The sequence below is a fragment of the Carettochelys insculpta genome, chromosome 8 (assembly GCF_033958435.1).
Source record: "Carettochelys insculpta isolate YL-2023 chromosome 8, ASM3395843v1, whole genome shotgun sequence".
In the NCBI taxonomy this organism is placed as follows: domain Eukaryota; kingdom Metazoa; phylum Chordata; order Testudines; family Carettochelyidae; genus Carettochelys; species Carettochelys insculpta.
The window spans coordinates 48,634,352-48,778,530 of NC_134144.1; the positions used below are offsets into that span (position 1 = coordinate 48,634,352).

The following is a 144,179-nucleotide window of genomic DNA, read 5'->3' on the forward strand; positions in this document are numbered from 1 at the left end:
TCAGCTTGCATCCTTGTTGAAAGGCCTATGGTGTTCCTTTGCACTTGCAGGTATCTCAACAATCCATTGTCTTTACTTCTAAATAGGATGCTCTCTCGGGCTGCCTCTGAACTTGCATGCCTCTTTCCAAAGAGTGCTCTGTACCTACCTCCTAGTCTTGAGTTGATTAGCTCAGTATAGGAACCTGAATGACAAAATCTGGAGTCAAACTGATGATTTGACTAGATGAAGTGTTCTCCAAAAATTGGACAAGGTGTTCTGGATAAGCCGTGTGGAAACATCTTAGAGCCCATCCTAGTTCTCCTTCTTGAAAAGAACCTGTTTGGGATGTGTCTCCTGTTACTTGCCTTGGGGACATAATTTTTAATATAGACGCATAACTCCTTCAATATTATCCATACCTACTTTTCTCAAAGATTATGATTACTGGTGGTCTTCTGACTCCTGTTGGAGATCTCATATGGCACCCTTTAATTAATTATTATGTGTATATCTGATGCAGGGGATCCCAGTAAAGCTCTGTTTACCTCCTATGCTCTCTGCCAGTTGGCACCAAGAGATCACTGAGTCACATTGGTCATTAAAAAAAAATAAAGTTACTCAGCTTATAGTAACTGCAGGAGTTCAAGAGGTAGAGTCCCTCTAGGTATTCGCTATGGGTTGTGCATTTGCTCCATGTGCTCCTTGCCAGAAATTCTTCAATAGCAGTGTCCATAAGACTCTGCGTGTGCACTACATCTCATGCTGCAACCTGAAGGCGCACCGGTACGAACTCCAGTTACCACAGGGTAGATAACTCCTTTCTTCTTCTAAATACCTACAGGTATTTCCTGTGGGGGATTCCCAAACGGTACTTACTTGGCACCACAGCATGCAGGATTGCTGAACCTACGGATGCGTCATCTGCCAAGGCTTGTGACAGAGCACAGCACTTGGTGAATGTAAGGACAGAGCTCCGTCTAACCGCTGTTTCAGAAAGAAGGACACTTTAAAGTGATGGTTTAGAGACAGTCCGTGACTCCTAGTTGAGTGTACTTTGATACCACGTGCAGAAGTTTCTGTGAGCTGATAACAGAGGAGGATGCAGCTAGAGATCTACCTTGCATGTCTCTGAAATCCTATGGCCTTTGACCAGTCAAGATCTTCAAAATGGATTTGTCTAATTCAAGTAGGAAATAGGGGCCCTTTTAAGATCTAGAAGTTCTAATCTTCTGTTGTCTCTAGCGTTGTGAGGCTTTGGGTGTCATTGTAAGAGCTGCTAGTACTAAGTTCAGATCCCAGAGAGGTATAGGTCAGCATGTCAGAGGGAAAATTCTATTAATGTCTTTAAGGAATTGGACTGTTGTGAGGGTGAGTGAAAACTGAATAGTTCTCTGTAGATGTGTGAAATGCACCAACAGGTGTGAGATGCACTCTCAGTGACCTGATTGAAAGTCCCAATGTCTTTAGGGAAGAGAGGTGGTGCAGGATACATGAAAATTCTGAGTGTTCTGGAGGGAGGTGATGTGGCTGTCACAACAGGGAAAACCACTTCCACTTACTATAGTATATAAACAACCAATGTCCACATCACTGTGCAGCAGTGTTCCCTGTAAGTTGAGCACTTGTGTGGACACCCAGGAGAAATTCAGGTGCCACTCACCTGATTAGCAGGGTACCCACAGCCATCCACAGACAACAGTATGTGTTTCTAAGGTGGTGCACATCATCACATGCCTTTGTGAATAACAACATTTATTCTGCATATGGATGGAAAAAATTAGAGGGAACGCTGCTGTGCAGGGAAGTGTTACAGCTATGGAACAGTATATGCAGCACAACATCCTCCTCTGCACAGTACATCTTCTGGGAGCAATGAATTCCCTGGCAGATGGGCTCAGCAGGCATTTCAGCAAGGATCACAAGTCTTCTAACTATGCAGGTACTGTCCTTGGTCCACTTCATCATTCAAGAAAACAAGAAATGCTAAATTTATCATTACTCCATTGATACACTTCTGTCTCCATTTAGAAAGTTTTCTGCTATTAAGCAAACGAGATTGCATCTCTTTTGAGCAGATTCATTCTAAATGTGTTTCCCATCCATGAACCTTGCTGTGAGATAAAGTCTCGTTGGGATCATTGTTTCTGCCCCGCACTGAGAGAATAGTTTTGGGAACAATTGTAGTCTTTTGCAGGGCCAGCCATAGTGAACCAAAACTGAGCCGGTCACCAAGCTCACTCTGTCAGTCTGTATTTTCTAGAGAATGCAAAGAATGAGGGGAATGGGAAGGAAGGAAGGCATGTGTTAATGTTTCTGACCATGGAAGCTGAAAGGCATGCTCTCGAGTTTGGGCCCTGGCCATTTTGAAAGCAGGAAGTTGAGCATTTATCCTTCGTAGGGATGGCAGAGAGGATTACCCACATTGCTTGAAGATTTGCACCACTAAAGAGTGGAACTCCCCCTGCTGAGACCATCTACCAGAGAATTCTTTGCTCCCACGAGACATACTATGGAGAGGGTGATGTTGTGCTTGGTACTCCGGTTCCATATACATACTGTTTGCCTGTAGAGTGGATCTCGCTGTACCCTGGTTGTTTATATACTATATAAACATATATATATGTTGTCTGGCCTGACCTGGACAGAAGTGTATCAAAGATCAGTAAACCTCAGTAAGAATATAAGAAGGTTCTGTAGCTCCTTCTGTTCTCTCAGTACATTTTCAAATTCAGTTCCAATCCAAAATAACTGGGTACACAAGGTCTACAATGGGGCCAGACACCACTATAAAGAATGCAAAGTTTTCCACTGCGGTCAGATAGACCTCCATAATGTAGAGCTTAATATCATCAGAAAAACATTGTAGGTAAATGATCTCTCCAGTGGGACTCAACCTCAGGGAATGGCCAAACCCCCTTTATCCACAACCACTTGGGTAATGTTACACTACAATAGAACACCCACGACTGGCCCTGGCCAGCTGACTCAGACTTGTGGAGCTTGGGCTGTGGGGTTATAAAATTACAGTGTAGGTATTTGGAGTCACACTGCAGCCCAGGCAATGGAAGTGGGGTGTGGGGATATCTGAAAGCCCAGGCTCCATCCTGAGTCCAAACATTTACACTTCAATTTTATAGTCCCATAAACCAAGTCCCATGAACCCATCAGCTGACCTGGGCCAGCTACAAGTGTTTTATCGCAGGTTAGACGTATCCTGGGCTGACCAGGCCTATCACCTCAGCCTCATTGGCTTGACTGGGCATGGTCATCTTGACTGGGCTCAGCTTGTATGCCTGGTTTCCTGCTCTACAAACCTGCCAATAGCTGCACTCCTTTCTTCAAGCAGATTCCCCTAAGCCATTTTTATGTGGCCCACTCCAAGAATTTGGAAAGTGCCCAAGGGCCACACTCTTCCATGATATTAATGGAGGAGGTGTGGGGTGTGGGATGGAGGTTGGTTGCAGAAGGGAGCTTTGTGTAAGGGATTGAGTGTCAGGAGTGGGTGTGGGTCTGGGAGGGAGTTTGGGCGAAGGAGGCAGTTGTGATTTGGGATTGGGGCATGGGATGCAGAAATGCATGCAGGGGTTTTGTTTGTGACCTAGGGTGGGAGGGGGTTGTGACCCAGGGCAGGGGGGTTGGTTGCAGGGGTTTAGGCTGTGACCTAGGACAGGAGGGGTGTTGAGACCTCGGGCAGAAGGCTGGGGTGTAGGAGGAGCTGCAGGGGTTTGGATTGTAACCTAGGGCAGGACAGGATGGTGACCCAGGGCAGGAGTCTGGGATGCATGGTCTGTGAGGAGTATGGGTGCAGGAGTGAGGACAGAGGGTTAGGGTTACGTGGGTAGAAGGGCAGGAATGACGGGGCAGAGGGACATGGAGAGGGAGTGTTTGGAGTGCCAGAGGCAGGCTCTGGCCAGAAGACTTACCTGGGCAACTCCCTGCCAGCAGCCCTGGTTTGTATTGCCATAGAACAGCTATATATCCCTCTCCCATAAACCTTGGGTGGGCTTCAGAGTGAGGTTATTCTCGTTTCTCCCTTCCATGGTGGTCTGCCTGCATTCTCTACCCATGTGGGACAGGACTGCTCCTGGTTCATAGGCAACCACTGCTGAGTTCCCAGGGAGGTGTACAGGACTTTAGCTGTTGACTCCTTCAGGCAGGGCACCTAAGAAGTCCTCCCAGAAACAAGCAAGATGCTGGCAGCGAACTGAAACAACCATCCCACCTCAGGGTCACATCTCTCAGAGAGGCACTGCCCGCAGCAATTTCTTAGGCAGTTGCTGACGCTAGCCAAGCTTTACTGAGAGCTGAAGGTCTGGAGTTCTCTCACAACCAACATCCAAATGAGCTTTTAAGACCTCCTTGTTAAGCCTAAAGGTGTACACCTAGTGCAGGTGTAAGATGGTGGATTGAGCCCACAGCTGTTCAGTAAGCCTTTCCTGGCCAGTGTGCATACTCCCTTACAGGGTGGTAATGCTAACTTTTTGGTAGAAGAGCTATTGATCTTCCTACTAAATATAAAAAAAAAATTACTGTTTATCTACTATGCACTTACTTAGGTCTATGTCCGTCACCACAGACTTGAGAACCACTTGAAGGACATAGCTTGCAATAGTTGTTCCCTGGCTCTTCCTACAAAGTGCAGAGCAGAGGTAGGCAATCTGTGGTTGGCAAGCCGCATGCAGCCTATCAGGATGATCTGAGGGCTGTCAGACATTTTGCTCATGTTACTCTCTGCAGGCATTGTCCCCCTTCTCCCCCAACAGCTCCCAATGGCCGTGGTTCTCTGTTGCTGACCAGTGAGAATTGTAGGAAGTGGCAGACAGTACATCCGTGCATCCTCTTCACCTGCAGGCACCACCTCCACATCTCCCATTGGCCAGGCACAGAGAACCACCGCCACTTATTTGGTGTGAGGATAAAATTTATATATGTATAAACAAATTAAGCATTTCCTTTTCATACGGTTGAAATATGAATAGTACAGTAGCAAATGAAACAATGAATTCACGCTGCTTGAGATCTTTTGGATAATGTTCATCCTAAACTGCTGAGGTCTGGTTCAGATGCTTCTTAGGAATCCCAATCTCTGCAAGGCTTCTAAACAAAATTTTGAACCTACAAATGCTGTTGGGGCCCCACTGCAATATTTGTAAGTTCCACAAGGATAAGCACAGGTTTTAGTAGCACTGTTATCCTTACATCTCTGTGACCAAAGCACCTGCAGAGCTATACAGAAGCCTCTGATGTACTCTGACAGAATTCTCAAGAATTCCAGAAAGTACTTTTTAGAATGATATCACCGCAGTAAGTGAATAGCTGTTTACCGGGAACGATTTTGTTAGCCTTGGATACTTACAGCAGACATTTTGATTTTGGACCATATGAGTTTAGGACTTCAAACTTGTCAGCTAAAACAATTAGTATTTTATGCTAAATAAAATATTAACAGGCCCGCTTAATATTCTTAGTTTGTGACGAACAAACTACTACTGCTACTGACCTGGGAAAAATAAAGGAATATGCCTGCGGCCTCTTTTGGTCCACCAGAGGGCAGGATTTTAGAAATACTATATTATTTATTTAAATTTGATTCAGTTCTTAATAAGAGCATCTTGATTCAATTAAGGATAATTATATAAAACTTATTTTCTGCCAGCACAAATGTGATGCTCATAGTAAAGTAATTTGAAATAGAGAAGGGTCTGAAATGGTGGTACTATTGCCCAACAAAGTTGTGAAATTTTTTTATGTGAATTATAAATTATTATGGTAGTGTTCTGTCCTCTTTAGGGGATTTCAGATGTTGAATTTTCTGGGTTACTTCAATGCTGAGTCATTCCCACTGCTAATGATGTGTATCCAAAGTGTTCAAAATATCAAGAAATCTTCTGATACTGAGTCCATATTGCATCCTAGTTCATTTTGGGGGCATTTTAGGAACGTATAGGTGCATGTCTGAAAATGACAAAGGAATGATGTTGGATGTAGAGATGAAGAAACCCCAGCCAATAGGAATAAGAAAATTACATATCTTTAGATGAGTGGTGGAGATGAGAAAAGTGCACTTTGATCTAATTTACCTTAGTTTAATTACACAGTTCATTCTGCTACGTATTCTAGTAGCTTTGGGGAATCCAGAGTCCCAAAGGAAAGGTGCTATTTATGTTACAGACATTTCAGCAGCTGGAAAGGGAATATTAATGGATTGCAAAACCAGAGGATAATTGGATTTTGTACTGGCTGCCAACATACAGTGGTTTTGGAACAGTTAGGGAAAAAACTTAAGCAATCTCTACTCTTATTTACTTGTAATATTTTTTCACTGTAAAGTTCAGACTACCTTCCCACGAAACTTGGGCACACTGAAAGCACCCAGAAACTGTTGATCCTGCAGTGGTTGAAAATTGTTTTGTGAGCAGGCTGGAGAGCCATAAAAGGTCTCCCATTCTTACTGGGAACTTTTCCAAGGAACAAAGTACTTTGCCATTGGCTCTAACATCTACTGAAGATGTCAATGGAAAGACTGTAGGTGATTTCAGTGGCACTAGCTGGGACATATTTCTGAGGGATATGTCCACATATTACTGTCAAATGAGCCATTGTCCCAAATTATTAACACAAGTCTATTGAAAATACATAAAAGTATCAGAAAAAATAAACAGCACAGATTGAAAACCCTGGACGTGATTAAAACAGAAGTAGACTTAAAGATATTTTGGGGTCAGAGTTTAACAGATGGCTAGAAACTGGTATTAAGAATGTATACATGTCTATCACTTCAGCATAAGACCGTCTTACAACTGGTGTGAAGAAGATGAAGCCTGTTGACAGGTTGAAAAGGGGTTTGTTGATAGGTGATGGACAATTTATTTTGGTGCTTCAGTTTGTCTTTATCAGAGAATCTTTCATCTTTTTGCCCTTTAGTAAGCATGGTTTGAGAATAGAAAAGGCTTGCGTAACTCTGCTCTAGGTATGGAAGACTAACTCCTTACACATCTGTTAAATAATTTATGATCCAGAAGACAATAAAATCACAAGGACAATACAATTACAGATTCAGCATTTTTCAAGCTGTTTCACTACCTTTCAGCTCTAGATGCCCATTACTTATGGGTTTGTCAGGGACATATCACAGGCCAACTCTCAAGATAAATTTGCATTCTGAAGTAAACCATCATGGAGCAAGGCTGATTCTTAAAGCACTGGACATGAGTTAGTATGAGAATAGCGAGAGGCTGCAGCAGGAAAGGAAGCAATGGTAGTGAAAGGAAAATTGAGCCAGTAATAAACATATGGTATGGAAGGTAAATGAGGGGAGAAGGATTGAAATAACAGATCTCTAAAACTTCAGCTGAAATGGTGCCAGGGGTGAGAGAAAAAGAGTGGGCAACATAGAACAGTGGTTAGCCGGGAAATTTATAGTAACAGTGAAAGTTCAGAGAAGTTCTTGGAAGATAGATCCATCAGTGGCTATTAGCCAAGATGGTCAGGAATGCAGCTCCATGTGCTGAGTGTCCCCTAGCCTCTGTCTGCCAGAACCTGGGAGGGACAACAGAGGGTGGATCACTTAGACTATGCCAGCGTGCTGCGTAGCCGTGGGCACTTAGAAGTGCCCGCGCTACTTTGAAGTGCCCGTGGCTACATGGCATGCTGGCACTTCGAAGTTTGACACTTTGAAGCTGTCGCGGGGGAGAATTAGCCTAATGAAGTGCTGCATATTCATTGCAGCACTTCGTTAGTAATCTTCCATTAGCATGAGTACCATGCCCCCTTCAAAGTATGGAGCTAATGTAGACATAGCCTTAAGAGATTACTTATTCTGTTCATTCCTCTGCAGTACGTGGCATTGGCCACTGTCGGAATGACAGGATTTTGGACTAGATATACCATTGCTCTTACCCAGAACGTCCATTCTTATGTTCTTAGCTTCACTGACCCCTTATCTCAAAAATAATTGTGTAACATTTAATCACAGTTTCTAATTTATTTCCCAGTATTCTTTATTAAGAAAGGTTACATAAAGGAGAAAGTATAAAAGTCAGAAGGACAAGATGAAGTGTCTGTGGCTGCTACTATCCCAAATATAGGATGATAGCTATAACTTATTGGACCAAACAGGTATCTGAAATGGTATTTGTATTTAATAGCTGTACATTCCAACTGCATTTTCTGTGATGTTGATCTGTCTTTTCACATAATGCCAAATTTTCCAGCCAAGAAGTTTGTATTTCCTTGGGAAGTTGCATTTTTCTCATCATTAGGTTTTGAAGGTGGGTCTATAGCAACGTATTTAATTTGAAAACCACCTGCTGTCACTGAGGCATCTGACAGAAACTTTAAGGTCATGAGATTTCCTAGGGCAAGAGAGAAAGGGAAAAAAGTTACTGATTTGCCATTGAATTAAAAGTGCTGCTTTGGAATTTCTCTCTTCACTGTACCTGCCCCCTCATCTCTGAGAGGTATTGAAGTATCTCCACAAATATCTTGGATCTAAACCAAGATCCTTATTCACTACTTATTCAGACATTAAAATCAGTATTTGAAACTAGCAAGACGCTTAAGATACACCCACCAATACCAAGAAGAGTTTTGCCTGAGTGAATACAGGCTAAGACCTTCAGCAGTTGGATCAGTAATGCCTTGAACAAATGCCTTGAACAAACATTGTGTTGTCTCTTTCTCTCTCAAATTCTATTTTCTGGCTGCTTTTTCATTTGACCTTTAGTTGTTGTTCATTCTATATTCTTTTTCTACTTGCTCATGCTAATAAATCTCCTGTCTCTTGTCACCTGTTTCCCCAAATAGGTTTAATCCATTTTAGAAGGGGGAAATGGGGAAACCCTCCTACTCTATTGTTCATTTGTGTTCACCTAAGCGTTAGTGACATAGCATTTTGCTCAGTGTTTTCAAACAGACAACTTAAAATTTAAAAGCCATAGGCAGAGACTCCATGCAGCACCCCTGGGAAAAAACAAGGGTGCTCAGCACGGACTGGCAGACAGCCCCATGGATCAATGTCTTCCCCTTCCCCTCCAGTGCCTCCTACCTGCCAGTGGCCCTGCCAATCAGCTCCTCCCCCTCTCTCGCATCACAGCACCTTCTGCCTACTACAATCACTATTCAATGGCTTGCAGGGGGTGCTGCGTGGGCAGAAGAGGAATGGGAGCTGGAAGAGACAAGAGCGCAACAAGGCAGGAAGAGACAGAATGAGGATAGGAAGTGGCAGAGTAGGTGGAAGTGATGGGGGAGGGACTGGGGACAGAGTATGTATGTGTATGGAAGGTGGGGGAGGGCTACCATCCAGGAACCGAGGAAGTCAGTGTCTATATCTATGTTGAAACCCCAAAGATGCAATGTATTCCCCAATGCTAGAGGTTCCTTTTCTGATACATCCTCTGTAATATGAATCTGTAGCCTGCTTTCTCAGTCCTTATCGCTGAATAATGGGAATGCTTGTTGACTGAATATTAGGAGCACTGGAATTCGATACCAAGCAAGGTGGTGGACTCTCCATCCCCAGAGGTTTTTAAGTACCACCTTGACAAAGTCCTGGCTGGGATGATTTAGTTGGGATTGGTCTTGCTTTAGGTGGGGGACTGGACGAGCTGACCTCCTGAGGTCCCTTCCAGCCCTAGGAGTCTATGATTGTATGAGGTGTGTGGGTAGGGCTTGCAAGACTAAGACACCAATTACAGGCATGCTATGTAAACTCACAAATCAGTGAGGTCACTTTGATGTAAAGACTACAGCATTGGTCTCTAAATCTTTACCTAGCTAGACTTCTCAAGGGTGTCTCTTTTTTACACTTATTTTAAAGCAAAAGTATTGACTAAAGCCTATGCTGGAAGGTTTGTATGAAGGTTTGTATGAGATGTTAGCCAAGAAGTGATCATTCAATCTTTGACTATCAGGTCCTGACCCAATAGGTGAATATTTTTGACCATGAACAGTATATAAAATATTACCTGTGCTAATGATATCTTCTGGGAGTTCATCTCCACAGTACCTGAAAAAAGACAGTAAATGATTCATGACTAAACATCAGTGAGCAAATAAGCGATAACACACATGGAACACTGATACCTTAACAGAGAAGGAAGGAGTCCCTCTTTGCATGATGCTTCGTTGTTCCAGGTTGTCCATTGGGATCTATTCTGATATACAATTAAGCCACGGTGCTGACAGCTGCCATGGGCATGGGGGAAAGGTGAAATGAGGGCCCTGCTCTGTCCTCCAGAAGGGGCAGGACCAAGAGTGGGAGGGGCAGTGCCAAGGGCAACACAGTCATGCACAGCTGTAGCAGTGCTGTTGTGACATTTCAAAAGGGCCCAGAGCTCCAGCCACCACCTCTGCCAAAGTAGCAGTGGCAGCAGCCAGAACTCCAGGCCCCTCTGAAACGCCTGGCCTGGGGGCAACTGTCCCCTATGTCCTTTGTCCCCTCCGCAGGCTTGCAGTTAAGTCACTGGTTTAATTACTTTTATCTGCACTGTTTTACAAATGAGAGGGAGGGACAGGCCCACTGAATGGGGGCAGTGTGGGGGAAAGAGGGCAGTTGTCCCAGGTCTCACTGATTCAAAAGGATCCAGGGCTCCAGGCTGCTACTGATACTGCAGGAGCAGTGGCAGCCTGAGTTGTGGGCCTTTTAAATTGCTGCCAGAGTGTCACACAGCACATTCTTGGTGGCTAGAGGGCTGGGGCAGAAGTCGGGGGAAAAGAGGGTAGCACTGACGGTTGGTTTCCCCAGTCACAACCTTTCAGCCCAAGGCCCCGTCCCTTCTGGGAGTGCAGAACCAGCCCCTCCACACACCTTGCCCAAGGCCCTGGTGTACCTGTGCCTGCCCCCCTTGAGGGAGGAGAGAAGAAAGAAGATGCAGGAGGCAAAATTTTCAGTAACTGAAGAAATTAAATGAACTAAAAGAAGGCAAAGCGCTATTCATTTACATAAGGAACAATGACCTGAAGCTGACGGAGGACAACCCTAGGCTAGATATCAGGAAAATGTACTAAAGGGGAATTGTCAAGGGAAAAAAGAAATTGTGTCCTGTCTTTGCTTCTTGATAATGTACAAAGGAGGCATGAAAAACAGTCAGAATTTGAAGAGCTTTTTTTCTGTTGACGTATTGTTCTAAGTTGAAACACGTTATGGTTGCTAGGGAAATGACAACATCGCAAAAGAAAAGGGGATGAAAAACAGAGCAAGGTAGAATGCAAGCAATTTTTTGTCAGATTGTTTAAAATTCCTTTGGTTTTAGGGTATTTTTTGTTTTTGTTAATATTTATTTCAGTTCAATAAAGAATAATATTTTGAGTTGTGTATTTTTTTACTAATCATTGAACCCTGCCCCCCACCATCCTTCAATTAAAAGGTTAGAGCAAACACTAATTGTGTTCTGAGGCTTCCAAGGTATCTTCCACCAAAGCCAGGGATGGATGACCATACTTGTATTTCTAAGGGAACAAGAAGCAGTTGTTGAGAAAATCTTGCAGGTTCTCTTCAGATCTCATACAAAAGGCAAAACCCTAATTTTTTTAAAAAATCTTTGAAGGTCACCTTTTTAACTAACAGTTAGGAAGATTGCCAGTGGAGGTAGTTTAGGCAACATCACTGCATTTATTCAAGAGTGTATTGGATGCAGGAGTGATGTAGGAAGCATTCCTTTAAATTCACTGTGGTCAACGTGATCTTTTTCTGAGCATACTGGCTATGAATATTATAGCTGAAACATTGTAACCACATGTCTTTAAATACATGCATAAACGTGGAAATTATTTTTACCTGCCCACAAAGCCATTGATATCATCATAGCTATCATAGACTTCTAAGAAATCAGCCATGCAAGCAGTGTCATCTTCAACATCAAAATCCAGGAACTGTAGATGAATCCGTTGTCCGTACTTCAGTCTGATGTGCCAGTAGCATATTTGTTCATTTTCATACTCATTTGGGTAGCCCGGTGACTTAAAGATGTGGTTTGCACCTGTGAAGATTCCGCCACACTCTTTTGCTAAGAAGAAAAAAAAAAAACTTTTAACATGTTGCAATTTTTCATGCCTTTTTGTGCGTTAAGCTCTTCTGACTAAATCTTACCCAGAATCAACACAGTATAACAGCAGTAAGACTCTTCTGGACTGTTCTTATACTGTATAACCCCACCATTCTGAATTAGAAACTGTGCTAGTACATATGGAATATATAGAGAGTTGATGTGTTGGCAAGTAGAAGCCTAATCCAAAGCCCATTGAAGTCTTTGGAATTACTCTCATTGACTTCGGATCACATTCTAGGTTCCCTGTATAAAGAAAATTGGGATTTCAAACTGACTCCATCTATAGGTTTCAAAACTCCACTTACAAATCACCCTACTTCCAACCTGGTCTCTCATCCTTCAAGTCCCTCCTTAAAATACTTCCGATCCAAAATGTCTATAAACTCTATCCTTCCTCCCCATTTAGTTAGGCTCCTATTTTGTTGTATCCTATTTCTCCTTCTTTGGTATTGCCCTTGACCTGAGGCTGTAGGGCTCAGGCTGGATCAGGCTTATTTGCTGCCTCTTGGGCTATGGCTACAGTGTAGCTGTAACTTGAAATAATTTACTCAATTTGCACAACGCAAATTGTGTAAGGTGTTTTGAGGAACCTTATTTTGAACTCGGCGCCATCCAAATGGCACCCAAGTTAGAAATAAGGAGTTATTTCGAGGTTTCCCTCTCGTGATGAGGGGTAGTGAAAGCAGAATACCACACTCAAAATAATTCTATTTTGAGCATGGCATTTAGTCCTTGAGTTGCTATTTTGGGATACAAATGTATCTTGAAATAGCAACAATAATCTAGCCATAGCCTTGGAGTCATGCAATAATTTTTGTTGTCAGAAGGGTATTGGGAAGAAATGAAGTCCAAGAGCTCCTGGTCTATTTTGATTTTAAACTCTGTGGCAGAGGGGCTTTTCCAGGAAGGACTTATGTCCCAAACTTACATTGCTGCACAATGTGCTTCCAATATTATTAGTACCTCAATGAACAACACGGCCTTAATTCAATTACAGATGACTTAGTCTCCTCTCCTACCATTTCCCCAGGCAAGTCTTCTCAAATCTGAACAATATTCTCCAGTAATTATTAACAAATTCATTGGCAATAGGAGGGACTCAAATCAGCCTCTGAGTGTAAACAGCTTTGGTTAATCATGCTGTCCACCGCCCAGAGAATGCATTTGGAAGACATTTAACTAATATCTCAGAGGAGAGGGATGACAAAGGAGAAAGTAAGGCTGATAGCTTACGTTCAATGAGTGCCATAGTCTCTCACACTCTATGTGCTGAACATCTGCAAATGTCTCCTATCCCATATACCTAGATTGATGACTGCTGACCCACCATAAACAAGCTATAACTGCCATGTACACAGATCTTTGCTAACCCAAAGGCTATGTCTACACTAGAAGCATCTGCCGACAGAAGTTACTGTGGACAGGGAAATCTCAATAGACCCTCTGTCACGGATTTTATCATACACAACTTGCTCTGTTGACAGAGCACTGCCAGACTGCACCATCCTCTGGTGCCACAAAATGGAATGGCAGCTCTGCATAGTTGCACTTCTCTCGACAGTACTCTGTCGAGAGATTGTTATGCCTCATATTTTTGAGTGAGGTTTCGTGGGACAGACCCACTTCTTCAGACCATAGCCATACCAGAACAGACTCAATATTTAAGGCATAGGCTGCGTCTACACGTGCACGCTACTTCGAAGTAGTGGCACCAGCTTCGAAATAGCGCCCGTCACAGCTGCACGTGTTGGGCGCTATTTCGAAGTTGAAATCGACGGTAGGCAGCGAGACGTCAAAGTCGCTAACCCCATGAGGGGATGGGAATAGCGCCCTACTTCGAAGTTGAACATTGAAGTAGGGCACATGTAGCCGATCCGCGTCCCGCAACATTGAAATAGCGAGGTCCGCCATGGCGGCCATCAGCTGAGGGGTTGAGAGACGCTCTCTCTCCAGCCCCTGCGGGGCTCTATGGTCACCGTGTGCAGCAGCCCTTAGCCCAGGGCTTCTGGCTGCTGCTGCTGCAGCTGGGGATCCATGCTGCATGCACAGGGTCTGCAACCAGTTGTCAGCTCTGTGGATCTTGTGTTGTTTAGTGCAACTGTGTCTGGGAGGGGCCCTTTAAGGGAGCGGCTTGCTGTTGAGTCCGCCCTGTGACCCTGTCTGCAGCTGTGCCTGGCACCCTTATTTCGATGTGTGCTACTTGGGCGTGTAGACGTTCCCTCGCAGCGCCTATTTCGATGTGGTGCTGCGCAACATCGATGTTGAACGTCGACGTTGCCAGCCCTGGAGGATGTGTAGACGTTATTCCTTGAAATAGCCTATTTCGATGTCACTACATCAAAATAAGCTATTTCAATGTAGCGTGCATGTGTAGACGTAGCCACAGAGAACCAAAAACAGTAATCAAAGTTTTTTGAGGGATAACACTGTCGAGGAAAATGCCGAGTTCTGCCTTCTGTTGACAAAACTCTCTAGTGTAGACCCAGCCAAACTGTTGGCTAAGTAGCACAAGATAGGCCATTGGAAGTGGTTTGAAAATAAAGAAATATAAAGCTAAACAATTTTTCATGTTGGTGCCTATTTCTATCTCTATTTTACTTCCTTCTCCATTAAATTAGTGGTACCAAACTATATTGCAACAATATTTGATTTAAGCTTTGGCTGTCATTTTTGGGTGTCTTCTTCATGTATTGAACATCCAACTGGCACTACTACTCATTTAATCCTGTTCATTTTTATAGTACCTATTGCTGGATAAGGATAGGTCAAACACAGTATTTCAGTCCCCATATTTAGCATTTACTTAGTTTTACGTGTCTTAACTCCCATTAAAGTCAGGAGCCAAAGCTCCTATGAATGGGAACAGGAGTAAGTTCTAAATCTACATGTCTGAAAATCACCTGGAAAATGGTTGCATTTAATGATGTTTCATCTCTTGTATTGGACTGGCTATGTGCTTCAGATGGAAACTGATTCTACCACCAGAATAGCAATAAGATGGACACCTGAAGGTACGTGAACACAAGGCCACCTGAAAATGACCTGATGAAAGGTTGTGGAAGCCAAGCTGAATAATCTGGGGTACAGCTGGGAAACTATTGAAAGAATTGCCAGAAACAGACAGAGTGGAGGAGCTTTTTTGCTATCCTAAGTGCTGGAGGAATAATGGGAACATCACAATGATGATCTCTTTGTGGATATTGAGAGTTCATAAGCGGGGAAAAACAGTTGCAGTCAGAGACATATTTCACCCAAAGTTTCTGCATTTATAAGAAAAGACTAAGATCACCGAACAGCTCCACCAACAAACACCATGAAACTCCTTACTTTGGACTTCAGACCTAATTCTGTTATTTGTATTAAGTAGGAAATCAGACTAGATTATAAGAATGGTCCCTTCAGGTCTTAAAATCCCTAGGTCACAACCACAGCTGGTGTGAATCAGCTCTGCTGAAGCTGACCTTTTGATCGCTATGGAACCAGTATTGTCCCTGCACCTTGTCATAATACTGCCAGGCATCCAAGTTAATCATACATACTTTGTTCAGATTCTTACCTGTAAGTCACAATGCACATCCTTATTTTATTTCTGCTTTAAATTATAGCTAAACTTCCTTCCAAGATAAAGTTCCAATTAAAGGGGATGCCAATTAAAGGGATAATCACAACTCAAATTTAGGCCAAGTTGTAGCAGAAACAAGCTTTAACAAAGAGAAGAGAAATAGAAATTTGCTTCTGGATTTTTTCATACTAGGAAGAAAATGGTCATTTTAAAATAAATAAATACTCTGCTGCAGTGTGTGCAACCACAAAATAAAACTAATTTAATTGATTTTAGTTTGTACAAGCTAAGAGAAATGTGAAAGGAAAATGGGATAATTACTTATTATAATAGACATTTTTCACATTCCTTTAATTTTTATGATCTGTTACCTGGGAACTAGGGAACAAAGTAAAATTATTTAATATACGTGTACACTATATGACTGTTAATTTTCCCTTTAACATTATTGTTATATACACACAGACCAAAATATTCAAACTTAGGTGACAACTGTTAGGCGTTAAAAATAAAACTAGCCACTAAGCACCCATCACCTAGTTATAAATGTAAGCAATTAAATATACATGCCCAAGTTGGAAAATTTTGACCACATCACATTTGAAATGTTAGCCATATTATTGATTCACTAGCTAACAATCACCTTACAAATCTATTTCAGTTAGGAAAATATGTAATTAAGCAATATTGGATTTTTTTTTGGACACACCATGGGGGTTGTAGCAATAGGCATCCCATCTCTCACTTCTGTTGAGGCGAATCCCATAATCAACAATGCCAGTCTTTCCAAAGCCACAGCTGGATCCAGCTTTCACTATGGGATAACCCACTCTGCCCTTCGCCATCCATCCAGCAGCACACATATGGAAACCTGTGACAGAACAAAAGCATCATGGCTGTTTTGAATATTCACTCTATCAAAGAAACAACTTAAATAGCATTGCATCTTTCAGACTAAGACCATTTTTTTCTCAGTGCCCAATGCTAGTTCATGTATAATTAGCTTACTGCAAATCATATCATGGTACTTAGGCAATTGCTTTCTTTTGAATGGAGAATTTTGAATGCAGAATATAAAACCACTTCTTGTTCCCCACAACATTTTTTCTCAATGAAAAATAAAAATCAGATGTGGAAGGATTGTAATGCTCTCCACCCTAGAAAGTACAATGCCAACCTTTGTATTCAAATTAAATGTCAGATTAGTCATGTAAATATAATAGACTGGTCCATTTCTTTTCTAGTGCCTAATCCTACAGTCTCACTCAGTCCTTACTTATGTGAATAAGACCTTTTAGGATGAGGCCACTTAGGGTGGATAAAAAAGATACATATATAGGACAAGCTCAGGTAAGAGAAATGTTTAGTGAATTAAAGAGACAACTTGTCAATATGACTTACAATGTATAAACAATAACCCCCAAATAATTCAAAGTTATTCATTTTCATAAGCTGGCCACATTTTTTAAGTAAAAACCAGAATTCTTCTTTTGTGCTGGTTTTCAGGTTGTAAAATAGCCACAAACAACAAAAAGGTACCCTATTATTAAAGCCGCTACTGCCTATTGCCAGGTCGTGGTGCAAGAAGGAGGGTTGTTTCCCAATAACTGAAGGTCCTGAATAAGTTGATCATGAAACAGTGAAGAAATGATTTAATATTCACTTGGAGCAAGATATCACCTTCAACAGGGTCTGAAGGGTTGGGTCTGAAGGCATTCAACCCTTCACTTTGAACACTTTTATCATATTGAACACTTTCTGCTGGACTGCTTGTTCTCAGTGTAAATGGAGCAAATTTAGCGAGATGTCATGAATAAACACTGTAAAAACAAGTGCTTTCATTGATTAAATGAAAATTTGGACATTCTAGAAGACGCTCCTTAAGCACTGATCATTTTATTAAGAAAATGCAGTGAAGGGGAATGCCCAGAGCTGGCATCTTCAACAGCATATGCTTCACGTAAGGTAGTGGTACTGAGATTGAGGGGAAAGCTGCTGCTCCCAAGCCTTAAGAATGGGCTGCTCCAGTGTGCTGTACCCACTCCAGTGCTCCACTCCTCACACAGCAAAGAGTCACTCTAGCACTGCAAGCAGCTGCTACAACTATCTCCAGTATGAGTCACACAGCAGCCTCTAGCAATCAAGGGGAAAAACTGCAAAATTCAAGCAAAATTCCTAAATTGCCCATGTTTTCTCACAAGATTGTAAGACTCCCCCAATTGCAATAACCCAAATGCTGGCAACATTGAACGTGTGATGTGAGAATCAAGTGACTGCACATTCAAATGCCCATTTTCTTTCATACCTATTTTTCTTGCTGCCTCCAGTTGCTGGTAGGTGGCTAGCTGTCCTCCTTCATACTCACACACTGCTTTAGCTTCTGCATACGTGAGCCGATATTTTCCAGTCCGTGACTCCCTGTGGTACACCCCACCTGCTCGCTCTGTGGAATCAAAGCAGTCAAGAGTTTTAGTATTTCTTAGGAGTACTGAATATAGGATCGCAACTGGCCTCCCTTCCTGTATGATATCAGACCTCATTGCCGCCAACAGCTTGGGCTATTGCCCAGGTGAGAACATAAACAAGATATTCAGCTGGAATTTCGTTATTTAAAAAGCTTCAGGAAAATGTGTCCTCCTCCCACCCCAGGGGTATTATAGATTCCTGAAGTAGGAGGGCTTTTTAAACTACAGTGAGTCAACATACTTCTGAAATAATTCCCCGAACTGCTATTTAGAAAGCAGCAGCTCCTTCAATGATTAACTCTCATCAGAAACACTGAGTCTGTAGCTAAGAGGTATTCTTTCCAGACTGGTAGCACAATGTGCTTTTGGATGTAATTGTGACTGATATGAGCACATTTCTTGCCATGTCCAGACAGAATTTAGTTCATCTTAATTGACTTAAGTTTAAGTATTTTAAGCATTCATTGTACGAAAAAGACAAATATTTATGTATGTAACTTTTTAAGGTGGAGACATGACTAATGTAAACCCTGGGAGCTGTTATGAGCTTCAAAGGACTCTTTTGAACAATGTGCCACACAAGACTTAATTTTAGTTCAGTAAGTTTCCTAGGAAGGAGTGTCTCCCCTCTTTGGGAAAGCAATTTTCACCTCTGGACCGATCATTTTCAAGCTACACCTTGAAGTGAAACCATTGTCTGGTTTATCTCCATGTATCAAAGACCCAGATTGTATAAAGGAGGGAGGATTCATGAAGGTTTTTCTTCTGAGCAAAGAACTCTTACGAACTTGAGTAAAAGGACTGATCACTGGCAAGAGCCTTTTTTGGGCTTGGTATGGTCTCTGGTCAGCTTACAAGCATTCATGTAGGTTCCTCTATTATTTTTTAATATTTTCTCTGCAATGCTTTCACCTAAAGAATAAATGTACTTGCTTAAACGGGCTGAGTAGAAACTTCACTGTGGGCACTTGTCCTGTTTTTAGCTTCTGAGAAGAAGAAAAAGAAGGCCTGCTCAGGCAGTCTGACTTGCTAGGGAAATGTGCAGTCTCAGAATACCATGATCAGGAGAGAGAGACACACACACACATCTCTGGCCAAGAAATAGGACAGCTGAGAATCCAGCCATAGAAATGAAGGCCCTTCCTACATCTGGGAGGGATAGTTTCCCCACATTGTTTCAATAATTTTGAGTGTACTCTTTGTAGAATGAATCAGAACTTCGCTCAGAATGGCTAAAGAAATTATATTAGAGTTATATAGTTAGACAAGGTACAGAAAATTAAAAGGAAAAGTGATGAGAAACACATATTTGAGCTGCTGCACACTAGGCACAGATTCTAAGCAAATGTTAGCTAATATTTTGTTATAAAAATTGATTGCATTGTTTTATAACACTTCAATATTCTAACATATGATTTTAATGGGATTTAATGGGGATTGACACCAAAGCCAAGCACAGATTAATGAATGGTCATGTTTGGCTATACCAAACTGTGGCTGGCCTTAGAAAGGCATGTGACCATGACACCTTGTATTGAAATCCGTCTTGCACCTGGTATTTTTCCATGCAGGGGGTGCGCGCGCGCGCGCGTGTGTGTGTGTGTGTTTCCACTGTGAGGGAAAGCAGTTGGATACAAAGAACTCTGAAGAAGCTGTAGCCCGAGGTCATAGTAAAGATCAACTCTGATTTGAATGTTTTTTTTACCTGCTATAAAAGAACAGCTTTTGCACGTAACAAATTTCTTAGTAGATTAGCACTAGCTGTTGATTTTGTTTATGTAATTTAGTAATTTATTTGATCTATTTTCACTTTCAACAACTTAAATCCTACTTTTTATACTTAATAACAACGCTTTTGTTTATTATCAATCACAGTGTACATAATTTTTACATTGGAGGGAGCAACTACTGTGCTTCTCTCTCTTTCATTGATAAAGAGTGTGAACCCATAAGCTTGCTCTCTGTAGAAACTTCTATACAGAGTAAGACACATTTATTTCAGGTTTTGGTCCAATCTGGGGGTTGATTTCTTGGGTGCTCATAGCTGAGCCCCTCCCTGAGCTGAACTTGTTCAGTGTCTGTGTTAATCTGCAGGGTGAAGTTACTCCAACTCTGTGGTTTGTCAAGGGGAACTAGGGGATCCGGCCCAGCAGGAAAAGGCTGGTGAGGAGCCCCAGGCAATGTGTACACTGCAGCCCTATTTTGAAATAAGATATTTTGAAACAGCTATTATGAAATATTTTATTTTGAAATAATACAACTACACACAAAGGCCATGTCTACCCTAGCCCTCTCCTTTCAGAGGGGGCATATTAAGGAGGGATTTTGGAAGGTGCTAATGAGGTGCATATGCAACATCTCATTAGCATAATGGTGACTGTGCATGATTCGAAATTGCCACTTTTGAAGCGCATGCCACCCATATAGTCGGGGGCCTCTCAAAACAACCCCCTGATTTCGAAAGCCCCTTCTTCCCAAAACCAAATGGGCATAAGGGGCTTTCAAAATCAGAGGGTCGTTTTGAAAGCCCCCTGGCTACACAGGTGGCGTGCATTTTGAAACCTGCACTTTTGAATTGCGCGTGGCTGCCATTATGCCAATGAGGCACTGCATATTCATGGCAGCACCTCATTAGCATCTTCTGAAATCCCTCATTAACATGCCCCCTTTGAAAGGAGTGGGATAGCGTGGACACAGCCTCTGAGGGATACCAATTTCAAAATAATGCACTCGCTATTTCAAAATTATTTTGAAATAGCATATGCATAGGGTAGATAACAACTCAGTTATTTTGAAATAACTGCTGTTACCTTGAAATGACTGGTCAGTGTAGCCCTAGCCACACAGAGCAGGAAGGCAGACATCATGTCATGATCAGCACAGTGGGAGACAACCCCAAGAAGACTTCTGTGATTCAATTTATGAAAATAGGGATTAGTTTTATAAGAATATATTTAGTGTTTAGACTCTATGCATATGCTGCTGTATATATAATCTCACTTATAATATCTATATCTCATGTTACAAGGTAATATTTAAGTATGTTCTCTGAAACTATAAGCTCCAGCAGTCATGATCAGTCATGGGCAACCTGCGACCCCCTTAAGGGTCCATGTGTGCCCCATGAAACATTTTTTTTTATTCTTGTCTTCACACAGGGATGTTAGATTCTGCTGGTTTCCCTAACTTTAGTTTTTTCCTACTGGTATTACTGAACTGACATGAATGTAAAGTAAGGGCATGTGAAGTAAGGTATGTGCTGATTGCACATAACATTGACTGTGAGAGCCATGCGCTCCCTCTGTATTCAAAGTGCTGCTATGGTTTAGTCATTCAAACCCCACCAATTCTACCTGCGTGAGTGCAGTCAGCAAAACTACCGTATCATGGGATACCATGTTTTTTACAACAAACTTGTGGCTCACTGGCATGACAGAAGGCCACTTGTGTCCACTCACTAGCCTAGGTTGCCCATCACTGGTCAAGATTGAAACATTACAAAGTGTAAAATACCGCTTTGGAACAATTGCCTTGGTCTCATGGACAGCAAAAAAGACCCATAGCCACCAGACAAACCATTGTGAAACATCAGAGAACAAAAGACAGCTTGTACCCCCATCCCAAACCCATGAAGAAGAGTCATGCATGTGACCTCATCAAATCATCCTGAACTGTGGGATAAGAGAATTAAAATCCCTAAGGGGGGGAAAAAAAACTTGCAACTTTTTGACTGTTTAAATTCTGATGGGCCAGTGACTCCATGGCCATGTTTAAACAACCGTCCCTTCGTCATCCCAACCCAAGCGCCGTACATTTCACTGGTGTAAGTGGCAGTGTGCACAGTACTATGTCAGTGGAAGAGCTTCTCCCATTGACATGGCTACTGTCATTCACTGAGATGGTTTTATTACATCAATGAGAAAACTTTCTTCCATTGGCCTAGTGCAGCTACACTGGTACAGCTGTGCTGCTCTAAACATGCTAGTGTAAACATAGCCCTAACTGGTGCCAGTGATCTCCAGCGGTTGTTTCATGGGTCTGCCTGAAAGACATTTTGAATGGACAGATTGCTGTAACTCTGTGGCTGTGTCTACACTAGCCCCAAACTTCGAAATGGCCACATAAATGGCCATTTCAAAGTTTACTAATGAAGCGCTGAAATGCATATTCAGCGCTTCATTAGCATGCAGGCGGCCGCGGCACTTTGAAATTGATGCGCCTCACCGCAGTGCGGCTCGTCCCGACAGGGCTCCTTTTCGAAAGGACGCCACCTACTTCGAAGTCCCCTTATTCCCATGAGCTGATGGGAAGTTTGGGGCTAGTGTAGATGTAGCCTGTCACTCTTAAGGTGTGTCTACATGTGCACAAAAAATCGAAATAAGTGGCCCTTTTTCGAAAGAGCGGGAGGAGCATCCAAACATGTAAACCTGTCTTTCAAAAGTAAATTGAAAGAACGGGGCGCAGACTTTGAAATCTGAACCCTGATCCCGTATCAGGAAGATCTCTCCCTTTTGAAACACTAAATCGAAAGAGTACACTTGTAGACGCTCCACAGTCCACTTTTTCAACATACGGCTCCGCCATGGCACCGGTCAGCTGGAGTGCAGGGCCACTCCAGCTGGCAGCAGCGGGGCTCTATGGTCCCTGCATTCGGCTGCCTTAAAGCCGCACGCATGCAGGAAACCTGTGGCAGGAAGCTGAGAGCGTGCTAGGAGCAGCCTCCCCACGTGCTCCAGCCTCACGCTCCAGCACCGCAGCATGGCCAGCAGCCAGCCCCCCTGCGAGCCCCACAGCCACAGCTCCGAACCCCCTCAGTACTCCCAAGGCTCCCAGGGGGAGGAAAAAAAAGGGCCCCCTCCTGGATGGAGTGGGAGCTGTGGGACCTCCTCAGCCTGTGGAAGGAGGAGGATGTCCTGCATCAGATGAGGGTCAAGCGGCACAATACCGCCGCCTTCGGCCACCTGGCGCAGGGCCTCCATACCAGAGTCCTGCTGGAGCGTACCGCAGAGGAGGTATGCTCCAAGGTAAAGGAGCTGCGGCAGGGCTATGTCCGGGCCAGGGACCAGCCTGGCCACTCCGGGGCAGCTCCAGCCACATGCCCCTACTACCAGGAGCTCCAGGGCATCCTGGGGCCCCAGGAGAGCTCCCCACCCCCAGCATTCCTGGACACATCTGGCGAGGAGCTGCGGCTGGAGGAGGAGGAGCAGCAGCCTGGACTGGGGACCCAGGAGGGTCAGGGGACCACCGAATGGTCAAGTGAGGAGGGGGACCTCACCGTCATCATCCCCTCCTGCTCCTCCAGCCGGGCGACTGGGATTCGGACGTCCCCGGATGCCACCGAGGGAACCTCCAGTACATACAGGGAGGGGCGCACACCTGCTCCACAGGGTGGGAGCGGTGCAACAGCTTGTCGCCCGCACACAGGACTGGTGGTCCTGGGCCGCACACAGGCCACCCCCCACATGGGATGTGGCACCCGGCGGTGGTGCACCAGTGACACCCAGCACCTGCCCCCAGTGGACAGTGCCACAAGCTGCACAGGGGTGGCGGTCAGTCAGTGCTGGGCAGCACCTACGGCCTGAACACCGCAGGCTGGGAAGGGCCACCTGTATGAGAGACCCCTGGATGCACCTCCAGGCTGGGAGGCCCAGCCCGTGGGGGGCGGGTCAGTGCCCTTGCGGGGGGTCAGGGTCCTTTGGGAAGGCGGGGGTCCCATGGGGTGGGCTCGGGCGGGTGGGCCACAGCCTGGTCCCCTCTGGCTGGGGCACATTCCTTACATGCTCTCCTCCTCTCCACACAGCCGCACCATATGTAGGCCAGGAGAGCGCTGCGCTGTCCCTCGTCCCTGAGAGCCCCCCGCAGCCCTCGGAGAACATAAGAACATAAGAACATAAGAATGGCCATACTGGGTCAGACCAAAGGTCCATCAAGCCCAGCATCCCATCTGCTGACGGTGACCACACCAGGCAGTGTGCTGTTGGGGCCATGGCAGGAGGGCCCCTCCACCGGGCTGAGAAGGACTCAGCCAGCCAGCGCCAGGCCAAGGTGGCCGAGCAGCACCTGAGGCTCACCCAGGCTGACATGGAGTGGTGGAGGGCAGCCTGGGAGAGGCTGCTGACCACTCCAAAGGACGTTGGCCACACCCTCCAGGGCCATTAGGCCCCTGTTGTCCACCTCCTGTCCCCCCCGGCAGCTCCCTCTACTGAGCCTGCCCCCTCCGCTCCCCCCTGAGCCTGCCCCCTGCCCCCACCGAGGCTGCCCCCTGCCCCAGTAAACCCCATAAAAAGGATTCTTTCAAAGATGGGGTTTGTTTTTGAAATAACACTGTCTACACTGGTTTTCTTCTTTCAAAAGAAGCTATTTCAAAATAAGAATATGCAAAATGAGGTGCCAGATATGCAAATCTGCACTTCATTTGCATTTTTGATTCCCTCATTTGCATACCTCTTTTGAAAGAGGAATACAAGTGTAGACACAGCCTCCTTCTTCTTTTCTACTTAATAAACTATTAGACAGTTTATTACAGACTTGGCTACAAGCATTGTCTTTTGTGTAAGGTGTAGAGTACCAACTGACCTGGGGGTAAATGATTGGTCTCTTGGGATTGGAAGCAATTAGAATGTGGTATGATTTTTGGTAGAAGTGATCATTCATCACTAAGTTCAGTTTGTCTAGATGGCAAGGTAGATTGGAGAATCTCAGGGGACTCCTTGATAAGACTGTTACAGTGATCCAGGAGATCACATTTATTACTGACTTGGTGAAATGTGATTCCAGAACAGAATACCTGTTTGGGGTATTTGCCCTGCTTTTGAACTCGCAGTTGTGAGCTGCTCTAGACATGTATGAATCTGTGCATGTGTGCACACACACCTGTAGAGGCACCCTCATGTCTCTGTAGTTAAGGCTGAATCAAGTTCTACTTGTACACAAAAGTACGATGCATTTATATATCCCAAGTGAGCAGTTTATTGCTGGCGCTAGAGAAGGGGAAACGCGCCAGCTGGAGTGGATTATAGCAGCTATAAAGACTATCCCCTGCAGAAGGAGAAGGCTGGCTGAGAAAAATATATTCTCCCCAACTGCCTAGCTAGGAACTTTTCCTTGACAGTAGAAAAGGTCTCTAACAGCACAAAGGCCTGCTTAGCGTAGAACTCTTTATGCTTGCCTGTGGAGAGGTTTTAAGGAGTTGCTCCTGGGTAGGTAACAGCTTACCAGTAAGAATCTGCTAAATATGCAATATTACTACAATCATTTTCCACTTTATTTGAAACATTGTATACAGAGACCTTTCTTACAGGGATCCCTCAATCCACCCCCTCCTTTGGACCCTACCATAGGGAGTGCAACCTGTTCAATTGACAAGGTGTAGTTCTTACACCACAAGCCTTCCCCACCTTTGCCTGGACTGCAGGGGTGGAGGATGTCACCGCTGCAAAGGTGACTGACCTTCCCACTAACATGCTTCTCTAGCAGCAGGTCAGCTCTGAATGTAAAGGGACCTCTGTGCAGAGACTACTGACTGCTAGATTTGACCCACTGAAGATCTACAGAAATGAGTGAGAGAATGGAAGAAACTGAAATTGAAAATGGAAAGAGAAGCAGAAGATGCAAGTGTTTAACTTTGTTCTAAGTGGTCAGTTTAAAGGAATACAGGCTATGTCTACACTAGCCAAAAACTTCAAAATGGCCAGGCAAATGGCCATTTCGAAGTTTACTAATGAAGTGCTGAAATACATGTTCAGTGCCTCATTAGATTGCAGGTGGCTGCGGCACTTCGAAATTGATGCAGCTCGCTGACGCGCAGCTCATCCAGACGGGGCTCCTTTTCAAAAGGACCCCGCCTACTTCGAAGTCCCCTTATTCCTTTGAGCAGATGGGAATAAGGGGACTTTGAAGTAGCTGGGGTCCTTTCGAAAAGGAGCCCCATCTGGACAAGCCGCACGGCGGTGAGCCGCATCAATTTCGAAGTGCTGCGGCTGCCCGCATGCTAATGAGGCGCTGAATATGTATTTCAGCACTTCATTAGTAAACTTCGAAATGGCCATTTGCATGGCCATTTTGAAGTTTTTGGCTAGTGTAGACACGGCCACAGAAATACATTAGTGAATATTAATATTTGACCGTATGTGCTCATTGGAGGTATAAAGAAGAAGGGAGCCAGAAGCAGACATTTCTCTCTTGTCCAAGAATCTAATATTTTTGCTGTTAATTCACAAACCTTAATGGCCAGTTTTGGTCTCTTCTCAGACCAAACACAGCAGTCTTTGATGACACAACACTCCATGGAGGGCATGTCTATACTTTTGGAGTTCGATTTCGTGAATCTGGTAGAGAGGTACAAAATCAATCTGTCTGGGGTCAGCAATCGACACCTGTACTCCTTGCTATCACAAGGAGGAACGGAAGTCAACAGAAGAAATGTTCCCATCGACCTTCTTTAGCGAAGACAGGTAAGTCAATTTCCGATACCTTCATTCTAGCTACTCAGTTGCTGTAACTAGAACTGCGTATGTGAAATTGACTTTCAGGTCTAGTGTAGACCTGCCCTTAGATTTCAGTGATATTCAGTATGTGAATAAGTCAGAATATGCGACAGACAACAAGGAATTTTTAGTTTGTTTCACAGATTTATTGCCCATCCCAAAATCACAGCTCAAAAAACTGTAAAATATATACACTTGGAGCTGGTCCCTTTATGCGACTCCTGCACTTAAGTGGGGCCATCAAGCAGCCTGTTCACCCTATCCACTTATTTCTCCTTCGTTGGTGATTGCCTGCTGGGGTATGTGTGACTGCAGCCCTCCGTTTTCCACTATTCTAGGTTATTGATGGTCTCTTTGGGTTTGTTGCAGCCAGTGTGGAAATTACAGCAGCCTCTGAAATTGTTCCTGGTTGTTCCAGGAACCAAACTCACACACATCTCATAGAGCTGGAAGGAACATTGTGAGGTCATCAAGTCCAGTCCCCTGCCCTCTTGGCAGGACCAAGCACCATTCCTTTTTTTTTCACCCCAGATCCCTAAATGGCTCCCTCAAGGGTTGAGCTCACAACCTGGGTTTAGCAAGCCAAACTGGTCATCAGTAGCCCTAGAATCCTTGATGTGCATGGGTAGCATGAAGTCCTAATGTGTGCTTCAGGACTGGAGCAGCTTGGAATCAGGACCTTGGTGTTTCAGATTTATTGTTTGAGGTTTGTAGAACCACGCACTACTCATATTCCCTCTAAACCCACAACCTAGCAGTTTGCTGGCCCTTAATATCTTACTCAGTTTATCAGTTTCACCAGTTCATCTAATGTCTAATCTTCACAGTTTCAGAGTACTGATCCTCACTTTAGGAATAGATTTTAAGTGCATGCCTTAAATCTTTTATAAACAGTTTCTGCTGGGCTTAGCAACCCCCTATTACTAAAAAGTATGTTCTCTGTTCACACATTTCCTTGTAAACAGGCAAGAAAAAGGATTGCTTACTTTTTGCTTGCCAAGAATCAGTGTTTATTTAATTTGGGTTGAATCAACTTTCTCTTGAGGAACTTTAAAATTAAAGAAATACCCTTCTCTAGTTTATTGTCCTCTCCCATTATCTGAAGCTAGTTAAAACAAAGCATTCCTCTCACCCCTGCTCAAAATGCAGCCCTGTAATAACATCATAAAATGTCTGTGCAAATTTATTGATAATTGTATTAGTTTTATAATAATAGCTTTTTTAGTTTTATAACAATAAGACAGAGGGTGTAGGTTCCAAAAGCTGACTTCATCAAATAAATATGATGTTAGTATAAAGCAAATATATTCAGCAGCACTAAGTAACCATCCATACGTAGTACACTTGAACAAAACACATTGGGTAGCATAGAAATAAGATAGATGAAACACACATTTCTAGTCTGTTCTGAATTCAAGACCTCAGAGTGCTGTGTCATTACTATGCTCAGTATTCCCGGTAAGCTGAGCCACCTAGAAGAGATATGGGTGCAGCCCAGCTGATTAGCAGAGCATCCACAGCTTTCCACAGCTGGCAGCATGCATTTCTATTGGTGCTGCACAGCTACAGGTTTGGTGCACATAACAAAATTTATTCTGCCCTTGGATGGAAAGAATTAGAGGGAACATTGGATATGATTAATTATTTTACTGAAAACAAAGATCTTATTCTGTTTTGCATAGTACTTCGCCAGAAAAGAGGAAACAAAAAAACAGTTCAGATGTGAGTATTCCTGTTTTACTAAGTGCTTCAATTTACCCCAATAGGATTGGTTCCTTTCTTTCCTGTATATGTTATGCCACAGTTAAATCATCACAGTGTTGTTTTATTAGACCTGGCATATTTTCCTTCATTTGTAAGTCAGTTCACTTCATTATGCTTTGGTTGCACCAGTAGTAATATTTTTGTTGCAATAATTGTACTTTAGGGTGTAGGTGGAGCACAGTTTAATGCATTGTTTTGGAGCTGTGATATGAAGCCATCAGAGCAAAGTATTTCAAAGTTATGGTCTGAGATACTCCATGAGTCTTCTCTTTCTAGTAAATGAAAGATCCATTGTTTTTCTTTCATCTTTACTGTCATTGTAAATCCTTTTATTCCCAGTGGGGCTGACACCAGTATTTTGGTTAAATACTGTACGAGTAATAGTCCACTTTACCCTGATTCAGCCCAGTGGACACTTCGCACCTTTCTTTTGAAGAAAGATGACGCAAAAGTAGGACATTTTTTAGAGGTGAATAAAGCACACCTTCTCCACTCAGTCCATACAAAAGGCATTTGCTGAGATCATTATTGTTATCAACCTTTATATAGTGAATTATGTAAAAATCACAACCAAGTTCAGCCACATTATGAAAGCCCTTTACAAACTCTCCCAGCTCATTGCTCTGACTACATCATCCACTATATTAAGTCCAAGCTTTTTGTCCTCAACCTAAGGGCTTTTCACAGCTCTCTGGGTCTACTTATCCTGTCTCTTATGGCATCACCTCCCCAACACCTGGTCAGTCATCACTTCCATCCTTGACTGCTTCTAGAACGAGTGTCTGGTAAGCTGCCCCTGAGGCACAGTATATCCTCTTCTAATCTCTCCTTGAGGTGAGCCATAAAGACACTACCCTCTCCTCCTTCACAGCTATCCTCCTCTGTGATTTCTCAAATACATCTCAGAAAGAGTGGAAGACATGGTGGGGAAGAGACAGTCAAAAAGTATATTTGTATAGAAAAATTAGAGAGAGAATGTTTCCCTTCTCCTAAACGTAAAGCAACTGTTCAGTTTGTAAGCTTTTTAAGGGGAGGGACTAGATATACTTATGTGTTGTTGGGCATCTGATGCAAAGTGGCCCAGACCTTGAATCTATGCCCACATAGACGCTACGCCCACAGTGTCCAATAAGCTGTCCGCTTGCACCATGTGGTGAGTTGGATAGTGAAGTGTGGCAAAGAAGCTCGCTAGAGCCGCAAACGTGGAGCACCTCTGCGCATGCCCACCTTCATTTGCTGGGACAAGCGAATGGCAGCAGTGCCAGAGGCAGCTCCTCCTGAGGCTCACTTGGCATGGTGAGGCTTGGGACAGCTTGCGCAGCTCGGGGAGGCAGGGCTCGGCGGGGGATGGAGTGGCTTGCTCAGGGTAGGGTGGCTCCAGCAGCAGCTCCAGGGAGTCACTGACAGTTTGCACAGGGAAAGGGGTGCCTGACTCTGGGTAGCGATGGGGAGGGTGACTGGCTGTGGGGGTGGTGCCTGGCTGGAGGCAGGGGAGGGCTGTGGCCGTTGCTAAATTTTGTTTTGGACAAGACTGAACTAAGAAATCACTAACAACAACATTAATTAAACTAGCTAGAAATATTTTAAGAGATGCATAATGTACGGTAGAAAATAAAAATACTGTTTAATTATTCTCCATAAATCAGCCTTCTCAGCCATGCATTTGCTTGGTTGTTCCTTATGTTAATATGGTTTGTATTACTGTTCTTTTCCTTAAATTTAAAAATAAATGTATAATTTTAAATAGTCTTTTTACCCACTTTTGAAATAAGATACTGCTAACATGGTATTTTACATGCTTCATTCTTTCATAATTATTCCTCAGCTGCTTAGTGATGCCAGCAATCATAACTTCTTCAGAATTTTTACTGGAAATTTAGTTTCATACATGTAAGATACCATGTATTTGTGCTATGTTCATGCAAAAGCTACTGTTCTCCTTTTACAGCTGTTTACTTTTACACTCTTTCATGTTTTTCCTTCATTAAAAGAACAGTCATTTAATGATGATAGTTTTTATTCCAACTTATGCTTTCAGATACATCCAATTTACATAATTTTTAGCTTCTTTTCCCCAGTAGCCTTTAGTTAGCAAGTAAATGTGAAAACATTAAGAAAATTGGGAAAAACTGTAGTAATTACTCAGGTTAAATTCCTATTGATTTCAATGCAAGATTTTGCCTTCTTTTATGTATAGTACTTTTCAATATAATTTTAAAGAACTGTGGTTATTTCAGCAGCAAAGAGTTCATGAACTAATTTTTTCTTACCTAACCAAATAGAGTTATGCAGTACTCCATTCTTGAATCCCCAACTTTGAGCCTCATCCCACAGCAAGACAAAGAAGAAAATTAACATGATAGCTCTTCTCTCTGCGCTATTTGAGTATAAACACGCTCTGTTACAGCCTCTGCAAGCAGCTGCCTAAATTCTGTTGGAACATCTGGTAACGTGATCTTAAATAGTGCATTTCCCTGTGAAGTCAGCCAGCCTGCTCCAATTGAACTTTCTGTAGTATTGTTACAGAAAATGTGACGTCTGAGTTGGTTGGTCTGACTCATTTTATGGCTCCCTTGCTTATGAGCGACTTGTCAATGTATCCATAACTACCAAAGCACATGTGAAAACTTTTATATGCTAAAATTTGTTCTTCAGTTATGTTCCTGAGTGTGCTAAAACTAAGTAGCAAGTATAATAGTAGATGTTGCTGTTCCTTACAGGATATATTATTCATTCTCACTGAAACACTTGAATGGTCTGGTCTAGTGCAACTTCTCTTGGACCAGACCTGATTAGCTGTACTGCTTTTTAACAATGCTTTGCCTTTGCTACTTAGACTAAACTTCTCCAAATAATAAGTCTTATTTGGGGGCAACCAGGAGCTCCTTCAGGGTCAGCATAATACTGGAAATGTCAAAAGGTTGAAAAGTCAGTGGTTCTGACTGTGGGGGGTGAAGATCTCGTAACCATGACTTGGAAGCTGATTCATGGCATGACAGCTGTCTGCCTGTCTTCCCTTCAGGCTGCAGGGTGATTCCTGTATAAGCAGCTGCTCCTTGTGGGCAGGACTATGGTGAAATAAAAAAGGGGAAGAAATGATAGTGTGGAAAACTTTCTGCTACGCTACCTCTTGTTGTTGAACAACTTAAGGTGGAGTCCAGTCTCCTTTGGTGATACAAGAGACTTGTGCTTACTGGAGTCAGAAGTTCTTACAGCTAAAGATGTGTTCATCTGACATGACCTCAGAAGTTAATGAAAACCAGTAATGAGAAGAAAAGAGTCAAGAGTTAACTTCACACTCAAGGCTTGCTGCCTTTTTTATTTTTAATTCTTTTTGTTAAACATAAATCCCTGTTGCATCAAGGGAAGAAAAGCTTTGTAAATGCCATTGAATCTCCATCAGCTGCCACGAAGGGTTAATGCATATGATATATTGCAAACATCTGTACAGGGGTGTTAGAACAATTTTTACAGTGGAGCGGCTGACGATGGAAGCCATGGATATTCCATATTTGGTATTTGTTATTACTATTTCAAGCCAAGGGACATGGCAGCACCCTTTGTTCCACCACTAATGCACGTATGCTTGAAGCTAGTCTCTGTGCCCCATCTAACACACACACACACACCTCTGCTAAGCAGGATTGGGAGTATGAGGAGAGCAGGAACAACTGAGGAATTTGTATCCTGAAATAGCAACTCCAAGGCTAGACACCGTGCTCAAATTAGCAGTGCTAGCAGTGTTATTTCAAGTGTGGTATTCCAGTTCCAGCACCCCTCATTTTACGAGGGATAGTGGAATCTTTGAAATAGCCACTTATTTTGAACTTTGGTGCTGTCTGGATGGCTCCAAGTTTGAAATAATTTAACTTAAAATAAATTGTGCGATTTGTGTTGCGCAAATTGTGTAAATTATTTCAAGTTATGGCTACAGTATAAACAGAGGAACCATAGGAGGGTGCAAATTCAACAACAATACCCATGATGTATGTGGACTAACTTTATGTGCTTTAGATGCAGTTTGAATCCTCTTCGCATTGTTGATTAGATGGGCCAGTGGGTGTCTAAATTTGTTTATCTGAAAAAAGAAAAAAATCCCCATATTTTGGGTCCCCATATAAAGAGATTTGACCTCTGTCATTCCATATTGACCTCCTTAGTTTGCCCTAATAGCCTTATTGTCGTAGATGAGCTTAGACGATTACATTTTTAACATATTGGCAAAGGACAAAAAAAGACTTAATTGATGGCTTAAAAGTTTTACATAAGAACTGGACATTCCAAACTGATGTTCTTCCCTGCCCTCAAGAGCCTGTGTCTGTGCCACAGGGACTGTGGAACACAAAAATTTGGTAGCATCGGTAACTATGGCAACTGAACCCTAGACCTGGAACAAGGTATGTACACACAGCCTATGTCTACACTAGAGAGTGTCCACACAAAAAATGCATTTTATCGACAGTATGTCAAAAGAACTCGGTACTTTCATTGACAGCCTTCTGCCTCCCTGCCATGGGGCAGAATGCTTTTGTCGACAGATTCTGCCAATAAAAACCAAATGTGGATGTTGCGGGGTCTGTGTGTGGCGTTTCTTGACAGACCAGTCCTCCATGGCTCCAGCCAGCTGATCTGGGGGCAAAGCCTTGTCCACAGCAATCACAGCTCTATTCTCTCTGCCCGCAGCCACTCTTAAATCTGCAGGGAGCCCCAGAAGTCCTGCAGCAGGAAGCTGAGAGTGTGTGAGCAGCAGAGCCATCACGATGGCTGCACATGTGCCCTCCCAGATGAGGATGGGGCTGACCATTGTGGGGCTCCCCCATCCCACTTGACAGGCTAGCAGCAAACAGTCATGGCAGAAGCCAGCAGAGACCCCCCTGGACCCTTGTGGGACCTGCCCCAGGGATCCCAGGACCTACCTTGCAGGCCAAAGAAGTGGGCCCCATCCTGGTCTGGCCCCAAGCTCCAAGACCTCCTGGGCCTCTGGGCTGAGGAGGCCATTCTGCTGGACCCCTCAGCTACGTGGCATAATTCCCCAACCTACACAAACCTGGATGCAGCCCTGACAGACCATGGACACCCCACCCATACCCTGGAGCAGGTGCAGGCCAAAGTCAAGCAGCTCCACCAGGGTATGTGCAGGTCTGGAGCACATGGCAGAGGTTAGGGGCATGTACAGCCACCTGCCCATTCTACATCAAGCTGCACCAGCTCTTGGGGGGCAAGGACAGCACCCCCAGCCACGTGGCCATCACCACTGTGGAGGAGATTCACCCACAACATCTGGAGCTGGAGCTGGAACAGCTGGGAACCCCACTGTAGCCCCAGGTAGAGGCAGAATTGGACCCCGAGTTCAGCCAGAGAACCCTGGTAATCCCCCTGGACTCAGGTCCCTTGCACATGGCAATGTCCAGGGCATCCCTGGATCCCTTTGGGGGACCATCTGGTGAGTTCCCCACAGGTCAGACAACCTGGGACATAGGAGGAGCAGATGGGGCATGCTGCGAGCCTCACCAGGCTGGTTTGCGAGCCTCACTGCAGGCCCAGCGTGTGCAACCATGTGCACTGCAGTGTGTCACATCCAGACCCAGCAGCCAACCCCTGAGCATGGGCAGCGGCCCACTGCCAGCTCCACAGGGAGGAGGGAGAGGCTGCACATGCCCCAGAGCTCTGGGGTGGGGAAGCACCTGCCCCTGCCATGGCTGGGACGGGAGAGACATGCAGGCCTGACCCTGGACACATGATCGAGGAGTGCACACTGGGCATGCAGGCACGCCCTCAGGAGACAGTCAGCATCTTTCTCCGTCGACAGCGCTGCAGGTTGCACTCATGTTGGGAGGTACAGGGGAGGACCAGGCTGCATCCTGCTCACCCACCACCCAAGTGGGACACCCCTCTGTGGCTGGACACCCCACCCTTGGCCACTAGCCCATGGGGAGGACACAATGGTCAGCCCCAAACCCAAGGCACCGCAGAGTCCCTGTGTGGCAGGGCCTGACATGTAGGGTACACATGCCAGTGCTCCCAGGACATCCCTGTCCCTCAGCCTGGGGGTGGGGCCTGCTGCCCATGGTGGGTGGGTGGCAGGAATGACTCAGCGTCTCTCCTCCCTCTTTTTCCACAGTCTCACCATTGGAGGGCCAGGCCAGCCCCACATTGATGCTAAGGCCAGCCAGCCCCATCCCGCACCTGGAGTCAGGTAGCCCAGGCCAGGGGTGCCGCAGCAGCCGGCACCCCACCACCATGGAGAAAGGCCCCCAGACAGCGGGGCCGTGAGGCCAGAGGAGGACATGCTCTGGGCCTACACCACCACCCTCCAGAAGCACACCAATGTCCTGAAGCAGCAGCTGTGGGCAGACCTGGAGTGGTGGGCTTGGGAATGGGAATGACGGAAACAGGACTGGGAGTCTCGGATGCAGGCCTGGGACCAGCTGAAGGCCAGGTTCAACAAAACCACCATCACCTGGCAGGCCTTGCTCTCTGAGGCACCCGTGTCTGCTGCCCTTGCCCCAAATTTGGTGGTCCGAGCACTTACTGTGTAGCAGGAGTTCATGAACGGATAGAAAGACAGACACATGGACAGACTAACAAACTTTCAAATATCTATTAGATCAGCTTTTAAAAGTAAGGCAGACTAACAGACAATTTTATTACTCTTGTACTCTGCCGATGGGTGAACAGAGTGAAATTTGCTTTTTGTGAACAGAGCTGTCAAACTGGCCCAATGTGAATTAGTGAGATTTTATTTAAAAAAATAAAACTAGATGAGTGAAATTTTTAGTTAATTGAAGTACACAGCAAAATCCCTCTTTGGAAGAAGTTTAAGAATCAACCAAAGCAAAAAAGTGCCTGGATTTCAAATGAATGGGACTGGGCAGGCCTATGTGAAAGTAAGGCAATTGGCCAATGCACTGAACAATACATCAGATTTGGGATTTTCTTGGGCATACACACCAGCTGTGGTGAAAGAGATCTATTTGTGTGGAAATTTTGTGATGAGGCTTAATGTCCAAACAACTCTATTTTACTTATAATTTTAGTTAGTTTGACCCTATTTACTTCAGAAGCTAACATATAAATACCCTTTATACATACCAAGTTTTAGTGTTTTATGGCATATTTTTAAATGTACATACTTCAACAGTTAGTGAAATTACGTTCTGGACAAAGTTCGCAACTGTTTTCAGTTCTATGCTCTTGATAACACAATTTTGTAAGAGTAAGGATTAAAGTTATAATTTTTTTCCATTGTTTATGGTACTGTGTCTAATTTATTCTTCACAGAGCATATTTCTGATCGTTTAAGTTTTCATTTTAAACATTACCCTCCTTTGTTTCTATGAAACTCACCCAACTCCCACTGAAGTCAATAGCCATTTTATTACTAGTGACTTCAACGAGATTAGAATCAGCCCCTCTATGTATAATGATGCTTCAGCTTAAAACAAACTTCTTATGGAAATAGAATAAAACATAAACATTTGGGATTATGAAAAACAGATGTCAGAGGAGGATAATGGATTCACTTACTAAAAAACTGAGTATTTGCCAAGATAAGATGTTTCTTAATGGGCAATTCTAAAATATAGTAATTACAAATAAAATGGACCTATTCCACTAGGACTTTTTTAAATGCAATTTATAAAGTGCCTTGTGGATCTTTCTTGTCCATTTTTGTTTTTATGAAATAAACATATGTCCAAGAAAAATGGGTTAAAACACGTGTATTCCAAGACAAGCAAATACTGAAGGCTAGTAGCAAATTTCTCAAAGAGAAAAACCTAAGGAGAGCAACGTAAAGTAAACTGGAATCTCACTAATTCACATTGTCCCAGTTTGACAACTCTGTTCATGAAAAACAAATTTCACTCTATTTACCCATTGGCAGAGGAGAAGAGTAATACATTTTTCTGTTAGTCTGTCTTACTTTTACAATCAGTGAGTTCACGTAAATATCCAGCTGCAAAATCATCCTGTGCAATACAGTTGATATACTTTAGTATGTTGGGCTAGATTCTGATCACATTAACATTTGAGTCTCACAAGAGGAGAAGTATAATTGACACAACAGTGGTGCCTTTCCAGGTGTCATACATACTCCTCCTGTGTGTAATGTGGTCAACTATTATCACTACTTCTGTATTTTAAGGGCTTGAAAAATGTAGCTCTAAGATGTACCAAATTGCCTTTCTTTCTACAGCTGATAAGACAAAAGTTATGTCCTACTTTACAGGCAAATTGTTTGGCTCCCAGAACAAAACATGTCCACCAAAATGCCTATTCTCACACATCTAGGAAAGAATTTATACTGTTCTCTCTGCCATCATGGTATCTAGAAAATTATCTACAATGGCTACAAACTACTATTGAACAAAATAATGCGACACTGGTTTTAATGCTGGTATGTCAGCTTGATCCACTGCATAATGGAGTACTGTGTCCAGTTCTGGGCCCTCAATTATAGGAAGGATGTGGGAACACTGGAGAGGGTCCAGCAGAGGGTGGCCAAAATAATTAGGGGGCTGGAGTGTATGATTTATGAAGAAAGGTTGAGGGAATTGGGACTGGTTAGTCTGCAGAACAGAAGACTGAGGGGGGGGACTTGATAACAGCCTTCAACGTACTGAAGGGAGGTTGTGAAGAGGCTGGAGAGAGGCTGTTCACAGTGGTCACAGACGGCAGAACACAGAACAATGGTCTCAAGTTGTGGTTGGGAAGGTCCAGGTTGAACATTAGGAAAAACTTTTTCACTAGGAGGGTGGTGAAGCATTGGAATGGTCTACCCAGGGAAGTAGTGGAGTCTCCATCCCTGGAGGTGTTTAACTCTTGCCTCGACAGAGCCCGGGCTGGGTTTGGCCCTGCTTTGGACCGGGGGCTGGACTCGATGGCTTTTTTAGGCCTCTTCCAGCTCTATTGTTCTATGATTCTATGAGACACTTACAGATTGTCTGTTAGGTGGGCCTTATACATCATCTCATTTAAAAGGGTAGTTAGTCTTAATCAGAAATCTTCAGACTGTAACTGTATCTCTAATGATATTTACCACTGAACCAAACCAGAATCTTAACAAATTAACACAGACTGTGGTGTTTCAAAAGTCTTCAAATAATCATTTCTGTCACATTTATGCAATAAGACTTTTTGTATCCTACTCAGCGAGTTAGAAGAATCCATGTGATTCTTTGTAGTAAGTGTGTCCAAAAAGTGCATGTGGTTTGGCAAACTTCCATGAAGTAAGCAACTTCGAAGTAGAGCATCTACACACGCCCTACTTCGAAGTTAAACTTCAAAGTAGGGTGCTACTCCATTCCTGGGAATGGAGTAAGGACTTCGAAGTTGGGCTCCCTACTTTGAAGTTGTACTTCGAAGTAAGCAACTGCAAAGTTATTTTTGTAGTGTAGACACAGTCAGTGAGTAACAGCTTTGCAGACAGGCAGTGAAATTTGGAAAATAATCTGAATATTCTGAAACTGCTCTTTCTTTCGTAGAATTATGCTAAGTTAATAAAAAGCACGTACACGCCTTTTAATATGGTATAAGTTAACGATGAAGTAAGGGGGAAAAAATGTGTGTAGACTCTCTGCTGGCTACTTTGATGTAGTGCCTAATGTCAAAGTCATCTTCAACGTTAGTTCTTAGTGTAGAGGCACCCAGTGGGTTTTAACTATTATTTCTAAGAAAGTTTAATTGAATTCTGTGTTCAGTTGCCAGTTTTGGACTCCCGACACTGATGTTTTCTTCTAAATTTCTTCAGGTGTTAGGCTCAGAATCAATTGCTCAGAAATTACAAGTTAAATTCCATGCAACTCTTTGAAATCACGCAGAAGCCCATGACTAGACTGCTTGCTGGTGCTTCGAAGTTAGCAACTTCAAAGTTCATGTGATAGGAATTATGCTAATGAGATGCTGCATATGCAGCACAGCACCTCATTGTTATTCTCCAATTGGGCTTGTTTATATGCCCCCTTCAAAGGTGGGGGCTAGTGTAGATGAGCCCAGAGAGTAAATTACTGCTGCAGAGAAATGTAGGAATCTTCCCTTTCTCATAGTTTACATCCTGTAAAGGGGGTGGCATGTACCTCTCACAAGTGCCTCCTGCTGGCTGAATGCATGTGCTCGCACTCTCAGTTTGCGATCGTGTCTGTTGCTGTTTTTTTGGTCAGGTTTTCAATAACTCAGCCGTTCAGCCCAATTTCACACAAGTGAAACAGACAGACTTCTTCCAGGGCATACAGCCCAATAGGGGACTATCTCTGTAGCCCTCTTGAGGCTCCATCTTTAAAATGTACCTGCCCTGGTATGGCACCATACCCTGAGGTACTCCTCCCTGAAAACATCATTTTCCTGCATACGTCCTTGGACTCCAGCCTTAATCAGTCCTGCAGTCCCTTCTGGAATAGCCTTCAAATAGTTCCTTGACCCTTGTACAGGACCCAGCCCCCCTGGGCTTCCTCCCAGGAGACTCTTCACCTTTTCTGAAACTTTCTGGCCCCAGCTCTCCATGAAGGCCACTTAATGGTTCACATCCATTGTTCCCCATAAGCCAAGCACTTGGATGAATACCCAGGAGAGATTCAAACACTGCCTAGCTGATTAGCAGAGCATCCATAGCATCTGCAGCCAGCAGCATGTGTTTCTACTGGTGGTGCCCATCTGCACATGCCTCAGTTCATGTAACAAAATTTATTCTGTCCATGGATGGAAGAAACTGGAGGGAACACCTCATTTTGTTGCGTGTCTAAGATCACTTACCTTTCCATGGGACCTTTCATTTACAGACTGGAGAAGAACCTGTGGTAAACCAACTGCTGGTTTTCCAGCCTTGAATCATACTTCCACAGAACTGTTACAATTTGCCTTTGGTTTCCAAACCACTTACTTTGAGTAAGTGTCTCCCATGCTATAAATATTAATCATATACATTAGTTTTTCTTGTAGTGACCACCCAAATTCCTGTTTGAAATCCTAAGTGATGAACACAGTGATATGTTCAATGGAGTCAACCCCATAGATTTGGCTCAAGGTCTCACTGTTAGCCAGCAACACTCATTTCCATTTCCCCACTGCAAATTCATTTCCTTAGCTGCTCTCTTTCTGTCTGTCTTAACTCCCACCTAGAGAATATCAGATTTCACAGACATTTATAAGCCTGTAATAACTCAATGTTTTATCAGCTTGGCATGAGGACATGTGCTTTCTGATTTTATTCCATGTGGTGTCAGACACTGATGTCAGATTTACTGCTTGCTCATTCTGTCTCCACTGCTTAAATCAATGAGCAGGGATGCAATAAGGGGGCATTCAGGATATGCTGTGCATGTGGTCCCATAGCCATGGGGGGTCCATCCAGAGCTCGGCTGCAGTGTCCCCCTGCTGGGTTCCTAGAGCTCTCCTGCAGGATAACTAACAAGCAGGCAGTCAGGCAGGTGAAAGGGGCTGGCTGGGAGTGTGGGCACATCCCCACCTCTCCCACTGTCTGGGGCTGCCCCCAGCAGCTAGATTCCCCCCAAGCACTTGGGAAGCGGGGGTTGCCACCATGAGGCCTGGGATCTCAGGGGCTCTTCCCCAGCTATCAGTGAGCAAGGGCAAAGTGTACAGCCTGTACTCCTGCCTCTCACTCCTGGCTGCCCAGGGAGAAGCAAAGGAAACCTCAAGCTGTGTATTTTACCTCACTCCCTCAACGTTTAGCATCACCAGCGAACCAGTATGTGCGGCTGCAGACCCTCATTCTCACCCCCCACGCTCTTCCCTATGCCCTCCACCCCCACCTCCTGCCCTGAGCCCCCAATGCCTAGCCCTTATTCCTTCCCCCCAAGCCCTTCTGCCTTGAGCCCCCTACAACCTCCACCCCTCTGATTATTCCTGGACCCTCCACCTCTCCCCATCCCACCCTCTAAATTAAATATGACGTGGCTGTCAGTTGATTGCTAAGTCATCTGCCAGAACCCCTCACAGCTTCCCAGTTACAACAGCCCCCATCAGTACACTCAGCCAGTTAAAATGAACAGCAGAGAAACCATCAATGGGTGAATAAATTCTGTTATGTGCACCTAGGCATGTGCAGACGTGCACCACCAATGAAAGCACAGGCTGTCCATTATGTTTGGCTGTGGGTACTCTGCTAATCAGCTGAGCAGCACCTGAATCTCTTCTAGGCGACTGCCCAAAGGCTCAGCTTACAGGAAACATTGGTGTTGACCAGGGCTTACAGAGGGAAAACTTATGGGACTGACCAAAAAGGGCCCAGCGCAGAGGGTTGTGCATGTCCTAAGCAACGTCTGATGGCATGGGAAGGATTTATGGGTGAAAGTAACTTACATTTCTTATGGGTATTATTGTATTTCACCCCCACCCTTGGGGAGGCAGGACAGGGGTTCAGGGAGAGTTGCATTCAGACAGTCTCTGTAAGAAATTTAACTATGGGATGGAGTGCCAGGGGTTGGGTGCGTGTATTGGTGTGGGGAAGCTTAGAGCAGGGGATGGAAGATGCAGGAGTCAAGGCAGGGATGCAGTGTTGGGGTGGAGGGGCTCCAGACAAGGGACTGAGGGACATGGGGCAGCTGGGACTGGCCAAGGCAGCAGGAACTACGTTGACCAGGGTGCAGGCAGCATCCAGAGCCCTGCCCTTAGCTACCAGTCCCTTACCAGTGCATTGCACTGGGGCACACTTGGTTACATTCACCTTTGGAAGGATTCAAACTGAGTCAAAGATCAAGTCATGTAATTCTGCCTCTCCCTGCTACCCAATACTTTCCCTAGCTCCTCATTTGATGGGGAATTTTCTGCCTATTCTTGGGAAACCTCACTGAATTAAATGGAAGCATCCTTTGAGTCCATTGTACGTAACACGAAATTATATATTGTCATGGGCTGGAATTGCACATGATCTCAGCAGGGAGGGAAAAGGAGGAAGAAATGTGATGTAGTATCCTAAGAACTAATGGGAATATTGCAAATGTGCTGGCTGAGAAGTGAGGTTTGGAACAAGTGAGAGGTGGATTTCCCAAGGATTCCCTGTGGAGTAGTTAAAAATTACCCAACTTTGGTTATACAAGAAAATACACTCTGAGGAGAGGATCTTTGTCTAGTGATTGCTTGTTACCAAAGGCCTGAGCTGTATAAAGAAATGACTTCTCTGTCCTGCCTTTGTTTGGGGTGTGAGAGAGTTATGAACTGGTAACCACAAGGAAAACCGAGTTGTTTTGAAGGATTGATATCTACCAGATTCTAAGCTTGGAGATGGGTTGAACTCTGGTCATTTTTTTGGCTGTGTGTCAGTTCTTTTATTGTTCAGATCTGTTTTCTGTTATTCTTTTACCTTAAGAAGTGTTTCTTATAATTGCAGACAATTGTACCGTCTCTGGAGAGAAAACAAGGGACAGATGCTGGCCGTTTAGCCCAACTGGCTTGCTGTGGTTGAGCCTGGAACGATGCAGCTTGAAAAAATGCCAGCCAGGAGAAAAAGAGAGAGGCACTAGTATCTACCAAAGACAGGTGATGGTTGAAGAGCCTAGGCTGGGTGCCCTTGGGAAGGAATACAGATGCAGTGATGCTGAACTGTGATACCATTCCAACTTGGCTTCTACTGCAGATTTTAAGGAATTGTATACATATATTTCTAATCTCATTCCCAGTGGAGTAATTAGGGTTCTGGATACTTGACATTGAATCTGCATTCCTTGGAAGCGTAAATCTTATTCACTGAGTATTAATTTATGCTGAACATAATACCACTGACTGATGCAAGAAAGTTGTTGCCAACACCCCAGACTGGATAAAAGAATTACTGGAAAATGTTTGTAGAAACTGATTCAATATAACTTAAATGATTTTGGATTTAGCATAACACTGTGTTACTTACATGGCACAGTTTGTGGCAGATCAATATTCATCTGTCAAGCATTCATATTTAAAAAAAAACAAGGAACATATAGTGGAGGAAATTATAGGAAAATGCAAACTGAGTGAGCTGGATTCATGAAAACACCTCTACAGCCAGGACCCTTAACATGTAAAAACACAGATAAAAGACAACTCTTGGGGTTAGGATTGTTTATTCAGAGGGAAGATGTAAAAATGAGCCAGGATCAACCATTGAGTGGGTAAAACAAACACCACCCTCCCACTTTCAAAAAGAAAATCAGAAACTTCAGCTGTAAAATGCTCGGGAAAAAGCAGGAAGCAAAGCTGTTCATCCAAAGCAGTGACTATTATTGTGAATGGATTTGAGAATCCGTCTGGGGAGCCTTCCCCATCCTCCTTTGCAGATCCATCAAGTGAAATACTTTTATGCAGAAGACAATGGACTGGGGGGCACAATTCAAAAGTAACTGAAGACTCCAAAGGCCCCTGAGCCTCTGATTGTTGTGTTAAGAAACCTAGCTACACTGCAGTTGGACATCCCCAGGTGTCCCAGGCCAGATGACCCTGGTTCACAGGGCTTGAGGTAGGAGCTCTAGGACTCTGGAATGTGGGAGGACCCAAAGCCTCAATGTCTACACTACAATTAAACAGACCTGCAAGCCACAGGTAGCTGGCCTGGGCTAGGCACTGGGATCTGACTGTAGTGTAGACAGGCTTCTTGACAAAAGGGTCAGAGGGAAAAGAGATAAGCTAGAGAGAGTCATGACCAATGTCACCTATTTAAAGACTAGAGCTTGGGTTCTGTGACTGACAAAAGGGTCAAGTGGAAAAAGACAGAAACAGGAGAGAGAAGTTGTGCTCTCTAGAAATGCAATGCAACTGGCCCAAAAAGATGCCTGTGCAGACTGGTTTCCGAAGTCTATGTCTGCATCTACACTATTGGGGTTTTGTTTACAAAACCCATGAAGCATCCACTCTGCAAATGCACTCTGTTGAGAAACTGTTGACAGAATGCAGCAGTTTTCTCAGGAGATTTAAGCCGCTGCTGTACAAGGCATACTGCCTCTGTCGACAGATTCTGTCAAAACAAATAGTGTAGATGCTCTGGGGGGCTTTCTGGCAACAGAGAGGGCTTCCAGTTCACCAGGCAGCCCTATTTGCAGAGCTTCCGACTGGCTGTTCTGTTGACAGGGCTGGGCAGTCTGGCCATTCTCTGTGGACAGAGGGTGTTGAGAGCGGGAGCCCCTATTAGGTGCGGATGCTTTCTTTTGACAGAAGTTCTGTCGGGAAACATGTCCCGGTAGTCACGTCTCTTGACAAAGCTCTGTAATGTAGACCTAGCCCCCAGCTGTAGCATTTAAGACTAGGCAAAATATGTGTTTCAGGTTTTAAAACTTATTTTCTCTTTTCCTGCTAAACCTTACTTTTAATGAAAACAAATGAGTCATACACAGTGTTACATTGCTAAAGTGAAAACAGCTTCCTGACTTCTTGTGAGAAGCAATTTGGAGAAGACAGAATCTGGAACACTTGATTGAGACAATATCCCAAGAAGTATTTCCTTGACAATGGATGCAGTCAGTGGAGGCACAAGAAAATCCTGCTGAGTGTAAGATTTAGCAAAAGCAGGAGACCACTAGCAAACATTTTTATAATGATAGCTTTGGAATCTTATAATTCAGGATTCAAACTATTGCCAGGAGGCAGAGCATGCATTTCAGAGTTCTAAATTACATCCAGCGTATCCCTTTAACTGCAGGCTGGGTATGACACAGTTTTTTCTTGTGATTTCAAACAACAAGTCAATTCTTTCCATTTGACAAGAAAGACAAAAGCACAAACTCGCTCTCTGAATGGGGGCACATTTAAAAATATGCTTATTAATGTGTGTCACTGCAATTTGCTATAGCAGTACGTGTTTTGGTGCCACAGCTAAAATGCATTCTTACATCCAGAAACTAAATAACTCATACTAAGAAACTACAGAAACTTTCTGTGAAAACAATGTTTCTTTGTGTGGTTCAGGGAGTTGTCTGATTTGTAGCCAGAGAACTGAGATTTGACTCAGATGTAACATTTCATCTTTTAAAATTTATTTACTTCATTGTTTTCTTTTTAGTGGCTATGGTGGGGCTGCTGAACTAACCCACAGCATTTCTACACAGTAATGTTCCGGGACCTTGGTCCCAGGGAAACTGAAACATTCCAAAATGGTTAGGACACATTTCAGAAGCTTTCCTGTAAATAATGCAAATCCATAGTAACTGTTTAATTCATACTCATTTTGGGATGGAAAATGGATCCTTCCAATAATACTTTATATTACAGGAAAGAGATATTTGGCACCCAAGTACAGCTAGATTCTGACAGCCCTGGTTCATCTCACTACAGAAAGATCAACCCTGTTGTGGTTGATCTTCTGGAGTTCAATTTAGTTGACCATGGTACTCCTGACCCCCATTAGGAATAAAGGATGACCTTCCTAAGTGGAGATGCTGCAGAAGCCCAAGTTAAGCTACTCTAGCTGTGTAATTAACATAGCTGGACTTGCATGCCTCAATTTGTCCTTCCTCTGTAGCGTAGACTTGCCCCCTGATATTTTCTCTCTCTGGTTTGACAAGAATTAAAGTGTATAAGGATAAATTGAAAATGGGTATCTGAAAACTTTATTCCCCCAAAACTGCTCTGGCATCTTTAATTATTACGATGGAGATCCTGAACTGTGGTCAAGCTGTACTGGGCACAGCTCAGTGACAGAGGGTGGGAGCTGATCGCAAAGGTACTTTTAAGCCTACTTTCAGTACCTCCTCCCCGATCCCTCATTCTCGGGCTGTCCAGCAACAGCAAGGGCCAAGGTAATCTGAACTATATCATATGTATTTTCTACCTCTATTTTTTATATATATCAGGAGGGTTCATCATGCTTAGAAACCAATTCAACATCAGTCAAGGCCCAGTAGGACAATTTTCAGATTTTTATAGGTCTCTGTATCTAAGCTACATTTTATCAGCTCACCTGTCCCTTTATCTATGTGAGGTTCCCCCCCACCCAGAGTCACACATAACAGCTCCATCTATAATTTACAAACTATATTTTCAAAAGACCAGACTGCGTATGAATGAGTTAAATGAGCTCACTATGCACAGATCCTAAGCAAATGTTTTGTGAAGAGAACCACACAGGTCTGTGGCAGCGGTGAGACTAATTCTAACCTACAGTTGGTGGGAACGGAGGGTTAGGTAGCTGAGCAGCCCCTCTGTAACGAAATACTACTGAGAGTATCAATCCAGGGCAAATTGCTTTGAGACAGAACTCTCACAGCCCAAGACTAGGATTCCTTCACTATAAAGGCACACCAAACCAGTCAGAAAATGAATCTCTGTTCACCACACTGACAAACAAGAAGTTGTGCAAACAATTCCCTCAGATACTCCAGTTCTCCTGTATCACCAGCAGTAACCATCTCTATACAGATGAGACATAAAGAACCAGTCTGATCAAATAAAAAAGTTCTTCTGGTCCTAAAGAACCCACCACATTCCCAGTCCAATTTATAACTCAGATCTTACCTAATAATCACACTTTAGCATCCAAAATCTAAAGGTTTATTTATTAAAAAGAAAGTGTGAGAGTTAAAATTGTTAAGGAATCAAATACAACTATTGCAAAGCTCTGGGTTCAGGCTTGTCTCAGCAGTGAAATAAACTGCTGGTGTAAGTCAAGTCTCTGCAGTACATCTGCAGCTTGGAAGGGTCATTCAGTCCTTTGCTTAGAGCTTCACTTTGTTACAAACACCCTCCAAAGGCGAGAAGCAGGATTTAAGACAAATATTGAGCATTTTCCAGGTCCTTTTATATCTTCTGCAATACGGAGGAAATTCCTTTGCTCTTGCTTTGGAAAAGTACAGCAGCAAGATGGTGTTGCAGTCACATGGGCAAGTCACATGTCCATGCAGGACTCAGCTCTTTACAGGTGGAAACCATTGCTCCCCTTAGTCTCAATGTTCACAGAAAGACTCATCAGATGTGGATTGAAACCCCCCAAGCCCATTGTCAGTCAAGTACTTCTATTCAACTTGCGTAGTCCCTTCCCAATGCATTGGCCAAATCTCCCATTAGCATGTCTCAGAAGTAAACCTTTGAAATACAAGTACATAGACAGTATTGGTAATTTTGGAATGAAATACAAGGGAGCAGGAATCCAGATGGGGAGAGGTGCTACTGGGGTGAAAGTAAATTAAATTTCTTGCAGATACTGTTGCATTGCAAACCCCCATTTCCTCCTGCCCATGTACTCCTGAGGGCAGGAGGGTGTGTGTGTGTGTGTGTGTGTGTGAGAGAGAGAGAGAGAGAGAGAGAGAGAGACACACACACACACACACACACACAGAGATACAAGAGTACCTTGAAAAAATTTAAGGGTAGGGTCCTTAAAGCAACTCAAAGCAGGGGACTGGGGAGTGTTGGAGTGCAGTGGGGCTCCAGGCAGCGGACTGAGAGGGTGGTGGGCAGGAGTCAGGGTTGGCAGAGAAGGGGCCCAGAGCAGGGGCTTGGTGTGTGCAGGAGCCATAGTTAGGAGGGGCTGAGGGCAGGGTGTGGGGAAGTGGAGGGTGCCCGAACTGGGGTTGTGTGGTGTGAGAACGGGCTCAGGGCAAGCACAGTGGTGGGTGCGGCAGTCAGGGCTAGGGGTAAAGGCAGAGGTGGGCTTGGTGTGTTTTGGGGACGTGCGGTATGGCCAGGGGGGCCTGAAGCCCCCTCCATCCAGATTCGTACCAGGATGCTCCTTGACCTCCCAACCTCATGAGGATCCTTACCAACAGCCACAGTCTATACCCCAGGAACACCAGTCCTGGAACCTTTCCCTGCAACAAAGCCCGCTGCCAGCTTTGTCCACTTATCTTCTCTGGAAATACCATCACTGGACCTAACCAGGTTACTCACAGAATCACGGGCACTTTCTCATGCTCCTCTACTAACATCATATATGCCATCATGTGCCAACAATGCCCAGATGCTTTGTATATTGGACAGACTTCTAACTCCCTTAGAAAAAGGGTCAACCGGCACAAAACAGACATCAAAACACTTCAGATCCACAAACAAGTTAGTCAACATTTTAATGGAATGGGGCATTCTGTCAATGACCTCGAGGTATGTGTGTTACTGAAGAGAAATTATCGCTCCGTTTTAGAAAGAGAAGTGGACGAACTGACATTTATATTCAAATTCAGCACATTAACACATGGTTTAAATCGTGATGGGAACTTTCTGAGTCACTATAGGGGCTCGTCTGCATACTTGACTCAATCTAATTCTTGCTCTTCCCCCCCACCCCTCCGCTCTCTGATTTGCTCACCTTGATTCTCTCTCTTTCTCTCTGTGTGCGCGCGCGCGTGCGCGCGGCTTAACTCCGCCAGCACCGCCCGCCGGTCCTTAGGGCGCCTGGGGCACAGAGACCAAGGCACTGGGCTGTGCCGCGGACTACTGCCTGCTGGGCTGCTTAGTGCTTCCGCCTCTTGCGGAGCACCGCGACCAGCCCTCTCCCGCAGCGCGGGGACTCCAGGAGGCGGCGGCCCGGAGCTCGCTAGAGCCCCCGCTCCGGGCGGGCCCCACGCCGCGCGGGGCTGATGCCCAGGGGGTAGCGTATAGCGGGGCGCAGGAGGAGGCGCCTCCGCGGGCGGAGCCTGTCCCTGGAAGTACCTCCCCCGCTACGTGACTGCCGGGCCTTGGGGACCAGCCGCGGTGGCTAGTGCCGCTGCCCGACACTGGGTCTCGGGGGCTGCAGCTCCACGCCCAGCAGCGCCTGCCTCGTCGCCCCCCTAGCCCGGTAAGTGCAGCCGAGTCCCGCTGGGTGGCTACGCTGCCCCGCGCCGTAGCCCCCGATGGGGAAACGAAACTGAAAGTGAGCTGTGGCGGAGCCCTGCCGGGCGGGCAGCTCAACCCTCTGGATGCGGGTTTGCTTAAAGAGCTCGGTCTGCCTGGCATGGTGCCTAAGGCCACGGAAGGAGGCGAGCGCAAACTCCACGCTGGATTGCTACGGAGGGGAAGCAGGGCGCATGCAACGCCGAAGAGGGGGTGTGATGTCCCGGGGGAGGGAGGGGGCAGCTCTTCATTATTTTACCGCGCACAGACCCCAACTGATGGGATAGGACCACCCGCAGCAAGGCTTTAAAGAGTTAGCAGTCACACAAGTTAGTTGTCCTGGGGCTAAATGGCTCCTGAGGCAGGATGTTGTTTGGCTTGGTATGTGCAAATGGAATACATATACACATTTTTTTCCACGATAAAGTACGCTTGTCAATGTGCTTTACAATATGTGGTATGTTAGATGTAGCAAGTTTTTTGAGGGGGTAAGGTGATTTCTAAGGAGAAGCAGGGATGCTAACTTGGGGTTTTATTGCCAAGCATGCAAAAGCTTGCGTTTCACATTAAGCCCAGAGGTGAAAGTAACAACATTTTTATGAGTACTGTCTTACTGCAACTTGGGTACCTGCCAGCTCTTTAAATAGTTTCCTGCACCCACTGATTTTCACCTCTGATTAAGACCAACCTTTTAGAAGCCAGAGAATGTATGACACTATCAGCTTTCATTAAAATTCAACTAGAAAAGCAGTGCAACTTTGTCCCTTGTGACTGCAGAGTAAAGCTTGGAAACATAACCTAAGCATGCTTAAAAAGGTGGAAGCAGGAAATCTCATAGAACCATCCATTTTAGGGGAAAATCCCATACATTTAACATCTGCTTTATGATTTTTGGAACACATAGGGTTGGCAATACTACAGTAGGGAAAGTGTGGTCTGGCACAAGTGGTCCTTCTACTGTAATACAGGTAATGCATTTAAAAAGGCCAGACTTTTTGCAAAAACCCAATTTGGCATTATAAAGATGATGCATGAACCAAATTTCCAAGATGAACCTCAAATTAATTTGCAGTTTTACTAATTTCTTCAAGATTTTTAGTGTAATCATGAGATGTGCAGATTACTTAACTCACAGTCCAGCAAAGATTTATGCACTTCTTTATGTATACAGCATAAATTGACACGTTTAAGTGTTTGCAGTAAAAGTCTTCAATACAATAGAAATCTTGGTACGTTTTGCTCTGTTTATTGCACTTACCTGGATGTTGTGAAAGTGCTGTGTTCTATTTCCTCAGGATTCAATGGATCTAACAGATCAACCATGCTCCTTAAAAGAGGATTTTGGTGTAAGTAATTTGTGTCAGCCTATAAGAATCTGTAAAGAAGCAGCTCTCTCAATGAAGATGTTTAGCTGGTGCTTGAAGATATTTTTCACTGATAGGATATACAGACTATAACTGAAAATTGTTCAGAAAGAAAGAATCCCTTTCTCTTTCTTGCTTTCATAATAAAAACACTGGAATAAACAAAGCACTAGAAAATATTTTGTAAGAAATATTTTGCGGAATAGCCACACTGGCATGGGAATTGACTTTATTACCTAATAAAATTCAGGCATATAAAAAAAATCTATGATTCACATTCCAGCTTTATGTCAAAGGGGAAGGGAAAAGAAAAAAAAAATTTTCCCCTACAGGTTTTTCTGGAATTTCTCTTTCAGAATACTACAACCAAAAATAAAATGGAGCAAGAAGGGTTTTCCCTCTTTCCAGTTGCTTGCCCCAACTAAGAGTTCTCTGCATGTGAACTTCTGCATTCTAATCTTTTAATTCTGAAATATGTTTTGATCCTATTTTACCTCTCTGTATTCTTCTTGGCAAACTAAACATTAAAGGTACTGCTCCTATGAAGACTTATTACACATATAACCAAGTATCAAAGGGTTAGGTGTCTGTCAGTAAATATTGATTTCACTGTTCATACAAACTGAAATGAAAATTTTCCTTCAGTAATAGGCAAAATAAGAGAATTTATCAAAGTCAAAATGTAATGGATTTAAACTTTTGTTATTAGGCTTGTTACAAAGTGAATGAATAGTAAAATCAAGGTAGATTTTGTTGATTAAAGGACATTTGCACTGCGGATAATGACACGATAGTGACAAATGTTGTTAAAATACAAACAGCTAACTTTAATTTCAACATATGCTGACATTAAATTGTCTTACTTCCCCATAACTTCCTACAACTGTGAAAATAAAAAGTTTATCTTTAAGAATTTTTGTAACAGTGATATTTATCCATTGGAATAATTCTGCCAAACTGTATGCTCTCTCTAAACTTCATACATTGTGAGTAAACCCATTGACAGCATCTCTCCAGTGTGTGTGTCAGAACTATTAACCTTAGTTTGCAGTTGGGTAATAGTTTCACTTGGGTCCCTGTGTTTAATGGGCAAAATCTACTTTCCGAAATTTATATCCCCTCCAACCCCAACAGTAGTTCAGTGATTTCTGTCTAACTGTCATGACTCATTGAACAAAGAGTATAAAGGAGAAACTGATTGTTACAGAGCAACTGTTATACTCCTGCGTAAAAATATGAGGTATATCTCATTTAACAACCACATGACTATCCGCCTAATCAACTTTTTCTCTTCAGGACCCATCTGGACTGGCGGAGTTGCCAAGGAGCAGCAAAAGTGACTCAGTTAAGGACTGGACTATCATTTACACTGATTTACTGATAACTGTAGTGACAATATATTTCAGGCTAGTGCAAAGTATTGTTCTTTTCATAGTAGCAATATAGTTTGGACACTGATGGTTTGATTTGTACAGAATGATTTAACAAGTGAATGCAAGTCTTTATAATATAACCAGATCATTGTAGAATAAGACATATCACTGAACATTTTCTGTCTTTCTAGAGTATGAAAGGTACAGACCATTCTGGCACACACACAGATGCCACTGACAACCTTAAAGAAGAGCTAGAAAAATTAAAGGTGTGTATGAACTGTGCAGCACTTAAGTTTTCACTGAAGTCAGCAGCATGCATATGTCCAAGAGAAAAAAAAATTACCCAAAAATTGTTTTTAAACTGGCTTCATAGTGTTGTTTGTTCTAGTGAAAACACGCTAAAGTACTTTTGTTTTCAATATCAAGGAAAGACTTGTAAAAGCTGAAAAACAAAAAGATGAGCTCCTGCTTTCAAAACTAAGTGCTGACAGAGAGAGAGATGAGGCACAAGATGAGCTGGGAAAGCTGATGGATTTAGAAGTGGAGCAATATAAGGAAAACCTTGTAATAAAGGAAAATCAAGAGGTAACGAGAATTCTCATCATTGTCTATATTTGGATAAGACTCTTGATATGTTCTTTCAACAAAAATGATTAGGGGCTTGGAACAGGTGCCAGATGAAGAATTAAAAAGACTGGGTTTTTTCAGCTTCGAAAAGAGCAGACGGGGGCAGGGAATGGGGGGATACGATAGAGGTTTTTATGAAAAGAGTGAATAAGAACACCTTATTTATTTGTTCCCATAACCAAGAACTAGGTATCTCCAAATGAAAGTAATGTGTAGCACATTTTAAAACAAACAAACTTACAAAAGGAAGTTTTTCTTCATGCTGTGCATGGTAGGCCTGTGGAACTCCTTAACAAAGAATGTTGAAGACGAGGACTTTAACAGGGTTCAGACAAGAACTAGATAAATTCATGGAGGTTAGGTCCATCAATGGATATTAGTCAGGATGGGTAGAAACGTTATCCCTAGCATCTGTTTGTCAGAGGCTGGAAATGGATGACAGGACAGGAATCACTTGATCACCTGTTCTGTTCACTCCCCCTTGGGCATCTGGTATTGGCCACTGTCAGCAGACAGGATATTGGGCTAGCTGGACCTTTGGTCTGACCCAGTTTGGGTGGTCTTGTGTGTTCCTTGCATGATGAAGCACTTTGCCCTTTCAAATCAATCTGATCCATCAGAGCTATGTTTTAGGGTCAGAATATTTAGCACATAATTTTGTAAAAAATCCTGAAGTTACATGATTAAAGAAACCATGCAGTAATTATTTGAAAGAATGCAGGCAGAACTAGTACATTCTACACCATAGGTAGACAGCGATGGCTAACAGACCTAACTTTCACCTGGTCCAAGGCTCCTACTAACAATATAGTCTTACAGTGTGGACTTGAGTGAATTGTGTTGCTTTCTTGGCATATGAAAGTTCAGGGCCTAACTGTGTAAAGGACAGTGTAAGTTTATGGTGGTATGTAAATATTTCTGAAATCTTCCTTTTCTTAAATTGAATGAAGCTGTTCTTTAGCTAGTGATTTGTACTATTGCTTTAATCAGTGCTTTTCTTTGTGCTGGTATGGAGTGCCAGCACCTTGGCAGCCCCCAGCCATGGGATTGGGGGGCAGGGCCAGGGAGCCAGGTGAGTACTGGCTTTTTTTTTTTTTTTTGTTTATTATTTAAATACACACCCACACACAGAAAGCGAGCGAGCACTGGCTTTAATCTTAGTGTTCATACTGTGGATTTTAATATTTTTCTAAAAATAACCAAATATATTAATTTTCCAATTTCTGGATTGGAGTCCTGGCTTTGAATTTGTATGTTATGCTTTTTTTTGTAACCTGCAGAGACATCTAAACACAGTAAAGCAGCAAAATATTGAACTGCAGAGAGAGATTCAGAAGCTCCAAGATGACCTTGCAGCAAAGGGCTCAGAGGTTTCACAGGATTTTTGGGTGGGTAATTGCTGTTTGCAATATTTACAGTGCAGCTTCTAAAGGGACATATTTTACTTCTGCATTTTTAAACTCCATGGCCCAGATAGTCAGCTTTTGTAAATCTGTGGAACTCTATTGACTTCAATATGAAATCCAGCTATAGTGTTTCCTTCTCTCTCTCTCTGGCAAAGTTAATAAGTGTATTTGACAATGAGGGGAAAAATGAAAATGAGATAAGAAAGATCAGGACATTTTTAAAATGGAAGAAGAAAAAAAAAATTTCATGAATTCGTATTTTATCTGTCAGAACAGGGAGTCAAAAGAGAGGATTTTTCTGTTATAGGAATAAAACCTGTAGTTTTGTAGACTATATCTTGTTTTTCTCAAGTCACACGTTGTCTAATTTTGATCCCACAGCAGTGCAAATCACTTGAAGTCAATGGCCTTCTATTGGTATAATATGGGCGAGAGTTCAGAATCTTTTGGTTACACTGCTGAACATTTTACGAAGCACTATATCATTCATATTTATTCTACTGAGTAACATAAGGGAATTCTGGCAGGCCTCCTGTTACTAAGGAATTATAGTCAATGCCGCGCAAACGGTAAACTGCTTTGGGATATTTGCTCATGCAGAATGTTTTGCACTTCTTTGGAGTTAAAAGTGCCACACATCAGAGCTCTGATTCTGCAGGTAGAAGCTCTATTTACTTTGACTGAAATTTTAGTATCCAAGGAAGGGGAGGAAAATAGCGTATTGATTAAACTCCTTCAGGATGTAGGCTTCCAAGGGAGGTTGTGAAAGCACCATCACTGGAATTTTAAGAACAGAATAGAAACACACCTGTCAGGTATGGTCTAGTTTTACTTGGTTCTGCCTCAGTCCAGTTACATCAGTGGTGAATTCAGTACCATTATATTAGTTTTAAAGACAGTGCAGAGTGAGACAAGACACATTATACATTTTTCAATTGCTTAATCAATTAATCTTTGTCCTTTTCTATCTTGACGTTACAATATTAGATTAAGAGAGATATACCTAAAAAGAAAATGAAGTTTACCGGGATGGAGAATGCTGGGAATGAAGAGACATTTTTGAATACTTGCTGCCTTTATCACATAGCTGCAAAAATTCCTTTCAGTTTGCAGCAAAGACAAGCTCTTCTTACTTTTGAAGAGGAGGATGGTATGATCCATATTTTATACATGTAATGTATTTCATTTTAACAGCAAGAGAGATGGGGTAAGCAACAAGTTCTTTAATCACCAGGAAGGGTAACTAGTCTGGATTTCTAGGGTTGGAGGGTGAACCTGCTTACAGTGAGTAAGAGCACCAATCTAGCTCTCCTCCTAAATGCAAATGTTTTCATGGTATCACAAAAAAAGTTGAAAACAGTATTAAGACGGTTAATAACTTTTCCTTTTTCTATGCTGCACTCACTCTGAGCACACAGTTGAATAATGGCACATTGTGAGAGTACAACTGTCAGCATCAGGTCCAGTCCAGTTAACTCAGCTGACATGTTCACGGAATACCACCTGTCAACCCTCAGTTACATAGATCCTACCTCACAGAAGGATGAGGCCTGATCTATAGCTTATAGATACCAATGCAAATCTTTCTGCAGACTTCCTGTGCTTTATCAGTCAGTCACCTTTTACAGTAATAATACTTCTACTCAATATTAGTAAGTCCTTGCCAGCTAATATAGGGCACTGTTCCCCTGTATCATTCTCCTCCACGCTTAGTTGTGCGGACAACTGAGCCTGAGGTTGGAAGTTACTAGTGATGCACATTGCATACAGCAGTGAAATTTTAAAGATTTATTCAGATGCCTCAAATGCAGATAGGTGCCTTGTGGTATTTTCAGAAGTACCTCACTCCAGTTTACTACTTGTAGTGATGCTAAAGAGATTTTTGGCTAAGGGTACTACAAACAAAAACAAACTTTTCATTAGTGTAAGGCTATTTGAAAACCCTTCTAATTTCCCTTGCAGTTGCCCAGAAACTGATAAGAAGAGGTAAACATACTGTGAGCCTGGACAATGGAAAGATAGATTTGACAGCAATGCCAGTTACACTAGAAACAGGAGTCAAATTTGAGGTAACTGACAACTCAGGATGAAAACTTCAGATAATTCAAGAATATGTACACTTTTGTCTTCAAAACCTGAAACAAAGCAAATAAAATCTATTTTTGTTAGCTCCACGTAACAATTTCTGGAGAGGAGATCAATGTTTCTGACATACCAGATATACAAATACCTGATGAGTGGATAAGAGACAAATTAGAACTGAATTTCTACAAATCCAAACAAGGTGGAGGAGAAGTAAAAAATGTGAGCTATGACAGAAGGTCTCATACAGCCACTATCACGTTTCTCAGACCTGGAGGTATTTTATGTAATATCTTGTTAGCTAAAGTTACAAAGCCATTATCTACACTGTTGTTTTTACACTGGTAGAACTGCATGGACTTTAGCTGAATTATTCCTTATTTATTCCATCGTAAACGAGAAGAGGCTCATTGTTGTCTAAACTCAGCTGTGTTTAATCACATTCCTTTTCGATCAAATGTGAATTCATATGTAGCCTGTAAGCTTTGACATTTGGTTTCTCATGTTGCAATATTCAGAGCTTGTTCTTCTGCCTTTGAATTACTGGACTTCATTTTACTGGAAAGAGAAAAGTGTGAAAATATACTTGTCATACCATGCCATTGAAAGTTGACTACATTCTTAGCTTGTATAAGTGGATGAAACCCCACTAAAATCAGTGGATGTGCATTCATTGATGCATACTGTAGAGTTGGCCCACAAACTTTAGAGAAGGTTAATGTATGTTTTGTCCCATTTCCAAATAGTAACTTTAAAAAAATCCATCTTGTTTCTGATGTGTACACAAAATACAGCTGAGAATGTGTTAATTCCTACTTTCGAATTCTTTGTTCTAGTTGCTGACAATTTTATGAGATGTACAACTCATCCTTTCTGCATCAACGAAAAGCGCTTTATGCTGTCTGTTTCCCCAAGTATAGAAAAGCACTTGGAAAAGTTTCAGGTAAGCTAATCATATTGATGCTACATCCTAAAACAAGGCAAACAGCTCTGGGAGGGTGGATTATGAACAGACTCTTCCCCTCAGGTCAGAGGCTATAGTTCTCAAAGCTGCTGTTTCTCCCTCATTTTGCGGGGGTATGTACACAAGAACTCTGAGGCATAGAAGATCGTCAACCTCTGTTTTTTACTGATTGTGGGAAGAGTTCACTCCTTGCAGAGGAGCCCTCACAGCCTGTTCCTCTCGATCTTCTGACCTATACCATGAGGGTTGTAATTCAGAGAAATTAGATGCAAATGCTTTTTTGAACATATGTCACAGCAGTAACCATATGTAGTTAGAGTGATCAGATTTTTTTAAAAAAGGTATTTAGACATTTACAGCCAGGGCAGAGATAAGGTTCCATCAGCTGTTTTATGCTTACTGTTCTCATTTACGTTGCAAACAATTGAGGAATCAGTGTCCCTAATATAAACACCATTAAATCTAGCACTAATTCAACCTGGGGCCAGGTATATTATAACAATATTCCTGTACCAACATTCCACAAAGCTTCTGTAAACAGTAAATTCTTTCCACAAAACCCCACCGTTTAAGTACATCAGTGGAAATGCTGAAAGCTGCTTCTCTCTGCATTAGGTTTTACCCACCTGCCCATGATGGAGATATTTGCATAAACATTTCATTGTGTATTTGGTCCAGCTGCAAATATCCAGGTGGTTTGCTTGACTAGTTATTGAAGCTAACAAATCACATACCAGGGTTGTATGTAGTCATGCCCTTATTTCTCACCAGAAGTGCTTGCTTGCATTTTCAATGTGAACAGCCCCCAGGAAGCAGTTGTGATGAACAAATGCTTGTTTCCCTAATTCTTATGCTGTAGTAGTGGAGAGTTCTTTTCCCATAAATGGTGTGTAGTGGCACCACAGCCATTGTATCTTCACTAACAAATACATTTGTATGTAAATAAAATCAATGACCAGAGCTCAGTCTGGTGTATCTGCATTAATACAGATATTCAGCTGGTGTAACCCCAGACAAGGCTGATTAGCTGACTGATTGTGTTTCTGTAAAGAGTTTAGGACGTGTAAAATAGGCCATGTCCTGCTCTTACTGAAATTAGTAGCGTGACACTATAGAATTCAAACATCCCACTGATTTCAGTAATGTACAAACACCATGGTAGAAGTCCTAAAATGAGAGGCAAATTTGTAGTGGTATCTTTACACTAAGATTTTAACTGCAATCTCTGGACTCCTTAAGCTGAATTTACAATAACAACTGACATGAAATAATGTGATATTTCTCCCTCCATCCAGATATTTTCTGGTATTTCCAAGAGGACCTTACTACTGTCAGGAACTCATGAGGTTGAAGAAGATGAGGAGAGCATGCAGGATATGATTGAAATTCACTTTCAGAAGCCTAGCAACGATGGTGGGGAAATTGAGAGCATCAAATATGTAGCAACAGGAACCAAACTAGCCTATTTTGAAGAAGATACAGAGACCGTGGCATGAAGTATTACAGCTGGAGCTTTTACTTTACCTAGGTTAATAAAAGTGTGAGGAAAGAATGTAATCTAAGTATCTCTACTTTTTAAATCTTCAAAACTCATACTTGCAAAGAGGAGCTGCCATTCTTTTCTTCCAGCTGCAGGATGAGATTCAGTGGGTTGGAGGGGGGAAATCATCTACACAGCAGTTAAATTCCTGCAGCTCACCTGGATGAAATGACTCAGGCTCAGTTGGCTGGGGCTGCAGGGCTGCAATAATTGCAGTGTAGATATTTGGCCTCAGGCGGGAGCCATGGGACTCTAAAAGGTAGGATGGTCCCAAAGCGTGAAAAGCTCCACTGCAGTATTATTATAGCTCTGCTGCTTAACTGCTGTGTAAATGTACCTTCTTGTTCTCCACTGCACAGCTATGTAACAGCTACATCTGGCCTGTAGAGGGTCCTTGTGAGGTTCAACACATTTCACACACAATTGAGATCTTAGTGCAAAAAACCCTCATCTGAAATCTTAGTTTGACTAGTTTGTGCGGCCACCAAACACCAAAAAATTCACCCAGGTTACTTTCTGCAAGTCAGGTCTGAGTTTCAGATCAATAAAACCCAAACCTTGATAAGTTTGATTTTTTCCCCCCTAGCTGAAGCTTTGGTTAGGAAGGGTTTATGCAGCTGCTCAAATATCACTGAAATATATGTGTGGTTTTAAAGTGGATCTCCTTCTCACACAGGATAGTCCTGATTAGATCCATGGATGCCACCCCACTGCCAGCAAATGAGAATTCTGTGATTTTCTGAGATTGCATCAAATTAGCTACAAAACGTTAAAGATTTTAAGATATGCTGTCCAGAAGGGGAGTGTGCAAAGTGATACCAATTTACTCATCAGATTGATACCAGCTTATAAACTGAGCCTTTAAGGAGCAACTCATAGCTGGCAGCAAATGGTCTAACCGTCATCTGCACTGCTATCGGCACCTCTTCCAAGACTTGAGACAGTACCTTCTAAATTCTTGGTGAGCCAGTCTGAGGTATGCAAGAGTGATATTATTTATAAGACGTCTTTTTCTTGACTGTATCTATAGTTACACTGATCTTTAGTTGTAGTAATTTTGCCTAATTTAGAAGCACACAGATGCTAGCTAAGAATTCAAGTGGCTCTTAAAACTGTGTATAAGATTTTGTATCTACACTGGAGAAACCCTCTGGTTACAAATACAGGGACACAGTCATAATCCTCCTTCAGAGGGAGATACGGATGGAGATGGCCAGTTGGAAAAGAGGCATACAGGGGACACTGCAGATTTTATTTACAGCCACTGAACCAGGGACAAGAGGGACAATGTATTGTCTTGATTCACATCTCAAGTTGTATTACAAGCTCTTTGGAGTCTCCTTTCTTCCAGGAGGAGGATGGGGGGGGGGCTTTCTTGCTTTTGCCCTTTTCCTTCTCCACCTTTGTGGGGTGGGAATGATTTGGCAGCATGTCATATAGCAGCAGAAATCCTCTAGTGTCACTTGAGGGAGGCAGAGATTCACATGAATATTTATATAGAAGAACTTACTGTACAGAAGTGTACATTATAGGTTATATAGGAAGACACAAAGATATAGACTGACTGTAGCTATTATATACAGTAAGTCCAATTTAGATTACACAGCCTTAAGAAAATGTGGTATACAGAAAACAAACTCAAATACTGTCAGTTGTTTTTCTCCTGCTTGGAAAGAAAGGTGCATGGTTATAGCTCTTCTGTTTCGTATGTAGAAAAAGCTTTAATTGATTATATTAAATAATCATGAAAAGAATAAAGACATGGGAAATGGGAATGAATGGAAGAATTGTGCATTTTGCTTTATAAATGCCTTGATGTTGAGTATAAGCTCTAAACTGCAAAGAAAATAGTGCATGAAGATCAATGTACCATATCTAATGAAAATGCACTGGCCTGTAAAATGTGAAGAATGAAGGTTTAAATGGAAACTGACAAGTTTAATAGTGAGGCTAAAGAACAGGTTCAGATAAATAACTCAAAATAAAATCAGAGTTTAATATCTTAATATGTGAATTTCAATTTTATATTCTATTGATTAGTGAGTTAAAGTATTAAGTGGTGATTTTGTAGAAAGACAACTGGAGATCAGTTCCAACACAAAGGCTTTTTAGAAACAGTACGTTTTGATCTCAATTAGGTGCTATTAAATTATGGATTGATTAATTAAATGCACCCTTAGAAAATCGCAGCAATAAATCCTTGTTCCTGAATGCTCCTGGATTTGAGACTGAGAAGAGTTGATGTTCTCTTCCTTCTTTAGGAAGAAATATATTACAGTCCACACAAAATTCCTCCCAACACACACACATGCTAGGTTGGTGATCCCTTATCTCAGGGACTGTGTTGTATGCACTTCACTCCACTGGCCTGAGCTGCTAAATTTGGTAGGTTTTGGATCAGGCCCCACAGCCTGTTCTCATCTTACTCCATTCAGATAACTCATCAGAACCACCATATGACCTGGCCCTGCACTAGGGCCCCGTGGATCAGGGTGGGAAGGCTACTGATGCTTTTGTGCTCTTGTTTATCCATGAAGGGGCCAGCCCCGGTTCAGCTCATAGGAAGCTAATACAGTAGGAATGTATTAAAAGCTCTCTTCTGTGCCATTGATACTAATGGGAGAAGTTGGAAAATTTAATGGAAAGGGTTCTCCATCAATCCTACAGTGGTATACAGGAATATGTTGTAGCTAGTCCTAGGTCAGGCCTCATGAGCTGTGTTAGAAATATCCTTGAATGGTATTCATTCTGATAAGATTCCTTTTCTGTTCCACTTAGGAAAGATGGTGTCATCACTGCAAGGGATCAGGAATGGCACACAGATTCCCTTCCTTGGCAATAATCTAAACTGGTGGTCTCCCACCTTTCTTAGAGAAAGATCATGTTTTGAATTTAAGTGCCCTCTAGGGTCTGCCTCAGACGTCCTTGCCCCATCTTCTTCCACAACCCTTTTCCCAGGCCCTGCCTGACCACTCCATCCTCTCCTGCATTTTCACCAGGCTGGAGAGGGGGTTGAGTGAAGAAGTTTCACAGGCCATGTGGTTGAGAGTGAGGGAGGGATTCTGGGCTGAGCTGTGGGCAGAAGGTTCAGGCTCTGTGAGGCAATTTGGATACTTGTGAGTTCAAGGTTGAGGCAGGGGTCTGGGGTGCAGGCAGGAATTCAGAGCTGGAGCAGGGATTTGGGATGTGGGTTCCAGGTGACCCTTGGCAGTGGTACAGCAGGCTCTGGCAGCTTCACTCCATCCTTACCCTGTACCACTCCTGAATCAGCCAGCAAGCTCCCTCCTCTGTTCAAGTCCTTTTTATCCTCCCCAAGTCCTGGTCTACCGTAGGGAACAAAGTCTATCTCAGATATGTGATTTTTGGCTATGCCATTAGCAAGGCTACTATCGATGTATCAGGATCAACTTTGTTTGGGGCTCTTCACGATTGCGCATTAGTGTGGAGTACCGGGGTCAATGGCTGAGCCCACAGACACAGCAAAAATCAAACTCTGGAGGGTCAATCACAGCATGTAAAACACTAGGTAAGTATAGACATAGCCCAAGAGTTTGTGTCTTTGGGTGGGGAGGTAGAGAGAAGCAAAACTGCAGGCCCTGATTATTTTCCTTCCCCTCTTTGTACAGAATTTCCATAAGGCTGGAATCCTTTGTTTCATTCCCTCCCCCCCACCAACCCAGTTCAGCAGTCTAAGAGGCAGGTTAGTACCAGGTGACCAGGTCACTCACCTTAATATGCATAGTCAGTGGCAGTATGGTGCATCCACAAGGCGGCCAAGACTTTCCACAAACTATTAGCCTTGCTGATGGGTTATCAGCCCTGTCTGCCTTGTCCATTTTTGTATCTGAAGAGTTTGCTATGGGCATCACCCAAAGCAGAATGGGTGAAATACAGATAACTCAGTATCCCTAACCTCAGATACAAAAATTATAGCTACAAATCAGATTCATAGGGCTGCAAGGGACCTCAGGAGGTCATCTAGTTCAGACCCCTACTTCAAGCAGGATCAACCCCCCACTAAGTCATCTCAGCCAGGACCTTGTCAAGCCATGACTTAAAAACCTCGAGTGATGGTAAATCTGCCACCTCTCTAGGCAACGTATTCCAATGCTTCACCACCCTCCTGGTGAAGTAGTTTTTCCCTAATATCCAACCTACACCTCTCCCTCTTTAATGTCAGAGTATTACCCCTTATTCTGCCATCTGACACAACTGAGAACAGTTTCTCACCCTTCTCTTCAGAGCTCCCCTCCAGGAAGTTGAAGGCTGCTATTAAATCACCCCCAAGTCTTCTCTTCTGTAAAGAAAACAAGCCCAAATTCCTCAGCCTATCCTCATAGGTCTTGTGTTCCAGCCCCTTAATCATTTTTGTTGCCCTCCACTGAACCGGCTCCAGCACATCCACATCCTTTTTATACGGGGGAACCAAAACTGGACACAATATTTGAGATGTGGCCTCACCAGTGCTGAATAGAGGGGAAAAACCACTTATCTAGATCTGCTCAAAATGCTCCTCCTAATGCACCCTCGTATGCCTACAGCATTTGTTTTGCAGAGAGGGGCAACTGGAAAGGGTGTTTGGCAAGTTTGCAAAGTGTGAATTGGGAGAGCTGTTAGCTGCTCCTGTTCACTGTGACTGCCTTCCTATAAAGCTAAGCTGGTTAGGCTGGGCTAAAAGCCTTTGCCTCCAACCTAATCAGCCCTTGAAGGCTCACCTGAAAGGAAGGGAGTTCTCCCACTTCACATGTTGCAAACTTGCCGAACATGCTTTCCAACTGCCCCTCTCTGCAAAACAGATGCTCAAGCACACAGGCAGATATTCAAACTGCCCTCTCTGCAAAATAGAAGAAATGCTCAGACACAGACAGAAATATTTAGGGGATACTACCCTATTACAAATAGGCTAATCATTCTGTCAGTCATAACCTCTCAAATGGCTCATAGAAAATATGGACTGTCCAGTCATGTTCATGATCCCTAAAACTAACTGCTCTGGTCAAAAGGGGTAACAATAGTGTCAAACATTGATCCTACTTGCTGTACATGAGTTCCATGGCACTTTTCAGATTTGCCTCCTTCCTCAGTGCTCCGGCCCTCTCCCCGGCTACTCGGGGGAGGTGGGCGGGGGGGGGGAAGTGGGGGCTGAGCCGCTTCCCCATCCTGATCAGAATAGGCTTGTGTGCCACAAGTGACACACGTACTGGGGGATGCTGACCCCTGGTATTTGATCCTTCCATGAGTGCAGGGGATTGGATTTGATGAAGTCTTGAGATTCCTTTCAGTTCTGATTCTGTATCAAGGATCCACACACCTTTGTTTTCCAATAATTCACCTTAGACTCATATCTTGGCATTAGAAAAAAGTTCAGAAAAGGGCAACAAAAAATGATTAGGGGTTTGGCATGGCTGCCATAGGAGGAAAGATTAAGAAGACTGGGACTTCTCGGCTTAGACAAGAGGAGACTAAGGGAAGGCAGTGATATGACATAGGTCTATGGACTTATGTTGAGAAAATGAATATGGGAACAAAGTAAATAACTTTTCCTTAACACAAGAACTAGGTAGCAAGTTTAAAAGTAGGGGGGTTTTTTATTTTGTTTTTCCCCCCCATATGCACAGTCAACCTTTAAAACTTGCTGGAGGATGTTGTGAAGACCAGAACTTTAACAGGGTTCAAAAAGGAGCTAGATAAATTAATGAAGGATAAGATAACCTACAGCTATTGGCTAGAATGGGTAGGCATGGTCTCCCTAGCCTCTGTTTATCAGAAGCTGGGAATGGGTGACAGGGGATGGATCATTTGATTGCCTTTTCTGTTTATTCTCTCAGGGGCAGCTGACATTGGCCATTGTCAGAAGACAGGATACAAGGCTGGATGGACCTTTGGTCTGACCCAGTATGGCCATTCTTATGTTCTGTTTTAGTTTTCACGTTTTATGCTAAGGGAGGAAAAGAAGAAACTATCAAGTATTAGTCTTTGCTACTAGCCTAATTTTAAACCTTGTAATAATGCTACAGCACCCAGGCAAAGCTACGGATAAAACTGCCTGAAAACCACAGCCTACTAGCTCTAAGATAGTGCTGACAACCCTCAAGGAGCCTAAATCACCAATTTTTCTTGCACCTATTAAAGCCTCAGCACAATTCCATTAAATGGTCATTAAATATCCACCTATTCAATGTCAGAAATTTTAGCTTCCATTTTGGCACTCTCACATGCCAGATGAATGATACCTATAGCCTGTATCTTTCCTCCCATAAACAATGAAGTCAGTCTCAATTTATAAATTATGCTACACGGATTATGTGTGACTGCCCAACCTCCTCATGTCACTGTATTCATCCTGAGATTACTTCTTCTCTCCTCTTCCACGTGCTCTTCCTCACCTCATTCTTCCCACCCTAATTTTAGTTTCATAAGTTTATTTTGTGGCTAGATAAGCACAAATACTTGTATGACACACTGACAGTTTCACCTGTCAGACTGCATGGCTGTCTACACTTGCATTCCTCTTTCAAAAGAGGCATGCAAATGAAGGAAAGCAAAAATGCAAATAGGCACTGATTTACACCTCTGGCACCTCATTTGCACGATCTCTTTTCAAAAGAGCTTCTTTCAAAAGAAAGCAGTGTAGATGGGACTCTTTTGAAAGTAAACCCCCCATCTTCAAAAGAACCATTCTTCCTGAAATAAAATAGGAAGAAGGGCTCTTTCAAAGATAAGGTTTGTTTTCAAAAGAGCCCTGTCTACATGGCTTTTTTTCTTTTGAAAGAGAATCTTTTGAAAAGATTATGCAAAGGAGGTGCCAGATATGTAAATCAGTGCCTATTTGCATTTTTATTTCTTTCATTTGCATGCCTCTTTTGAAAGGGGAATGCAAGTGTACACACACCCCCTGATGTTTAGTCCACAAGGAACATGATGTATCAGTACTTGGTATGACACACCTCTCAGTCACTTTTTATTTACCAACCACAGAAATAAAAATGAAAACTGGGCATAGATGCAGATTGAACCTCCCTAGTATGTCTCTCCTGTAAGTAGCACCACAACCACTTCTCATAGGTGTGACCAACTTTCCTGTAAAGCAGTATTTCTTAAATTGTCCCTCGGAACACTGGTGTTCCATGAGCTTTTGGAAAAATAATGTATATATTTTTCTATTAAAAACCACATAAAATGTTACTACATTGCTATGATACCTGAGTAAACTACTTCATTTTGTTTTTGTTGTATATGCTCCTTTTTCCGGGAGTGGGGGAGGTGGAGTCTGACCATTTTTTTTTCAAAGAAAATATCCATAATGTTTCCTCACAAACAATACTGTTTGGTGTTCGGGGCTCTCAAAAGTTTTTAAGATACACTGCCATAAAGTTTGTCCCCAGCCACCAGTCCTGGCTCTCAATGTTCTGTTATTGAGTTCCAATTTACCCCTAAAGGTCTAAGAGCCCAGTAAGCAGTGGAAGTGTTGGCAATGCTGCTAGGCAACATTGACTTCCTGTGGGTCTGCAAATTCTCTTGGTTTTGGACTGGTCAGGCCCTGCGGGTGCTGGACTAGAGAGGTTCAACCTGGACTAGAGTTCAAACCTCATCGCCGCTTTGCAGCTCTCCTGGCTCCAATTCGCTTCTCTTGAGGCTTAAAGGGCCAACTCGTGCGCGCAGTTACCCAGCAGAAACACCAGCCCCAGTTAGAACCGGGCGTAGCTCTTGCCGCGGCCACCGCCCTGCCCCGGGGAGCGGGACGCTGGGATTTGTAGTTGCCACAGCTCGGCTCTGCCGCTAGCGGGGAGGCAGGGCACTACCCTCCCCAGCATGCACCGCGCCGGGGTGGGCGGAGTCATTGCAAGGCTGCCCGAGAAACCCAACTCAAAAGCGAAACTAAAGGCTGCTGCGTGGCTGTCTTTTGCGGGCCCTGCTGCGCGCGGGACAAGCATGGCAAGTGGTCCCCGCCGTGCGCGTGGGGCGATCGTAGGGCAGGGCGGGGTTTGGGCTGGGCGTGCCGTGCCCCTCCTCTGGGCATTGCTGGCGGGGCTGTGGGGGAGGAGTTTGCGACGTCCCCGCACCCCAGGAAGCGTGTCTCCCGCCCCACTGCCTGCGTGGGCCACCGAGCCTGGGGGGACATGGCAGGGCACGGCACGGCACGGCTCGGCTCGGCTCGGCTGGCTGCTCCCAGCCTTGCTGTCGTAGATAGATCGCCTGTGTATTATAGGAGCGCTAGTGGCCAGTCCGCTTGGCTGAAGGTGCTGGAATCACCCGGGAGGGGGTCGCTCGCCCCCAGTCTTGCTCCACATAGAGGTGCTGCAGCAGGTCACAAGCAGCCGCGCAGCGCCTGCCCCGGCCTCGTTCAAAGCAGTTCACTTGCAGGAGGGCCTCGCCGCCAGGAGGTCCTTTGGACCAGCGGCAGCTGCCCCCTGGGCTTAGAGGAGAAGGGCCGTATTCTCTCTGCTGGCTAATTCCTTTCTGCCGCTCCTCTGCCTGCCTCCCGACCCAGCCCAGGGGCCATACTCAGCCTTGTTTCACTTGGGACCAGCATATGAAATTATGAAACTGGCCTGGATCGGCCATTCTCTTAACGAGGTCTTTGTAACTTCACAACACGTTGAAATGGAACATTAACGGGCCCTTCCGCACAGGGGATGTGTGGAGAAAGGAAGAGCATCCCAGCCAAAATACTAGCTAGCCCTGAAGCCAGCTAGATGCTTTGTCCTAAGACAATGAAGCACAGGAGACTTGTAGATGACCTGTGTTCCAGCTGGAATACAAGGGCTAAGTAGTAGTAGTCATCTCCTCATTCATCAGAGGAAGCAAGTTGTCGGAGTTATGTTAATCCTTGTAAGTAGTAGGTGGGTGTAGGAGTCCTCTTTTCATGCAACCTAAAGGAGGCTTATAAAAGACAGTTTCTTTGTGCAGCTAAGCTAGGAGCTAAACTAACCCCCCCAGCACCAAACACACAGGCACAGCAAAGCTTGAGACTAAAACCAGAATTGTGTAGTTTAAGAGTTTCCTGGGGGATTAGGGTTACGAGTTGGCTATTTGTCTGGCTTAGCAGTTGATTTTTCTGGAAAAAAAATCCATGTTTTTTGCTGGAGTTTTTTTTTTTTTTTTTTAAATGAGCCTAAAGATGTTTCTCCACCACAATACACTGGTTGGGATTGTTAATGTTAAAAATCCATGTCCAGCTAAAGAGGCTTACACTTCAACAGTCAAAGCCATTGAAAACATGCAGCTGTTTGTCCACCAACTTGCAAGCACACCACACATGTATGAGTGCTCAAGTCACATGAAAGTGGGACATGCAATGTTGTCCATCTTATTGCTGTTCTCTTCAAGTGTTTTAAGTGGCCATTGAAGGTTGGGGTGTGGATGCTGCAGGCTTGCTTTTCTGGGGGGACAGGAATTGGTGGGGAGTTTTTGTGTGTGCTTGCATTTCAGAGGTGGCAACCCTTTTAGGTACTGGTATTACAAATACCTGTCAGAGCGCTGAGACAGTGATTGGTAGAACTGAGGTCAGTACAGAGAATCAGAGACAGCAGCATGGGACCAGCTATATCAGAACTGGTAGCACAATTCTGAGAGCAAAAACTACTAAAAGAGTGAGCAAGTTTTTAGGCCAAGTACTAGCTCAAAGAAGATTGGGAGCAAATTGTCTCCTGCTCTCTTCAAAGAGATGGGATTGTATTAAGGTACCTGAGGCTATTCAGCAATGTTTCCTGCTAAGAGAACTAGACTTCAGGGCACCAAACTCTGGCTTGCCAGTCAGGTCAAAACCAGGTAACCCTATAAATGCTGTACCCATTTAGAAAGCAGCTTTTTTGTACAGTCACTGTATGAATTTAGAAAAAATACAAATTTCTGGACACAAGCTGCTCTTTTTTGTCACCAGTCTGTCCTCAAGAGGATTTGAGTGCTGTTTATTATTAAATATTGGCATAGTTTGATGCATAGGCATTTCATAGACTACATCATTGTTCAGTCTGCACCACAGCTTGGAATGTATTGAAGACAACACACAGGCCATCCCCAGGCTGGGATTGGTTAAGAAAGACCCATTGACAATATGTTAGGTCAAAAAATGGGCCTGCAACCAGTAGGGAGCAATAAATAGATTGTAAATTAGCTAATTCTATGCTAAATTGCTTTAGTAGTCTATCACTAAAGTGATGAAGACTAATGACTGCAGTGGACTGCATCTGGAGGAATCCATGCATCTGTGCCATGTTGTTGACTTAATTAGGAGCCCACTCAAACATAGGCATCTATAGTCACAGATACAGTGGCAAGATCAAGGCTTAAATCTTTATGTAACAGCACAGCAGCTATCTTTCACAACTGCCCCATTTTGGTCAGATGTGTTTAGTCTCCACCCTGGCATCAGGGCTTCCTCTAAAGGCAGTGGCTTTGCCCTCTTGGTCTTGTCCAGCCAGGCTTCTCAGTAGCTCTGCTCTTTGACTATTTAACTACCATCCATTTGTGGCCAATTCTCCAGTGATCTATGAAGGGGAGGTGGGGCCTGTAGAGAGGAACCCCAGCTCACTCACTGCTCTGGGTCCCAGAGCAGGGTCCATAAGAATAGGCATCACACACCACCACATCCCTTTAACTAACTGCCTTCAATTCCCTGACCCACTTCCCCACAGCCCCAGCCATTGCAAAAACTTTAGCCTTACCTTAAGGCTTATCTGTGTTCAGTCCTACCTGGAGCATACTCATTTCCCTGATCCCTGCCAACACTGAGCATTCCCTGCTGTTCTTTGGCCCACCAGCAGCACCAAATGCCCTCTTCTGCTGCTGGAGCTCTTTTTATATGGCCTTCCTGGGGCCTGATTGGATACTCCCTGCAGCCTTGCTGATTGGCTATTTGGAGGACACCTCTGTTGCTCTTTTCCTGGGATGAGTGTAGCCCCAGTAGAAGTCCTCTTGGCCTAATTTACCTCATCATATTGGCTGTGTCTGCACTTACCAAAAACTTTGAAATGGCCATGATAATGGCCAGATCAAAGAGTACTAATGAGGCACCAAAATTCATATTCAGCACCCCATTATCATGGCGCCAGCCGCAGCACTTCAAAATTGCCACATTTCACTACCATGCAGCGTGACTACATGAGGGTCCTTTTCGAAAGGAACCCACCAACTTCGAAATCCTCTTATTCCTCTGAGCTCATGGGAATAAGGGGATTTTGATGTTGGTGGGGTCCTTTCAAAAAGGGCCCCTGTGTAGACGAGTCGCGCAGGAGTGAAACGCAGAAATTTCGAAGTGCCATGGCCGGCGGCACGCTAATGGCCATTTCAAAGTTTTTGGTAAGTGTAGACGTAGTCATTGTGTTATTTAGACTGTTTATAGAGGTAGTGCCATGACTATGGAAGAGTATCACATGACTAATAGTTTCAGTGTTGCAAACCTTAAATCTCAGCTTTCTCTTGACATTCATAGCCAAAGTCTCTGCTAGAATAAGTTGGCACTACTGCAGTAGGACTGCACTAATTTAGATCAGCAGTGGATCTGGCATTTATTTTCCATTGATTCTTTTATAATTTGGTATTTATGTAAAAGCAGGGGATTAGAATTTTGTGACACTGTTTCAATGAATCTGTCTTCTCACTCCCTTAGAAAATAATAGACTGTTGACCTCACAGCTGTGAATCATGAGTTGTTTATTTCTTTATAATCTGCATGGAAGGAGAATATGCTTTTCATAATGGGACACTAACGAAATCCCTCTTTGAGATGAGTTTCATGTTCAAAGAAAAAGGGACGCTGGATGCTAATGCAAATCGTGTGTGTTTTGAGCTAATTTTCCTGCTGCACATCTCAGGTGACTGTAGTTGTGGTCTTCTACTGTAATCCTGTATCCCAGATTGCCTGAATTTTGGAGAGGTTTGAAGCTGAGCCTTAAAACTTCAGTCAGACTTGTCTCTGCTGAGCAATAAATAATAGCTGTGACCCTGGACCAGAAAAGTTTAAGAAACTTGCAGGCTAAATAACCCAAATTCAATCTTTAGATTGGGGTGGGCAATAATTTTTGATGGCGGGGCCATGCCAAGATTTTGGTAAGCGGTAAAGGTCCCCCCTTTTCTGTGAAGGCAGTACGGGGTCTAGGATGGAGCTTGTGAAATGGAGCTTGAGGTAGAGGCCTGGGGTGCAGTATAGGGTGTAGGGTCTGACAGGGACTTTAGGTGAAGGAAGTGTTCTGACCTGGGACAGGCAGTTGGGGTGCATGGGGCACAGTCACAGGTTGCTCGTAACAGTTGTCTGCTCCCTTCGACTGTGTCTACACGTGCCCCAAACTTCGAAATGGCCTTGCAAATGGCCATTTCGAAGTTTACTAATGAAGCGCTGAAATGCATATTCAGCGCTTCATTAGCATGCGGGCGGCAGCGGCGCTTCGAAATTGACGAGCCTTGCCGCCGCGCGGCGCGTCCAGACGGGGCTCCTTTCCGAAAGGACCCCGCCTACTTCGAAGTCCCCTTATTCCCATGAGCTCACGGGAATAAGGGGACTTCGAAGTAGGCAGCATCCTTTCGAAAAGGAGCCCCGTCTGGACGCGCCGCGCGGCGGCAAGGCTCGTCAATTTCGAAGCGCCGCTGCCGCCCGCATGCTAATGAAGCGCTGAATATGCATTTCAGCGCTTCATTAGTAAACTTCGAAATGGCCATTTGCATGGCCATTTCGAAGTTTGGGGCACGTGTAGACACAGCCTTCATGTAAAAAAAAAATAGGAAGAAGGGTTCTTTCGAAGATGGGGATTGCTTTCCAAAGAGCTGCGTTTACGCTGGTTTTCGTCTTTTGAAAGAATATGCAAATGAGGTGCCAGGTGTGTAAATCTGTGCATCATTTACATTTTTGATTTCCCTTATTTGCATGCCTCTTTTGAAAGAGAAATGCTAGTGTAGACACAGCCACGGAAAAGATTCCTTCTTTTGATGTTGGAAGCATCTACACTACAGCGCTACAGTGTATAGCTACATGGCCATAGTTATGCTTCTGAAATGTGGAAAAACCATTAGTGTAAATGAGAATTTAGCCTGGAGTGCTTTGGTGAAATTTTCTGTGAGGTCTATGGAGAGACTTACATGCTTTTTCAGCATTTTTCCTAACTCAGAAATTGAGCAGGTGTATTATGGATCTTTTTACAGGATGGATGGTGTGACAGCATGGATATGAGAGAGGTACTGAGCAATCTCTTATGGCTGTGTCTACACTTGAGCAAAACTTCAAAATGGACATGCTAATGGCCAAATTGGAGCATACTAATAAGGCACTCAAATGAATATTCAGCACCTCATTTGCATGCTGCCTGCTGTGGCACTTCGAAGCTGTGTTTTGCCTGTGTGTGGCTGATCTACATGGGGACCTTTTCAAAAGGACCCTGCAAACATGAAATCCCCTTATTCCTATCAGCTGAAAAGGACCCCTCTGTAGACGAGCCACGTGCAAGTGAAACAGGGCACTTTCAAAGTGCCGCAGCTGGCAGCATGCTAATGAGGCACTGAATATTCATTTCAATGCCTCATTAGTATTCTCTGGTTTAGGTCATTAGCATGGCCATTTCAAAGTTTTGCCCAAGTGTAGACCCGGCCATGAGATGGGAACAGCTAGTGGTATAAGTCATTGCACAAATAACTTGTATTGACAGCCTGTCATGTCTTTGTCTACAGGCCACAGGACGAGCTGCCCAGCCTGAGAAAACAATTGTGGTCTCTGGTATTCCAGATGGCCTTGTGCAAGATGATGTAATGACTGACATACTGATGATTCATTTCCAAAAGACGAAGAATAGGGGTGGAGACGTGCAGGATGTAGTGTATCCAACAACAGTAAAAGGAGTGGCATACATAACCTTTGAAGATAAAGAAGGTATTTACATTAACAAATGGTGTAACTGTACCCATGCTTAGTTAATTGACATTGCTAGGACTTTGTGTACATTTGGGCGTGAACTTCCCCTAATTTAACCCAGATTTTAAGATTTCTTCCTGTTTATTAAGGGCACTAATGTGAATAAGCTTAATGCAGAGTGTGTGTATCTTTTAAGACTAGTAAAAGAATAAATCTATAAACTGCATAGTAGATGAGATTTGTATAGTCAAGCCTTGGGGAATAAATCTCAGACAATGTTCTAAGGAGACAAGCTGTTCTTGCTTTCCTCTGAAAAATTTTGTGTAATGCATAAAATATCAGGTGAGACTACTGAGTGGTAGGGAAATCGCTAAGGAAACCATTGAGGAAAAACACCTGTGAAGTATTCCAGCCATCAGACAGAAAATAAAACATTATCATCCTCTTGCAGAGCAAAGTAACTCTGAATTTTTTTCTCAGTTACAACGAATGTTCTCCAGAAAGATGAACACAGACTAGAGGACAAGAGGTTGGGCAGTTGTTACCCTCTGAAAGTATCTCTCGTTAGTGAACATGTAAGTCCTTCTATCATAATATTCTAAGGGTGCTTTCATTGCTCTGGTGCTCTTATTAATTGCTTTTATTTTACATTTATAGGTCTTCACCTGTGTCTCTTCTGTTCTCAATTTGTCCATTTTTGGAGATAAATATGTTTTGGAAGATCTCGTGCAGGAACTGCAGAAGAATATCCCCACTTTGAGCTTCAGTCCGTTGCAATCCAATGGGAAGATATCTGTTCAAGGGTCATTCTCAGCAATCAAATCACTGAAAGATAATTTGTTATTAAAAGCAAATTTCCTTTCAGGAAAGGACAAGAGGGGAGATAGAAAGCCAGATCAGAGTCCTAAGAAAAGGATCCAGAAATGTGAATTTTTTGTGGAACCAAGTAATAATTTTGTCCATAATGTAAACAGGGAAAAACAAGCAGTTGTCCTTGATACAGATATATATCACTACATGAAACATTTTTTTTACAAGGAAAATCTGGCAAAATATGATGTTGTAAGTCATGAAGTCACAGATGGTGAGATCACCACAATATATTTAGGAAATTCCAGAACTGGCTTTGATGCTAAAGAATTAGAAAGAGCCAAAGAGGGAATTGAAAATTTGTCTGCAAAACTTCAGTGCAGATTACGTAAAGAAAGATTCTCTTTCAAGAGCAGTGCTAGAACTGAAAGGCAGAAATATAAACAGGCGTGTGAGAGCATAAAATCCCGATTCCCAAGAGTTTTGGTTATTCCTTATGATACTCATATTGACGTGATAGGAAGTTCATCAGAGACGTATGAATTTACCCAAGAAGTGAATAGAATAGTAAAAAGCCACTTCCAAAAGAGATTCAAGAGGTAGGAGTCATTTACGTGGTGTAGGTGAAGCATGCAAGCTAGAACTCTGTGAAAGTGATGCCTCTTAGATTGGGGTGGGCAAATGGTTTGGCCTGAGGGCCACATTGGGATTCTGAGATTGTATAGAGGGCTGGGTAGGGACAGCTCTGCTCCCTGTCCACCAACTGACCCCCATAGACTTCAGCCTCATACCCAGTGGTCCCTGCTTCCCATCCCCTGACCACTCCCTGGGGCTCCCTACCCAATGCCCCTGCTTGCTAGGCATGACCATCCCCCCAGGATCCTTCACCCCTTATCCATCTTCCCCTGCTCCCTGCCCCCAACTATGCTACCTGGTGCACCTGGACAGGCGGCACTGCAGGGACAGGGCATTGATGGAGGGATAGGGCTTGGAGGTCAAAGATTATAGAGACTACGTGAGACTGACAGATGTAGGAAGAGTGTAGAGGTCAGGACATATATTTTTGTTTCAGCTTGGGAACTAGAATAGTATGTTGTGGAAAAGCTGTGGAGTTGACTTCTGGCTTGAAGAGTGACTGCTTTCTTACTCATACCCCTTATAGACCCTCAGCCTGCAAACAGGTGCACAAAAAGGGTGCATAACTATCCTAGTGTCTACACAATGCAACTGCTATTTCAAAATAAATTTGAAATAGTGCTTGGCTTATTTTGAAAGAGGTAAACCTCATTAGCTCTTTCAAAGTAGGTACTGTTAAGACAGGGAGTAGAGTCTATTTTGAAATAAGTCACAGTGCATCCAATGGCTTTATTTTGAAATAGGCAGCATGTGTGTAGATGCTGTATATCGAAATAGCCAAGTGCTATTTCAAAATGCATTTTTATTTGTAGCAGCGTTATTTCAAAATAAGCTCTTCCGGGATAGCTTAGCTCAAAATATGTCTATCACAATAAGGCACGTTTTCTAATCCTTTAAGCATTCTTGTTGGTCTTCTCTGAATCCTCATTTAATTTATTAATATCCTTGTGAATTGTGGGAACCAGACCTGAACACAAGTGCCAAATATAGATGTAAAATAACCTGTCCCACTAAAAATTCCTGTTCATACAGTCCAGGGTCAATATTCCTGCTAACCTGTTCCATCCATATGTGAATTTATTCCATCCATGTGTGGAATAAGTTTTTCTGTGCACAAACCCATGTGCAGCAAATAATGACAACCAAAATGCTGTTAGAACTATTAAAATCCACTTGATGAGGTAGATTTAATATTTGTGGATGTTGGAAGATAACCAGGAAGATGCTTTAGTTGTTATTCTTAGACCCCTTATTGTTGGCAGTTAGTTGGTCTGAACAAAAGCATTTGGAATATAATTCACTTTTTCATTAGGACAGAAGTTTCCCTCAGTAACAAATATGTTACTTCACCTTACTGTGTATGCACTTGTCATCTGCTGCCTGCCTTCCCAGCGGAGGATGTGTTATAGTTCATGCTGTATGTAGCTGAGATCCAGATCTTATTGAAAGGTCCCATTGACTTCATTACATAGATCACCAACTGTGACCCAGTATTCAGAAAATTGTTTCAGATCTGGTTGAATGAAAATTGCTACATAATTATACAATATTGTTACTAGTAAGAGATCAGTGGAGGGAAGAAAGTCATGTTAAAAGGTTTTCTTAATGCATGCTTAATTGTCTTTCATCCTCAATAACGCTGGCCTAGTATTCTATTGTTTACTTCCTCTGTTCTTGGTTATCACACGTACAGTATTCAGAAACCTACTGTTCTGTCCCTTGAAAACCTAGATGGGATTATGATATTGCTGATTTAATTCCCGCAGTCTCTTCAGACCTCTCTCTTTGTGTGTTTTGCTTCTTTACACTTTGTTCATATAAGCAAAAATACTGACGGTGTAACCTAAATAAATAATTCTTTGGAAAGAAACAATAATAATGAGGTTTATAGTCTCATCTGGACACACCAGAGATTTAGGAGCATAAAACCACTAAATAGCAAAATTAAAACACAACCAACATATGCAATGGCTGAAAGTCAGATGCGTTCCTGGTGATTGGTGATTCTGTAGCATCATCTGAGTATCTTCTGTGTGTGGTTTGGAAAACGAGAGAGGCAGCTAATGTTAGCTGTTAGTGCATTGGGTGATGTTCATGTTCTGATTTGGCTTCAGTTCAGCTGTCAGTCAGCACCCATAAAAATGTACACGCTCTTCCATTCTGTTGTACGTCTCTTGTAGGAGCAGGGTTAACTTTGTTCTCCCCTAGCTCTGCTTATTAATAAGGTCTTGTCTATGTGGGAATTTTTTTGGCATAACCAAAGGTGTATATTTAATGTGGTATAGTTATACCAGTATGTTTCTTGCATACTTTTGGTTTAGTTTATGTCGGTTGAGAAGGGGAAAGAAGAAGTTAAACTAAACCAGAACAAGCCAGTTACACTACTGCAGTTGGGGTGTGCCAGATTATACTAGCCTACCTATGTCTACAGAGCTGCTGGGAAGTGTCATTCCTAATGGGCAGATGTACAAGGGCTAGCTCTGCGCAAGTTATGCACTTAAAAATAGCGGTGGCAGCATGGATGGTGGCTTGGATTAGGCTCACAATCCTGCCCACCCCCCCGCATAAATATGTGGGTGGCTAGCCTGAGCCACCGCCCAGGCTGCTGCAGCCACACTGCTGTTTATACTGTATTAGCTTGTACAGAGCTAGTGCATGTATGTCTGCCAAAGCTGGGGTTATAACTACCAGCAGCTGTGAAGAAATACGTTATAGCAATACATGTCCCTTTTTGGTCCCTTGATCTAAACTCACAGGGACTGGAGGTCATTGTCAGTCCAGGGAGTTTCCACAAATAGGTTTTGCAAAGATGGATGCACACAACAGAGGTTGGTAGCTGTTTGCCTTCCCCCATTCACCTGGTGATTGTTCAGTGTTGGGAAGTTGATAGATACTAAATATCCATCTTTCAAATGACCACCTTCCTGCCTCAACTGTGGCATTTCACAGATCATTTTACCTGCCTGTATCCTATCCATTTTCTCTTCTCAAACAGGCAGATTGTATTTTCCTCTGAATTCATTCCTTTTAGCTGTCTTCCCTTGTTATAAAATATAATTTAGTGTCAAACACCAGGGTCTCTATCATGTTAGCTCAGATATCCTGTCTATCTTTTATTATATGTTTTCCTTGCTGTTTCACAGTGACAACACCTTTCTCTCCTCCCCCGGGTGGGGGAGGGGGCGGGCAGTGGAATAATAGTGTAAAATCTGACTAACTGGGTAATTTTTTTTTTTGCCAATGATGAGGAATGAAAATGGGGGAGGGATTTGAGAGAGGGGACATGAGAAACAGATTTATGAAGGCCGTGAAGTGAGTGCTGTCTTGCAAGGCTCACTATGAAAGATTTGAATGTCAGTTCTGTCTCTTATACTCCCTATAGCAGAGTACATGTACATTCAGAGTGAAGAGCACAGACTGATGGATGTGATCATATAAAGATGTTATAATCCTAAACTTAGAGCGACAAGATGGGTGTTGTAATATCTTTTAATGGGTCAGCAGATTGATAGAGCCAAATGAATATTCAGAAGTCACTTACTTCACAATAGGTCCAACAAGGAAAATAACATCACTTGTCATCACCTATAGCCCACATCTTAACCTCCCCCTGCATATCATTGGCAACCTACAGCCTGTACTGGAACATAATCCCTCACTCTCACAGGTCTTGGGTGACAGGCGTGTCCCCTCCTACAGACAGCTGCTCAACCTCAAGAAAATTCTCACCAGCAGCTTCACACCATATTACAGAAACACCAACCCTGGAACCTATCCCTGCAACAAACCCCACTGCCAACTCAGTCCACATATCTATACTAGTGACTCCACTAGTGACCTAATCACATCAACTACACTATCAGGAGCTTGTACACCTGCACATCCACTAATGTGCTATGTGTCATCATGTGCAAGCAATACCTCTCTGCCATGTACCTTGGACAAACTGGGCAGTCTCTGCACCAAGGGATGAATGGACATAAATCTGACATCATGAATTGGAATGCACATAAACCTGTAGGAGAACACTTCAGCCTCCTTGGACATTCAATAATGGATTTAAAAGTAGCTATTTTTCTATAAAAGGATTTTACCACAAGATTACAGAGGGAGATAACAGAACTGGAATTCACTTGCAAATATGACACATTTAAATGAGGCCTTAACAGAGAACTCAGTTATCTTACGCATTACAAGGGCAATTTCCTCACCCTTGGTATTTGCATGCATGGCACACATCCTACTTAACTTGATTTGCTTTACTTACTAGTCCTACTAGCGACAGGTAATCCCTTTTTTCTCCCCTTTCCCGCATCTATAGCTATATAAACCCTGTGTTCTAACTGTCTGCTCCAATAATCTGAACAAGTGGGTCTTACCCATGAAAGCTCATTACCTAGTCAATGTGTTAGTCTTTAAGGTGCTACGCAATTGCTTGTTATTTGTGAAGCTACAGAGCTACCCCTCTGCGACTATGGGCCAACAACCTTGGTGGCCCAATGTGTTGTTTAACAAATCAAGAGGGTTTAACATTTGGAGTTTTCATGGAGAGGATGGGGGGAGCCTATTTGCAGTGGGCATGGCCTTTTCCCTAGGTATGGTCTAGTAGCAGATATGATTTGAAATTGACAGGAAGATCAAGTGTTACGGTGTGGCAAGGCTTTGTATTTTCAGTTTTGGCTAACATCTAGTAATATTACTATGTCACAGGATTTGACAATAATAGGGCTAATCAGTAATTGTGTGCACCCCCCCCACCATTGCAGGTTAATACAGGGCTGCAGTTGTCCTATTTTGTTTTCACTGCTTCTCATTATGAAGAAACATGACCACTTGGGGAGGTAACACAGCAAGGGAGAGAATGACTAGAATGCTCTCTGGGAACACAGCATGAGTGTCATAAAAATAGGAGGCACAAGAGGGAGCCAGATACCATACAGATGAATTTCTAACATCTGGCTTAGCATAAATATACACATAAGACCTACAAATCTCTTTATCTGGATCCCCCATATTCTTGGAAAATCATCCACGCATCAGCAATGACAAATTGAATTTTTCATACTATGGAAGAAGAAATAAATATGTGTAAGTAATGAGGACATGCCCTGCTCCGCAGCTTCTGTAAATAGGGTTGGAAGGTTTTTTGTTTTTTTTTTAATTTAGATCACATTTGTTTTGAACAACAGCATGGATTTCCTGTAGAAACTTAGCCAGTTTTCCTTAAACTGGGAATTAAGTGAATATTGATTTTACTCTGAAGTTCTCATTCAGTGACTTACACTGCAAGAGAAACCTTTCCAAATCTTTATTTTGTTAGCCTTTAAAGTGCTACTGGACTGCTTTTTTGTTTTCACCTAAGCTATGTGAGATGCCTGTCTGAAAAAAGAACAAATCCAGAGATTTTCACATCTAGTACAGAGCTAAGGAAAGTTCTTTCAGAATTTTGCTTCACAACTAGATGTTGTGAAACCATTAGAAAAAAGGGGAATAAAACACACTTACTGGTATAACACTTAGGCTGTGTCTACACTAGCCCCAAACTTCGAAATGGCCACACAAATGGCCATTTCGAAGTTTACTAATGAAGCGCTGAAATACATATTCAGCTCCTCATTAGAATGCTGGCAGCCGCAGCACTTCGAAATTGACGCGGCTTGCAGCAGCGTGGCTCATCCCAACGGGGCTCCTTTTTGAAAGGACCCCGCCTACTTCGAAGTCCCCTTATTCCTATGAGCTGATGGGAATAAGGGGACTTCGAAGTAGGCGGGGTCCTTTTGAAAAGGAGCCCCGTTGAGACGAGCTGCGCAGCGGTGAGCCACATCAATTTCGAAGCGCTGCGGCCGCCCGCATGCTAATGAAGTGCTGAATATGCATTTCAGTGCTTCATTAGTAAACTTCGAAATGGCCATTTGCGTGGCCATTTCGGAGTTTGGGGCTAGTGTAGACATAGCCTTATAGTATGAAACAAAAAAAGCAGTCATGTAGCACTTTAAATCCTAACAGTGTATAAAGTGCTACATGACTGCTTTTTTGTTTTGTTAGAATACAGACTAGCGTGCCTCTCTCTCTGTTTCTACTTCAAATATGGATTGTAAAGAGGACAGTTGGAATACCTGGGTGATGCTCCATAGCTCATTATTGTTAATCCAGTGTTATCACAGGGCTTGATCCTGCTCAACACAGGTACACAGAGCATTGCAGGTATAACCATAAGGGAAAAAGTGCCAGGCAAGGCCAAAGGGTCCAAAGGAACTCAAGCCTGTATTAAGGTGACTGCTGCTGTGTGATTACCAGCTGTCTTCTGCTTAGAAGCAGGAGTGAGGTGTACGAGGGAAATGCATAGCTAAGCATTATGAGGTGTATGTTCAAGCCCATAGTCTTCTTATACATTGTCATCTCTACCAATTTCTGCCCTGCATACCTGTTAGGGAAGCAAGCAGGAGATTTCCTGCTGCTTCCGTATTCAGAGACCACGCTAAACATTAAGCCTATTTGTGCTAACTCTCACCCTGATCTTCCTCTGACTGTCCTCCGCTCATATATCACCAGGTGTACAACAGCCTTGTTCACTTTGACATAGTGAAGTGACTCTGCTAAGCACTTTACAGGGACTTTTGGAGCAAGATCCCAGTTTTAATAATCAGGTACCATGTCTAGGAAATTAACTCTTCTGAGTTTCTAGTGACAGGATAATAAGCCAGAGACAGATCTTCATCTGGTGTAAGTTGGTATAGTTTTGGTGAAGAAAACTTATGACTCCACTGACATCAGCTGCAGCTCTGACTTTAGAAGAAAGAAAGATGAAATACATTGGCTAAAAAACAGAGCTATTTGAAAGAATGACAGGGCTTCATTCCACCTAACCACACTTCCCCGGCTCCCATCCTCCTGGTCCTCTCCTTGCCTTAATCACGTATGTACATCTTCTTCTGTTTTACTGTGTTAACACCCCAACTTAGTGTGTTCTGGTTTTGCAGTATTGTCTGGGTGTGTGTTGTCTGGTCTTGCAGCTTTGACAAGTTGTAGAACTGCACCATTCTATTGGAGAGCTTATCTTCCCTCACTTCTACTGAAACATGGATTTTGAAGTCCCCTATATACTTCAACCTCCCAGCTCTATTGCAAAGGCAACAACAGTCTGTATTGCTGCAACTAGAAATGCATGACTATTGCAAACATGTGAGGCCTCACTCACCAGTGTACTACACAGTGCAGACTTTTTTTGCAGCTGTGGTTTAGCGTAGACCCTCCTGTTTGATAGAGCAGAGGTAATTGTGTGAACATATCCAATGTTTTGATTTCTGACCCTTATATCCAATAAACATCACTTTTCCAAGCAGCTGAGCAGTCCTTTCCTCTCTCCCTATCAATTAATATGACTTACATTTCTGTCTATCAGATTCCTGATTTCCCAGCACTTTCAGAGTAATGTACCCTTGAGAGCCTTAAGCACCTACATTCCCAGACCAAATGAGAGAAATAACCATTTTATGGCCTCATATATGTGTAGTGTTGACAGGCCTGTAGGGTTGTGTTGATATATACATACAGAAGAGACAGGCCTGAAGGATAATGGCATAATTTACATATGGAGAAGACATGCCTTTAGGGGTGTGGTCTCACTTGTATGCAAGAGCTAGAGGGGCTTCAGTGTATGGCTGTATGTACGTACAAGTCCTTCTGTATTCTCAAAAACAAGTGTGCCTGTTTGATGTTCCCCCTCTCCCTCCCATCCCTGACAGTAAATTCTGCTCCTGCTAATAATAGGTGTAATTTCTTCACTCAGAATAACAGTAACTGTTTAAGATGTTGAGGTTTAGCTTCTTTCTCATATTTACAGTGTATGTTTTCCTTCAGATCTATGTTTGGTATATTCTAGGAGGTGTTTGACACATACACTAATATTGCACAATCATTCAATAATGACAGATTTACACCAAGATATAAACTTTGTTTCTAGGCTACAACTACTTAGGTACTAGCTGTTCATTGTAAAGGCAGTGTATTGTTTGCTACTCTGTCATATTTTATATGGGGAACAATGTGTGAAAAAATGTGGAGAGCCCCAGTTGCACAGATGTTAAGATGGATAATAGACCCACTTATTGGTATAGCATATGCATGCTACCAGGAGTGATGCGGTATTGGATAAAAATATCTGCATGTGGGCCTGGAAGATTCTGAAAACCTACTCAAAGTCTCTTTATTTACTAGTTCTTTTTTTCTGTTAGGCTACATCTATACTAGAATCATCTGTCAAGAGAAGTTATGGCTGGCAGAGATTTCCCAGCAAAACCTCTGTTGGCAGATGGTATCTGCACATAAAAGCAGCTCAGAAAAGTGATCTGCTCTTTCAACAGGGAGCATCCATGCAGACAGGCTGCTCTGTCAACAGATCGGGACCCAGAAGCCTGCAGCTTACAAGCTGTAGTGGGCATTAAGTGGATTCATAGTGTAACCATAAATGGAACAGTGGAACAAGGAGGTTGGATGCAATACATCCCGTATGGTCTCCTCACACCCTGCTCCACCCTGAGCTTCCTCATCTGTGGAAGAGCGAGACTGGAGTTGCCCCATAATGAATAGTTGGCTTGTGAAATTCATGGTCGTACGCAGGTGTTGGCAACCAAAACAGAAAGAAGAGCCATTTTTTCCTGTTTGGTAAAAAACTGAATAATTCAAGAGCCAAAATGCAAGTGAATATGAGATGGTCCTAACAAATAACATCAAACCATGCTTTTTTTGTAACTCCTGTTTTCAGAATTGCTCAAACACAGTGATTTGTAATGCAAGACATGTTTACTGCAGGGTGTTCACAAACTTTTTACACATTCTATTTCCTCATGCTTTATGTTTTTGTACCACTGACTTCCTGACTTTCACTCCTGAACCTTCTCTCTCTCTGGAGGATGCTGGGGGGAGTTATCCTACGTTTCAAGATCACATATAGTTTTTTTTTTAGATACAAGTTGTTCATTTTTGGGCTTTGAGACATTCACCGTTTATCGAAAATAATCAGGGGAGTTTTTTTAACTTTGCAATTATAGCATCAAGAGCGACAAAGAAGTCCTTAAAGAACTGCAGGTTTCAGACCCCTGTTTATAGCGAATGTCAAAGTTTCAGGCTGAGATTTTCAAAACTGCCCAGAGGATTTAGACACCCAGTCATCATTAAGGTTATGGGGGATTGGCAACCTAAATTGCTAGCTGGCTTTGAAAAACTCTTCTGTAAATTAATTGCTATTTTTTTTAAAAAAAAAGGTGTAGCAATTTTTAAAACCTGTTTTTGATCATTTGGGTCAGGCTTTCAAAAGTAGTCTCTAAATCTGCATATCCAAGGTCAGACTTGCTCTAACATTCATCCACCTCAAAACTCAGATTTGTTCCTGCAGATGGCTCAGGTATTTTCAATCTGAACTTTAGGGAGTTCAAAAACATAGATTGCCAAAACTGTTCTCCCCTTGAGAAGCTTCAATGAATCTTTTTGCCAGATTGCTAAGCGAATTTGGCATAATTTTAAGAAATAACACTTTGAATTTATAGACAGTACCATAATGAGTGAAAGTTTTTCCACGTTCTGACAAAATCATATTACTGAGATGCCCAACATTCCCTTTTGGAAATGTGCAGTTATTCAGCACATTGTATGACTCATTTTCATATCTTGCTTATTTGTAGCTATACTGCATTTGTCTTACTCTGTGTAATAAACCATATTGTCCTTTTAGTCACATAAATGGGAATTATCATCATAAAAGAAAACAAGGAGATTAAATATAAAACATGGAGGTGTGAAAATTTATGGGCATGGGAATAATTATAAATATTATACTATCCATTGCTGAGTATCTTGGACTACACTTTATACATCTACAGTCTAAATTCTCTCTCCAACTAGAGACACTGTGCTAACTATATGAGAGATTATGATGTGAATAATTTATATGACAGCATGAATCATAGAGGCTAGTTAATCTTTAAAAACATACCCATGGGAGCTGGATAATGCAGGGAAATAGTGATGGGATAGGTTGGCTTTTCACTGCTAGGTTAATGGTCTAGCTCAGCACAGCCCAATTGGGACTGAAAAAATCACTGTTACCAGGCGTGGTCTCACTGAAAGCCAGGATCTAACCACGCCACAAACTTCTGTCTAATCAGTTTATTCTGGCTCTTGTGCTATATTCCTCACTGAACTATCTTTGGACACTTCAGTACTTTCTTGCTATGGGGCAACATTGCACCTCTTGCTATCTGTAGATGCTGGCCTCAGTGACCCTTTCTCTCAGGAGGAGGCAGAGAAAATCTCTGAGAGGTTCTGACAGGCTGGTGTTTGTCTCTCCCTACAACAGGCGACTCTTCAGGCTCTGCCCACAAACCTGGGGGATCCCAAGGGATTAGGAAGATGCCACACCCAGGAGCACTGAAGCCTCCAAAATGGCCCCTTGCCCCAGTGGAGCTGTGCAGGTTGGAATACAGCAGCAGGCGGTCCCAGAGACCTCTTGTTCAGTGTGATCATCACGATGGAGGAGGGACGCACAGAAGTAATAGAGCCTTGTGCTGTGTTTCTTTTTCCTCTTATTTTCACTGGACTCGAGGAAAGAGGGCAGGATGGCTGGATGAAATGTGTGTTCTCGAGGGTTAACTCCAGCCCACTCCATCCTCCCGTAACCCACTGACTGCCCATGCCTTCCCTCCATATGGATCCCAAGTGACATGGAACAGCTACCAAGGAATCTGAAGGAAAACAGCTCCTGCCATTCTGTGACCGGAGAATGAATCAGGTAGTCATGACTGAACCAGGCCTTCTGTGGCCCTAATTTTCAAACAGAGGCTTCTAACAGGCTGTCCGTTTTATGGATTTAGCTAATTAAATGTTCAATTACGTGTAAACATGGCTGCTATTTAGAACTCCTGAGTGCGCACTTGAGGACTCAAATGCAGAATCTGGGCATCTTTAATGCTTGTATTAAATTGTGCACCATTGAGTCTACAGAGATAACAAAATGTGCAGGGCTACTTTGTTATAATACAATATAATATAATATCCATTTTTAATTACAGTCTTAATTGTTTAGATTGCTGCTAAATGTGTAACTACTAATCTCTTGCCCTTTCCCTCTCCTTTTACTGGGAATTTGACATTTCAACAGCTATTGAGTAATATGACTGTGTAGAATGGATGAGTAGAAAGCCACAGGTCATGGGTATTTCAGGAGCTGCCATAATAATGTGCTGGATGTCACTATCCCCTAGTGTAGAGGTCTGCTGTTAGATCAGTGAGCTAGCATGAAGAATATTTAGGGTGTTTTTGTTTGCATCCACATACAGGTTCAGCCTCTCTCGTCTGGCACCCTCAGGACCTGATCAGCACCGAATGAGAGAATTTGCCAGACCACAGGAGGGCAATATTGCCTAGCACATTACCAACACTTCCATCGTGCCCAAAGTCTTACGAGGCTGCACCAAACCCCATAGTCTCCCACACTTTGCCCAGGTGCATTTGATTACATACTCCCAGCAAACACTCACTGTGAGAGATCTGGGATCACAGAATCTTTTTCTGCACATGTGCATTTAATATCTTCAAATATATAACATTCCCAGGGTGCTGGAACAATTTTTATATTGGGGGTACTGTGAGCCATGCAACTAAACTAAATTATATATATAATGGAAACAACTTCAGGTGTGGGGGTGTGGCAGCACGCACCCCACTCCACACTTCTGCTTCCAGCATCTATGTCTCACACATACTTGTTATAGTCAAAAATGCTAAACTGCGGCATCAACAGCTCAAATGTGAGGAAATGCCAGAATTAGGGTTGCTCATGGCTAGCCCTTGTAATTGCAAAGAAAAAGCTTTATATTGTGATCCAGTTGTAGCCAACGTAGTGACATCTGCCAGAGCCTGCAGAGGGCCTGGAACAATAGTTCTGAAGTGGATGAATTGCACCGTACATGTAGCTGTCAGCTCCAAGACCCACTGCTCTAGGTGCTTTGCTAACACTAAGCAAGCAGAGGACAACCTGTGTGGGAGGAGATGAGTACAATGGGTCTGCCCAATTAGGCAGAAAGTTATACCTCCAGCTACTGGGCTATATATGAGGGAGCTCCCAGCTGCTACTCTCTCTCTCTCAGGGTTTGAGGAGGTAGAAGGGACCTCTCTTTTCTTCACCACTGCTGCTTAGGAGAGTGAGGTGCCTGATGCTATCTTTGGTGGTACAAGTCCACAGGGTGGCCAGGGCATCCCCTGGTACTACTGCTGACTTTCCTGGCTACCTGCCACCACCACTCTGATTGGGCTGACAGTGTGAGGGCACATCTCTAGCCATAAAGGCTAGAGGGCCTTTGTCTGTCACAGTGTGCCTCGGGCTCTAGATTACATTAATCTGACTCTGGTATCATCCCTATGCTGGGGTGTCCATGACAATCTAGAAGCATTTAGTTGATGTATAGTTCCTATGACACATTCCCCCGCTGTGGTCAGCACTGGTGTCAGCAGGTGGAGAGGGGAGGAGGTGGGGCTTCCTTCATTCCTGTAAATTCCCAGCTGTTAAAGTGATTCCATCGAGCCGCTGGCTCAGGAGCTGTGGGAGAACAGAGTGGTTTAAAGCTACCCCTCTATCCCTCCCCCGTGTTGCTAGGTGGTCCTCCATGAGTTCTTGACTATAGTAGGTGCTAGACATTACAGAATTAGGGCTGCAGGTAGCCTGCACAGTGTAAAAGAGAAGGTTCTAGGCAGTGGAGAATTAGGTCCATATATAGGTTAAAGTGAATTTGTGTGGCACAATTTCTCTTCTGATATCAGTTATCTGAGTCAGGAGCACACTGCCTTTAACACTGGAGGGAGGCTTGAGCCATACTTTCTGATCCAAATCTTTATGCCTTTCGAGAGGGTCAAGACTCAGCTCAGGATTCCATGGCTTCTGCCCATATTTACTGTTGCAGAGAGGGAGCCGTGTTCGTCTGTATCTTCACAAAACAAACAAGCAGCCCTGCAGCACTTTAAAGACTAACAAAACAATTTATTAGATGATGAGCTTTTGTGAGACAGACCCACTTCTTCAGATCTGGAAAATTCTAGTAAATGAAAACTGGTGTTGATTTGGCCATCAGTGATTTGTACTGTGCTGTCCAGGAAATGGATCTCTTGTGTGGAATGGTCAAGGCTGAGATTGATGGTGGGGCGCAGGTTGTAGAAATACCTGTGGAAGTCTTCAAGGGTCTCTTTACCATGAGGCCAAATGATAAGTATATCATCAATATAGCATAAGTAAAGGAGGGATACTGGGGGACCAGAGCTGAGGAAACATTCTAAGTCAGCCATAAAAATGTTAGCGTACTCTGGGGCTATGTGGGTGCCAAGTCAATACCACTCTCTACTGGAAGCCCACTGACAGCTATTCTTACCCACATGCCTTTAGCTTCCATCCAGGATGTATCACAGGATCCATCATTTATTGTCAAGCCCTTACATACAACCACGTCTGCTCCAATCCTAATGACAGAGCCAAAAACCTCAAGATCTCTACCATGCATTCGTAAAACTTAATTACCCATCGTGAGAAGTAGAGAAACAGATTGACAGGCCCAGACGAATACTCAGAAACCACCCGCTTCTAGATAGGCCCATGAAGGTTAATAGCAGAACAGCACTTGTCATCACCTATAGCCCCCACCTCAAACCCCTCCAGTGCATTATCGACAATTTACAACCGATACTGGACCATCATGCTGCACTCTCACAGGCCCTGGGTGAGAGACGTATTCTTTCCTACAGATAACCACCTAACTTCAGGAAAATTTTCACTAGCAACCACAAGGCACACCACAGAATTACTAATCCTGGAATTTTTCCTTGCAACAAACGCTATTGCCAACTGTGTCCATAAATTTACACTTGAGACACCATCACTGGAACTAACCACATCAGTTACATGATTAGGGGTTCATATTCCTGTATTTGTACCGATGTGATATATGCCATCATGTGGCAGCAAAGCTCTTCTGCTATGTACATTGGACAAACTTCATAATCATGTCACCAAATCAGACATTAGGACTCTCCATACATATAAGCCTGTCAGTGAGCATTTCAATATAGCAAGTCAGAGCATTCAAAACTTAAGTTTTCATTCTAAAACAAAGAGGCTGCATCAACACTGGGCCCCCCATTCTGGATGGGGGCATGGTAATGAGTGGAGCAGAAGATGCTCATGAGGTGCAAATTAAAATATCTCACTCCTCATTAGCATATTCCCATGAGATCTCACTTCCGGAAGATCGCCTTCTGGAAGCAAAGCTGCCTTGTAGGGTCTTCCTGGAGGGGGATTTCCTTCAGAAAGACCCCTGTTTCCTTCCAAAGGAGCCCTGTCTACACAGCAGCTTTGCTTTCAGATGAGAATTTTCTGAAAACAAGATCTTCTGAGAATATGCTAATCAGGTGTGTAATCATTTGCATCTTCTGCTCTGCTTATTACCATGCCCCTTTGGGAAGGTGGGGTGCAGTGTAGACGTAGCCAGAGACTTTAACACAAGATTACAAAGGGAGACATCTGATTTGGAGTTCATTCTCAAGTTTGATACTTCACACTTTGGACTCAATGAAGATATCAATTACCTTATGCACTACAAGGACAGTATCCCCATCTTTGATATCTGTAATGATCCCAGGCAGCCCCCGTAACTTAACAGACACTTGCAGTATTTTTCTTCCCTCTCTTCCCACCCTCCTTCTGTCCTAGCTAGCTGATTCATCAGTTTTTATTTCATTTTTTTCTTTCTGCTAAATTCTCTTTGTCTCAGTTTTCATTTATCATAATTTTCCAGATCTGAAAAAGTGGGTCTGTCACATGAAAGCTCATCACCTAATGAATTATTTGTTAGTCTTTAAAGTGCTACAGGACGGCTTTTTGTTTCATACTTCCTGTTATCCATCAGAGGAGAAAATGTTCACAAGGTGACATGAGTTGGGTGAATACTAATGAAAGAAAGAATTGATCAAAAGCCTGTTTTAAGATTGCCATTCTCTGCCCTTCCTGCCATTAGGGAAATAAAGCAAACTGCATTGTCTATCACATTCATGACAGTGTGAGAGTTTTTTTGACTGTGGGATTAAAGGGTGTGCTGGAATTTGGTTCAGACACAAAGACCAGACAATTTGTTTCCCCTGGCATGCCAGTTGACTATTTTGTATGTGTATGCAGTAACAAGATGGGTCAGTTCCCTGAACACCTTGGTAAATTCTACATAAAATTAGATAAGGTTGGAAGAAAGGCACAATAAAGGCAAGAAAATCTTTCTATGAGTTATTCCACCTTCTGTTCAAATGACCCTTTATGGCAGGCATCGGAACAGTGGGTGATCTTATTATACCATATGTACAGCAATATAATACAAAGAGGTAAGTGAACTGTAATTGCTTTGTTTTTATTGTCTCTCAACTTTATTGTCATTTTGAGAGGATTTTTTTATTCCTATAGCTTTTATTAGATTGTCTTCTGTAGTGCTTGTTTTCAGCCTTGTGGCTGTTAAATGAGGCCATGGAGTTGACAGCAATGTAGCATTTTAAACTCACACAAAGTCCATTAATCTGCATATAGAGATTATTGCCTTCATAAAGAATCACAGAACACATATACTTAGGTAAATAAGATCATTAATGGGCTTAAGGTCAGGATTTTCTAAACAGCACACAATACCAGAAACATTGCTGAAAAACAGCACTCAGGCTATCTGACAAGTTAAATTATCTGTTAGATTTTTTATTCATATTTCTCAGTCTATGCTATATTATAGTGAAGTCCTCTGTCAGAATGTTAGGCTGAGCTTGGCTGAACACCTTAGCCGCGTCTACACATGCCGGCTACTTCGAAGTAGCCGTGCCAGCTTCGAAATTGTGCCCGTCACAGCTACACGTGGCAGGCGCTATTTCGAAGTTGACATCGATGTAAGGCAGCGAGACGTCAAAGTCGCTATCCCCATCAGGAGATGGGAATAGCGCCCTACTTCAACGTTCAACGTTGAAGTAGGGAACGTGTAGCCGTTGCGCGTCCTGCAACATCGAAATAGCGGGGTCCGCCATGGCGGCCATCAGTTGAGGGGTTGAGAGACGCTCTCTGCAGCCCCTGAGCTCGATGGTCGCCACGTGCAGCGGCCCCTTAAAGGTCCCCGCCCCCTGCCTTCCTGTGCAGGAAGCTGAGAGAGCGTGCAGGCAGCAGCCCAGCCACGCAGCCAGCCTGCACGTCTCTGAGCAGCCACATCAACCCCCCACCGCTGCGATGGCCGCCCCCCAGCCCCCTAAGCACCCCCAGGGCACCCCCCACAAGGGGAGCCAGGGCTCCCAGCCCAGCAGCCAGGCTGGGAAGCGGCAGCGGGGTCCCTCCTGGACGGAGGCTGAGCTTCGGGACCTGCTGGGGCTCTGGAGTGAGGAGGAGGTGCTCCAGGTAATGCGGAGCAAGAGGCGGAACACGGATGCGTTCGCTCAGCTGGCCGAGGGCCTGGACGCCCGGGGTCACCCTGCCCGCACTCCTGACCATGTCAGGAGTAAGGTCAAGGAGCTGCGGTAGGGTTACGTCTGGGCCTGGGATGCAGCCGGCCGATCTGGGGCCACCCCCATCACTTGCCCCTTTTACAGGGAGCTCAGGGCCATCCTGGGCCCCCGGCACACCTCCTCCCCTCTGGCCACTCTTGATACCTCGGCCGACGAGCCCCAGCAGGCCCCGGAGGCAGAGTCTGCCCCGGAGGTAAGCCCCACACCCCAGGGCCCCCGCCAGGAGCCCACCCCTGGGGCACCGGAGGAGGAGGAGGAGGGGGAATCCTTCTCCAGCAACGCGGGGCTCCGGATCCACATCCCGTCCCGGAGCTCCAGCAGGGTGTCCACCCACCGGGTGTCCCCCGACCGTGGGAGTGGACCATCAGGTATGTACCCCCCCCCGGTGCACAACCCCAGGGTTGAGGGGCGGGGGTAACAGATATGACCAGGGCCCTCCACATGCCCAGATGACCATGGCCCCAAGGACAGCAGTGGCATGTCCCTCAGAAGAGTGCATCAGCCCCTGCCCCCCCAGCACGACAGTGCCATGCCCCATCCCTGGGGATGGGGGGAGCAGAACCTAGGGTCCCCTGGGGTGAGGGGGTGGGACACCCATCATCATCATCAGCATCTCCCAGGGATGGAGATGGGGAACCAGCAGCAGAGGGGTGGGGGGACAAGGGCCATGGTTCGGGGACCACACTAACGGCTGTCTCCACTCTTCTTCCCCCCATGTTCTGCAGCTGCACCATCGGAAGGACTGGAGAGCGCTGGCGAGGTGTCAGTGGTCCCGGACAGCCCACCGGGGCCATCACTCCAGGCCAGCCCCTTGGCGGAGCACCGACCGGCCCCAGGGCGGGGACGACGGCGGAGCCAGCACCATCCAAGGACGGCGACAGACCCCCAGCTGCTGGCCATCCTTCGTCGGCAGCTGGAGGTCTCCGAGCAGCACCTGCGGGTGGAGGAGTGGCGCCTCGAAGTCCAGGAGTGGGCGCTGGCCTGGCGCCAGGAGGCATGGGGGAACTTCATGCGCACATTTGAGCGCATCGCAGACTACCTGGCCCCCCAAGCCGTGCTGGCCGCCGCTCTGCCTGCCCTGCCTGCTCCACCCGCCATCCCACCGCCATCCGCCACCGAGGGCCCTTCCTCCAAGGGGGACCTGGGGCCAGCTGACACCCGCTGGCCTTATCTCCCGGTCTGCCTGGTCCCCAGCGAGCCCCGGCGTGGGCTGCGGCCGAGGCGTGGCTCGTGGCCGCCCACCCCCAGCGCTGGACATTAGGGGGTGTGGGGCCCAGGATGTGGCCCCCTCCTCCCCCTTTGTATATATCCCCTTCACCTATCTTTTGTAAATAGTTTGTATTAGACCCCTGTTCTGTTATGTTATGATGATACCTGCCCCCCATGTAAATAGTTCTCCCCTTCCTTGTCTTCCCCTTTTTTTTCCTTTCATCTTATAATACATATATATATATAATATTTATTTTGGCTGTACATAGTTATGATATAATAATTAAGAGTTCAACATATATATTCTGGTTTCACGAAAAACATGTCTGTTTTTATTTACAAGAAAAGTGGGGGTGTGTGCTCTTGGGTGCTCTGTGGTGTGGGCGTAGGGGCAGGGAGTGTTGTGGAGGATGGGGGGGTGCAGTGGAGGGCCTGCCAGCATTCACCTCGCGGCCTCGTCGAACTGGGCCCTCAGGGCCTCCCGGGCCCGGGTCCCTTTGGGGTCCACCTGGTGACTGGGGGCAGCGGGTGGCTGCACATCGGCCCTGCCGGCCTCCACAGCCCAGCCCTGAAAGAAGGCCTCCCCCTTGCTCTTGACGAGGTTGTGGAGGGCGCTGCACGCGCCCACAATCTGGGGGATGTTGGTGAGGCCCGCATCAAGGTGGGTGAGCAGACACCTCCAGCGCCCCTTGAGGCGGCCAAATGTGCGCTCCACCACCTGGCGCGTGTGGTTCAGGCGCATGTTGAAGCACTCCTGGCTGGCTGACAGGTGGCCCATGTAAGGGTGCATGAGCCAGGGCCGAAGGGGGTATGCCGCATCTGCGATGACGCAGAGGGGCATGGTGGTGTCCCCCACAGGGATCTCTCTCTGGGGGATGTAGGTCCCCGCCTCCAGCCGGTGGCACAGGCCTGAGTTCCGGAATACCCATGCGTCGTGGGTGCTGCCAGGCCAGCCCACATATATGTCCAGGAAGCGGCCCCGGCTGCCCACCAATGCCTGAAGGACCACTGAGTGGTAGCCCTTCCTGTTTAGGTAGTGTCCTCCACTGTGATCCGGGGCGCGGATGGGGATGTGGGTCCCATCCAGAGCCCCGAAGCAATTTGGGAAGCCCAGGTTGGCAAAGCCCGCGATGGAGGCATCAGGGTCCAGAAGCCTCACAAGCCTGTGGAGGAGCAGGGCATTGATGGCGCAGACGACCTGCAGGGGAGCACATGGGAGAGCACCAGTGAGGGGTGTGCAGGGTGTGTGTGGCCCTCCTCTGCCAGGGTTCCCCTCCCCTCCCCTCCCCTGCCAGCGCCCCCCTCCCCTCCCCTGCCAGGGCGCCCCTCCCCTGCCAGGGCTGCCTCCCTCTCCCCACATGGGTCCTCTTACCTCCATGAGGACAGCCCCAACAGTGGCCTTGCCGACACCAAACTGCTGGCCCACGGATCGGTAGCTGTCTGGAGTGGCCAGCTTCCAGACAGCGATGCCGACTCATTTCTCCACACTGAGGGCACGCCGCATGAAGGTGTCCTGGTGCCTCAGTGCGGGGGTGAGCCACTGGCACAGCTCCAGAAATGTCTGCCGCCTCATCCGAAAGTTCGAGAGCCAGCGGTCGTTGTCCCACTCTCTGAGCACCAGCCACTCCCACCAGTCGGTGCTCGTGGGGTAGCTCCACAGCCGGCGGCGTGTGAGGCGGCGGGGGTGGGGTGCTGCAGGGTTGGGGGTTGCTTCCTCCTCCCCTGCTGGCAGCTCCTCCTCTGTGGCTAGGATGTGATCAGCTGCCTCCTGCATGGCATTGAGCAGGGCGAGCACTGCTCCTACAGGGGCAGGTGGGTGGACCTCTGGCTGCTGCTGCTGCTGCTGCTGCTGCTGCTGGGGGTCCATGACTGCGTCGCTCGAGGTGTGCATGCCTATGGCTCTGCAGACCGCGTGCTGTGCAGGCTGCGTGTGTCTGGGAGGGGCCCTTTAAGGGAGCGGCCAGCTGTTGCCCCGGAAGCGCTAGTCTGCCCTGTGACCCTGTCTGCAGCTGTTCCTGGCACCCTTATTTCGATGTGTGCTACTTTGGCGTGTTGACGTTCCCTCGCAGCGCCTACTTCGATGCGGTGCTGCCCAACGTCGACGTTGAACGTCGACGGCACCAGCCCTGGAGGACGTGTAGATGCTATTCATCGAAATAGGCTATTTCGATGTAGCGTTCACATGTAAACGTAGCCCTTGTGAGTTAGCATGTGAGTTAATGTTACCGCCGCAAATCTGTGTTTTAATGAATTGAGTGTTCAGCTCAGTGTTCTCACATAAACAGTTATAACGTACAGCAGCAAGGGGACCTTTCTGCAGCTTATACAAATTAAATTGCATTAACTGCTACTTCTGTTACAGCCGTGCACAAAATTTCAAAATAGGATCAAAGACTCATTGTTTCACTTGCTCCACAACTATAGAAGTTGGTAGGGTCCCTGCCTGAAGGAGTTTGCCTCCTAATTTGAAAGGAAACTGGAAAGTTAAAAAATGATGGTTTAAGAAGGGTCTTTCTCTCACTATAGCCGAAATAAGGGCGTGAGTAGTGCTCATGCAGGTATGTCAAGGTTGGAAGGCAGGAAACTCTATCCAGTAGCACCCCCTGTATGCCTCAGGTATCTCCTGCCTTTTACTTTGATTTTTAGCTATAAGACATTTCTGCATCCCAGACAAGTCGTCTAGAATAAGCATCAGCCAAACTTATGCACATTTGTTGTTTTCTTTGCCATTTTATTTATTCCAGTGGTGCTTTGTGGCTGTTTCTAGCACATACACATGGCTTCCTGTCAGTCTCTCATTCAGCATATTTTGGGAACTAGCTTATCTTATTTTTTTATTTTTTTCATGGACCCCAGGTTGGGAGCCACTCATCTAGATCATGTCTGAGAGGGGCTTGCCAACCCTTTTCTTAAAAACCTCCTGTGATGGGGCCTTCACAAACTTCCCAGGCAATTTTTTTCCAGTGCTTAACTACTTTTATAGTCAGGAGATTTTTCCAAATGTCTAATTTAAATCTCCCTTACTGCAATTTAAAAGCTACTTCCTGTCCTCAGTGGTCAAGGAGAACAATTTATCAACCCCCCCTTTATAATAAACTTTTTTGCTCTTAAAGACTATTACCATACACTCACTCAGTTTTCTCTCCTTTGGACCAAACAAACCCATTTTTCTCTATTAGTCTAAGAGGCTAAATGATTTAGAAACCCAAATTCATTTTGTGTGTGTGTGTGTGTGTGTGTGTGTTAAGAATCACTGCTGGAATAAGACATTTAGCCTCAACAGCATTTTGCGAGCATATGAAACCATGGAAACATGGTGTTCGCAGCATTTGTAAGCAATTTAATTTAGCCTGCACATTTTAGAGGCATTGTTCTGCCAAGTATTTTTTGGTATTTACTTTTTGTATTTCAATACCTTCAACTTGTATTTTGTCACTCTCCCCCCACCATTCCCAACTGCCCCAAAAGCAATCCCTTGGAGCTTTGTGATGCATCATTTGATATTTCTTCTTAAAGAACCTGTAGGTGGAAAATACTTCACAATTTGCTGAGTCTTCAGAACATTTGCCTTGGCATGACATTTTGTTTAACCTTTGAAATCAGGCTAAAAGCATACCTGGTAGGACGTGGATGGAATCCCAAAGTAATTTTTGTTGCAAAAGGGCCTGATTCTCAATTTCAATAGGAGTTTGCTGGTTCAGATCCTTAATCATAAAGCAAATTGCTCAGTTCCTTAAGTGTGTCAAAGTCCTCAGAGTCAGTTAACTGTCACTATTCAAGGAGGAAGAAAAAGTTGCACACAGGTAACATGGGAACTGTTTGCTGACTTTTGTGGTGGTGTTTCTGTCCATTTTTTAAAGCATTACCCTAAAAAGCCAAGACAGCCCATTTAATTTCAAGTTTAATGACTCCACCATAACTAATTTTACCTTTTCCAAGTACATTAGCTGAATGATATCCAGATTGCTAGAAGGATATTGTCAGGTAACGGACTGAATGTCAGAGGTAAAAGCTTAATAAATAGCATGCTTTACATTCTAGGTGCAATCGCAATTTAAAAGCTTCCACTCAGTTAAAATTACTAGAGGTAATTTCAGCACATCTGTCAAGCCTTTTCCTAGAAATGGAAGTTTTCCTTAATGCAATTTTGCTCAGTTTTGGGTGGAGCCATTTCTTATTTAATTTTCAAGTGCGTGGGTGGGAGTGAAAGGAAGGGAACCTGACATTTTTGCTGAGAAAATAGTTACCAGGCTAATACTTTCATGTTGGGTGCCTAAGAATAAACCCTGGCATTCAGGTGTTGGCCATGTAAATAAAGTGTCCAGAGTTTTAGGTGCTGAGCACCTTTGTCCACTTATGACCCCAGCAAGAGCTGAGCATCTCTGAAAACACAGCCACATTTATTTATATGTCTAATTATTATTTCTGGTTTTTAATTTTAGACACTCAGTTTGAAACCATTAGATTAGGAGCTTTTCAAAGTTTAAACTCCCCATTGTCTAGGAGGGCCAAGGCAACACAATTAGGCTATATCTAGACTGCAGGCTTCTGTCATCAGAGTGCACGTCCAGACTGCAGTTCTGTTGGAAGAGATCTGCTGGTCAGGAGCACTTTGTCAACATCCCTGTAACACCTTGTTCCATGAGGAAGAAGAGATGTCTCAACACAGGGTTTTTTTTCTGACATTTGGCCCCGTGTGGATGGGACTAATGTCGTAAAAGCCTCTCCCGATAAATCTGTTGGCAAGAGATATGCAAATACGTTGCACAATTTGCCTATCTTTGCTGACAGTTCTCGGCAATCTAAACACAGCCTTAGACATCCACTGGAGAGAGAGGTGCTCCTTCTCCCGTTAGACCTGGATTCACCATTGTTGATACAGAACTGATACCAATAAACCTCCACTCTCCCCCAGCTACAAATTCCTTCACCCTTCTGAGGCTAACCCGTCAATAGGATTCTCTTGGCTCTGCCTTGTTCCTCTTCCTATTGATACAGGGGAATGAACGAAGACTTCCTGCTACTGTTTCTGGAAGCCTCAGTCTGGGGACTCCAAACAAGAATAGGTGCAAACACTGGGCATTAAGACCACACTGATAGTAGACTGCTCTTGACCTTTTCTGTCCCTCAGGTTATGTCCACATTGCAGTATAAGCTCAGGGTTTGAACTGGGGCTGAAGCCTAACCCCCTTTCCATGCACCCAAAAATTGTGCTAACCCAGGACTTGGACCCATGGTCCCAGAACCTCACAGACAGGAAGGTCCAATCCTGAGTCAAACTGGGACCCAAAATTCCAGCTTCGTTGCTTTGCACTATAAACATTGCCACACTGGACTTATGTTCTTGTAGTCTACCGAAAATATCTCAGTTCTGCAGGTTCATTTTGTCCTCAGTTAGGTTTTCCCCAGTGCCCCACAAACAAAGGGCTAGAAAAGGCAAGTTTGGGGATGGAAAAGGAAGCCTGCAACACGGGTGGCTGGGCTTAAGCCTGCATCACGAAGAGTAGATGTTGCAGCTCCAGGCTGGGACCCAGGGTTCAATGATACCTAACCGGGGATTACAAATGACTAAAGATACTCAAACCTAAATTGACAAACCCAGGAGCTGCTAACTTGGATTCTGCCAACCTTAGGCTTAAGTGTGGTATAGATGTGCCCTTACGTTACGTTTCCTCTGGGTGGTCTTATCCCTGCATTTCTCTCATTCTCTATCTCAACTTGCTATCGTCCTGCATTTCCCTGTATTCTTGTACCCAGCAGCAAACCTGCCTTCCTTGTACCAAAATATAGATCTTGAAACAAATCTATTTCCCTCACCTTTATAGAGTCCTGCCTTTTCCTTCATTCCTTGTATCCGCAGATGGACCTGTAGTGCCTTCCTTATACGGCTCTCACCAGCTGGCATATATCCTTTGCACAGATTCAGGTTTACGATGGAACAGTATGGATAATGGTTGAAACCCCCTTTTCATCTACAGATATAGAGAAAAGAAGTCTCAGTTTGAAGAAGCTGGAAACATTAATCATACTATGCATGTTAATGAGGGTATAATCCTATCTGGAATGCTCACCATTGCACTAGCAAGGCCCCTACCTAATGTTAAGCACATGCATAAATACTTCGTTGTATCAAGGCCTAATCAGTACTGGCTTTTTAAAACTATATATGATGTAACTGTCTGAAAACCATTTTCTGGGGGGTCATTATCCCTTCAGTTCCCTAATGTCCCAAATAAAACCTTTGTTTGATAAATATGTCATTTGATTACAGGGTCAAGATTTATTTTTTAACTCCAATTTTGAATGTAGAAGCCAATGAGCTTGGTTCTGAAGCTTGTGTGGTCCTCACCCTAGACTGGACAGGGGGATGACTAACATGTTATCTGATGGAATCAATGTACAGGAAATATATAACATTTTCTACTGTGTACACAAGTGTTTCTTCTTCAGGCATGGTGTGGCCCACAGAATTCTATTGCAGCAAGACAGTGACATAGACATATTGCTGTAATCAATAAAATGTTTATTCATGATTCAATATACTCAGCTGTGCATCTACTAATTTCTCCCTCAGCTCTCCTTCCTAAGGACTGATACCAGCAGGCTTTTTACAGTAAGCAACCCTTGTGATACCTTCAATTTGTCAGAGAACTCAACAACCTCTATAATCACATCTTTAAATCAGACTACATCTTATTGCCCTCCCCAGTAAAGCCTAAAGAGGAGAGGGTGATTTCTCTTCAGCAGCATTCAAATGGGTAGATCAGAGTACAGAGAAATGCAAATACCTTATTATATGACTGAACCAGTCCTCCTGCCAAGCCAAGATATAAACCTTAAATAGCAGATATACTGTATCAGCTATTAAATTCTCAGTATTAGCCAATTGCCTGAGAGAAATCTCTTCCCTTTCCCCCCCGAGAAAAATCTGTGTTCAGGACCCTATACTAATCCATATTCAACTGAGCCAGATTCTACGTAGGACTACCTATAAAATTTTCTCCTCTTCAATAACAGACCATTATGTCTCAAGGCTGAAAAAACTGCATGTGCACTGCTGGGGCTTAAATTTTCTTTTTTAAATTGCCTGCCAAAGCCCACCTTCCATGGCCAGAATGAAATCATTTTTTTTATTTCATCCTTACAAACTCAGAAAGAACCTTCACAGCAAACCGATCCTTCACATCAGTGACTTGTTTCCCAAAGAGTTGTAAATATTAACTCAGTATGCATTGAAAAATGAGAGAAAATGCTGTGAAAATACACAAATCCAAGCCATTTCCCACACTCTAATGAAACCTCCTCTCCAACTGCTATATATTATTCCCTTTATGAGACCCCCGAAGAAAAAGGTTAAAGTAAAAATCAATCCAAATGTAAAATGTTTATAAACAGCTGGGAGCTACAAAGTAAAAGCTTATGATCTGGCCTACAATTTAGGGGGAGAGAGGAGAAAGGAGACCCTCACTCACATCAGAATAAATAAGGTCACCCATTATAATTTAATGCAAAGAATGTGTAATGATATCTGGGGTGCTAACAATGCCTTTCTTGTAAATTCCAGTCAGCTCTCTGCCATCGCAGGGCTCCATTGTGCCTCCAAGAAAACAGCTCCGTGCAGAGCTCAGGGATTCATTATGAATCAGGCAAACATGGGCCTATGGTGTTCCAGGAACCACCAGGGGAGTGCAGCCCATAATATGTGCTGTGTTTTCTTTTATGTTTGACTGGTGTGGGAGGGAGGGGCTGCAGAAACAGGCTCTCCACACTCACTTGGGAGATGACAGAGCTAACAGTAGCACAGCCGTGCACAGTTTTGGCTCCAGGGGAGCAAATAGGGGTGCCATTGTGCTTGGCCCTAGGGGGGTGTCCAAGGAGAATAAGTTTTTTGTGTATTCTTCAGGCTTTTGTGCATAAAGCCGAGCACAATTTTTTCCTCATTTTGCAGAGGCTGCCCTAACAAGTCAGATTAAATGTGGTGAAGCAAAGGGCTTTTAGGTGAAAAGCATGTGGCAGCTCTATCTACAATAAAGCCAATGAGATCTGAAAGGGGCTCCACTCCACAGCAAGTGGCCATAGTTTGGTTTCAGAGCCACAGCATGTCTCCCACTTGCGTGATGTATGGACTATTGAAATTGACCCTGCTCCCACTTCAATCAATGGCAAAAAAGGCTTTCATGAAGACAAAACAAAAAGCTCAGTTTGTAGTGCTGGTCTCCGTAAGATATGCAGGAATAACTAGAGCTTATCAGTGCTGTTACCTGACCCACATTGCCATTGCTGAGGTGTGGGGATGGCAGTGTAGAGCTGTTATGCTGGCTTCATACCACCTTCATACTGCCTTTTATGTATGGGAAATTCCTAGCTGGCTATTTCCACCAGGTCTATAATCCCTTTGGGCCTGCAGAGCAGTACAAAGTAGCCACAGAAGACCCAAGAATTGGGTCTGGAATATATATTTTACTATAACTTTGCTAATAAATAAAATCCATCTAAAATGAAGAGGAACAATGAATCCCATTTAACAGTGCCCTGTAGACCTCAACTGTGCTCAGCCGGCACATTAACTGCCAAGTGAGGCTGGATATGTCATAATTCAGCATCACTAATTTTAACCAGAGCTAGCTTGCTCTGCATTACCACAAAGACAGTCAATATAAATCAAACAGTTCGAGAAGGTAGAACACCAGCTGGATGGGGTGGGAGATTTGTAAAACCAAAGCTGTGGGATAAATCCAGAATTGTTGCAACCAAATAGCTATAATGTCACTTAAGTGAATTGTGTTGCTGGTCTCAGTTCAGAGCCCAGGATAGATGGTTGCACTTCCATCTCACAGAAAGGCTCTCCCCTTAGCTGTGGAATGATCAGGTACGGAAAGCAAACATTCCTTTCTGATCAGTCTTGAAACACAGTGGTGGGATAGTGAAGGGAGCCTGCCTCCTGTTCTGTGGCTCACCTTCGTCAATCACCTGTCAATCTCCTGTGTTGTCATTGCTTGAGCACTGCATGCATGTTAGAGAAAGGCAGAGAAAAGTATCAAGATTCATTTTTTCTATTAAAGTAAGCAGAATCAAAGCTATTACCAGCGCAAATGTTCAAATTAAAGTTTCCTTTAGTACAAAAGTGCTCAGTTCCTTGGAAGTTCATCTGCTTCAGCTTCTAACAAAATCAGTAAATAATCCCTCACTTTCCCATAGTGCTACTACTTTCTGTAGAAGCAAACAATCTACCTGTGTGATAAACAATAAATATGCACCATCTCATCATCAATTTCTTTTTTTTTTTTTGGCAAATCTTGTTAAACTAAACAAATTACCTGAAGTAGGAAGCCTGATCCCTTGCCCAGCCCGTTTGAGTCTATGTATTAGTCCCACAGTTTGGTCCAATACAAGTATGCTTGTATGGTTTGAAATTTCTAAATAGGGGCCCAATCATTATCTTCCATGTCAGAGCCCTCAGCATGGGCATAGCTAGTGAATGAAAGCTCTGTGAGATTTACTTTGAGGAGTTTCTCCTCTTCAAGGTGATCAGCAGGGAAGCGAGTCCATCTTTCCATGGGGAGAAGAGCTGTTTTAGTGGAGAAACGTCTGCTCTACTCGCCCCTTTTCCCTGGGAGCATCATCACTAACTGGGACCTCTATAAATGCCTAAGGAGACCCAAAGGGACACAATGTAGCTCCAAACCATATTATCTCTGCCTGGAAATCGAGTGTACAGCTGGGAGTGTGCTGTGGAGAGCAACATCTCCCTTGATCCACATTCTCTCACTTCTGAGGGACATCCTGTGAGGACCTGGGGAGTAACGTGGAGACCCTGCAGGGATACGCCTTTCACATGGGAAGGAAGAGTGCCACTTGTGGGCACCCCCTGCCCAGTCTGGACCTCTAGCAGATGATCTGAGTATAGACAAGGCATTTAAGATGGAGTGTGCCAGCCAGTAGGAGGAGGTGGATTCATTGCTTTACTGTTTAGACACCTAATTTCCTTTCACACTGAGGTACACGAGATACAATTTTGTTTAGTGTGGTTTATAAAGTACAATGATAAAAATACTTGAATTTGCTGAGGACAGAAAAATTGGCCGGAGGGTTCTCTTTCACAGATAGGCACTTTCCTTGGATTTTTGTAATGTAGACTATTAGACATACAAGTTACTGACAAGTAGCCTGGGTTCATTTAAGACCATTCCATACTTATCAGACCTAGCATCAAAATTTCCCTGTCTCTCCAGGTGATTTGCTAATCAGTTACTTACAAGCCTTGAGGGCAAATTTCCACTGAAGTCTTTTCATACTTTGCATCCTTTCCATTTTTCATTGTTCCCAATTTATAGCATACAGCAAGAAAGGAGATACAAATTGCAGAAGGACATGGTGCATCTAACATGCTTTTCTGGTGCTTAATCTATTTGTAGATGGTTCATAGTAACAGAGGTAGCTGTGTTAGTCTGTATTTTATCAAAACAAAAAAGCAGTCATGCAGCACTTCAAAGACTCACAAAATAATTTATTAGGTGACCACCTAATAACTTATTTTATTAGTCTTTAAAGTGCTACATGACTGCTTTTTTGTTTTGTTTTGTAGATGGTTCAGTTTACTTTCAGCATAATAGGTGTCTACTTTCAATAGCAATAGATAGCAACTGTCCATTTGCTATGCCTTACAAAAGTCCATAAATGAAATGTAAATTGTAGGAGTCATTGAGAATAAAATCTGCCAAAAGCTAATATTATAGAAAAGAACACAAATCAGAAGAGAAGCTTGCTTGTTTAACACCAGACAAAGCATCTGACTGGCAGTGATAAAAAAAAAAAAGATAAGGTCTTGCAGTTTGTCTGGCTTGAAATGTATCTGCTGAAGTTATACCACTTTATACAACACAAGAGACCTCGTTGGGATTATTGTGAGCAATACTGTGCAGTATAAGTTAGAAAGCACATTGCAAAGATAGAAAAGATGTGGCAGAAGGCATAATAATCGAATCCACTGGGGTCAGAGTTATATCAGTGACTAATCAAATCTGGACTCATAAAGCTCACTGAAAAGGAGATGAAGGCATATGATTAAAATATTAATTTGCAGCACTTTACATCTTCAAAGTCCTGAAGAAAACTACTTAATTATTAAGATCATGGAATGAATTATTTCCCTCTTACACCTCTGCTAGGGCAATAAATAAATTACAATCCTATTATGTGAAGAATAAACATTTAAGTGAAGTTGAGCTAACAACCTGATCCAAAATCCACCAGAGTCAATGGAAACACTTCTGTTGACTTAAATGGGCTTTGGATCTGGCTCCATGTGACTTATTCAACAGAATGCACACAGTAATTCAAAGTGATAGAGACTGGATCACACTTCAGGAGTTCAGGCTTCTTGTCCCATCATCAGTACAATAGACCACATTAAAGCAGTCTAAGATCCTAATGTGGAAAATGCTAGATTTGCGAATAAGCCATGAGCAGAAATAACAACTAAATTAACAGGAGTAGGAGGCAGGGATTGGCATCTATGAGAACCTAGAGTCAGAATTTTGATTTACAAAGTATGCTTACACCATGGAGCCAAACAGATAACAGACATAATATTAGAGTGTGTGGGGGGGGCGGGGAGGAGGGGGTGGTGGTTATCAGAACAGGAGCTAGGGAGAATTTTGTATAACACAAATTGAGCCTCTCTAGTTTGGTGCTCTGTGGCCCCACAACATTCATGGCCTAGCATGCTTTTAGTTAGCTGGAAGTCTGCTTATTGTGAGTGGAGCTCAGTTTCAGTCCTCCAAAGTTAGTTTAGATCTGCAAATCCTGGCTGTCAGTATGTTGTGCTATTATTTGGCTCTAATTTACCCCTACCCTTAATTTACCTCTTTGAAATGACCAGCGAGCAATGGAATCAGATCCTTAAGCTTTTTTACCCAAAATGAAAGTTAAAAAAAAATCATTGCAAGTGTTGTTCCATTTATTTACCTCGGTGAAATACGGATAAAAAGAGACCCACTCGCTACAATACTGACCTCCCATGGTTTGGCAAATTCCCTGGCTTGGTACCAGTCAGGGTGCTAGACTACAGGGGTTCACCCTGTATTTGATTCTGATATTGCTGGACATTTGTATGAAGCACAAGGTCTAGGTCAGCAATGGGCAACCCAGACTAGTGAGTGGGCCACAGCAGCGGCCTCCTTCACCTCAGGGGACTGTATGATTGGCAGTGTGGGCATCCTGCAGCCAGCAGCCCACAGGGGTTCCATCTCTGCCCCTTTTTCCCATGCCCCTCATGCAGTGGGGCACCACAGCCCTACATTTTCTCCTCCTCCTCGTCCTCATCCCTCCCAGCACTTTTAGAGCACCACAAGTCCACTGGCTCATGCACCATCCCCTGCTTCTCCCACTCCCTCTCAGTGCTTGAACAGCTGTGAACAGCTGATTCATAGTGTTCCAGCTCAGCGAGGTAGGGGGAAGAGTGGGGATGCAGCACAAATTAGTAGATTCTTGGTGTTCCACAAGTGCTGGGAGGGAGCGGGGAGGAGTAAGAAGTTTGGGGCTCCATTGCCTTGGTGCATGAGAGGCGTGCGGGGGGGCAGCCAGGGGCACACAGGCTGCAGGTGGTACCCCAGTGGGATGCATGCAGCCTGTAGGCTGCAGGTTGCCCACTACTGGTCCAGGCCCTGAAGACTTTATTATCTAAATCGTCACTGGGATAGAATCTACCTTAGGTTGAAATGTGCTTCGGGATAAAGAGAAGATGGGTTAGATGAGTCTCCCCTTTGCTGATGTAAATTGTCCCCTGATATAAATTAGAGCAGTTTACACGCTGCTGGCTATGATCATTGAAGGCTGATATGTCAGCTGGGAACTGTCATAGGGCAGAGGTCTGCAAACTGAGGCTCCAGAGCCACATGCGTCTCTTTACAGACTTCTTTGGAGCTCCCAATGCTAGAATTGCAAAGTTAAAAAAAAAAAAAAAAAAAAAAAAAAGCAAAACCCTTCTGATTATTTTTGATAAAAGCCCAGAAATGAACAACTCATTTCTAAATAGCAAACAACATGTGATCTCAAAACATTGGATAACCCCCCCTTTAATATGTTCAGTGCATTGTGGGATATGATACTGTATGTGTTTTGATCGGGTTGCTAATAAAGTCTTGATTTTGAAATGGGAATGTGCAGCATTCCTGCTGTGAAGGGCAACATGACTTTTAACAAAGAAAACGAAAAACAAACACGAAATAAAATTGGCACAATTAAAGTGAGGTTGGAATGGATTAAAAAAAAAAAGGAAAATCAAAGCTGAAAACAGACAATTTTGAACTGAATTGACCCAGTCCTTTGCATTTATATTGAGTTCATTGGGGCTCCCTTTATGTCTCTTTTGCAATGAGAAATTCGCCAACAACAAAAAACAAACCTCGAGAGAATATGCAAAATGTTTATGAATGTCTTGCAGTAAACATGCATAGCATTACAAATAATTTTGTGTGCTGTATTTAAAATAGGGTGTACAAAAAGAATGGTTTAATGGTATTTATTAAGAACTGTCTCATATTCACACGCATTGCGCTTGCAGTATTGATTTTTTTTTACCGAATTAAAAAAAAAAAGGCTCTTCTTGCTATTTTGTTGCTGACCCTTAGTCACAGGAGACCAGGGCTTCATTCTTCCCTTCTTTTTTTGCTATCATGCCCCCTTCTTCCCACAATGTACACAATATACAGTCATTGTAAAAGAAAGTATGAATGGACAGCACACAAAGCATATGGCAGTTTTAAATTAAAACAAAATAATTATGGAATGTAGTCATTATGGACAAATGGACAAAAATCCTCTAGAAACTAACATTAATAATTATATTAGGTGCACCTTGCTGTCTGGATTTCCAAGGGAAAATATTTTTTAAAAATTTAGATAAATTGCTTAGGACATGTCATGTGCTAAAAAAAAAAACTTAGGATCTTTTTAGGCCAAAATTACCTTTTGTTTTTCAAATCACTTAACTGGTGGCTGTGAGTGTTCTCTCTAATTTTTTCCATCCATGGGCAGAATAAATTTTGCAATGTGCACCAATGCACATGTGGATGTGCACCACCATAGAAACACATGCTGTCAGCTGCAGGTGCCCTGATAATAAGCAAGGTGGCAGCTTAATCTCGTCTGGACAACCAATCAAGCACTCAGTTTACAGGGAACACTGGTGGCCACCTACTATGACCAGTATTTCATGCAGCTTTGTTACTCACCATGTGTTTTACTTTCTATAACTGACCTGCATATATTTCCTCACTAAAATTATAGGAGCTAAGTAAGTGGGTTTTTTTTTTTAAATTGGAGATTTTTACCGATTCCCCCATTCAATTTTCTTCTTTTGGCACAGAGATATAGTAGCATTTTCTTGAAGTGAATATGAGCCAAGAATAATAGTTCTCAAAAATCAGAGCCAAAGGGATGGAAATTTGTACAAGAAAATACATAAACATCCTGATTAGTCTGGGCACTAAAATAATAAAAATATGATGTCAGGCAGAATCAATTCACTGGCATATAATGTATTGGGGAATGCCAGTCCAATGACGATTTCTTAGCTAGAAAATAATGTAATAGCAATAACCTTTCATATCTGAAGTCTATCAAAACAAAAAAGCAGTCAAGTAGCACTTCAAAGACTAACAAATAATTTATTAGGTGATGAGCTTTCGTGGGACAGACCCACTTCGGGTCTGTCCCACGAAAGCTCATCACCTAATAAATTATTTTGTTAGTCTTTGAAGAGTTACTTGACTCCTTATATCTGAAGTCTGGAATTTTTGTGGCTTCGTTTATTTTGCTCTTTGCACTTGGAAGTCTAAAGATATAAATTGCAATGATGAACTTCTCATAGGCTGTGTCTACACCACCACCCTCCTTCAAAGGAAGGATGGTAATTAGGGAGTTGGGTGTTTACTAATGAAGTGCTGCGTTGTATATGCAGCACTTCATTAAGCAAATTCCCCCTGCGGCAACTTTGAAGTTTTAATCTTCGAAGTACCAGCACATGTCTAGCTGCAGCTCACCCGCTGGTACTTCGAAGTGCTGGGGCAACTTCGAAGACCCTTTGCTCCTCAAGTACTTCGAAGTTGCTGTGGCGGGGTGGAATTTGCTACTTCTAGTAAACACCCAACACCGTAATTACCATCCTTCCTTCAAAGGAGGGTGGTAGCGTAGACAAGCCCATATTGTATTCTTCTGAAATGTTGGTGCCACTTTTAGTGAATGAGATAATTAAATGAATTTACATTGAATTTTACTGTACACCAAAGAGAAGCTCCTTAGCTTCATGAAAAAGGCATTATATACCAAATCCTGCCCTCTTAATACCCAAGTAACCCTACTACAGGTAGCATTAATGATTCTGTTCTTTGTTATTTCCATGTGCAGTCATTTATTTCCACACTGCTATAAAGCAGACAGACACATTTTCAAAATGTATTATTTCACTCTCACAGTGCAGGAGCTAGCAGCTTTCATACTTCTGTCTCTTCTAAAAATGGAATGCACAAGTGGAAAGACACCACAAAGAAAAGATTAGAACAAAAGACTTTCCCTGCTCCAGCACTGTTTGCAGTTAACAGTAAAAACCGTAAGTGGTGATGGGATTGGGGTCCTGGTGCGCTAGTTATTTCAGTTTTTATGGCTTTTTCACTATGCTTACGAAATAAATGTTTCTGCATATTCCTTGAGGTTTCCATTTGTATCTCATCCTCAGTTAGGGCTTGAACCAGTGTGGTCCTGAGCACCAGCTGGGAAAAGCAGATCTCCCTGTCTTGATGATGGTCCTCATTTGGAGGTGAGGGCTCTGAGAACTCTCACCTCAAGACTTGCCAATATTAGGGCTTTAAAGCAGCTACTCTGAGACAACCTGAACCTTACAATGGCTTTCATTTCCCGCATGTGCTGTACACCTAACCTTTCGCTCACCCAAGCATACTCAATGGAGCATGTAATTATTGCACCAGATATAAACAGTTTGGAAAAAATACAGAAAGCATATGCTCGATCTTTGATGGCATGTCAGCCAGAAACGGGTCCCAGGGGTGTTCAATTTATTCTTCATTACTTAACAACTCCATTGTCTTTATTTAAAATAATATTTTAAGCACACTTCTTTCCTGTATTAAAAAAAAAAAACTATGAAGGGACAAATGGTACATTCAGAGGACAATATTCTAGAAAATGGAAAGTGCTCATACAAAAAAAAAAAAAAAGGGAATGAATAAAAAGAATTATGGGATTTTGTTCCAACATTTCACATAGCTGATTTAGGTTCTGAATAATGGAATCGGTGAAGTACAGCATCTCTGAAACATTTGCCATCTTTCTCATCTCATGGAGAGAAAGCAACATAGAAATCACGAGCATCATAGTGAAAATGGGATTGTGGGGGGATGAAGTATTACTGGGATTGCATTTCTGATCTCACTGGCAATCCTGCTGGATTGATTCTAATAATGTAGGAACAAGAAACCTGTGTCTCTGTGATGGAAAGATATTGCTAGGATTTAATATGTTGCTTCAGTATAACTGTTTCTACTTGGCTTCCCAGATATTAATGCGAAAGGTACAAGCAGAAACAAGGCCAAATGACAAGCTAATTAAATACAAATACATTTTTTAAAAAATATCCCAACAGCCCAAGAAGTGATTTGGTATTTACACTAGGTCACAATATTCGGTAATGAATCACAAATCTTTAAAGCCCCAGCCATATATCTTCAATGCTGGTATACCAATGCACGTAGCACGGGGAACAAGCAAGAGGAACAGAAAGTGATGGCTTAAGAAGAAAATTATGACTTAATTGGCACTACAAAGACATAATGGGACAACTCCCAGGACTGGAATACCAGCATTGAGGCATATAGTTTGTCCTGGTAGGATAGGTGTGGGGAAAAAAGGAAGAAGTTTTGCGCAATACATCAAGAATATATTCACTTACTCCTAGGTCCAAGAGGAAGTGAGAAAGAGACTCAGCTGAGGGTCTCTGAGTGAGCATCAAAAGGTAAAATAATAGTAGTGGTGTTATGACGGAGGGTTATTAGTGGTGGTGTCTGCCCTCTGAGGCCACCCAAACTTTGTTATGGGAACTCTTGTACTAGAGAAAAGTATAAAACACCAAGTTTATGAATACATGGAGGACAAAAGGGTAATCACTAGCAGCCAACATGCATTTACTAAGAACAAATCAGGGTGAATCAGTTTGATCGTCTTCTTTGACAGGGTAAATAGTTGGGTGGCTTGGAGGAAATGCAATGGACATAATATACCTGGACTTCAGCAAGGATTCTGACAGAGTCCCACATGACTTTCCAATAAATAAGATGGAGAAATGTGGGACTGGTGGAACTACTATTAAGTGGATATATCATTGGTTAAACTACCTCAAACAAAGAGTAACTATTAATGTAATGATGTCAGATTGAAGGGAGGTCTTTGGTGGGGTTCCACAGGGATCTGTTCTGGATTTGGTATTATCTACAGCTGGATGTAGACATAGAGAACATAAGGATCAAATTCAGAGATGATGCAAAATGAGGTGTGGTTGCTAACACTTTGGAGGACTGTAGTGAGTCACTATGGCCTCCTGCAGACCCGGAGGCAGGGGAAGCTATGCAGAGGCCCTGGTGGGCGGGGCCGGAGTCAGGAGACCAGAGGCCCGCCCCTCAGAGGGCGGGGCCAAGGGCTAGAAGAGCCAAAGGCGGGACTCAGGAACCATTCGGGCCTGGGCCTCCGGGCAGGGAGGACGTGCCTGCGCGAGCTCCTCGGAGCCAAAGGGAGAGGGCCTGCGGCCGCCCAGCCAGGCCAGAGAAGCAGGCCCCCAGAGGCTCCACGCAATCCCGGGTCCATATGCCCCAAGGAGACTACCCGGACTTCCCGGACCTACCAGTACCTTCCCGCTGGTGGAGACCTCCCGCCTTGGAATTGGCCCCGGGAGCAGGCTGCCCCAGAGTCCCGGCGGATCCTTACAGCACTCAGACCCAGGACCGCCTTGCATCTCCTGTATTGCCGCCGCCTGACTACCCTAACGACATTGTTATGGACAATTGACTGGAGCCCCCGAAGGTGGATGACCCGGAGGAGACCGACCTGGGAGGACCCCTCGACCAGATGGACTGGGACCTGCCGCCAACAGAGGGTGAGGTAGGAAGTGGCCCGGGGAACGACGCTCACGAACCAATGGCAGTGTGTTGCGGTCTGGATCCCCATTGCCGTGGTTGCATGTGAGCGACCCCCCAGGGCCCCGGGCCGGGTCGCAGTGGAGTGGGAGGGCCTGCGACCCCCTACCCCCTCCTTGACAGGGCCAGCCCGCGCTGAGCCTGTCTGTAAACCTTGTGTTGCTGCCCCGCCCCAAACTGAGGGCTGGGCCGGTGTTTAACCCTTGTGTTGCTGCCCCGCCCCAAACTGAGGGCTGGGCCGGTGTTTAACCCTTGTGTTGCTGCCCCGCCCCAAACTGAGGGCTGGGCCGGTGTTTAACCCTTGTGTCGGCCCCACCCCAAACTGAGGGCTGGGCCGGTGCTTAACCCTGGTGAACTGCTGCCCTGCCCTGGACTGAGGGCCGGGCCCAGAACTGTATTATTACTTGGGACTGCTGCCCTGCCCTGGACTGAGGGCTGGGCCCAGAACTATACAACTCTTGTGAACTGCTGCCCTGCCCTAGATTGAGGGCTGGGGCCTGTATGGTGTTGTAGCGGTGAGCTGCTGACTGCCCTAATTGAGTATGGGCTGGTGCCCTAACCCCCCTTTTTGTTGCCGCCTGCCCTAGACCAAGGGGCTGGGCGTCACTGGACGTGTTACACGGACAGAGCTAAAATTCAGAGGGATCTTGATAAATTGGAGAACTGGACTATAGGCAACAAAATGAAATTCAACAGAGACAAAAAGTAAGGTGCAACATTTAGGGTAGAAAAACCAAATGAGTAAGTACAGAATATAGGATGACTGTCCTGGCAACAGCACTGCTGAGAAGGATCTGGGAATTGTGGTGGATCACATAAGTAACCAATGTGTTGCTGTGGGAAAAAAAAAAAAACGAAATAAAATTTTACGCTACATTAACAGAGGCATAGCACGCATGTCATAAGAATTAGTAGTTCTGCTCTACTGAGTGCTGGTTAGACTGAGCTGAAGTACTGTGTCCAATTTTGGACACCAAAAGATGCAGAGAAACTGGGAAGTATCCAGAGATGAATGGCACAGATGTTCAAGTGACGGAATGCAAGCCATACCAGCAGAGCTGAAGGGACTGAATGCTTATTATGGAAAATAAGAGATTTGAGAGGTGACATGATTGCAGTCTTCAAATATTTGAAAGTATGCCATAAAAACTAGAGAAACAATGTTCTCTTCTACCACAGAGGGCAGGACGAGAGGCAGTGGGTTCAAATTACAGCATAGCAGATTAGATTAAATTTAGGGAAAACTTGATAAGAACAGGAGAAGAGAGGAACAGACTGCTTGGGAGGTTGTGGAAACTCCTTCACTGAATCGCTTCAGAAGGAGTCTGGATAATTTACACACAACATATCCTGCATCATGTCGTGGGGGTTGACTAGATGGCCTTTGTGGTCCCTCTTAACCCTGTGGTTCAATGATGCCTTCTAGGACACCAAGGTCCAAAGAATGTGGCATGTTCCAAAGAAGAGGGGACTCAAAAAACATTTAAAATAGGAAGTATACACAGCTGTGGGATATGTTCCCTTAGTGACTCTTCACAAAGGCTCAGTTTCATGATTCTCAATTTTATTTATAAAATTTGCTTCCATCAGAATTGAAATAACACTTTATGAAAGGTAGGCAAATGTGAGACTCAAACAAGTGATGTCCCTAAGAGGCAGAACTAGGTGAATAAGTGATTTTTCAGGTTTCTGGTAGTTAAAATAAAAAATAAAAAAGACCCTTTCATGTTAAACCAAAATCTGAAAATTTGATGTTGGAGAATTCTGGTTTCTTTCCCTTATGGAGGAGCAGGAAAGGAGAGACATAGATCACCTCTTGGCCTAAGGAGAGCAACCATGGGGGGAATTGTGAGGGATAGGACTATTATAGGAGATTTCAATTATCCCCATATTGATTGGGTACATGTCACCTCACGACGGGATTCAGAGATTAAATTTCTTGATGCCTTAAATGACTGCTTCTTGGAGCAGCTAGTACAGGAACCCACAAGGGGAGAGTCAATTCTCGATCTAGTCCTGACTGGAAGACAGGATCTGGTCCAAGAGGTAACTGTTACTGGACCGCTTGGAAATAGTGACCACAATATAATAACTTTTAATATTCCTGTGTTGGGAAGAACACCGCAACGGTCAAACACGCTGGCATTTAATTTCAAAAAGGGGAATTACACTAAAATGAGGAAGCTAGTTAAACAGAAACTAAAAGGTAGAGTAACTAAACTAAAATCCCTGGAAGCTGCATGGAAACTGTTTAAAGACACCATACTAGAGGTCGAACTTAAATGTATACCCCAAATAAAAAAACACAGTAAGAGACCTAACAAAGAACCACCATGGCTTAACAGCCATGTTAAAAAGGCAGTGAGAGAGAAAAGGGCAGCTTTTAAAAAGTGGAAGTCAAATCCTAGTGAGGAAAATAGGAAGGAACATAAACACTCCCAAATTAAGTGTCATAACGTAGTAAGAAAAGCCAAAAAAGATTTTGAGGAACAGCTAGCCAAAAATTCAAAAAATGATAGTAAAATGTTTTTTAAATACATTAGAAGCAGGAAGCCCGCTAAGGAAGCAGTGGGGCCCTTGGACGATGAAGATATAAAAGGAGCGATCAAGGAAGACAGTGCCATTGTGGCGTGATTAAATGATTTCTTTGCTTCAGTCTTCACGGGTGAGGATGTTACAGAGGTTCCTAAATCTGAGCCAGCCTTTTTAGGTGACAAATCTGAGTAACTCTCCCAGATCGAAGTGACATTAGAGGAGGTTTTGGAGTTAATTGATAAGCTGAATAGTAACAAGTCTCCAGGACCAGACAGTATTCACCCAAGGGTTCTGAAAGAACTCAAATGTGAAATTGCGCAGTTATTAACAGTGGTTTGTAACCTATCCTTTAAATCCGCTTCGGTACCCAATGACTGGAAGACGGCCAATATAACGCCAATATTTAAAAAAGGCTCCAGAGGAGACCCTGGCAATTATAGACCAATAAGTCTAACATCAGTACCAGGCAAATCAGTAGAAACAATAGTAAAGAATAAAATTGCAAGGCACGTAGAAGAGCACGAATTGTTGGGCAAAAGTCAGCATGGTTTCTGCAGAGGGAAGTCGTGTCTAACTAATCTATTAGAATTCTTTCAAGGGGTTAATAAACATGCGGACAAGGGGCACCCAGTGGACATAATATACCTAGATTTCCAGAAAGCCTTTGACACGGTCCCACACCAAAGGCTTTTATGTAAATTAGGCGGTCATGGGATAGGAGGAAAGATCCTTTCATGGATTGGGAATTGGTTAAAAGACAGAAAACAAAGGGTTGGAATAAATGGTAAATTTTCACAATGGAGGGGGGTAACCAGTGGTGTTTCCCAGGGGTCAGTCCTGGGACCGATCCTGTTCAACTTGTTCATCAATGATCTAGAAAATGAGGTAAGCAGTGAGGTGGCAAAGTTTGCAGATGACACCAAGTTGTTCAGGACAGTCAAAACCAAAAGGGATTGTGAAGAACTACAAAAAGATCTCAGCAAACTGAGTAATTGGGCAGCAAAATGGCAAATGAAATTTAATGTGGGTAAGTGTAAGGTAATGCACATTGGAAAAAATAACCCAAATTACACGTACAACATGATGGGGTCAAATTTAGCTACGACAGATCAGGAAAGGGATCTTGGAGTTATAGTGGATAGTTCTCTGAAGACATCCACGCAGTGTGCAGCGGCAGTTAGTAAAGCAAATAGGATGTTAGGAATTATTAAAAAAGGGATAGATAATAAGACAAAAGATATCATACTTCCCCGATATAAAACTATGGTACACCCACATCTTGAGTACTGTGTGCAGATGTGGTCTCCTCACCTCAAAAAAGATATATTGGCATTAGAAAAGGTACAGAAAAGGGCGACTAAGATGATTAGGGGTTTGGAACGGGTCCCATATGGGGAGAGGCTAGAGAGACTGGGACTTTTCAGTCTGGAAAAGAGGCGATTGAGGGGTGATATGATAGAGGTATATAAAATCATGAATGATGTGGAGAAAGTGAACATAGAAAAATTATTTACCTTTTCCCATAATACAAGAACTAGGGGACACCAAATGAAATCGATGGGTAGTAGGTTCAAAACTAATAAAAGGAAATTTTTCTTCACACAGCACACAGTCAACCTGTGGAACTCCTTGCCGGAGGAGGCTGTGAAGGCCAGGACTCTATTAGGGTTTAAAAAAGAGCTCGATAAATTTTTGCAGGTTAAGTCCATAAATGGCTATTAGCCAGGGGTAAAGTATGGTGCCCTAGCCTTCAGTACAAGGGCAGGAGATGGATGGCAGGAGATAAATCACTTGATCATTGTCTTCTGTTCTCCTTCTCTGGGGCACCTGGCATTGGCCACTGTTGGCAGACGGGATACTGGGCTGGATGGACCTTTGGTCTGACCCAGTATGGCCATTCTTATGTTCAAAGTATGTGATAAGTGACACATCCAGTTGCTCCTAGGCATATATTATTTTCTTTAAGCATTTTGGCACCAGCCCATCTCACTGTTTTCTCTCAGAACTAGAGGGATAATTATATTCTTGTCATTTTTGTCATATTTCTCTTTGTGTTCGAAGGGGCCTCTCACTGGTAGGGCAAACAGGTTTGCAAGCACTGTTTTGATTTGGAAGTGTCATTCGGACTTTTCTACAACTTTCAACATATTCCAGCAATATAAGGAAAACTAGCACTGTTTTATTGCATGAAAAAATCTGACCTAAAAGCTTCCACAATATTTTTGCCACAGGCATTTTAGTGCTTCTGGGTAAAGAACCAACAGACACAATGCAAATGGTCTGAACTGAATTATGAAAGAGAATTATGAAAGAGTTGCTGTAAACAATAGTAATCTCCTGAAATATTGGAAAATCTCTGTTACAGTGTTTCCCAACCTTTTCACTAGTTCTGGTCCTCAATCACCCCACCAATTCATTTGCAGACACCCCCAATCAACCTCCCAAACTATTCACAGACCCACATCAAAGCCGATTCTAACTGCTACATAAACTTCATTAAATGACAAAGGCAACAATATAGATTTTCAGACAGCAATTAATAACATTATTGGAAGAGATTTAATTTAAAAATAATAAGATTATAACTTGGCAATTTACTTAAAACTTATTTTCTATGATCATTGTTATTTGCCTTCCCTTTTCCATGGAAACCCTGCAATACCCTCCAGATACCCAGGGGTCCATACAGACCCCTGGTTGGGCACCACTGCTCTAGTAATAGGGGGAAATACAGACTGGGGCAAACAATCCTGTTCTTGCGGGAGGATGAAGATTGATAGGTTTTTGCCATCTCTGGATCTATTACACCTTCATCATCATCATCATCAACCGTGGACTCAGCGCCTGTTGGCGTCTGATACCTCTCTCACTATTTCTTTCCATCATTCCCTGTCCAGTGTGGAGTGGCTTAGTTTCTGTAGACTAGCTCTGCAGCAATATACTATATCATCTATCCATTCTCTGCGGGGTCTGCCTCTCCTATTCGAACCGTACATTATGCCGAATACCAAAATCAAGACCCTATTATACCTTGAACAATTATATATCTTGGATCTGGTCAAATTAATTATTTATAAAATTGTTCTATGATTTGGATAATGCTGAGGCAAAACTAATAACACTTTATGCACCTGTTACCTTGTTACCTGTCACCTTGGGCCATCTCTGGCTGAATCCTGAGCTGATGCAAAGCAGCACAGCTCCACTGAAGTTGATGGAGGTACGCCAGCCAGCAGCTAAGCCTCTGCATATATTGAGAGATATAACTGTCATCTGCATGACAAAAGGCCAGGCAAGCACATCTGTGAACCTCTTTTATGCTTATAATACATATCACATCAGTGCACACAGTTTTGGAAGCTCTGTGGCAAATGCACTGTCTGACAGAAGAATCACCAACCCTGGCCCAACTCTCTGGCAAGAAATGGCATGCTGAGGCTTGGAGGAGGTCCTCTCCCTGCTGACAGAATTTACCTTAACAACTTCTTTCTGTCAAGGATACTTGAGAGCTCTTAATTTGCTTTAGGGTACATGCCCTTCCCCGCCCTCCCCAGGCCTAGTTATACTCCAGCTGGCCCCAGTATTGAGGGAACTTCTCCTCTCTCTTCTCATCAGGGTCTGTGAAAGACTGGATAAAGGCAAAGGGTCCTGGAGGCATGTAATTGTGCCAGAATCTCAGTTTTCAGTTAAAAGATAAAAATGAGTTTCTAATTCTTGTAGACAGAAGCTTGAAAACATGGGCAGCATGTAACTACAGCAGACACCTGTGTGAAAAAACCAGCGCTGAGGGGTTCATGTGTGAACTTCCCTCATGCATCTCATGGATTGGAGAGCTCAGAGTGGGAGAGGAGGCTATGAAATTTTAGGACAGAACATGTGACTGCTTTTCTTAGACATGACAAGAGTTACTGGTAAAATAACATTGCATGTATCAGGGTATAACTGAATATTGCTGTTGGCTTGTAAGTTCAGATGGAATGCATTGTCCAGAGATGAACGTAGAGGTAAAATGACATCAGCAACTGCAGAAGATGCGCTGAAGTGAACAAAAAAGGAGAGGTTAAAGTAGTATTTAATAGTTAAATAGAGCATTCTGTAAGCTGAAAAGGGATGAAAAGTGACGTCAAAATTAAGCTGTCAGTTAGTTTAAAAATGGTAAACTGACGCTGGGAAGCACTAGTTTTAGCAAAGATGAATAACATGATGAATTACAAACATGAAACATGAATTACAGGGCCATTAATGGTTTTGGTGGCCTGGTACGTCAAAAGAATGAATGGCTGGGTTCTGGGGAGGGAATGAATAGAATGGGCAGAGTTACCCTGCAGTCAGAAGTTTTGTTTGATTATTTAACATGGAAACTTCAGCCAAGCTTCTGAAGCTAGGGACAGAGCTTTTCATCTTTGCAGAGGATATACCCAGCACCTGCACCACGCTACCTACTCCTCCATGCCAGGACAAGAATGGGAGAGCTACTTGCTATGACACCTTTATTGGGAAAAAGAATGGAATTAAGTGCAAGCCTAGAGCTCATGTGATGGATATTTCAATTTAGCACAACTTTGCAGGTATTACACATTTTATGACATATTAATTCTCAACATTCTTTCTATACCTAACTAGTCTGACATCCAGTCAACATGAAGAAGTAAAAGAGCCAAATAATTGTCATTTTTGTTTTAAGAGAGTCTTGCTGGTAATGCAGTTCAGGGTACTTTATGTCCACTTGCAATGCCCAACATTAATTCTCGAATTAACACAAACAAACCATAGTTTACCTTGTTGCTTTCAGCAGAGCCTATTCTCTAAGTAGCCTTTCATAAACTCCCATCTTATTCCTTTTCTAAAAGGGATTTGAGTACAGCAGGTCAAAACCTCAAGCTTAATACATTGCAAATGTGGTTGCTGAGCAACCAGTCCACTTTCCTATAGTGTGATTTTAACAAATAATCTGTTTTCTGTTTGACACAGAATTAAGTTACAGAAATGCAGAAAAATACCAGCCCCAGCATAAGAGTTACAAGTCACACACAACAACATCATATAGAAAAGGGCAAGGGCAGACCATTGCGCTGGCTCACCTGTGGTTCTTTTTGGCAGTGGGTCAAATGAGACTGCCCCAAAAGGCAAAGTAATAACGTTAACTCCATGGCCTTCCTAATAGTGAACTTACAGAATGTTACTCTTTAATATGGATCTAAGCTGTTCCCAGAAATAAGTGCTGCAATATTCCACGGTTCTAATGGTCTCCTGTTCATTCAGTGACACTGTGTAAAGGAGTGGCCATGTCATAAAGGTAAGGAAGACATTTGTTCCTTTGCTGTTACCTGATTTTCTTGCAATGTGATGAATTTATTTTAATTAGTTTGAATGCCATTGCATTAGTTTAATTGTAAATGATTGCAGGGACAAAGTTCAGGGGAAGGAATATAAAAGGCATTAAATAGCTTTCTGGGAATAAATATCAGAGTGAAACCAAAGCATCTGATTGCTAGAAGAGTGATTTACTGAAAGTATGTTTCCCACTGTGAACATTAGGAGAAGAAAGGCTCCAGTTATAAGACAAGCAGAAAGATTAAACAAGCTAATGTATAAAATGTTAATTAAAGCTAATTTTGCCTTTGTTGCTGTTGGAGATTTGAAAGATCTGTGTGCAGTTTGGAAAGTTCTCTTTGCATTGATGACACTGTCACAGGGGTAGGGTTTGGGTGACTAATGGTAAGAAAAAGCAAGAATGAATGGTTTTAGTGAGTGTTATAAAGGATGATTCTTTGAGATACACTCTAAATTTAATAGACTAATTTTAAGTAAAAATCAAATGTCTGCGAGGATCTTAATTTGTCTCACACTTTCGTGATGCATAACTTAAGACCATTCACTGTTTCATTTCAATCTCAGGCTATGTCTACACTAGGCAAAGTAAGTCAATTGCAAGTACACAATTCTAGCTACGGCAACTGCACAGCTAGAATTGATGTATCTGCAACCGATTTAGCTGGCCATGCTGAATGAAGAGGGTTGACAAGGGAATTTCTCCTGTAGACCTCCCCTACTCCTCACATCTTACGGGGAGTACAGGAGTTAATGCTGACCCCCTGATAGGTTGATTTTATGCATCCCTACTAGATAAATGAAATTGAACCCCAGAAGATTGACCCTGAGCGGATCGATCTTCTGGGGAAGTGTAAACATAGCCTCAGTGATTGGTTTCTATCAGTTTATGCATCCAAGGATCTCTTCACAAGGAAAAGAGTCAAGGCTTTTGTTTGTAAATAATGACTGTTGAGATTCTCCTCTAAATGTTTACTTCTGCCATATGACAGAGGCTCACAGCCCTGGGGTCCTTGGAAGCAACAGATGAGGTCTATAATCATCTTTCAGTACTGAACAGCAATACTTTGAAGGTGGAATGGAGTAATTCAACCAGAGACATGTTGTCACTGGAGAGCCATTGTGTGTGGCACTGTACAAACATATGCTAAGAGATTGTCCCTGCTCCAGAAATCTTACAATCTGAATAGGTGAAACAGGGAGAGGATGGGAAGAAGGAAGTTTATCTGTCACTCATTTGACTGTTGGGAAACTGAAGCAAAAAGGTAAACTATTCACAACTCCACAGGAGATCTGAAGTAGAAACCAAACCTGTACCCAGCTCTTCAGAATTCCAATCCAGTACTTTAACCACAACACCATAGGAACCCATCTTCCATAAAGATTCAATTCAACCTCCAATTTAACAGTTTTGTGAGTGCACATATTAATCTTGTGGTGGGGATTTAGTTGTGAAGTCAACTTCCTGAGGAGATCAGAGTAATCCATAATCTGATCACTTTCACAGCATGCTGCAGGACCCCCTCTTGGACATAGGCATGTCCACTATAACTAATCTGGTGATGATTTTAAAACAGTACTACTCCATAAGCTCAAGCAGTAGTGAAAGGAAATAAATTCTCTGTTCAACAGTGATATTACCATGCAAGTTTGATTTATCAGGAAGCATTAAGCAGCACTATAGAAATATAAGAATGGCCATATTGAGTCAAACTAAAGGTCCATCTAGCCCAATGTCCTGTTTTCCAATAATGACCAATGCCAGGTGCTCCAAAGGGAACGAACAGAGCAGGTTGTCATCAAGTGCTCCTTCCCCTGTCTTCCACTCCTAACTTCTGGTAAACAGAGATTACGAATATTATCCCAGCCCATTTTGGTTAACAGGCATTGACAGACCTATCCTCCAAGAATTTGTCAATCTGTTTTGAACCCTGTTGATATCTTGGCCTTCACAAGGCCCAAACAGAAGGCGGGGTAGAGGGAGATCTACATACTACTTGACTATTATGACAAATAGCTTTCCAAAATGGGGCATTGTAATATGATAGCATGTTTATGCATAAGTAATTTCTACGAATTAAGAAAAATGCTTGATGTGAGAAGGAAGTATATGGGGCGAAAGGAACAAAACCCTAAATATTGCTCTATCTTTCTCCCTTATTATGCTTAAACACTGAACATGTCAGAAGTGAGACAGCTCCTGAAGGTACAAGAAATTAGAAACTACAACTACTTGGAAAATCCTCAACCCTTGCAGCCGTGAAGAGAAAAAATAATCATGACAGCATACCAAATTTCAGTTCCTAAGCAGATGGACCTGAAAGAGGGTGTTTTTAGCAATTGAATATACTTCATTGTACATTGGGGAACACCGACATGGGGCCAGCCAAAAAGGAAACCAAAATTAAGAGCATCTATGCTATTAGCTGTAATGGGTTCATGTCATATGCTTCAATAGCCTCTGGATATGTCAGCAGTAGGTTGGGAAGGCTCACGTAAAATCCTAGAAATGCTCCAAAAGTATTTTCAACCCACCAAAACTGTTATATCTGAAAGGTACCTTTATAACAACCGGAATAAAGAACTGGGGAAACAAGAGATCAGCATTTTGTCCAACTGTATAAAATGGCTGACTCATAATTATCAAATCTTAAGAGAGGAACTAATTTGTGATAGATTTGGGAGAGGGGAAAAAGATATTAGCACTCAAATGAGAACGCTCAGAGAGCTCCCACTAACTTGACTTATGGCTATAAGAATGTGCAAAGCTAACAAACAAGCTCATGCTCTGAATTTAGAAATAAGTGGACCAGACAGGCAAGGAGAACATATTAAAATTTGTGCAAAAGCAAATACACAAATGTAAAGCAGAGGAGACAAATAAAATACAAAAGAAAATGAATGGGTCTTGTGGGGAAAAATGTAACACAAAATTCTCTGAATATAGGATCATATGCAATCATTGGAGAAAGAGAAATAATGAAATCAAATTTATAGACAAGAAAAACAAAAGTGTGTGGGGAGGGATCTACCATATATAAAGATAGCAAGCAGGAGATTTGGTATGTATCATTAATGCAGTGCAAAACAGCAAAATAAATTATTTGTGACACTGTGACTGACACAATATGCAAAGACAATGCAGTAGCACACAAGGACACTGAATGCCAGATAGACAGAGCCCTTAGTGAATGTGCTCTACTATAAAGACTTCCTCTGCATTACGCAAGAGAAGGAAGGATGAGTTCAAAAGAAGAGCACAAATACTGAGAGCAAAATCAGAAAGGTTAAGGCACACAATGTATTATACCTAGAAAGGGACATAAAAATATCAGAAGAGCTTCTTTAAGCACATTAGGAGCCTTGTTCACTACAAGCTGAGCACTTGGATGGACACCCAGAAAATACTCAAATGCCACACAGCTGATTAGCAGAATGCCCCCATCTGACAGCACATGTTTCTACTAGTGGTACACATCCACACATACCTTGGTGCACCTTACAAACTTTATTCTGCACAGGGATGGAAAAGAATTAGAGGGAACATTGAGTTGGGGCAATGGAAAGATAAAGGAAAGTATAGGTCCTCTACTGATGTCGGAAGGAGAGCTAATAACTGAAATATCAAAAAGCTGAGGTATGTAATGCCTACTTTTGTTCAGTCTTCACTAAAAAGGTTGATGATGACCAAGGATGAAGGAACACAAGCCAAAATAAGAAAAGAGCAGATTAAAGAATAGTTAGATGAGTTCGATGTATTCACTTTGGCAGGGACTGATAAAATTAATCTAAGAGTACTAAAGGAACTAGCTGAAGCAATCTTGGAACCATCAACAATACTCTTTGGGAACTTGTGGAGGATGGGTACTGTCCAGAGGACTGGAGATGGGCAAACATAGTACCTATCTTTAAAAAGGGGAAAAAAGAGGATGCTGGTATAGACCAGTCAGCCTAAGTTCAATACCTAGTTGTATAAGACCACACATTATTAAACAAACAAACACATTATTAAACAAGTGCCTGTATGATAATTGGTTTATAACAATAGCCAGCATGGGTTTGTCAGAAATAAGTCATGCAAAACCAGCCTAATTTCCTTCTTTGACAGGGTTGTTGGCCTACTGGCTAGGAGAGATGCAGTGGAGGTTATATATCTTAATATTAGTAAGGCTCCTGACATTGTCCAACATGATATTCTCATCAGCAAACTAAAGAAATGTAGCTTAAATGAAATCACTATTACATGGGTGCAAAACTGGTTTAACGACCATACTTCGTGAGTAGTTATGAATGGGTTGCTGTCCATATGGGGAGGTGTATCTAGTAGGGTGATGCAGGGTCAGTCCTGTGTCCAGTATCATCCAATGTTTTCAGTAATGACTTGGATAATGGAGTGGAGAGTATGCTTATAAAATTGACAAACGGCACCAAGGTGGGAGGGGTTGCAAGCGCACTGCAATACAAGTTTAGAATTCAGGACAACTTTAACAAACTAGGGATTTGGTCTGAATCAAGAAGATTATATTCAAAAAGGACAAGCATAAAGTGGTACGACAAAGATCAAAGGCACAACTACAAATTGAAGAAAAAGCGGCTAGCTGGTAGTAATGTTGAAAAGGATCTTTGAGTAATACACTATGGGTACACTGCAGCCATAGCTTGAAATATCTTACACAATTTGCACAACACAAATTGCATAATTTATTTTGAGTTAACTTATTTCAAACTTGCTGCCATCCACATGGAACTGAATTTTGAAGTAATCATCTATTTAGAAGTTTCTACTATCCTCATACAACGAGGGGTACCAGAACTGGAATCATCATCATCATCAGTCCCTTGACCGAGGTCATTGGGGTGCCTAGAACTGGAATACCACACTCAAAATATTGTTGTTTTCGGCATGGCGTTTAGCCATGGAGTTGCTATTTTGGGATACAAATGTAGCCTGAAATAGCAACTATATTGTAGCTACAGTCTGGTCAAACTGAACATGAGTCAATGTGAGTAGCAAACAAATGCTAATACCATTCTGGAGTGCATTAACAGGAGTAAGATACAGGAGGAAATTGTCCTGATCTACTTGACTCAAATGAGATCTTAGATGGAGTATGAGTTACAATTCTAGCAGCCGCATTTCGGGAAGATGTAGATAAATTGCAGAGAGCCTCAAAAACAATAAAAGCTTTAGCATACCTGAAGTAGGAGGAAAGGTTAAAAAAGACAGGCATATTGAGTGCTGAGAAAAAAGAAGACATGATAACAGTCTTCAAATATCAAAGAGTCCTATAGCACCTTAGGGCAGTGTTTTTCAATTTTATTGGGCCACAGAACCCTTTTAAACTTGAAAAAATTTTGCAGAAGCCCTAATAAGAGTCTTGTATATGAAGCTGCAAAAGTAGACCACAAATAAGTAAGGATAATAATAAACAAATGCTACACAAGGTCATCATATCAACATTTATTTTAATCACACATATATAAAAACAAAAATCACATTTAATGTGTACAGAAATAATGCTCAAAAACTAATACGCTTTATATTGGCAGTTCTCAATGAAACTCGCAATTTACTTCACTAACTACAGCCCTCCCACTGCCCTGCTGGCCATTAAACCAATTAAATTTAGTTTAACTGTTGCAGCAGTGGCAGGGCAGGCAGCTGCAGAGGAGTCAAGTGATGGCAGTGTCTGGGGCCACAAGTGACTCCTTAAAGAACCTCATGTGGCTCCAGAGCCGAAAGTTGCCGACCCCTAACCATGGTCACTTTATATTTGTCAAGGTTAAATTTTTAAATACAAGAAATCATGTGACTATATTATATTTGTATTCAGTCTCCCAGGTGATCCATGCTCCCTGAGTGTGAGTATGGGGATTTACAGTGGTATATAACAGGTGATCGCACCACTGATTGACTGGCATGCAGCTCTGAGTGTAGACACTTTCTGGCTAAGCTGGCGTTACACAGGGACTCTTACCTTGGCAAACATAAATGAAAATTGTTTTAATAAAATTCATAAATGTTTTAATATTAATTATTATTTTTTAAATAATCAAATTTTATTGGAATGGAATTTCCTTGCTGAACACTTATTTTCACTTTGTGGAACCCCGAGTTCTGGGAACACCACTTGGGAAACACTGCCTTAAAGTGTGTCTACAGAGCAGACTTATTCCAAAATAAAATATTCCAGAATAGCTATTCTGGAATAGTTTATTTCAAAATAATGCTGCTACATACAAAAATGCATTTAGAATTAGCACTTAGCTTTTTTCGAAATACAGCGTCTACATACACACAGCCTATTTCAAAATAGAGCCATTGGACACATTGGCCGTGGCCACACTACCCCCTCCTTTCAGAAGCGCTATGGTAAGGTGACACTTTGGAATATGCAGATGAGGCACTGCCAGCAATATGCAGCACCTCATTAGCATAATGGCAGCCACACGATCTTTGAAACTGCCAGTTTCAAAATGCATGCCACCCGTGTAGCCAGGGGCCTTTTGAAATGCCTCCCCTGATTCTGAAAGCCCCTTCTTCTCATTTGGTTTTGGGAAAAGGGGCTGCCAAAATCAGGGGAGTTGTTTTGAAAGGCCCCAGGCTACATGGGCAGTGCGAGTTTGAAACTGGCAGTTTCGAAGCATGTGCAGCCACCATTATGCTAATGAGGCACTGCGTATTCATGGCAATGCCTCATTAGCATATTCCATAGTGCCACATTGCCACAACCCTTCCAAAAGGAGGGGGTAGTGTGGCCACAGACACTATGGCTTATTTCAAAATAGGCTTAATATCCTGTCTTAACGGCACCTATTTCAAAATAGGTGCTTGTAGCCAGACAAAGTCTCCCTCTTACAAGCCAGCTTGCTCGCTGCTCACCCCCCGCCCCCCGAGGAGCCTCACAAGCACACAGGGCACAGAAATGGCTGCTGACAGCACAGTCTTTGATGCCTCTCATTGAGGCCCAGATGTGCTACCTCATCGTGACCCTGAGAAACAGAAAGTACAGATAAAAGGCTAACAGGCCAAACTGTCAACAAGGCGGGGGGACCTCAGGAAATCACCCCAGCTGGCATTGATGGGTATGATGACCACACAGCCATCCCAGAAGAGGAAGTCTCCGCCCACACAAAAAGAATGTCCTGTACTCCTAAATTGCTTATCTCCTGTCTTACAAGTGCAAATTAAGTAAGAATTGCCCTTGTAACAAACTGGTGTCACAAAAGACAGACCAGTACGATCTGGCACCTTAGATAAGAAAGAGAATATGTAACCTAAAAGGGGTATAAAATGTGGGCCCAGCAGAACTCTAACTTTGAGTGCATCTCCACCAACTACCTGCTGGTCGGGTCAGGTGATTGCCTCCCGAGGTCCGCAACTGGGGACACCCAACTTCGTATTCGTCTTTCCGTGGAACTGAGTGACTGATCCGGCTTGGCTACGCTGGTATCGAGAGACGCAAGGAGGGTAAGATATACCCATGCAAGGTCTCCTTTTTTGGTGCGCACAGTTAAAGAATTAGAGCTCCGTAACTAGATGTCGTTGTAGTAAGATATCATTGTGTTAGATGGTAACAGATATCTTTGTATTGGATTGTAACGTAACCTGTTAACACCTGTACTTTGGTAGCATATAAGAAGTAGACAATAGCCTTTTGTAACCACACGCTTATAACTGTAGCTTAATAAACTTGTAACCAGTTAAGATCTAAGCCTGACTGCTGTTACCCTTTTGTCACTACAACACAGCCGGCACAATAAAAAGAACTTTAACTGTTTGGTTACCACAGCCTGGCCATAGGTGAGAGTGCTAGGAGCTCCCTGCTCTAACAGTAAAAAACTGGGTTGTTTAGGACCCAGGGGAATACCTCACCACACATTACCCGGCCACCAGCTAACAGTGCTATACCCCATAGAATGATTTTTACCAATTTTGCAATAAGCCAACTGCCATTTTGAAATCATTTTGAAATAGTGGTTGTGTTGTGTAGACACTAGGATAATTATTTTGAAATAACTTTGCTGTGTGAACTTACCCATAGTTCCCAAGCAAGTTAAGTGTGAGTTAAAAAAATTATCTGGTAAGTTATCAATGTGGTGACATTGATTTTCAGGTAGTGTAATGAATGTTAAATATCTAAGCAGATTATGTTGCAATAGATTGCATACCAGACAGGGAACATTATTATTTGATAGCATGTTTATGCATAGGTTAATGTCTAGGAACTCGGAGAACTCTGGTTCAGGAGGCATCAGATGAGAGGAAAGTACCTTTGGAGGGAAGAATAAAATGTGAATGTTGCATTGTCTTGGCTCTTTCACTTATTATGTTCAAACACTGACCATGTAATCAAAGCAGGCAGTTACAGGTTTAAGTATCAGGAATTTCTATTCACAAGTTGGAGACCTTTTAAAAAAATCTAGCTTAGTTTTAAGAAGAATTCTAGTGCAGTTTAGAAGAGGCTAGCTCTTGAAATTTATAGGATGTGTTTGGCTGGAATTCTGAAATCCCTCTCATGTTGCACTGTGCTTGTAAACGTTTCTACTACTTATCCTGAACAAATGCAGTATTCATGGCCTACTGGGAATTTCCTTTCTTTTGAAATAATGTTTCTTTTGCAAGCTTTACTGTGTATAAACATGCTATTTTTAAAAACAGTCCTGCCAGCTAGCATGTGAACTGTTACAATTTTGTGCTGTTCTGTGAAGATTACCTCAGGCAATTTTTCTCAGGGCTCTTGGCCCTATTCTGCAAATTCCAAAATTTGAGTGTTTTAGTGGAATTCAAGAATGGATGGTCTATAGTCTCTTGGACAGTTTCTACTCTTACATTCCTTTAGAGTATCACAGCCAACATCCACACTGAGCTGGTACTCTATCAGCATTATGTGCTATGTGTTTAATTTTCTTCATCTTAATTTCCATCAGAGAAATTACAAGGAGACCACTTGGAAAGTAGGATTCAATATTCTGGCAAAGGGGAGAGGCATGAACTAAGGACCAGAGTCTTCTCTAAGACTAGGTTCATGCTGCACACCAGAGGTAGAAGCATGGTTTGCATCTGTATGCAGACTGTTTTTCACTGAGGCATGTGCCTGAGGCTATGTCTATACTACAGCATAAAGTAGGTTTTATGGCAACTAGCTTGATTTTACAGTGTTACTGTTTTCACTGTGAATACCACTGGGACAATTTTTAAGGAACACTAAGGTTGACATTCTTGCAGCGACTATCTGATGTGGAGTAACGCCAAGCTAAAATTTAAGAGGTCAAATTAGTTCTAGTGTGGAAACAGCATTTCTTTATATCAATTTTATTGGCCTCCAGAGGTGTCTCACAGGTATCCCACAATGCCCCACAGGTGTTCATTCTATCCACTTTCACCTCCACTAAACTCCAGGTGCGAAGGAAGGAGGTAACAGGAAGCCCATGAATTTGAATTAGGTATCAGGAAGCCCAGGAATTTGAAATCCTTGTCTTTCTGACCAGCATCAATAGCACACCTCAGGAGTGCATCTCAGAAGCCATTGCATCTAGACTTCCAGCCATCATGAGTACTCAGGGTTCTTCTGATCTGAGCTCTCAGGGTAACAAGAGAGCTCCAGCATGGAACCATAATGAGATCCTGGATCTCATTTCTGTTTGGAAAGAGGAATCAGTGCTGAGCAGACAGAGAGTCCATATCCTGTTGCCCGGCCTCCCCTTGCTATAGCTCAACCCCCCCACATTGGCTTCCCCAGATGCAGGTGGGAGGGAGGTAGGGCAAGGACAGTCTCTTGCTCCATGCTAAGGACCTCGTCACACAGCAAAAGGCTCACATTCCACCACATGTGCCTCCAGGATTCCCTATCTCTTAACCTTCTCCCACAACTAAAAGGAATGTTTTTATGAAAACCACAGTGTCATTTATTGGTTCCCCTGGGCAGGGTGCTGCTGGAGGTGCATCCAGAAGGGTCCAGAACACATGAATATGGGGGGATGAGGGTGATATCACAATAGTTTAATGCAATAGAGTCATGTGGCTATCTGCTCATTCATAAAGCTATTTTTCAAAGCCTCTCTGATTGCCATTGCTTCTGTGTGTGCATTGATGAATGCCCTTGTGTCTGGTTGTGCATAAGCTCTGCTCTTGGCATCTGCCTCTGCAACCCAGTCTGGCATGAAATTATCCCCCTTTGATTTGCAAATGTTATGGAGAATACAGAATGCTACAGCCACTGTGGGGATGTTGGTTGGGAAAGATCCAAACAGGTCAAAAGGCATCAGAATCTGGCTTTTAAATGGCCAAAGGCACATTCCAGCACCATTCTGCACTTGCTCAGTGTGTAGTTGAAGCACTCCTTGCTGCAGTCCAGGGTGCCTGCGTATGGCTTCATGATCCAAGGGAGCAGATGATAAGCAGGGTTGCCCAGTATCATTCTGGGCATCTCCACATTGTCAGTCTTGAGTTTTCTGATCTGTGAAGAAAGTCCCATCCAGGACCTTTCTGTACATACCTGAATTTCTAAAGATGCACGTATCTTGCATCTTTCCTGACCATCCCACATAGATGTCGGTGAAACAACCTTAGTGATCCACCAAAGCCAGCAACACCATGGAGAGTACCCCTTGTGGTTTATGTATTCTGTGGCCAGGTGGTCTGGGGCCATGATGGGGATGTGAGTTCCATCTATTGTCCCACTGCCGTTAGTGGACAGCTTTGCTGCCATGAGGTTTCCTATGTGCTGGACATTTTCCAGTGTCACAGTCTTCCGCATCAGACAGTGACAAATTTCATGACATCACCATCACCATGGCTCCCACTGTAGATCTGCTCACCCAGAATTGATTTCCCACTGACTAGTAGCTGTCAGGCTTTGCAGACTTCCACTGAGCAATTGCCTCTCCCTTGTGAACTGTCAAAGCAGGTCTCATTCTGGTGTCACTGTGCTTCAGCATGGGGGACAAAGTTCCATGAAAGTGGCCTTGTGCATGTGGAAGTTCTGCACTTGCTGCTGGTCATCCCAGCTCTCCAAAATGATGTGGCCCCACCAGTGTGTTCTAATTTCACATCTCCAGAAACAGTGCTCCACTGCAATCAATGAATCCAGAGCAGACAGCAGCTCTGCATTTCTCGTCTCCAGTTCTTCAGTGTGACCATCTGAATCATCTTAGTTCTCCTCATCCATCTCATCCTCCCTCTGCCTTTGTTTAAATAAATACTGCATGACACTTTGGGAAGTGGCCATAGCACACTCTGCAATGGCTATAAGCTGTTGAGGATCACCATGCAGCAGTGTCAGCTGGGGCAGGCTTTGGAAATATGACACAACATATGGCACAAAATCACTTGGCCCGGCCATTTGTTTTCCAACGGGGGTGTGGATGGGTTCTTTGCACTCTGGGATGATGACATCAGACACTCACAAGAACTTGCAGCACATTTTTTCACCTAAGCCACTGGCACACAAACCCCGAATGCAACTAGGCAACAGGCACTGTGGGATAGGTACACACAATGCATTGCTCCATGCAGTAAAACATAGGTAAGGTAATGGAGACAAGCGAAGTTAACTTTCTGAACATTTGTGGAAAGTCAGATTTGACTTTATAAAAATCTAGCATTAAAAAGTCAACTTTATTAAATTCAACTTTATTTCATAGTGTAGTCGTAGCATCAGTATGTATGTATGTACTCCATATATTGCAATAAAGAATGTGCAATGCAGGCATAACTTAAAACCAAGTTAGGGAGCAGGAAACACTGTGAGTTGAACCTCCACTCAGTACCCTCCTACTTATTCTGCAGAGGGGACCAATATTTTCTGCCCCTGTGGCACTGGCAAGGGATTTGACCTCTAAATCAGCAATTGTATTGGAAATAGAAATTTCTATGTCCATCTTAACGGGAGGAAAAGGCAGTTTTCTTCTAGTTGGGGCCCAAAGAAATGAAAATTGTGAACCACAATAATGTCCTACAGACCCCATTTGGTCTTTCCAAATGCTAAAGTTCCAGCTCAGGGCATTGATCCTCACCTTGGCAACCATCCAAATAGTTAGAGGCATCGACTACTTCAGACTTACTCTAAGGTACTAAAAATAAATATCAGTGTAGTAGAACATTTGGCTAAAGCTAAACGGATTTGGATAATGCTCTGTGAGAGGTATGTGTGAAGGAAGGATATCAGACCAATTTCTGTTTTCAGTAATACTGCTATAACCAGAGTAGACTTCAATTGATATAACTTAGTATAAAATTTGACGCAGTTCTCCTCTTCCCTTAGAATACTTCATCTTTTGTTTGTACATAACAGCTCTCAAGTACCTAAAAGTTGTTACAAGGAGGAGGGAAAAAATTATTCTTCTTAACTTCTGAGGATAGGACAAGAAGCCATGGACTTAAATTGGAGCAAGGGAGGTTTAGGTTGGACATTGGGAAAATGTCAGGTTGGTTAAACACTTAATTGCCTAGGGAGGTTGTGGAATCTCCATCTTAGAGATTTTTAAGACCAGGTTAGACAAACATCTGTCAGTGATGATCTAGATAAGGGTTGGTCATGTCACGAGTTCAGGGGCCTGGATTTGACGACCTCTAGTGGTATCTTCCAGCTCTAGTATTCAATGATTGTGTAATTCATATTTATACTGGTTGACATCAGAACCCGCCATCTGGGGGAGTGGGGGGAAATCAAATGTGGGTTAATAAATAGAACAAAATATTGTGTTTGGTCACTCATGTTGGAATATAGTTGCCTAAACAACCATTTTATATGCCTAAATGCAGCTATAAATGTCTATATGTGGTTTGAATTTATAATGAAAGAAGAGAAGCTTTCTGAAAAGGGGCATATGAAAGTAGAAGGATTATCACCAATAAATTGCAATGCATAATAATGGTAAATTGGCAGCACTCTTTGAATTGCTAGGTTAACCACACCTGATTATCTCCTAGAAACCAAGCAGTTCATTAGAATGAAATGTCACTATGCATATAAAATGGATTATCTCACTCTCATATCAAGAGGAGGTGAGGAATCCAGACGTAGCTGAGGGCTATGTGGAAGGTTCAGTTATGTTACTTTTGGCCATTTCTATAATATTATATAATTGTCTTTGATGCACTTCTTCAAATGTTGCATTCAGCACATTTATCATGACATTTTGTGCAGGGCTTGATTCATTTCTGAAAAAATACCCTTCATGTTGAACTCTTTGTAGCTGGTCTTGGAACATGTGGGAGTTACATATAGAAGAAGATTATATTAGCAAGAAGAATTACAGCTGTTTGCAATATTTCTTTATGATAACAATTGATTTTCTTGGGGAAGAGAGTTGCCTTAGGGGAACAGTACTTGACTTGGGCACATATTTGCATTTTTTTTTCCTACAGTGAACATTATATAGGCAGTTAGGTGGCACACATTCTATGTTGTATTACAAGCTAATTGAATATGAGGATTTGTGAAAAGACTCTTCAAAATATATTTAATTGATTTCTCAATATAAAAGCATTCCCTGTGTGTGATATAGGTAAGTATACAAGGGCCAAATTCAGCTCTCATTTACACCAGTGCAGTGTCTGCAATGAGCTAGTATCTCATCCTTTGCTTGTATAATCCACTGTTCCGTATTTGCTACATTTCCCTTTCTGCACCCAATCCGTTGAGGATGTGATGGAACATGGCCTATTAGCATCAGCTCTCGAAACTCAAATACGTTCAGCTCTGGAGGTTTCTGCTCTACTGGCCAAGATAGTGGCCCCACATAAATGTGGCTCGTCTGAATTTGAGCTGCTGCAGGCCTCAGGATAGGTTTCCTCTCTGTTCATGTAACCTGCATATTAGTACAGGTTATGTGACCCCTTTTGTGCCTGATTGACAAAAGAAGTGAGTCTGTTACTGCTGTTTGGTTGCATGCTTGGCTCTTTATCTGAACTATAGCAACTCATATCTGCACCTCTAAAGGTCATGGGTTAGGTCCGTGCCAGGACAGCTTTCTGCTTATGGACACACCTAGTCTGGTGCTTGCATTAAATAGGAGGGAAATATCCCAATTTGTAAGTTGTCAGGGTTATTTTGATACTGGACATGCCTGCTTTAGTTTAGCTTCTAAGTTCTGTGAGGAGAAGGCATCTAATCATGTCTAAGGAAACTTAATATGTGTACTTTCATAGAAGACATGAGGCACTTTCGAGACTACCACTACCAGACTGTTGTAAACATGACACCAGAGAAAGAATACAAAGTGCCCCGAGTGCTTACACTCTTTGGAGGAGTAAAGGGACTTCACAGTACCCCAGGCACTTCGAAGTACCAGTGGGCAAGCAGAAGCTAGACATGAGCTGGCACTTTGAAGTTTAAAACTTCAGAGTTGCTGCGGGGTGGGGTGGGGTGGGGAATTTGCTTAATGAAGTGCTGCATATGCACTGCAGCCCTTCATTTATAAACTCCCAACACCCTACTTACCATCCTCCCTTCGAAGTAGGGAGCTAGCGTAGACAAGCCCTATGAGTATAGCATTCAGTCTCATTTAAACGGGAGAAACTCTTTCATATCTGGCACTCTATCATCTGGAACTCTCAGATAACAGGCATTTCAACATAAATAATTTTTGTTGTGTTTTCCAAAAGAATATTATCGTGAAAGTAAATACAAATAAATACAACAAATAAAGTATGTTTACAGTGTACAATACTGCTATTGTTGATAAATAAGGAACCCTGCATACATGTTTGTTTATTAATATCTAATTTTGTTTTTCTTTAGTGTATGCATTGCTAGGTATACCTCTCCATTATCCAGAATATTTGAACAACAGGCAACCTCCTGGATACAGAATTCACTGTATATACATCCATCTAGATTTAAATTTGGCTAAGTAATATATCAGTAAGAGGAGTGAAGCAATATCTGTATCTACCTGTAATTTAAACACCTGACTTAGCTAAGTTCTTACATTTTTCTGATAATTACATTTAGGCAAAAATAATCAACTCAAATCCTGAATTGTTGTCTGGGTTAGACATAATCACCTGGCTACTTTGTAAGTATTTGGTAATTCCCCAGGCATGTTTGAACCACATGGGGTGCTTTCTTGTAATGGAATAAATCCTCTATCATATAAGCAACATGAGGTGTTCATCCTTCCACAGTAGTAACCCCTCATTTTGAATTTCCCAGATCCTAGAACTTTGCTATGAGCCTTTAAGGGTCTACCAGATCGCTGATGCCACTTTCCAGCGGCTTGGAGTCAGGGATGTGTAGAAGATGGATATAAAGTCCTGCTGAGGCTTCTGCATGAGGTAATCTGGATAAGCAGTTCACTGGGCCAGTGGTGAGCTAGGAATGCTCAGCCCCTCACTGGGAGGGGACAGCTGGACTCAGAGACAAGACGACAAGTTTTGGTTTCAGTTGTGAGCTTAGGCAGGAACTGAGAGAGAAGTTAAAAGCTCAAGGATTTTCCCACTTACTAGTGAAACTACTGGGGGATCAAGCAATGCAGCCCTCAGCATCAGAATGGCAGAGATCTGATCAGTACAGGCTACTAAGAGCCAGCGAGACCTCCTCGGGACTCCAGACCAGGGAGCCAGGAGTGGATCTTACATCTTGCAGAAGTGAAAATGCAGTAAAAGGACTTTTTTTTGTTTGCATTGGTCAGTGTTCACAGCAATACAACACTCATCTCTGGACTTAAAACAGGCTGAGGGTTGGGAAAATTTTGATGTGGAAAATTTGTTTATATGTTACTATATTTTATTTAACCCCAACCCTTTCCTTCTCCAGATTCTATTTTCCTGTTCCCAGTAAAGACCCAATTTCTGTTAATTTTGGATGTGTGGGTTCTTTTTTGGAATTTGTGTGGATATTTTATTGTTTCTAGTGTTCTGGGTTTTATACTTCTTGGCAACAGCAATAAAATTCATCTGCCAAAGGGACAGCGCCAATTGGGTCTCAGGAGCAGTGAGGTGGAAGCAACAGGAATCACACAAAAGCCCAAGGCCCATGGAAGGATAGGGAGAAGCCACTGCAAGTAGCAAGCACCTGGGAGGAGGGACAAGATATACCTCATGTACGGGCTGCACAATATTTATGCTGATCAATTTAAATAATAAAACAGATTCTGTCCTAGGTTCTGCCATATAGGGGCTGTTAACATGCCATCAGGAGGCTATGGAAGAATTCTCCAGGTGCAGGCACAGCATAGATGTGTAAGCGCCAAGGATCTGAGGCACTTTGTAAGGATTGCTTTACAGAAGACTACAGGTGCTGTAAAGCTGTGATGAACTGTTTATTATTAGAGCTGATTTTATTTATACAAGGGTCTGCTTTAGCCATTGCAACAGTGCAGAATGTTGAGGGAAAATAAGCAGCTTAATGCCACCTCTGTGGTTCCCTTTGGACTTTCTATGCTGAGCCTTCTGAAGCCACAGTACAGAATTTCTTAAGGAATGTAAAATGCACTGGTTACTCCAGAACAAAAAGCAGTCAAGTAGCACTTTAAAGACTAGCAAAATAGTTTATTAGGTGAGCTTTCGTGGGACAGACCCACTTCTTCAGACCATAGCCAGACCAGAACAGACTCAATATTTAAGACACAGAGAACCAAAAACAGTAAGCAAGGAGGACAAGTCAGAAAAAGATAATCAAGGTGAGCAAATCAGAGAGTGGAGGGGTGGGGGGGAAGATCAAGAATTAGATTGAGTCAAGTATGCAGACGAGCCCCTATAGTGACTCAGATTACTCCAGAGTATAGGATAGATTCTGCCTTTTTTTCCTCACAGCCGTAAAGTCAGAACAATTGCTCTAGGCTCAGTTTAGTTGTGTCAGATTTACATTGGTGTAACTGTGTAAAGCAATAACAACAGGAGCTAGATTAGGCAATGAGAATGAAATGTGGCCCCAGGCATTCATGGAGAAAAACAAAGATGAACAAGAACAACAACAACAAAATGCCTCTGTGAAGGCAGTAGAAAATGTGAAGGCACTATTCTGCTGCACAGAAAGATAGATTGTAAGAGAGTTCAGGCCTTCCTGAAAAATATGTATTCACTGAAGCAACATGCTCTGCAGCAATTTATATTGTGTTATCTATAGCATACGAGAGAGGTTTTTAATCTTAACTATCTGGCAAAGAAATAAATGTGTGAAAGTAGTATTTGTATAATATCACTGGTGTGAATAGAAGTGCATTTGTCAAGCACAGAGTGCTAAAACACATTAAAATATTTCAAAATAAATAGAATTAATGACTTCTTAAATTTTTCTCAATCCCATATTCATAATTCCATGTAACTAAAAACTACGTTCTTGAGTTCTTTGATTAATATTGTAATTAAATGTACATAAAGGCACAGGAAGAGAGCAAAAAATTAATGGAAAAGTTAGAATAGCATAAGGAAAAATAAAAGAAGGGCTAAGAGGAATCAAACTGGGAGAAGGCACATATAGTCGATCTAGCTGTCAGTAAATGATTTTTCTTTATGGTACATTTGATCATACTTTGTCTATTCTGAAATGTTGCTGGTGATGGGGCCTCTGCATGTTCTTTTGAGAATAATGTTGCTCTCTGTGAACTAATATGCTGAGAGGCATCTTTTATAAATTAATCACTAAGCTATGGAGGGGGTTTCATGAATAAATGCCCACCCCTGTGAACAAAGGCTCTAAAATAAGTTCCATGTGTATTTGGTAGAAAACAAGCTGGTGATGGTTTCCTGCAACAAACAGGATAGAATAATAAATGTGATCAGTTGATCATTGGCAGATAAGACAAATTTGGTTGTCTGACATGCGAATGTGGTTGTTTCATCACATGACCTGTGACCTCATTCTCTTAGGTAAATTAAAATGAAATCTTATTGCTGTTTTGATGTCCTAAAGGTCACTTCTCTGCATTCTGCTTGGTTTTGGCATTCTTGACTCTTAATTCATTCAGTTGCTGCAATATAAATCAAAGTAGTACAGCCACCACCCTTTGGAAATGAAGATCACAATTTATTTCACATTGGAATTTTTACTCAAATGCCTAGCAGGGATTTTCAAAGGTATAAATTATACTTAGGTACCAAATTCCCATTGATCTTCTGGAGAACCTGGGTCCCTAGCTGCCTTTTGTGCTGGTGAAAATCTCTTCCATTATTTGAAATCTGGACTGGATCTCTCTCTCTCTCTCTCTCGCTCTCGCTCTCACACACACACACACACCACAAAAAACTGAGCAACCAAAACAAAAAAAAATTAGGCCAATCTTCCTCTAATGCTCCCAGCTGTTGCTTATGGTAACTCCTTCTAGAACTGCTTTTCTTCACTCAGAGATAGGAAGCATTTGGGCCATTTGTTTGTTTTTTCTGCCCATCCTGAATTCTGTGCTGCTGCTGCTAGAGATGCATGGGCTTGTTCTGAATGTGGAAAATAGCATTTTGCTGCTGACATGTTAGCGGTCAATGAGAACACTATTTCCACGAGGATCACTATAGCCAGGAGGGTTTATGGTTTATACTTTAGGCTAGTGCAACACTCACCCCTAGTGCTGGCAGCTTGATGCAAATGAACAGTCCTGAAAATGCAAAATGGCCACTCATTTGCATACCTGAGCAGCTCATTTGCATATTCACAGCAGAAACAAGCAATGAACATGTGGTTCTGCTGGAAAAAACACCCTTTGTCAGCAGCCTCTTATCCCTAATGGTAGAGAAGTGTTATTTTAGACTGATGTAAGGGACTCCCCTTCTCCGCTTTCCCTCCATCCCTCCTTGCCTTCACATAGCAGTCCAGCAGAGTGTCATTTTATACACTGCCATCACAGTACAGTTCTTTCTACTACCAGACCACTGTGCAGAGTCATAGCATTCAAACCATGCAAATAGAGGTTGCTGTAGCCTATTCAGTCTGGTACCCATATGTTGAATGACAGCTTTATGTACATAGGGCTCATTTTATGGACTGCCTTACATGCCTATGGTAGGAGAAAGAGGGCATACATAGCCTCTTTACTCCCTTTCTAAGTCTCCTACATCACCAGTCTGTGTGCGTGCATATGGCAACCAAGGCAGGCCCACTGTTTCCCCAGCTTCTGTATCTTTTTTACATACCAGCATGGCTGAGCTTGGCCTAGAGAAGAAAGCAGTTTGGCAGGCATAGACATAGGAGCAGCTTCCTTCCTTCCTGGAACAAGTTGGAAGCCAGGCCAAAATGGTCACTCAATCATAAATGGATCCCTGGTCTCCTTCTAGCAGCCCAATTATGTACTGGTCCCCTCTCAGGATTTATGGTAACTCCACAATCTAGCCCAGATTTTTCCTGCCACTGTGTCTGCAAAGACAGAAAAATGTTTATGATGTCAGAGCTGCCACCCCTTTAGGACATAAGAATCCAAAGTGAGTTTGCCCACTACACCTCACATCCAATCTCCTCCATTGGGCCATTAAGAGCATTGCAAAGATTAACGGGGAGATGGCCCCATTGTTCAGGTTCATTTTCTCCACTCTGTCTACCACTCCATTTTCTATGAGTGAAACAAAGAACTAATATGCTGATGTGAGTAAGGTTATTTATGTGAGTAAGGGTTTGTAAGGTTCAGGCCATAATTACAATCTGTACAATTTTCCAGTTCTTGACATTTACACTCACCTCAATTGTTATCGGTATAAGTCAGCGTTGGGCAACCTGTGGCCTGAGGACTGTGTGCAGTACATTGGTGTTCTTATGTGCAGCTCACAAGACATTTTGTTTGCCATTGCCCATTCACAGGGTTTCCAGATTGTGCTGGTTTCATCCAAATAGTATTTTTCCCCTACTGGTATTGCAAAAGCAAGGCACATGACATGAGCTGTGTGCTGATTGCACACAACATTGTGAGAGCCATGCGTCCTCTGCATCCGATTGAAGCACTCCTATGGTTAAATTGGCACACCCCACAAATTGTAAGTATGTAAGTGCAGTCAGCAAAACTACCCTGTCCTGCGAGACTGTCTTTTCTACAGCAATCTTGCAGCCCACTGAGATGAAGGAAGTCCACTCATGTTGCTTACTCATTAGCCTAGGTTGTCCCTGACTGATATAAATGAAACATTATTTTGGGCTTTACCTCCAACAAACCTATTATTAAAAAACCTTGCTGTGAGATCAGACTTCATGAAAAGGCCACCCTTAATTGTTCATGCAGTTTGGAGAGCGTTGAACAGCGAGTGCTGAACAATGAGTCTTTGATTTCAATAGCTTGTTAATGTACACTAGTGGGTAACCTGAATGGAGATTCAAAACTGTGAGGTTCCTATTTCAAAAAAAATCAGAATGACTGCCTGCTCAAAAGCCCCCCCAAAGTACTCTTGGAAAGCTCACATAGCACTATTTCCCCCTAACTTCAAACAATTTTTGGTAGTTGTCCACCAGGCCTAGAGGTGAGATTCTGAAATCAGAGGACTCAGAGTCAGCAGGATGTTAAAGAGGCATTGAAACATTTTATATAAGGAGAAGAAGTTGAGATTTGTTCAGGAGCTGCTAACACATACCAGATAATCTGATTTAACCATACCATACAGTTTTCCCTGGTGTGAATGCACTTCAGTTTTGCCAGTTAAGGATAACCCCAGTGGCAAGCCTAGAATTTACTTCAGCCAGCCAAATAGTGAGATAGTAGATGTGAATCTAAGTCTATACTTAGGACAAGGTTGAGGTTAATTTAGGGTTATTTTTCTTCATCTAGATAAACCCTATAATAGAACAGGGGAAAGCATGAGAGTTTTGCACTTATCGTAAGGAACTGATTGTTTTCCAGTCACCAATTTTATAACATAGCTTTTATTTGACTTAATGTAAGCCGGTCAATAAATTTAGGATATTTGAATGACTAATTAATGACTGCAAGATATGATCTCACCAGTCTCAGGTCCTGCTTTTAACAGACTAGTAGGTAAACCTAAAATTCTCGCTGTAATTCGTCTGGATAATGCGTTATTCACTTTTAATAAAACCATTAAAGATGCTCACTGATTTTTGGGGCCAATCTCAAACAACATGCTAATATGCATTTCTTCATTTTTTCTAACCATGGTAATTAAAACACAATTCGGGCCCACATCCACTAAATCAGGGGTCAGCAACACCCAGCACCAATGCCAAGAGCGGCACATGAACCAATCTTCATCAGCACCCGAAGCAGGAGCTGAGCCTCGCTCCTCCTCCCACATGCGGCCGGGAGCTTGCTCAAACTCTTGCCACCTATGGATTAATAAAAGACCAGCTAATGCTACCAACCACCACCTCAATGGTAAAGCTCTGCATCTTGGTTTTTATATGAATTAAGCTGTTTTAAGTAGGACTATTAGTGACTTTAAAAAGCATCACCAGTGCTTGCACCATACATAGAGGTCAGAAAGTCAAATTTTGGCACTCTGCATCAGAAAGGTTGCTGATCCCTGCTGTAAACACTTAAGCATGCATCTAATCTGGCTCACATGAATAGTTTCATTGACTTTAGGGAAAGTAAGGAACTTTGCTGATTTACATGTGGATCTGGCCTTTATGTCCAAATCAAAGAGAGAGAGAGAAAAGAGAAAGAATCCCTGTCTGACAAATATGTGCTAAAGAAACAGACCTATTTAAGGACTACATTTTTGATGCAGTCAGGTTTCTCAGTGAGCCACAGGCTTATATTGTTTTAAACAAGAGCAAAGTAAGTCCTGTGCAATATTATCTATGCATTATATATGCACTATTTTATTCATGCTTGATTTTGTATGAGAAATAGATGACTTTATTCCTTACATATATGGTGTACAGTATTTTCCCCTTATCCTTTAGCTTATTCAGTCCTCTGAGTGTTACTGTGAAGGAATGCTTGTGCAAGCAATTACATAGTTGATTTGACTATTAGTAATAAGAAATCTCAGATTTCACTGCAAACACATCTCTCCATGTGTTTGCAGCGAAATCTGAGATTTCTTGTTTGTCAGCAGATGGAGCTACTGTAGAACCAATAAAAGAAAGAAAGACTTTGTGCTAATTAAACGGAAAAGAAAACAAGTTATGATAATAAAGACATTATGAATAATAAAAAATTAGAGATCTGTTTTTCATGGAGGTACATCAGGAGTAAATGCATTGAAGACAGCATGAGATCTGAATCAGACCCTTCATGAGAGAAGAGAAGGAACAAAAGGAAAGCAAAAAGAGCACAGAATTCAAAAAGAATGAAAATATGTAAAAAAAAACAAAAGGAACAATGAAAGAATAGAGAACTGATTCCAAACTACCATTATTCAAAGCCTGATCTTGCTCAGACACAGATTTCTGTGAAGCCTGGATTTCACCCAGAAGGTCAGATTCCCAAGTACTTGGGACCTACATTTGGGACCAGATTTTTTTTAAAGCCGTTCAGCTCCCTTTTAGGCAGCCAAATAAATAAGAAAACTTTCACTGACGCTCTGTGCATCAGTGCTATATAATAAGGGTAAGGAAAGTTTAATTAGGATTTTATTATTCTCAGTTTCCACTCCAAAAATACCCCTAACTTTAAAGGAAGCACCAATGGGAGAAGCTACATAAGTAGATTTGTACACATCCATCAGTTGTGTATCCTCACACACCCCTCTTCAAAGCACACCAGAATAGCTGGCCCTTTGTAAAAGTTAGCCAGCTCTAATTGCTGTATGAAGTAAATTTGATGCAACAGTAAAGTGTCTTAATTTGCCTGGTTTTGTGTTCGTTGTGTTTTTGCAATATACAGGTTTTTTTACATCACTGGCATGATTTTTGGCTCTAACAAAGAGTGAAATACTCTCTCAGCCATATGCATTTACAGAATTGAACCCGAGTACTCCTTCGCAAGCTTTATGTTCATTTGTTCCTGGGAAAGAATAAAGAAATCCCACCATATGCACACAGCTATAGACTCTTGGATCTCTCTCAGCAACTGGAACCCAGTTTAGAGAGCACAAAAGATGAAGGAATGAACAACAAATTCACATTGCCACTAGTTGGCTTGCACAGGAGTAACTGGTTGGTCTTGTAACTGGAACTTTGTAAATAATTGTGAAGGTGATGCACAAGCAGGCCCACTGACAGAGGAGAGAAAGAGAGAGAAAGTGCTCTGGGGCCTGGTGACCGGATCGCTCCTTGGTTTGAGCACTGGCCTGCTAAACCCAGGGTTGTGAGCTCAGTCCTCAAGGGGGCCATTTAGAGATCTGAGGCAAATAGATTAAACAAAGAAAAAAAATCTGTTTGGCTTGGTGATGGGCCCTGCTGTGAGTGCAGGGGACTGGACTTGATGTCTCTAGCTCCCTTCCAGCTCAGTGAGACAGATATCTCCCCAAAAGGGCCTGGCTGTTGCTTCTGCAGGAGCAGCTGGAGCCCTGGGCTCTTTAAATAGCTTGGCAGGGGGGGCGTGGCATGCTCTGCGCAGTGCTGCTTGATGGGGTGGATACAGTGGGCTCCAGGCAGTGCTGAGAGCTGGCTGCCCAAGACCCTGCTCCTTCTGCCTGAGGCCACACCCCCTTCTTGGAGCACAGGGGTGAGTTGCTCCCTCCTTGCCCTGGGGCCCACAGAGGTTGGCTTTTTTGTGCACAAGGAATTGAATGCAGCTCTCTTTCCCATAGTTACATTGGCTTAGATGTGCTAACAGCAATAATAAGCAATAAAAAGCAATAGCATATTTTAGTCAGCAAAAGACACTGTAGAGCAGATGTAACCCTCAAAAAAGGCACCATTTTACACAGTGATGCTTCAAACAAGATCCACAGAGGTTAGGTTCCTCAGCTGATTCACACCATGTGAGGATATGCTCCCTGAGGTTTTGTCTTTCTGTTTCCTCCATAGTGAACAACTTCAAAAAATATTTAGGTTACTGTTAATGCCATGATTATACTGTTACTATTTTTACAAAGGATAATAAAAGAAATTTGGCCCCAAACAATATTGATGATATAAGAGGCACAAACATCCTCGGGCTATTAAAAAGGAATTATAAAAAGGCAACTACACTGAATGTCTGACTCTGGGATTCTGTACAATAGCATTATGCTGCTTTTGAAAACCTAAATCTTCTCACTGATGTTGTTGTTGCTTATGTCACTGATCTGTGGGCCTCCTGTTCAGCCAAGTTAGCCCCATCTTGCCTACTGACTGGAAATACCTGCTCCTGGAAGTATATCTCAGCAGCTGCTAAGAAGTGGGTGACCATTTCATGTTTGGAATTGATTAGTAAGGTGGGCAGGATCTGGTCATCAGTATGAAATCCTTAAAAGGCTGAATGAAACAGAAGGGCAGGGAAATGTGGAGGACAGAGAAGACAGACATGGCAGAAGGAGAGACTGAGTGGAGGGAGTGGCAGATATTGAAAAGGAAAATGAATGCACATTACCTGTTTTCTTTCTCCCTGCTCTTTGCCATTGTATTGTCTCCTTCTCAGCCTTGCTTTTCTCAGTTGCCCTCCACTCCTGAGGCTGAGCCAGGGAACTGGATGGAACCTGGACTCCAGTCTGAAACCACTGAGTCTCTTGACAAATCAGCAGGTGTACTTCAATGTATGTAGTTTAGTGCACTTGAGAGCCAATGTAAACCATGAGGAGAATTACAACTAAAGAGGTGCCCAACCAAAAGCCTGATGGGGAAATGGATCAGCATTTGCACAGAGCTGATCTCTCTAAAGTGGACCAAATATGAAAGCCCAAGAACTTTAAGTTCAGATTTGGACTCAGATTGTGAACTGGGCTACGGTGTGCTCAGACCCAGAGTTTGGATGCTGCCCTTCACATAGGTGTGAAACTAGGATCTGGAGCCATCCTTAGCATAGGTCTATACTAGACTTGAAAGTTGATCCTACATACGCAAGTCCATCTATGAAAATTGCATAGCTGGAATCAACTTATCTAGCATCTGCCTATCTGGGTGTCCTCACTGAGGGAGGTCAATGCTCCTTGACTTCTCATGATAATAAGGAGTACAGGTCAACTGTCGAATTCTGATAGTGCAATTTCACTTGTCCCACTTGGTGTGCCAAATTGAACCCTGAGCAGGTCAATTTCCCAGTAAGTGTAGATGTGCTCCCAGTTGTAAGAGAGAACACTGAAAACATCCTAAATGATATTTTAAAGCAAGAAATTCCTCACCGAAAATTTTATTCCTCTGTTCATACTGCATGCCATGCTCTGAGGGAATATGTAGCCAAGAAATAAGGAGAGGAGATGGAATGCAGTGGACATGAAAAAAGTACATAAAATAATGAATGGAATAGAGAGAGTCAATTTGACCTTCAGTGTATTTGGCAAATCCTTCTGTTTTCCCAGGCATCTGAGGAAAGCAAAAGCAGAATGAGAATCGAGCTTTGAGGTATTTTGAGACCTGTCCCTTGACTATCTGGGCTCCTTTGTAATATGAGCTTGGGCTATCTAGAATGGGCTAGCTTTTTGTTTTTTCCTTTATTTTACTTTCTTTTGGTACAGTTGTGATATTTTGAGTGTCAGGGCAGGCATATGTCTGGAACAGATTTTTTTGGTAATTAAATTACACTAATAAATACCTATGAGGTAGGTAGAGAGATATACCTATTTCATAGGTATATCTCCATATAGTATTCCTACCTACTTTTTTTCTACCTACCATGAGGACCTAAAATGAAACTGGAAATACAACACATTTAAAACAGGGCAGAGAAAATACTTCCTTTAAAGTCAAGCACATAGAACCTGCAGAACACCATGCCACATGGATTTTATTCAGACAAAGAGCTTAGCTGGCATTCATGAGAGTAATAGTATCATGTATATTTATACTAATTAAAATATATAGCATGCACCATTCTTTACCACTGATTAAACTTCCCATATAGATATGATTTTACTTTTTAAGGGAAATTTATATTCCTCGGAAGCACAAGACAGACTACCAGGTTCCAAACTAGATGCAGTATTACTATGAAATGCTAACAGGTCTGGTAGCTCCTATTTAAGAAATTGTGCCAGCTGATGTTACTGCTCTTGGGGGGGCTGGAATAGTATTTTGTTCTACCACAACAGGGGGACAAAGAAAATATCCCTAAAATGATTTATAGGTCTGCTTTTAAAACCACTCAATTTTGAACCAGACACATTGCCAGCAACCCACATACTATATTTCTGAGTGAATCTGTGCTTTCCAATTATATTGCAAACATACATTTCAGGACTTGCTCAGCATACATATCAACAGTAACAATGTCATCTTGCGCTCTATGCTCTCCTTCAGGCCTATGCACATGTCCTTCAGAAAGGAAGACTTACTCCTTTACCACTTACAGTGATTGACTGATTTTGATTTGATTTTTTCATTCGAAGTCCATCATCTAATGAAATAGAAACAAAGGTCAAAGCCTATCAGAGCAGGATAACCAAATCATATTTTTCTTCCTTTTTATTGCTTTGTCCCCCCCACTAGGGAAAACATTGTAATTTGCAGAGAAGCGGTTTACGTACATCAGGGATGGTTTCCATTTTTTCCCCTCCCAATCAAATTATTTTTAATTTTCATAAAATCCAGGGTCTGTATATGTTGAGTTATAAGAACATTTTTGCTCAACAGCCAAGTCAACAACCTCTAAGTGGTCTTATTCTGTTTGTGTTGAATAATTTTCCATTTTTGTAGCAAACACTTCCACCCACAGAATAGAAAAAAATTGTGTGGAGCATGTCTCAAAAATGTAACTTAGCACTATATAGATATGACTAAACCTATGGTACCCTTTCATTGCCCCAAAGGGGAAACTAGAGGTAGGAAACTGCAAGCCTCAACGCATGAATTTTCTTACAGAGTTGTCTCAGAGAGGTGTGCAGACAATGTCTCCCTTCCATGCAGCAGGCAAAGCCAAGACCCACTTAACCCAAGCGTGCCCCAATACCCACACAGTAACTTTGAGAACACAAGCACACTTGACTCAGGCCCCTTGTTTCTTCCCCTAACAGACCTGTTTGCCTAGCATGGGGAAGGGATCCCACTGCTCCTCCCTGTGCAGCCCTGGTGTCAGTATTCTCCTGCTCCTGCTCCTGCTCCTGCTCCTGCTCCTGCTCCTGCTCACCCATTCTTACTACTTTTACTTCCCTCATAGAACCTCTCATGCCCCTCTCTCCTCACCTTGCTCTGTTTGTCTCTCTGTTTTTAAGCCTCCTGGCAGTTAGCTCAGCTGGACCTTGCTAACTGATTGGCTGTACCACACCCTATTGCCTCCACCTGGGAGCTTAATTAACTCCTTCTGCCTCTTCCCTAGCCCAGGCTGGGTTCTGGGCTGCCTTCCACCCAGGGTCTGCTGCCCGGACCCTCTTACAACACATATGGATGGCATGAAGGCCACCCAGGCACCTCAATCCACCCTTGCTTTATGAGGAACTATAGTTACATGTCTCCATGTAGTCTCCACCTGCTCCTCTCCCAGGTGGTGTTTCAATCAGTGTACAGAAATTCTTCCCTGAATATTTTCTTAGGGGCAGAGGTATGTTGTGGACTGGGTCCATCCCTGATCTTAGCCACTCCCTCCTAACCGATAGAATTCTGAAGTGCAGGAGGTTCTGTGGGATTGTAGCACCCAGCAGATGTGATGCTACCTCTTCCCTTCCGTACTAGCTGTGTTTGGTTTTGCTTCTGTGCCCTCATGTTAAAGGAGAAAAAAAGGGGCAGGGGGAGGGACAAGAAATTAAGAACAACTTACTTTCCAAAAGCCAGGTG

The 144,179-nt window shown here is 43.1% G+C and overlaps 3 protein-coding genes across 6 annotated transcripts; 2 read left to right on the plus strand and 1 right to left on the minus strand.

Annotated features, from left to right (window-relative positions):
* Positions 1-7,945: 7,945 nt before the first annotated feature.
* On the minus strand, positions 7,946-30,714 carry TNFAIP6 (TNF alpha induced protein 6). The gene is made up of 6 exons (XM_075001817.1): positions 30,577-30,714; positions 17,897-18,034; positions 16,301-16,462; positions 11,759-11,987; positions 9,948-9,988; positions 7,946-8,336 (listed from the first exon to the last, which is right to left on the minus strand). Exons 1-6 carry the CDS (start codon positions 30,662-30,664, stop codon positions 8,173-8,175), a joined length of 822 nt encoding a protein of 273 aa, XP_074857918.1. The 5' UTR covers positions 30,665-30,714; the 3' UTR covers positions 7,946-8,172.
* Positions 30,715-47,528: 16,814 nt separating this feature from the next.
* On the plus strand, positions 47,529-59,591 carry NMI (N-myc and STAT interactor). 4 transcript variants are annotated; one of them, XM_075000883.1, is made up of 12 exons: positions 47,529-47,993; positions 49,324-49,374; positions 50,689-50,736; positions 50,957-51,034; positions 51,195-51,353; positions 52,676-52,783; positions 53,789-53,951; positions 54,764-54,870; positions 54,971-55,160; positions 55,720-55,826; positions 57,143-57,387; positions 58,064-59,591. In XM_075000883.1, exons 2-11 carry the CDS (start codon positions 49,330-49,332, stop codon positions 57,341-57,343), a joined length of 1,206 nt encoding a protein of 401 aa, XP_074856984.1. In that variant the 5' UTR covers positions 47,529-47,993; positions 49,324-49,329; the 3' UTR covers positions 57,344-57,387; positions 58,064-59,591. The 4 variants fall into 4 exon arrangements, with proteins under 4 accessions (XP_074856984.1, XP_074856985.1, XP_074856986.1 ...); XM_075000884.1 differs by having other exon boundaries at positions 57,143-57,375; XM_075000885.1 differs by having other exon boundaries at positions 57,143-57,344.
* A 10,951-nt stretch (positions 59,592-70,542) lies between these two features.
* On the plus strand, positions 70,543-74,520 carry RBM43 (RNA binding motif protein 43). The gene is made up of 4 exons (XM_075000991.1): positions 70,543-70,557; positions 71,047-71,245; positions 71,708-71,802; positions 71,885-74,520. The coding sequence occupies exons 1-4, from the start codon at positions 70,543-70,545 to the stop codon at positions 72,638-72,640; spliced, it is 1,065 nt and encodes a 354-aa protein (XP_074857092.1). The 3' UTR covers positions 72,641-74,520.
* Positions 74,521-144,179: the final 69,659 nt, after the last annotated feature.

What these genes read in the sequence shown, in the direction of transcription:
- NMI (XM_075000883.1), top strand. Translation starts at nt 49,330, where the DNA reads ATGGATCTAACAGATCAACCATGCTCCTTAAAAGAGGATTTTGGT. An exon ending in CCTTAAAAGAGGATTTTGGT is followed by an intron (nt 49,375 to 50,688) that starts GTAAGTAATTTG and finishes TTTTCTCTTCAG; the next exon opens with GACCCATCTGGACTGGCGGA. An exon ending in CACGTTTCTCAGACCTGGAG is followed by an intron (nt 55,161 to 55,719) that starts GTATTTTATGTA and finishes TCTTTGTTCTAG; the next exon opens with TTGCTGACAATTTTATGAGA.
- RBM43 (XM_075000991.1), top strand. An exon ending in AACCTTTGAAGATAAAGAAG is followed by an intron (nt 71,246 to 71,707) that starts GTATTTACATTA and finishes TTTTTTTCTCAG; the next exon opens with TTACAACGAATGTTCTCCAG. An exon ending in TATCTCTCGTTAGTGAACAT is followed by an intron (nt 71,803 to 71,884) that starts GTAAGTCCTTCT and finishes TTACATTTATAG; the next exon opens with GTCTTCACCTGTGTCTCTTC.
- TNFAIP6 (XM_075001817.1), bottom strand. Translation starts at nt 30,664, where the DNA reads ATGTTAATTTTCTTCTTTGTCTTGCTGTGGGATGAGGCTCAAAGTTGG. An exon ending in CTATTGCTACAACCCCCATG is followed by an intron (nt 11,988 to 16,300) that starts GTGTGTCCAAAA and finishes TTTTCTTCTTAG; the next exon opens with CAAAAGAGTGTGGCGGAATC. An exon ending in AGAAGATATCATTAGCACAG is followed by an intron (nt 8,337 to 9,947) that starts GTAATATTTTAT and finishes CTCTTGCCCTAG; the next exon opens with GAAATCTCATGACCTTAAAG.